Genomic DNA, 124,039 nt, shown 5'->3' on the forward strand with positions numbered 1-124,039 from the left:
CGTCATCGGCGCAAAAAAACATCATGTGATGACTTCGCGGCAGCTCTAACCGCAGGGGCGTAGCCAGAATTTTTTTTTTTGGGGGGGGGGGGGGGGTTAACCATACTTTATGTATGTTTGTACGTGCGTTTGTATGTGTGCGTATATACACGCAAGCAAAACTGAAAAACTTCGGGGGGGGGGGGGTTGAGCCCCCCCAACCTCCCCCCTCCTGGCTACGCCCTTGTCTTACCGATATACACAAGAAAGCAGAAATTTTGTTTTTCTTTTTTCGCCAGCCGACAGCAACATTGCCGAGGCCCGCTGCAATGGGCCCGTGCCCCCCCCCCCTCCCGCCCGAATTTTTTTTTTTTTTTGTCATGGCATACAGAGCTCAAAATGACACTGGATCACATCTGCCTGCCCGACCCCCACTTCAGATCAAGGAGGTGCCCCCCCCTCTTAAAACGCACCTTGCGGCCGTCGTGTCCACTCGGAGCTGTCAGCAAACACCTACCACGCTTTCGCGTGCGTTTTCTATTGATAACTTTTCGATTGCTTGGATGCCAAGTTTGTCGTGCGGCTTTAACTTTATTGTGAGTTCAGTTTGAAGAGCATAAATTTACATCTCCCCTGTTGAGTCACTGGCTGCATTGAAATGCGCTGTGTTCAGTTTCGTGGGAGTTTCACTTTTGCCGAGGTTTGCATCGAATGATAACAACATCGGATCGCAAGTGTAATGTCACCTTGGATTTTTTTAGAGCTCCTATTGACAGCATAATGATACGCGCAAAAAGAAATAAACATTTCATGCCCACTTCCACCATGCATGTTTCATGCAGAGGCGTGTTTCATTTGGAATAATATCGACGTCTGATCACGCACCGTGTTCGCTGATTCGAATGTCGCTTTGGTTGTTTCGACAGCTCGTTTGGTCAGCATCATACTATACAATACCCACTGGGATCGCGCATGTTTATGATTATGCCGAGATTTGTGCCCGATGATAAGCGCGTCTGATTTTGCGAAGCCATCGAAAATTTAATTGCCGCCTTGGTTCTTTCTTCAGCTCGTTTCCAAAGCGGCAGCTGTATATTGCCCGCGGTTCAGGCGCATGCAAGGCTATATATTACGTGCCGAAAGCACGACATTATTATATGAGGCGCCGTGGTGGGGACTTCGGCCAGCTGGAGTTCTTTAAAGTGTACGTAAATCTATGTACGCCGGTGTTACTGCATTTCGCTTCCATCGAAATGCAGCTGCCGTATACGTGGATCGAACCCATGACCACGATCTTAGCAGCGCAACACTTCAGCCTGCTAAGCAATCACGGCGTGTCGCATGCAAGGCCAATATAAACGCTCAGTGCAAACATGCAGCATAATTCTGTTTACAGTGAGCCGCGACGGGAAATTTACTGCAATCAGCTGAATTAAACACTTAGTCAGGGCCGTAACTAAGGGGGGGTTGAGGGGGTTCTCACACCCCCCGAAATTTTTTCATGCTTTAACTTTTCGGGTGACATTAATATACTAGCCCGCCTTCACAGCGACCACCAGTTGTCAAAGTTAGCCGTTCTACACACAAACACCCCCCGAAACAAATTTCTGGGTACGGCCCTGCACTTAGTACTCATGGTACGGTATTTAAACTGTGTTGTATTAAGCCCACGTGATCCGCTGCTGTCACATTACAAATGGTTGACTCGGAAAGCCAGTGCGCAATCTCGAAACGCACAGCGGCTGTCTATTTAATTGTAACTTCGGTTCACAAACGAATTCCCTTTCAAATGAGCACGATCATCGCGTTTCTCCCCGTTAATAGTTCGTAATACTGTGTATGACAAAAATTGCTTCAAGGTGAGAAGACCGCGAAAGCATCGCGGCGAACTGCCATAATGCACTCTTGACGCATCTGCTCCTCGCACTGCTTGCATTGGAAACGGTAGACCTTGACGGGCAGTTTTCGGCTGTTCGTCATTTTTAAACTTTTGCGACAGTTCACAATGCAGCGGGACTGCATGCCTGCTTTCGAGTACGACGAAGGAACGGGACCCATAGCGTGAAAAATGCGAGATAAAAGCCCCGGGGAGCACGTGCTCCGCGCGCGCAATGGGAAAACCAAGCAAGAGCGACCCGTCCGAGCTACCGGAGGTTTCCCCTCTCTCCGCTGGGGCGGTGGACGGCGCTGCGCAAACTTGAGCGTTGGAGGCCTATGCGTAGGCTGAAGTTCCTACATGCCCTACGTGTACGGCTCCGAGCAGCGAGTTACATGGGTACGATGAGGACCGCGAGATGGCGTCCTGCTCCAAGACCGTCCCTGCTTCGCGTGCTGCTCGACGGCGACGTACATTGGACTCGTCAAACCGGTCAATCGCGACTGCGATGAGGATCTGTAATCTTACTAAGACACGCGGATGCCATAATAGGTGTCCAGAAGGTCGACTTACGGCTTCACAGCGTTTTGGGGCACTTAGGCATGTTGTAATAAAGAGTTTAAAGGAGTACTGACATGAATTTTAAAATTTTTCGGCTTGTTGCTCTAAATGAAAGCACGGGTGTCGAGAACCCTAAAAAACGCCAGGCCTGCGCTGAAACCGCAGCACAGTCACAGCGAAAGCTGGAAGAGCGGCGTTTCTAGAGCCCGTTAAGCTCTCCTGGGGCTACAATACAAGTACATTAGAAAAGTACCCACTACGCCATTAATCACAATTTTTGTGTAGTTGGGAAGCACCTACTAAGCCATTATTCGTCATTCTGCGGAGAAGCGAGGCACCAGCTACACGTCTGTAAGGCATTATGTGCACTTTGTTCACGCGACGACTGATGACGATGAAGAATTATGGCTCAGCCCTTTGTAATGGGTTGGAATCTTTAAACGGCCCACCAGTTATGTAATTTGCATTGGGTGACACCCGGTCGCTATTTCACTCTCCCAACATGCTATATGACATACGTTGACGTGGGAGAGAGACGGGGGGTGGGTGGCGAAGAACTTTACTGAGACCCCGAGGAAATGAATCATGCGCTTATGGGCTTCCTTGGCAACCAATACAAGTGCACTTGCGAGGAACCCACTACGCTATAAATCATTGTAATTTTACTGAGACCCCGAGGAAGTGGATCATGCGCTTATGGGCTTCCTTGGCAACCAATACAAGTGCACTTGCTAGGAACCCACTACGCTATAAATCATTGTAATTTTACTGAGACCCCGAGGAAGTGGATCATGCGCTTATGGGCTTCCTTGGCAACCAATACAAGTGCACTTGCGAGGAACCCACTACGCTATAAATCATTGTAATTTTACTGAGACCCCGAGGAAGTGGATCATGCGCTTATGGGCTTCCTTGGCAACCAATACAAGTGCACTTGCGAGGAACCCACTACGCTATAAATCATTGTAATTTTACTGAGACCCCGAGGAAGTGGATCATGCGCTTATGGGCTTCCTTGGCAACCAATACAAGTGCACTTGCAAGGAACCTACTACGCTACAAACTACGCTACGCTATCTCCTATCTATCACGCTATCATTGTAATTTTTGAGAAGTAGGATAGTAGGCACTGTGCCATTTTTCGTCATTCTACGGAGAGCGTTGGTACCTGCTAAACGCATGTAAGGCATTATGCGCACTTTGTTGATGCTGTGCCTGATGACGATGAAGAATTATGGCAGAGCCCTTTGTAATGGGTTGGAAGCATTCAACAACCTACTCGTTGCGCAATTCGCATTGTGTGACGCCTAGTTACAGAATTCGCGTTGTGCGACGCTTGGTGCTTATTTTACTCTTCTACCACGCTATATTGCATATGCTAATGTGGTTCCTTCCCGACATGAAGCCTGTATAGGACCTTTTTGCAAAGCAGTTTCAAGCACCGGCATGGCTCAGAGGTTGAATACTGGGCTCCCACGCAGAGGGCCCAGGTTCGAACCTCGTTCCATCCTGGAATTTTTTAGCGATACTGGTTACGGACACCGGCGGCGGCGGCGGCGGACAACTACGGCGCCAAAAACGGCCGGTGAAATGATCTCAACAGCTTTCGCTGTAAAAGAGTGTCGTGGTGCCTGGGGATGCATATGTTTTTAATACCGCTTCTTTGAACCAGCAGTTTCGGTTTTGGTTTCGAGAGGGCGGCTTCATAGTGACGTGTCAAGTCTGCCCGTGACGTCACGGGCAGACTGCAACCCACGAAATATGCACCTGCTGTCCTTTGCTGTCAGTCGAACGTGGTTCATGATGAGTGAACTGTCGTCCAATGCCTCCGACAGCGATTTCTGTGATTTAGGCTGCATGCAGAACCCAGACTTCGCAAACCAAGTGAGCTGACTTGAAACGTCATAGGGCTCTCCATGCGGTGAAGCTGCCTTGCAGATGCTGGGAGATGAAAACTTTAAAATCAAACTTAAATATTTATACGTGTTTGGGTCGGTGGCCGCACAAAAAACGTCTTGGCTACTTCGCTACTTTTCTTGTTTCTTTGATTAGAACCAAATTATCAATGGCTTGTGACGTCACAGCCGCTGGCGTCCGAGGTGTCAAAACATGGCAACCAAGGCATGTATCTAGCTCACAAAATTGAATTTGGAGCCTGAATTGCAGGGGCGTAGCCAAGGGGGGGGGGGGTGGTGGTGGGGGGTTCAAACCCCCCCGAAATTTCTCAATTTTGCATGTTTATATATACATGCACACATACAAACGCACGCACGCACATACATAAAGTATGGTTGAACCCCCCTCCCCCCCGAAAAAAATTTCTGGCTACGCCCCTGCTGAAATGCATAAAAGGGGACTTCTGGATATGTGGCTGCAACTCGGGGTGAAAACTGTAGCATATGGCCTCATTTTACAGACCATTGCTGAACGCGACTTTAAACTTAATCTGCGAACAACCGCAGTGATGATCGATTTTCAGCAACTCCAAATGCAGCCGTACAATCTCTCTTGCCAGCTCTGCGGCATGGACCTTACAAAGTGGTATTCGAGATCAGACACCTCATTCATACGTCATCTGAGAAAGGACACGAAGTGACATTTCAATGTTTTGCCAGGTCACTGTGGTGTGATTGGCAAGGAACATGCAGATAATGCTGCTCGGTCAGCTTTGCAAGGCGACAAGGAAGAGGCTATACTCCTTTCAAGCTCTGATGCTGCTACCATGCTTCGAATGATGGCAAAGGATATTTTGCACTCCACACTGAATACTACAAGTAGCCAAAACTATCGGCAACGCCACACGTTGATACGGTTTCAAATACCAACTGGACTCCGCCGAAAGAGGCCATGGACTCTCTGCTATGCCGATTATGGCTAAGAGTGGCTTTCCCAAAGTCATTTAATTGTCAGGTCTAAAAGCAATCTTAGTGTCAAGAAACTTAAAGAGTACTGTTAAGAGTACTTAAGAGAATTGACAAAACCTGCTGGGGCTATGAACCGCGAAGTAATAAGCCGGTCTTGCCGTATGCCTCGGCGCATTCTAAATTGTTCAAAAGGGGAATTGTCAATCTACGTTTTTTGAATACTGTAAAGAAATCGTGCCTCACGAGGTGTTACAGGCTGGCTACCCGTTGCATGTACGGTGTTTTGTTGCGGAATCCTTGAACCGAAAAATGCGTACGCAAAATAACCGTTCGCAGGGTACACCAACCGATGCACATCAAAAAGTGGCTGTCATTCCATATATTCATCAATATTCCACAATATAAAAGGATTGCAGGTCGCTCAAAAGTGAAAATTGTGTTCTCAGCACCACCGACGCTCACTAAACTCTGCAATGAGAAGGGCGCTCGTATTCAACGAGGCTGCAAAAAGTAGCACAAAGGTTCATTTGTTGCCAGCACCAGGAACGTACGTAGTTACAGTATTCTGCTATTACGTGGTAAACAATAGATAGGGCAGACGAGGCGACGTCTAAATGAACGGTTGAAAGAACATTTGCAAAATGTAAGGAAAACGGCACGTGATGGTTGGTTGGCAATGCACTGCAGTTTTTGTGGCTGTGAATCTCTTTTTGTGCAGTGTACTGTTGTCTGCAGAAGTGGTGACCGGCTCACTCACGACATTAGGAAAGATATCTTCATTACGTTCAGCCTATGTCAGCACCCCATCTGTACACCTTTCAGACGAAGAGTTGTGCTTTCTTAGGAAGTAGTGCGCGCGTGGTGTTCAGTAAACCTTTGTTGGTAGTTAGCACTCATATGTCGTCTCGTGGTGTCCTTTTCTTTGTGTTTCCTGCACTACAAATCATTTCAGATGTAGTACAACCAACGGGCCCAATTCGCCGCAGTTCTGAAGTTCATCACCTCTACTTTAATTCTTTCTCGTCGGGACCTAAATAAAGTTTGTACTCACTCACTCACTGAAAGTCGACAGTTCGACATTGTGTTAACTGCCAGTGACTTTGTATTTTTACTTCTTTTTCTTTCCCTTTCTTCCTTCTTTCCTCGCCTCTTGTCTTTACTTCTTTTTTCACCTCACTTCATATCGGGCAGGTCAATGCCACAAAGTCTCTGCCTCATTCTTCATTCACTAAACAATATTTGGGGTATTTGTACTCGTTGCGCCCTTAGGATAGGGGCCGTGACACCCAAATTATTTAGGTTAATCCTTGTGCGCTCAAAAACAAGCTGGCGAAACTTTAGTGCATTTGGTGAAGCAGTTAAATTGTACTTCAATATTTTTATAAATAGTATGCGAGCAACTTGAGAGGTGGGCAACAATGACGCACTCGTGAGCCATGACGTAACAAGCTTCTTGCTGGGCGAGTGTCTGTATTCCGCCGGACGATTTTATTCCGTCGTCAGCTGCGTGTGCCATCGAGCTATTTCAGCCTTGCTGAGTTTGACATTGAAATTGAATGATTTACAGCGGCTGAAACTTTGGTAGAAGACGACGGTTCCGCTCCATGCAGCGCATGACATCACACACACCATGGTGAAATGGCGGTCGCCAGCAGTGGGCGGGGTTTATAACTGGTGACTTTTAAGGCTTTTTTTTTTTCTTGCACAGAAATATTCTTTTACAGTCCACATTTCTTATATGTATAGACACAATAGACCCTCTACTTCTATTTTTCGCTGAAAACCACTAATTGAAGGGTGGCCGTGTCATGGCTTCTTCAGGATGCCAATGCGTCAGCTGCCCTAATTTATTTGAGATCTAAACTACTGACAAAGCTACTGACATAGCTTTGGTCCCAAAGATGAAAATGTCACACAGGAGTACTTTGTGTACACACTTCTAGGCATTCCCTTGAAGGGAGGGGTGTATGTTATGCTGTGTCATCAACAAGCAATCGACAGAAGCTGACATGTCGGGTGTTTGAGAGACACGTGACAGTATCGCCAAACTGGAAAGAAACAACATCATGTAGTTTGGGTTTTATTTAATGCCCCTTCTCACTTATTTTTCTTGCCTTTAAACCTGGTATGCTTCGGCAGGTACAGGCTTTTTCCCATGCCTTATTTTGACATTTGTATCCTCGATGAAGTTTACCAGGGCTGTGTACATCTGGTCTCGTTTGTTCATCTTGTCCATGCTATGCACCTGTTATTATTACAACCACGCTGTAAATTGCACACCTCGATTTCGTGGCGTCCGTTCGTACTGACAGGATTTCTTCTCACTTTATAATAATATCTGGGGTTTTACGCGCCAAAACCACGATATGATTATGAGGCGTGCCGTAGTGGAGGGCTCCGGAAATTTAGACCATCTGGTGCTCTTTAACCTGTACTGACATCGCACAAGACACGGGCCTCTAGTATTTCACCTCCATAGAAATGCGACTGCCGTGGCAGGGATCGAGCCCGCGACCTATGGGGCAGCAGCCTACCACTGTAACCACTATTTCACAGCGGCGGTGCTTTTTGTTTCTTTCTTTCTTTATTTTAATGTGTTAGCTCAACCACTGGCTAGGGGTCCCCACTTGTTTTTACTACTTCTAATGCTTCAAATAAACTTTTTTTACTCATGTGAACACCGCAAAGATAAAGCAGACGTGTAGCTGGCATGCTCACCCTAGGGAGCGTTTCTCGCAGACACGGATGGATGCTGCAAAATCAAGTTGTTCCACCGACAGCCTCGCTCTGAAAGATGAGTGTCATGTGACGCCATCACACGGACCAGCAAAGCGGTCACAACAGTCATTGGCAAAGACAGAAATATTCTTCAAGGGGTGTTATACACCACTGGCAAAAAAAAAATAAATAAAACAAAAGCCTGCATCGAAACAGTATCTTAGTCATTTTTCTGCTTCGATAAAGCCGAAGGATTAGCTGTTTCAGTCATTCAGTCTACGTAAAAATACAAGTGCATACAGGATTCCAAGGACGTCATTTGTAGAGAATATTTAGAACATTTGCGCGGTGTCCCGAAACCAAAACACGACCCCTGGCTGCGCCCTTGACGACAGTGAACCCTACAAGTTCTCTGCTCCACATCACGTGTGCCCTCGTATCTCGCGGTCATACTTCACTGAGAACTTTTTAATGTCATTGGAGGAACGTACGATTTTGTTTCAGAACACGGCACCTATACCGCACCATGAAATACTACACTCGAACCTCGATATAACGAACACGGATATAACTAATTATCGGTTATAACGAAGTAAATGAGGAATAGTCTTGTCAGAAATAGTGTTACGAATAAACGTTTATAACGAATTTTCGGATATAACGAAGTTATTTTCGTGGCAAATGTGACTGTTATAATGAGGTTTGAGTGTATTTCATGTTGATCCTCCCCGATTGACCATTTCGAAATACGTCAGGGCCCCCCACATGGGTGTGACGGCATGGAGCAAACAGAATAGCCTTCCATATTCTGTGGTACAGCATAGGCCCGCTGACGTAATCTGGGAGCAGTTCGTCATGCTGTGGTGTGGAATAGGACAACCGGCATGCGACAAACTGGACAGATCTCTCTCGTCCCACTAGTCCGACGCACACACCTTTGTACGGCCACAGCCTATGTCGGAGTGGCTAAGGTGTCACATTAGCTAGAACGGATTGTTTCACACCGCTCCAATCCCCTCGATCAGCCAAATCACTTTTCAGGGTGGACGCTCGTGGTGGCATAATAACGCCTCAATTTCTTTTCGACACAAAGCTGCTATTTCAGTAACGTGCCATATAAAGTTTGCATGTTCTACAATGCAGCCCTCAGTACCAAGCTACTCATGACATTGGGAGCTACGATGCGAAGTCATAGCTTAACCATGCATGCTACTGACATAACTTGGTCCCAAAGATGAAAATTTCACACAGGAGTACTATGTGTACACACTTCTAGGCACTCCCTTGAACGGAGGGGTGTATGTTATGCTGTGTCATCAACAAGCAATCGACAGAAGCTGACATGTCGGGTGTTTGAGAGACACGTGACAGTATCGTCAAAACTGGAAAGAAAGAAAACTTCCACTAGAACCTTAAAGTGTAGAAGTAATGAAAACACAGATAAGTACACTACATCATGTATTGCCAGACACATCAGTTTACACAAATGAAACATTAACACATAAACACTTCAACAAATCTTGCATATAGTAGAAGGACTTTGTAAGATACAAACATTTGGTAAACAAACAGTAACTTTACTGTGACATTAAACAGGTTTGGTCCACTCCTGTACGTCTCCATCTTGACGTCTTAGTGGAATGTCCGAGGCCGAATGTCGGCGTTGCATGTCGAGCCAGCCCAAGTAAAGCCCCTTACAGTGTCTGTACACAAACGTTGAATGCCTGTTTCAGGAGATGCAAAGCTGCTTAGAGGTAGCAACTATTCATTGGCCAGCCCAGTTGTTTTGTACTCAACAAGCTGATTTGTTCAGCCATGGGCAGTCCAGGTATAGGAACTTTTCTTCAAAAGAAGTGTTCCTCATATACATGCGCTAGCCCTTTCTTAAAAAGAAAGTTCAGCTGCTGTTGAAACAGCAACAGTGTCATCATCTCAAACCCGTGCCTGTGCCATTAGCGCCACACTTTTCTCAAAACGCAACACAACAATAGATGTCACGCTCCGCAGACGACGTCTTGTGTCAACTTCTAGAAACTCTCCGCAAAACCACTGCCATCTTGTCTTCTGGCACTTAAAAGTTATCACAGCTTAAACTACAGGTTGACTCGCTTCTGCCTCCCTCGACCTCTTGTCGACGTGTTAGCGGAAGATGATGCAGCCCTGGCTCTGCCGCGGCCTCTTCTTAAAGACGATGCTCCTCTTCCCCTTCCGCGCTTCGACCTTGAAGTTCCGTTGAGGTCTTCGTCATCGTCGTCGTCAAAGTCTTCAATCCGGCTGATTTCGTCGTTGTCGTCGTCCGAACCTCCAAGCCCTATGGTGCGGTTCGAGACCTGCGTCACCCGTCGTTCGATCTCCTCAGCGCTGATGTCTGGCTGGTCGGTGAAGCGCGTTTTGAGCTGGGATATCTCTTCAATCAGTTTGCTCTCGGGAACCTCTTTGAGAGCGTCGACTGCACGAGCCTGTGAAACCGGAAGTGAGACAATGTTTTACAGCACAATCTCAAGTAACGAATTATAAATTGTAACGAAGTAGATGGAGAATATGTCGTCTATTAATGCAACACTACAAACATACATCTATAACGCATTTTTGGACATAACAAAGCGATTTCCATGTTAGATGCGACATCGTTATGATAAGGTTTGACTTTATCAGCACGCGATGAATGGTGGCAGTTACTGAGCATTTTGCACTAATGCCAGTGCGAAACGGCACACAATCAACAATGAACTAATGCAGCATTTGAGCGCTTGAACTCTTAGTATTTCATCTAAAGCTACTTCAGGCTGGAGCATTGAGTGATGGGGGAAGCGCAATTACAATCTACATTTGGCATCAACAAGTAGCAACAAATGAAAAAAAAATAACATCATTATATATTTCTCGCTGAAGTTTACAGTTCAAGATTGACAAAATAGCGCTTGGAAGACCATTCCATAGGGTGAGTGCTCGTGGCACAGCCGAGAAACGGAAGGCATCAGTTCAGCCAAATATGCGTTCGACATTGGGCTGATTACAAAGGTGCCTAGGACTACGTAACGGCGCTGTGCTGCGAAAGTATTTGCGTCTAAGGCAAACGAGTGCAATAAAAACAACGTATACTCAATATTTGAGTAATACGTTTAGCTTTATTCTTGTTATACTGGGGTGACGGTCACAGTTACCTAAAGTGAATCTACTCTGGATATCTTCCAACACCGCGGTTCATTAAGTGCTACTTTTTATGAGGCGACCAGATGGACGAAGCGAATTGAAGCTGCGTGAGGACGAGAGTTGACTATGCTAATGACTATTGCATTGGAACTTGCAAATGATGCAAGATCCAATGACACTTGCACCGATGCCCAATTCATACGTGCAGGCCTTATTTTTAGGTCTGGTGGTCCCATGCCACCAAATTCCAACAGAAAGGGGAAAAAGAAACTACATTCCTGACACTCTTTGCACAGATTACAGTATTGTAATTTCCACTAGACATCAGGTATGAGGTGCAAGCACAAGTACTTATGTGGCATCGCTTGAGGCACTGAAACATAGTTTATGGAATATAGAAAATTAGAAGCTTCCCACTCACAGGTGAAGCCCATTATTTGCCATTTAGAGGAAATAAGCATCAACCAGTTAACGTACCAGGAAGGTGGTGTTAAGGTCAAAGACAGAAGTAATCATCATCAGGACATTCAACAGAGCGGCATATGATGCAAGTCGTCTGCAAATAGTTGCACGCAAGAGGAAATGTAACAAGGTAGGCCATTACCGTAAATTAGAAAGTGTAAAATATTTAGTACAGTACCTTGCGGAACACCGAATTTCAGGTCAAGACAGATGAAGCAAAATTATTAATGACCGTGAAGTGTTTGCAAGAAGATAAGAAGTTAAAAAGGCAGGAAAGACTTAGTGAGTCTTGAAACAGTCTAGTTGAAGAGCAGACAGCTCAGAAACTATTCGCCAGTGAGCATGAATGATTGAATGCCTCATGTAGTCGACAAAAATGTAATCAGTTTGAAGATTACTCTCCGTGTTTAAAATGCAGGACAGTGATGAATTCTAGTAAGTGCGCATCTAAAGGAAGAAACTTTGCGGAACCAATGTTGAGCAACAAAAATAATTTATTCAACCTGTGGACGTTATATATGTCAGATGCAATAACATGCTCGAGTGTTTTACATGTTTATGTTATCGACATTGGGCTGTAGTTCTCTGCCAAATTCCTGCTGTGACTTTTAGACACAGGAATTATTTCAACTTTGCGCTCAAGTGGTGATATTTGCTTGATAACAACTGCGTGAAAATATTACAATTATTTTACTAGAAAATGAACAGCGCATATTTTTAGAATTTTCAAACACATCTTATTAGTTTTAACATACGTTAACGTGGTTAGGAAGTATTGGTGGGCTTGTTGGTTCCCAATTATCAACTAAACAACAGTGCAATTAATTAAAATGTAGACAATGCGTGTGCAATTTGTGATCTCCACGAAAGGCAGTGAGCCGCCACTGCTAGCAGGCAAGCTGTACGTGGCACCGGAAAAGACCAGCTTTGCTCTATGGTGCATTTGACATGGGGGACACAACAGCACTGAACGGCTCTAACGAGCGAGTGCCAAACACCGGAGAAACTTATTTTCGCGGCACGCCATGGTCGGGTATTTCAATGCGCAAGTACTACTAGGAGACTCGCCCAGGAAATCTGTCTGTTCGTCAGTCTGTAATGCGTAACACGATGCACGCCTCCATAAGAAAATACAAAATAATGTTGGTGTCGCAAGTTTCGATCCTACGACACCGTGCTCAGAAGCCGAGCATATTACACCATTGGGCTAAACAACCCAGCCTGTAGAAGGTGAATACTAAAGTTAAATCTTGTAGGAACGAAACTGAAGGGGCGCCGCTATTAGCTCATTATAACCGATATTTCGCTACAGCCGCAGCGGATATTTACTGCAAATATTACGCACTGTACTCCTCCAAAACAAATAGCAGGCGAAATAGCATCTCGCCCCACGATGGTACATAACAGAATAACTGTATTCTGGAGATAAAAAAGAAAAGTCATGCAACTACTTTATTGCAATTCAAAAAACATAACTCGTATTTCAAACAGACTTTGCTGCAAAGAGATCCGCAATTGGTCATCAATGTATCTTACTGATGCGAACGATGGCTCGCTCAGCTGTGGCCGCTATGTTCACACCACCTTCACCGGCCTCGTGAGCGGTGTTTTGAACCGTTAACCCTTTGAAGGTTTTCGCCGTACATGTACGGCATTGCCTGTATGTTTAAAACGCGCGCCTTTTTCTATCATTTCTCTTGCTTGGCATGTGCTGCCACACTTCAGGAATACGCCAAGTTTTTTTCATGCGCCAATGTTTTTTCTTTTTTTGCTTCCTGAAGCGGCGCACCGGCTATCGCTTGCCCATCCGAGTGCGCCCGCAGTGCGGCTGGTTTAAAACGCGCACCTTTTTCGATCATTTCTCTTGCTTCGAATGTGCTGCCACACTTCAGGAATACGTGGACTTTTTTCATGCGCCAATGTCTCTCCCTTGGATTTTTAGATGCGAAGCAGCTTTTGCTCGGGGCTGTGTTCGTCCTTCCATTGGCGACCGTCCGCTCGGGAACCACGTGTGCTGGCACGTGCTAGCGCGTTCGGGCCTGTGTAAGGGGCTGGGTAAGACACTGTGGCCTCTGCCCCTTAGAACCATGTGTGCTGGCACGCGCTAGCGCGTTTGGGCCTGTGTAAGGGGCTGGGTGAGATGCTGTGGCCTCTCCCCCTTACACTCTCTCAGCAATCATGTCATGGCGTCGGGGAAAGAGAGTCTGCAGACGCGCGATGAATCCACGTGCTCCCATGTGGCGTGGCTATGAACCCGCGTGCCGTGCTCCAACAAGAGTTCGGGACGAGTAACAGCAACAGCAACTACAGTGAGTGCAACTACTTGCAAGTGGAGCATGGTGTGCTCCATTTGCAAGGACGCATTTACATCGGGCAAGGTGCCCGTGATGAACGGAACTTTAAGTCGACCCATGCGCAGCTTCGCATCCCCAACAAGGTTCCTTTTTAGTGAGAGATAGTGTAATTTTTTTTTTTTTTGCTTTCAAACACGGCGCGGCAGCTTTCACTCGCACATTGAAACGCGTACACGTGGTGCGACTGGTTTCGGTTTTGTCCTTCGGGTGGTTATCGCTTCTCGCACCCGTAAAGCTGATCGCAGTCTGGTTTCTAATCTCTCAAAGGATGGCTGCTTGTAACCCTCTTGTTATTGCTCCCCGGGCCCCGATTACATCTGTTGCCTTATGGCACTAAATTACACAAACCAGCTGCCATGGTTGCGTTTCCCGTTTTGGGGAGCACAAACATTTTTTACCGGAAAAGTACTCTGGTGCACTTATTTTTGTATGTCTGTGAGCTATGCTTTATACAATGCATAATTTTAATTTATAAAATATCGTATAAGTCTTTTTTTAGGAGTTTGCTTGATGTTACTACGAATAAACCATGTGTATGCAACAACAAAAATAATTTTTTTTGTCACTTTGTGGTCACGCAAAAATATTTTAGACAATCTTTTGCAGAACTAGAATTGTCTGAAGAATTTATTTCAGCAATAAAAAATTTACACATTTATGGACTGCATTTCGCAAAAAAATTCGACCCTCAAAGGTTTAATTAAATACAGCTGTTGCATTGCGCACCATCTCAAATCCGCGATGCGCACTGTCGTAACATTGGCCCAAAATTGTATTACCTAACAAAATTTGTTAATTACATCCCGTAGGAGGCAAATTTTAAGTCATTAAAAAGACGTCTTAGATACAGTGGTTTCTATGGGAACTTTCCAAGGGGAATTGTGATTTGCTCGTTATATCAATTGTTTTGTTATAGCCCATCTCATTATAATGAGGTTTAACTGTATATGCGGACAATTCATACCAGTGACGGTGGTGTCCACGTGACGAGACTGTCTGCGCACGTCACGGCGAGGATCACTCAGTCTGTGACGCTGAGAGCAGAAGTCTGCGGAGCGGTGGCGCTGACAGCGAAAGTCAGCTCACGGCACTATGAGGCCGCCTAGGTGAGAGTCGTCCCCGACTAAGGAGCGGCAACAAATGAACGCTGAGCGCAGAGAAAGTACCAACTACGGTCAAAAAGAGAGCTACAGTCAATCTCGGGTATATCGAACTCGGACATATTGAATTATTGGCTATATCGAACAGCTGAAAAATCCCCTTGAAAAACCTATGTAATGGTATAGGACACGTGTGCACGTATATCAAACACTCGTACGCCGATGCATTCGATGTATCAAACGCCGCGCGGAGACGTGATAATGACCACAATTCGGTCGCATTCCAAAAATGTTACGGACCCTCTTCATGAGTGCACGTCAAAAATGTGACCGCGTCCACGCCATGCCTTTGCAAACTGTACACCCCTGGAGTTTTTTTTCTTATTTTTTTACCAATATTGCGGCTGCCTGCTGCGAAAGCCCAAGTGCCATTGCCGAGAGCATGTTTCGACAGGAGTGGCCACCCATTTCCCGTTGCCGCCATTGCTTTGTTGTTTGTGTGTAGCATGCTGCCATAGTGTCCTCTCGCCGCTCCCATGTTTCCAACTTGTGCTTGCTTGTGCGCGACCGGCGCGACCACGGTGTGCGCGGTATCTGTTGACCCTGGTCGCCATGGACACGGAAAAGCGGAAGAACTTAGATTTGACGACCTAAACCAACATCATCCGGCGCGTGGAGGCCGGCGAAAAAAAGTCGTCAATCGCAGAAACATTCGGCATTCCTCTGAGCACATTGAGCACAATTCTGCAGAACAAAGCTGATGTAAAGGCAAAGGCTGCCCAGTCGTGCCATTCTCAGGCTGCATACGACAATGTTGAGAAAGCGCTGTACGCTTGGTTTTTAGAGATTCGGGCAAAAAACATTCCCATTGACGGCCTGATGGAAAAAGCAGTGGTTTGCTGCGGCCTTGGGGGTTGATAGCTTCACTGGTGGCACCAGCTGGTAGCAACGCTTTCAGACTCACTACGGCATCGTTGGAAAGACCCTGTCCGGCGAAAGTGGCGTGACAAACAGCCAGGACACAGAGAAGTGGCTCTTTGAAGAGTGGCCGAACATTCGCGACAGCTTTTCGCCGTCGGATATTTACAACGCCAACGAAACAGCGCTGTTTTGGCAGATGTTGCCGAACAAGACGTTGGATTTGAAAGAGACCTCGTGTCATGGGGGGAAGATGAGTAAAGTGCGCGTCTCGATCTTGCTCGCGGCAAACAAGGATGGCTCCTGCAAGCTGCGGCCGTTCGTTATCGGCAAGAGCAAGTCACCGCGCTGCTTCAAGAACGTGAAGAGCCTCCCAGTCTGATATGCGTTCAACAAGAAAGCTTGGCTGACGCGGGACCTATTATCCAAATGGATCTGCACATGGGATGCCGAATTGGAGAAGTCGGATTGCAACATTTGTTTTCTTGTGGACAATTGTTCTGTGCACCACGTCGTCAGCCACTTGAAGAGGATAGCTATCAAGTTTTTGCCGCCCAACACCACGGCAAGGTTGCAGCCTCTCGACCAAGGCGTCATCAAAGCTTTTAAGGTCAGATACAGGCGACGTCTGGTGCAACGGCTCCCGGTAAACCCTCGGTTAGGGGTCAAACTGAAAATCGACCTCCTTGGAGCGATTCAGATGATGACTGGGGCATGGAATGATGTGAAAGAAAACCACAATCGTAAACTGCTTTGGTAAAGCTGGCTTTCTAGCATCACCTGACGACTTCGGAAGTGACGTCACAGCAGACAACAACATAGGGTGCCTCAAGAATGACTTTCGCCAACTCTCAGCGTTTCTGGGTGCCATTGCTGATGGGGCCACTGCAAGTGATTTCGCCAGCGCTGATGACAGACGTACGAGCAGTTTCGGACCGCACCGATGCCGAAATCGTGGCTGACGTTGCCGGTGCCGATAAGGCGGACCTGAGCAGCGATCATGATGCCAACGACGGCTCGAAGCAACCATGCACCGCTGCAGAACTTGCGTCAGCATTCAGCCTCATTCGCCGCTGCTGTGGCGCTATGGAAGGCGCAGAACTTGACTACGTGGAGGGCCTCAGCAATGGTACATTAGATCCTATGGGAGCTATGCCGGGACCGGCGGAAAACGACGTAACAGCCAGGAAAACGCAGCAGTGAGGAAAGTAACAGCAGGGTTCTACTGTACTATTCATGCTACATTTCAACACTTCGATCACAAAAACCCCTAACAAACCCAACCGTACGTGTTAAGTGCTAAAAAAATTGTAGTGGCTTAGCTCGGCTATGCTAGGATATTGGCGGCGAGGAGTTACAGAGTCGCCCTCTATCGGACGCGCCTCGATTGCGTGCTAGGCAGGATGCCGCCGGCGCGCGCCCCATAGGTTTTGCTGTCGGCGCTCTATAAAATAACCTCGCGGAAGGCCTCCGGAACATTTCTGCAGGTACTTTCAAAAAGAAATATGTTCTTTCCTGTCAAAAGAATAATTTTTCGACGAACAGAAACCACAAGATAGTCTACAGTCGCTGTCTCTCTGCAGAAAACCGAGCACCCGCTTCACGCGGTCACCGCGTTGGAGACCCCCTGAACCGGCTTCTTGCGTGAAAGGTAGTCACTCGCTGAGTGTAAAATATGTGAAATATCTCGTTAGAGCAGACTGCCTGTATAACCAAACGGAGCATAACAGAAAGAAGCCTCAAGTCAGCGATCGCACGAGCTCGCGACGACTGACGGTGCATCTGCATGTATGAGCGTCTGCATGTGTGCTCGTACTGATGGTTTCGCTTTTGCTACGAGTGCGTTTTGGCACCGCGCTGTGAACTTAAGGCCGCAAAATTTGAGAATTTGTGAGTACACAAACAACTACTGTTGCGCAGACACTATCAGAGCAGTTCAAAAACAATTTCGTTACAGCTACGGCATCGGTGCGCATGGCAACTTTGTGATGTGCCGTCCCGACGATTCAGTGTTTTTTTTTTTCGGTCTAAATTTGTGTATGTTTCAATGTCATTTGACAAGTTGTCTCGCACTGCGTATTGATCGGCCTTCTCAGTGGGCCAATGCCGCTGCTTCTGTTTCTTTATTCAGTGCATTCGCTTCGTTTGGTGTTCACACAAAACGTGAGCAAATGCGACGCCTTTTATTAATGCTCCTTAATTGTCGTTCCATTTGCATTCCAGTGAACTTGCCGCTCTCTGTCATCAAGAAATTCATAGACCAAAGCTTCACCACTTCGAGATTGCTGGTGGAAGGAGAAGTAGTCTACGAGACCAAGCATGGTAGTAGCAGGCAACGTCAAGGAAAAGAAAGAAAATACAGTAACGTTTGCCGGACTTGTTCTGCAAACGTCGGCTGTGAACTAGAAACCACGTGAACTTGAAGTAGCGGTGAATAAAATAGAAGTTATTGCAGCAACCAGCAGCTGCAAAACAAGATAGTAAATATTTGACGAGTACCCCAGCAATTTTGGCAGCAGTGTCGTGTTTAATGCCAACAGGGTGGCATCTTTCCCATGTAAATAAATGAGGCTCCAAGAAAATACATGGGGTTGGAGAGGCCCAACGTCAGTTTGAGAGTGACACAAATAAATTTGGGACATAGTGTATGCGTCAGGGGCACGCAAGCTTGACTGAAAAAATGTTATTGCCAACATAAATGCAGCACACAGCCGCAGCATTTGACTCTCTCGCTATGCGTGTCCACCAGCAAACGTCGCATAGCTTATGAAGGCGAAAGCCAGATGCCTCTTCAAACGGGAAGATTGACCGTCGCGGCGTCAAGACGAGTGACGCAAAAAATAATCGTCACGTGATGAGGTCACCATATGACGTCATCATGACGTCACAGGCCTCCTAAATTTGTAACTTCATTATGACATCACCATGACGTGACATAACGTGATTTCACATGATGACGTATTCACACATGGTCCCTTTGCATTGCCTCCGTGATCGATGATGGCGTTATCATATGACGTCATCATGACATCACAGATCGCCAAAGTATGTAGCGTCATTATGACGTCACATAACGTGACGTCACATGATGACGTATTCAATGTCATGGTCGCTTTGCATTGCCTCTGTGATCGGTCACGGAGGCCGTGCAAAACCGCGTTAGGTGCAGAACGCTTTTGGAGGGGGGCGCGGGAGAATCAATACATCGACTGACATGAAGAAGATGGCTTTCACCTTCTAGTCATCTTTAACGAATGCATAAGGGACCCTGTGCGTTCTTTAATTTAACGTATCTAAACAATGACTTGTGCATCTGCAGCCGATTTTGTGGATGCTGAGCACGGGGCCGACGATCAAGAGGTCGCACAGGAGGGTTCTGAGATGGTATCGCACGTGGTAAAAGGTAGCGCCTTTTCCATGCTGTGGCAGATAAGCATCATTTGCCAGCGGGAAGCGCGCGTGAGCCATCGTCTCAGTGCGCGCTGTCTGCTACTCACTGAACATCGCAGGCCTGGCGCAGTAACGAAAGTCTTCGTCGCGGTAGTGCTTGTTGCACACAAGACTCGTAGCCGATGGCTACTTGCCGGTTCTTAGTTTTACAACCCATGCTTCACGCAGTTTCTTGTCCCGCGGTTACCGGTGCAGGCTGACACTGGGCTCCATTGCGTAAGCGCGGCACTGCGGCACCGAGTGGTAGAGCCCCATGTTCGTCGCCTTCGAAGGCAGCCACTCTATTACAATGGTTTCAATTGAGCAGAAAATGCGAGAAAACTTCCTTATTTGAACAGAACGCAGCGCATGTGGTACTTGGAACTCGTTTTCAAAGCACGCGGCAGCGCTCCACAAGCAGCCGACGCGGCCGCTGAAACCACGTGATTCTGCCATGCGCGTCACACTGATGGTGGCACCGGCGTTTCCAGTGGTGGGCCTCGAGGCCAATACGTAGCGTGAGCTAAGGTTCAGCTGATTATTCTTAGCTCTCCTGGTTGTCTAGGATTAGCTTGATTATCATGCTTACTGCTGCTTCAATGACACACACATGGTGTACGCATTACGTGACACATGTATATTTATTTTTTGCTCAACGCCATTTCTCTATTGCCACAAAGACGGCTCGGTGGTCAGTGTAGTAACACGCTGCCATCTCTGTGGCCCCAACACCCGTCGCAGCGCCGGCGTTGGGGCCATAGAGACGGCAGCGTCTATATGGCGCTAGGTATGACATCGTCTATGTGGCGCCAGGTATGACATCGTCTCGTGCCCGGTCAACACCACCTAGACAAGAGAAGGCCTGCGCACTCCCTCCGTGACGTCGCAGACCTTGCTCGATGAAGAGGGACGCTATCGCCCGTGGTGCAGTTTGCGCGTTCATGCAGTGGCAACAGTGGACGCACTCGGTCAGTGGATGCTGCACACGCAACAGGGACGCGATCAGCCTGCCTGCAGCCACGGGCTCATAGCGTTACTGTTCCAGCGTTCCGGTGCACCAGCTGTGTGACATCACTGCTCCTCACGCATGCGCAGCACTGCTCTTGTACGCGCACATGAAACCACTCCTGCTAGGCCAGTGTAGCTAACGCTACAAAAATCAGGCTAAGCTTGCACTAAGCCATGCAAGGCATAAAACAGCGAAACTGGACGATTCGGAAGGCTAATCTGGTTGCTTCTAGGTTGTTTCTAGACCTTAGCTAGGTGATGCAAGTTATGTCTAGGTTGCTTCTAGGTCGTAGCTAGGCTTTAGCTAAGTGATGCTCGGTTGTTTCTATCTTGATTCTCAGCGCTGAGAGGTTCGAGTTGAACCACACACAGTCACAGACACGACGCGGATGTCCAAACTCCAGACACAGAACCTCACACTGAAACCAAGCGTTCGCACCTCTCGTAGATCTACGGGCACGTCGTCGTTGGCATAAGCCTTCCATCGCTTCAAGGTCTTCTTGCAGCCGCTGTTGTCTTTCCTGCTTCCTAGTATTCTCTCCTTGTACGTACTCGGGGTCTTCAGCTCACCGCCGTCACTTTGCAGCCATTTGTTGGGCTAACTGTTGCCTTCTTCATTTTTAGTGGACCAGCAGTGAGTAGTGGGGTGTACCCAATTTCTGTGGTGCATACCCGTTCATGATGGTGATGATTTTTTTTGTACAGGGTGAACAAGGAACGATTTGCTAAACAGCTTCACTATTAAAAAAATTAATACACTCTCTGGTACCCTGACAAATTTCCTGCCTTGCTTACAAGCAGGCTGCTCAGACACCATGTTGCTTGAACAGTAAGCAAGCTATGATCGTTTTGAACTGCAATGCTGTCTTCATGAAGCTGCCTTTGTATGCTTCATCATAACTAGAATGATACTTGCAATCCCCCCTGTCCAGCTTGCTTTCCATTCAGCCAACTATAATGATATTGAAACACACCTCAAGATTTACTGCGAGTTAAGCAGACTCATCACATCACCCGTCTCTTCCTTGTCAGTTCATTCGTATGATTCTATATGGAACTGTGTACGAGTATTGAAACAAGTATTGAAGTTGAAGAAGTACTGACACGAAAATTTTCCGTAGTTTTTTTTGCATCAAATGAGAGGACAAGCCCTCAAGAGTGTAGAAAATGTATTGCTAAGCGTGAGTACAACCTGAAAAAGTAATTACAGTACATTTTTAAAAGCTAGTTTCCGTTCCTACTGTACGCTGATGTCACAACACGGTATGAGCTTCTCGCCACGCGCTCGCGCAAGATATCATGATGTTTCCACAGCCGCTCCGCACTGTGGCTCCGTTGGTGACACACAAGTGGCCACTTCAGAAGTTTTGGTACCTGACGTCATCACAACTAGCCAGACTGCTGCGTGAAGTCACCAGAATTGGCGCTGTAACCTGATGTCAAGCTAGTGTCGATGTTGGTAGGTGCGCCATGGGAAAATTGATTTTAATATCGAGATAAAATATCTTGTCAGCATTTGATGAGCTTCACAGTTGTTCAGAGCCGTCTCTGTTTACAGGAGCTTTGTATGGCAGAGCAAACTAGCCATTGAAGAATGGTGTCAGTAACCCTTTAAGATGCCTCATCACATCGTCTACATATTTTTATCCGTTACGCCGTCACAACACGTACTGACACACGCCTTGATATTAGCTGCGAGACCGGGCGACCAATCTCAAAGGCTCACCCACCTCCTGCATCTTTACTGCCCCCATGATGGCGTCGGTGCAGTCCTTGTCCACAAACAGGTTCATGGCCTGCTGCATCGCCCCGTCGGTCAGGACGGTCATGTGCATTGAGTCGTCCACCTTCTCAAAGTACTCGCGTACCAGGTCCTCGACGCGCGACCGGGCCAGCGCCTCCGCGTTGGCGACCTCCTGCAGGCAGTTCATGTCGAGTGCGCCGTCGTCCTTCGTGACGGTGCCACGTCGCTTGGTGAAGAGTACTATGTCACGCAGGTTGGCCACACGTTCGGGAAACATGCGGGCCACGAGGTGTGGGCTGAACGTCTCGTGCTCGATGCCGTGCTCAACACGGAGACGGATGAGGGGCAGCTTGGGTTGCGGCCCGTTGCCTGAAAGAAATTTTTGTATGCAGGAGCCATATTTTAGCGCAACAACCCCCACCCATCCCTTAGCAATATTTAAGGGGACACTAAAGTGAAACAACGAATGATCTCAGACTGATAAATTTCACTCTGAAAACTCTAATGTTGTTAATTTCACCAATGCAATTTTAATAACAGAGGAGAAAATCCAGGTCAAAGTTTCATTTTTAAATTTCGCGCCGAAATCTGGGCGCCTGACGTCACGGATTTCAAAGTGTATTTTTCGCATTTTGGCGAGACTGGTTCAAGACATTTCCTGAAACTTGGCATGTTAAGTCTTAGGCCTGCTCAGAGGACGTTGTACTTCATTTTTACTAATTAGGAACTACGTAGATCCTAGCAGAGACTGGCAAAATCTATGAGGTTATGGCGATTGGTGTGGGAATTTCAATGTGGCGCTGCCACCCACATCTTCTTTCGCGCATTTTCTTGCTTACCAAGCATCTTCTTGTTGCAAGCTTGCCGATTTTTGTATTGTGAAAGAGCAATTTACTAATATGAGAGAAATTTGTGTTCTCTTTAGCGTCTCTTTATACAGGGAACACTGACCGGACAGTGAATAATGTTGCGATGGCCTACTGTATTTAGACGCATACTACCAGCTTTGCTAAGCACTGGTGAATCTTTGGTAAATGACTAGCACTGGCTAATGACTGCTTTCGAAACACGGCCAAATACAGCCAATGCTGGCAAGAATTGGCAAAATGGTGAGCGCCTCCAAGCAGAGGAGACTGGTGCTCCACGAAGCAAGCGCCCCATGAAGCACACGTTACCACGGAGCCGGCACACGGCAGAGCGATCGGCTGGTGAGGCGCACCCAGGGTCTACACCTGTACTCACATACTTGCGTTGTTATTTATTTCTGTGAATGCATACTAACCCTTACGGCTATGCGTTCAATCAAGAGAAATATCCAGAAATGTTAGTAGGACTCTCTCAATCAACTTATCAGGCAGCCAAAAAGAAGAAGAGTCGACAGACATCTTCCTAGACCAAGTTTTGCGGTGTCGACAAGACCGATGAGCCTCAGTTTTCAGCGACCGATGCAGGGGAGGCTATGTTAGTCACGTAAGTGCATCCGTTATGCGAGTATGCACAGCTTTCACGCATATAACGCATGCACTGCACTTACTGGGGTGATCGCGGATGCTCTGCTCAATCATGGCCTCGATGTGCCGGGTGCAGAATTCGAGAGCGTGCTCGGAGAAGGTCTTGACGTTGGCCCGTTTGCCCATGGCTGCAATCTTTTCATCGAGGTCGAACAGTGACACCGTCTTGATGTAAAAGGGCCGCACCGTCTTCAAGCGAATCTGGGAAAGGCAACCAGCCATCCGGGATTAACCATGAACCCTTCACACCGTAGAGCTTCCTACAATATTTATTAGGGGAAACTGCGGCGCTGCGATCGTTCAGCCACGATGGGCATGATGGTTAGCACAGTAGGCTCTCAATAATTCACACTCGAGGGGCGCTCGGGATTTTGTTTGAATTATCAGAAGTTTGAATAATCAGAAGTTCACATAAACATGACTAGGGGCAACATACCAACCAGTGCTGTGATGTTTATTGTTTCTCAGGGCCGCAGCAAGATCACAGACAGCTCTGCATGATTGCCAATAACATTTTTAGACATCAGCAATCATACTGGTACTCATTATTATACAATGCGTGCACGCATGCATAATTAAGGGACAAAGTATGTTGTGCCCATTGACCGCTGACACTCCCTTCCCAATCTTAGGACGCTTTCCTGCACCACAATAGTGAACTGTGGCGAAAGTGACTTTAAAATGCCTTCGGCACAAGACCGCTTCGGCTTTTTAAAAAAATTTTTTCCCTCAGTGAGTATGCCACTGTTGGTGCACGCGGTTTGGCTAGTTTGACTGTTTTGTCGGCAGGCGATTGGCTTTATTTGCAACTGCTAGTTAACATAAAAACGTGAATTTTCAGCTAGAACCAAGAAAGGCAGCAGATATTTCCATGCAAGAACAAGCAAAAAGTTTGAATTAACCGAATTTGTGCAATGGGGCAGTTTGAATTAAGTGATGTTAAAATACACTGAAAACATAGCAAGCCAACCAGCAGGCCAAAATTTAAGATTTGTTTGAATTATCAAGAGTCTACTGTACGCATGGATTTGCCTAGTCTTTGTGTTCGTGGCTGCGAATGTGCTTGTGGCTTTGTCTATTGTGGTGTTTGGCTTTTGTTTTCGATAAAAGAACGGCTCATTGCGAGCCTCGTGAGCCGATTTCAATTATTCGGCCTAATAGGGTGAAGGTGGTGAAGTGGGACTGCTGAACTTTTGCTGAACTTCGTCTTGCAACAAAGCGACTGCAGAACACATGGAGCCGAAAGAGCGAAGCTTAGGCAAATCCAAGTACTAACCATCATTTCCATGCTGGCCGAAGCATCATGCATTGCAGCTCCCACAGACACTAGCGCCAGATTTCCCTCTAGAGTACTAGTATTATGAAACTCTATGCTTCGCACAACGATGGTTTAGTTTAGCAAAATAGGCTTTCATAATGGTGTAATAGTAGCGCAAAAAAAGACGAGGACAAGAAAGTGAACACCACAAGCGCTTACTCACAACTGAAAGCTTTAATGCTTGAACAGAAAATATATCTAAACTTGACGATCGACTAATTCCCGCGCATGCGCATCATGGGCAAGGCAAAAGGCAAAAACCAGAGCAAAACACACATCACCTTCAACCCTCCGCCCCCCAACAGACTACCCCCTTTCCTTGAGTAGAATTACTTCCCTCTCCGATATGGCTAAAGAAGGATGGCTAACGCACGTAGACGCCCTTGTGCTAATATGAAAGGCTTCTGCGAGTTCTCGTGTCGTGCGATCGCGGTGTTTGAACAAGACCTCCGTTGCGGGGAATCGCGCTTCGCACCGGCACTCAGCGCAGTGCATGGCCAAGTGCGTTAAGGGTCTCCCCTGCAAGGAAGACTGGTGCTCCCTTAGACGTATGTTCAAACATCGGCCTGTCTGGCCGACGTAGACACGACCACACGACAGAGGGATGCAATAGACGATGTTGGCCCTGCACGACACAAACCTAACTTTGTGGTTCATAGAGCAACCGTGCGTCCCGACGTTGTCAAGCCTGTTGCCGACCATTGAACATAGTCTGCCTAGCTTGTTTCTAGCAGAGAAAACCACCTTCAGCCCAAATCGCTGGGCTGTCTTCTTAAGCCGATGTGAGAGCGCGTGTACGTATGGCATAACAGCCATTTTGTCATTTTGATCTGTGTTATGGCCGCGTGCATCGATACCTTTTATCTGTTTGATGAGGCGCTGGCAGGTGATTTGTATTACCGATATAGGAAAGGCTGTGTTCTTTAGACGATCCACCTGCTCCTGAAAGCTGCGAAGAGCGAAATGCGCACACGATCTGTTGACAGCGGACTTCAGACACGACATAGCAATGCCGTCCTTCACCAGTTTGCCGTCAACACAGATCAAAATGACAAAATGGCTGTTATGCCATACGTACACGCGCTCTCACATCGGCTTAAGAAGACAGTCCAGCGATTTGGGCTGAAGGTGGTTTTCTCTGCTAGAAACAAGCTAGGCAGACTATGTTCAATGGTCGGCAACAGGCTTGACAACGTCGGGATGCACGGTTGCTCTATGAACCACAAAGTTAGGTTTGTGTCATGCAGGGCCAACGTCGTCTATTGCATCCCTCTGTCGTGTGGTCGTGTCTACGTCGGCCAGACAGGCCGATGTTTGAACATACGTCTAAGGGAGCACCAGTCTTCCTTGCAGGGGAGACCCTTAACGCACTTGGCCATGCACTGCGCTGAGTGCCGGTGCGAAGCGCAATTCCCCGCAACGGAGGTCTTGTTCAAACACCGCGATCGCACGACACGAGAACTCGCAGAAGCCTTTCATATTAGCACAAGGGCGTCTACGTGCGTTAGCCATCCTTCTTTAGCCATATCGGAGAGGGAAGTAATTCTACTCAAGGAAAGGGGGTAGTCTGTTGGGGGGCGGAGGGTTGAAGGTGATGTGTGTTTTGTTCTGGTTTTTGCCTTTTGCCTTGCCCATGATGCGCATGCGCGGGAATTAGTCGATCGTCAAGTTTAGATATATTTTCTGTTCAAGCATTAAAGCTTTCAGTTGTGAGTAAGCGCTTGTGGTGTTCACTTTCTTGTCCTCGTCTTTTTTTGCGCTACTATTACACCATTATGAATCATTACCAACTAGCTCGCCTTTCCGTTTTGCTTCAAAATAGGCTTTCATGCATGCTAAACTAACCAGTCGGACGTAATTAATGGACCAAAGTTAAATCGAGGCCCAATCGGGACAGAATTTTTCGAATGCCACTGGCTGCCTTCTATGGCCCCTGTAGAAGAGACAACCTCGATTGAGATATTCGATGCCGATCGGGCTTGATCGCAATCGAAGGAGCCAGAGGCTGTTTCCTCAGTCAATCACTACCAATTGATCACAACCAACTGCATAACACGTGTGGTGTCCGACGCGACAACTCAGTGGAGTGACGAGCATTCTGACTTCACCTAGTCGCCGTATGTTGAAAGGCGCTGGCAGCGACCAAGTGAGAACAGTTACAGTTTAGCTTGTATGTACGCTCATACCCTTGCTCAGGCAAAAGGGATTCAGTTATGCCCAAATAGCTTGCAGGTAGTGTTGATGGGATGCCCTGAATCTGTAATCAGAATTTGGCATTAGTGTGCACAGAGCTGCTCTCTATAGTTGTCTAGGAGTTCATTTCACTTTAGCCAGGTGGCAGCTGCACCTTGTTTGGGATGGCACTTGCCATACTGATGGAAAGTGCAATGATTCGTACGAAATGCAACAGGAGGCACACAAACACATACAGCACTACTTGAAGCTAGAACTTTAATTCCCAGGTCTGTAAAACAAGCTTGGGAAGGCAATGTAGGCGAACGATGAAGAAAATAGATTACCAGCTGTGGCTGAGCCATGCCGTCGTGTGACACAGCAGAAGAAACAAAACAGTGTCCAAAATGGTATCAGCAACAGGTAATCTCTGCGTATCCTTCCGGCAGATTTTCATCCCTTATTTATTCCGCAGACCCGTAAACTAATCTTTTGCCAAAACAGATGAAAATGCAGGCATGTCCAAACATGTAACACTGTACGAAAAGACAAGAGTATGAACAAAGGCACGTTATTAGTGTTGCCTTTTTGCGTATGCTTAGAAGTTTGCATGTGCTTGCGCCTTACTTCATGCATTCAGTGTCAAGCAAGCCACCCGACAAGTTATACTACTCTATGGTAATGCAGTTGCGCTCAGCGAAAGGACCAACTAGCCCAAGTTGAAGCTTTACTGAAGTTCTATTAATCTTTCAGTTGTGAATTACGTGTGTGTGCATGTGTGAGTCGCTACGGTTTTAATACGGCAAGTATGCTACATCGACTCAACTCGTTTTCAACTTGTTTAACCGCATTTCTTTCAGGTCATACCGTTTGAGCGGACTCTGGAAACCACCCGTCAACCTGTGTCACATCATCTGGCAAGCTCTCAAGCACAGATGAGCACAGCGTACCTTCGTGAGCTTGTGCGACTTTTTGCCGTCAACCATGGCTATCTCCAAGATGCCAACGTGCTTGGGAGCCGCCTCACCGGGACACAGAGACGTGGCAACGGGGCTGCCGGGTTGAGTCACGTGGAACCTACAGGACAGGAAACGCGATAGACTTTTTATTCCAATAATACCTTGACTTGGGCGAGTTGGTACATACTTTTGGGCGAATGCAGCGCAATGTAGACGAAGACAGGAGACAGCACTCATCTGTGTTTATCTGTATCTCCTGTCTTCGTCTAAACTGCGCTGCATTCATTCAAAAGACTTTTTATGTTTTGGGATAGCTGATGATTCATCACAAGGCAAATGAACAATAAATGGAAGTTATACAAAAACTCCCAACTGTACTGGTACCAACATACTGCTCTAAACGTTGTCAACACATGCATAAAAAGCATGAATACTTCTTCAGAACCCACTAGTTTCGCTTACACCTCCTTTTTAAGAACAATTAGGGAATGGAACTAACACCCTGAAGCAGGCCCGTAGCCAGGAATTTTTTTTCGGGGTGGGCCCACTTGCTGAAAACCTTGACTATTTGAGAAAAACACCTATTTTTATTATTTATTTTTGGTAAAAACACCTATTTCACAAAAATTTCGGCCGGGCCCCCCCGCCCTGGCTACGGGCCTGCCCTGAAAATATAGTAAACTCAACTTATAAAAGGGATTTTCTTTTTTGTCTCATCGTTGCAGCTTATGATGAGTATTACAGTAGAACCCCACTGATACGTTTTTGAAGGGACCGTAGGAAATAAACGTAAGAGACGGGAAACGTAACAGCCGAAAAACAGGAAAAACGGCAAAATATTTAGTGGTACAGAATTTTATTTCAATTCTTACGAGCAGCACGAAAATTGGCGCGCTCAGCCGCGATCTAGTCGATGGACAGAAACGCGGAGCTTAGGACGGCCTTATCCACAGAAATGTAATCAACGTATGTGATTTTTTTAACACCAACAGCTGTAGGCATGAAAGAACTAAGCACACGCAATCACGACCGGCACGGCGAGTCCGACCGCGAACCGCACGCACGACCATGCGAGCTCCAACCAGCTCGAACTCCTCCCGTTCTCCGACAAATAACGATGATGATGAGTCTACGCCAACGCGATGGCAGAAGTGAATGCCAATCTCGAAGGCCTTGCTTTCGCAAGCAATTACGTCATACACGCCATGTTTGTGCAATGCAAATCTCAGAGGCTATGCTTTTGTCAATAGTAAATGCCAATCTCGAAGGCCTTGCTTTCGCGAGCAGTTACGTCATAGACGCCATCTTTGCAATTTGAATCTCGAAGGCCATGCTTTTGTTTGCATCAATTGAAAGATTCTGTTGCTTGCGCCTCTCATGCGGCTAATATTACGGTCAAACGAGGCCAAGCTGCGTGAAAATGCGCCATGGCCGCTCTCTTTGGTAGTCACTCGGTCGGCTCCGGGCGCACTTCGCGACGTATCATACGGGAACGGTCCGACAGTTACAACGTAACAGCGGGGTTCCCAATACATTGTATCCTATGGGAGCTATGCCGGGACCGGCGGAAAACGACGTAACAGCCGGGAAAACGTAACAGCCGGGAACGTAACAGCGGGGTTCTACTGTATAACTTTTTCAGCTGTTTGCTACTTACATATTGTACTAAATGCATTATGGTATGTTACTATTGTTATATTTTATGTTCTGTTTTCTCATTCAATCACAGAAATGTAATTAAACCACGCCAACCTTGTATGTGCACCCCCTTTATTAATGTCACTACGACGTTTCAGAAATTTTGTTAATAAACAACTGTAATGGGAGCAGCGGCTGCGAGTGATAGTATAAGAGAAGAACGACGGACACGGGCACACTCGCGGCTCGCGCTCAGCAGCCGCTAACGGTCAGTCGCTGCCGGGTCTTTGAAGCATAAAGACGTGTTGCTCAGTGTCTCGGCCTCATCTCTGAGGGGTTCTGGGCGGCTGCTGGCCCAAGCCCCCACATTTAGCGCCCAACGAGAAGGACCCCGCCCCTGCAGCCATGGACACTGAGGCGACCCGGTGGTGAGCGGCCTACAGCGGATACCGGTGGTGAGCGACCGCAACTTGTCGAGACCAGTGGCGTAAATCCCGGGGGGGTCAGGGGGGTCCTGACCCCCCCTGTGTTGAGACTGGGGGGGACCCCCTATGCAATGGTCCCCCCCTGAGATTTTGCATTCGAACATCTTCCATCTTGGCTTGCTTGAAGTTTATTTTCACACGTGCCATTCAAAATCGCCCCAGAGTTCGAGCTCTCAGATACAACGAAAGAAATAAGCACAATTCAACAACTTACGATAATATTTTTACGACATCTTCCCTGCGATGTTCAAAGTCTGCAACCACATCCATAGCACCAATCACGAAAGCCGCTGCCATGCAGCGGCCGTTTATCCACGTGGTGACGTATCATTGCGCCTTCTAACTCGCTGAGAGCAACGAGATTCGTGAAGACATTTCTTCAGCACCGAGTCTGGGGCGAGAGAAATTGAGTAAAAGATATTCGGCCTTTGCTTGCAAATATCACCACAAATGAGTCATCTTTTCACACCCAACTGAAACTGCACGCATTTTTCAGTACCCCTGTTCATTCCGTCGCCCCCATATGTATACTTCCGGAGCCCCTGGCTGCGCGCGCGTTTTTGGCGAACTTCTGGGCCCGATCCACCCGATCGTTCAAACTACAGTGTTCTAGAAGTGTTCGCAGCGTCACCTTAGAGTCACTTAGAGTCAGAGGTAGCATATGCAGTAGCTCTATGTCACCTGAAACTTTCCGGCGGGTTGCAGGGCGCGGCTAGTTCGCGTTGCTGTTTTGCACGCAAGAAAAGTCTGAATTACGGTGCGCAACACACGAAACTTCTTTTCATGCAAATTTCTGTGAGTTGTGAAATAAAGTGCTGTCGTTGTGACCGATTTACAGAGGGTGGGCGATATTTTAATAGGCTATGATGAATATGAATGCTCCTGCGTGTGGGGCGTTCAAGTTTTTTTTTTTTTTTTTGTACTGCTGGTCGATACGATTTTCAATGCCCTTTCGCCACTGTAGCGATCCTAGCGAGTTCACTCCCGCCTTTCGAGCCCCACTATACCGGATATAAACAATGCCTCATTTTTTATTTATTTGCTTTCGTATGAGCTGGTCTCTGCGACTAACCTACTTAATGCTGTTTTTTTTTCGCGAATCAATAATCGGCGGAATCACTTGGCTTTGTATTAAATGTATCCGCACCGTAATCTTAAATTTTTTTATTTGCAGACATAGATCATACAAGGTTACCAAAACTGGTTGGACTCGTAGGCTATATATATTTGTACGCGAGGGTCCAATGAAAAAAAAAAAAACAACCTATACATAGCTATTATGAGTACATAACAAGTAACATACATTACGTGCGTACATTTTTATTACACCGCAGAATTGCACCACCAAAATAACACTCGACAGCGTCACGTGCTGACAAACTAATTTTATTTACACGGAACCCTGCCTATGTATGCGCAAATGCTGGCCATATCACAATATGGATTAACAATGCATGCATGGTCACTCGTGATAAAACAATAAACTGCCGATGACAACCGTCGATCTAACTGGAGCATCTCAAAGGAGCCCAATCCCCGTGGGCCTCCCCCGCTACTTCAATCATCCCCCCTAAATCTCTTTTTTTTTTTGTACATCGATCTCTATCCAGCCCGTTTCATCTGGCAGTAGTTCTGTGCTTAGGACTTCGAGCGAAACAAGCAGCCAGAATTCTTTATCATTTTTTAGAAGTACCCTGACCGCTTTACCAAAGCACGAGTAAGGTTTTGCTGTCACCGCCCTCGTATTTTCTTGCTTTTATTGTTATCGCACTTGACATTGCGCGGTCACTCTTAGCTTCGTTGCGTCCAGCTGTTTTTTGTTGTCAAACGCTGCACCAGAAATTTCTCTGCACGTACGCTGCATGCTCTATGTGCACGACCGCCGGAGACTGTAAAAAGCGCCTCCCTCCCGTCCAGATGCAGCGGCGGGCCGTCTTTGAGACAGTTGCAATGTACGGATAGACACAGATGCCGCTCCTTCAGAAAAAAAAATCACAGCATATCCACGGAGTGAATGATGATGAGTGGGCGAAGCTGCGGAGGTTCATCGGTAAACCGTGAATCTTCCGTGAATTCTGCCCAGTACATCATCACCGACGTGAGATCGGGCGCGTTTATACTAAAGGTTCGATGAGTTATGACGACTTGCAGCTCACTTTAATTTTACATGTACGCTGTGAATTTTCATTGTTTAGAAAACCATTGCTTTAGAAAACACCTTGAGTCTTTCGTTAAGCAGCTGGCGTCTTTTTCGTTTTGCTTTAGAAACATCTGGCGTTCTTTCGTTTTGTTTTTACAAAACATCTGGCGTCTTTCGTTGGTTTATTTCATCAATCAACGGCGTTTTGAACAAAAATTTTATTGTTTAATCACGCACAGGAGAAATCTCACCAGGCACTACCTTGGAGGTAAACAATGGCTGCTAATGGGAATGAGAGACAGAAGAAGTCGGCTTTTAGCTAACACTTACACTTCTACAGAGACAGAAGAATTCGGCTTTTAGTTAACGCGCACGCTGCGAATTTTTTATTGTTCAACAACGCACAGGAGAAATCTCCCACCGGCACCACCTTGGAGGTCAAAGGGTAAGACTTGTTACTCACTACTACGAGCACGACGAGGGACGAACGGGTGCCGCCTTAAGGAGCTTCGCCCCTAAAACAAGCATACATAAGTGCAGCAAAGCTGCTCGCGTGGTGCCGACAAAGGTCCTTCAAGCGAATGAATGGCGGGAACATGCGCTGCAGGGCATGCACGAATGGAAACAGTAGCTTCTACTACTTGGGTAAGCTTTAAAAAAGAATAAAATGCTCAACCCCCTTCTCCCTCCGTTGTTTTTTTTGTGATCTCTTGTTGTGTCATTGTGGTGGCCCTCTCCCCGCCTCCAACCCTGCGTTTGTTGATACCCCCCCGGAATTACAGCGTAACCAGCGTAACCCCGACCAAGAGGACGCGCTTCACACCCCGCAAGAGAAGTCTTCAGGAGAATAGGGCAAATAGGGTGCATCGAGGCACTCTACAAGAGAAACTGGCGGCGAGACCCCTGGCGGGCGCCCAAGCAATCGACGCGGAGAGGGCCGTGGAGGCGCGGCGCAGAGATACGGCAGTGAGCCCACTGCCCAATTCTAGTACACTGTAGTTCAAACGAAGACGCCTGTCCTCCGGTTTCACCTTGTGGCGGAAAAGCAGGGGGGCAAAACTTTCTTTAGTAGGTTGGACGACGACAGAGAATCAACACGTCCGCTTGGTTTGAACGCATCACGAAGACTGCTTTGTTTGTTCATTATTTACAGTGCTCTCGTAGAGAGGGAAAATGAAAAGGAAAATAGAAATACAGAAACACAAGCACAATCAAAAGATTTTCTCTGCACCCCGCACGTGCAACAAACTTGAAGAACAGAGGGAGAAAACGCTTTCCCTGTGTTGGGTGACGCTCCCTGTGGCTTTCAGTGTTCTTTCACGGGGTGGGCGCGTGGGTCGTAAAACGACGAATGTCAAGGACGTTCTCCGCTCTTCCCGTACTCATCGTCGCCTTCAACCGCCTTGGTTGCAACCCCGAAAATGCGTCCCCCGGGTTGCCCCTCTTCCTCCTTTTCGCCGCGGGGTTTTCCAATTAAAGCTGCTTCGAAGTGGGGGCTGCTTCCCAATATTCGACAAATACGACATCACTTGTCAGTCGTTCGGCAGTTTCAGCCTGCACGCGTCCACAGAAGTGCTGCCAGCACTGCAACCGGCCGCGCAACCTTCTTGGCGTAATGTGCTTGTGACTTTCAACTGGACCGGGAAGATGCCGCACAAGCGGCAGAGTTCGCTGAGCTCGTTCTTTCTGCCGAACTCCAAGCGACCTTCTTCGGAAGACAATGTCACCAAAAACACTGATGAGGTGAGCCTTTTATGTAATTGATCATTGATTATAATTTTGTTTTGTCGGGTACCCTTAGTGCAACATACAAGGATTTTTATTTTGATTAAAAAAAGGGGGAAGTGACAGTTACTTGAATGCCGCCTTGAAAGCCCAAAATGGCTTGCAGTCATTAGACAGGAGGATAACTACCACGTTACGTTAAACAACTAACAGAAATCTTCTAGATAACTTTTAAATCAATGGTTTCGTGAATTACGTTGCAACTAGATTCAATGGAGCTATTATTAGGACTACCCTAATTCATACAATTCGCTAAAAAGCAAGGAATGTTTGGTGGTTTCATCCACCGGTTCCAGGATCACGCACCGAAGGAATTAATGCCATTCAGAAGAGCGATTTAGACGCTTCGGCCAACTTTTCATCACCTTAGAATAATAACAGAGAGACGAACTAGTGAGCCGCAAGCGGAGTTTGTGGTGTCTTGACTTCTTTCTTGTTTCCGTGCTTGCACGCCCAGTCATTTTAGCATGAATCGTCATCGCCTTGGAGTTGATAGAAGCGCACGCACAGCAGTGACATGTTATCAAGGCATTGAGTCCAGTGACGAGCTACCCGAAAACTCTTCTACGCACCATCTACATGGCTTTCCTAGCGCGGTTCTTGAATCACGCGAAGGAACCTCGAAACTTTGTAATGTTCAACCTCCCAGCTTTCCTGCAATATGCCAGCAGGCGAAAGTATCCCCACGCACGATCTCCAGGCTGGTGGCTAACTTTCGGACAGTCTGTTTATTCATGAACAAAAGTGTTTACAATCAACGAACACGTAGCCGTGAGAATTTTTCGAAACGCTGCTGTAATAGCTGAGTTACACGTGTTTGATGGTACAAAAAAGGCCCTCGCTCGTTTCTCTCATTCCTTCGTTCATCAGCTCGTCTCTCCTCTCAACACCTTCTCGACTGCTATGGAAAAAGAGGTCGCGCAGCTACGTGTAGCCGCGCGTCCTCTCACTCCATAGGGAAAGGGCGCGGCGCCGAGTCCACACGCCACGAGCTGACGCGTTGTAACGCGTACGGGGGGTTAGGGCTTTAGAAACCATGCACCCTCGCAATGTGAAGGCTCAGAGTTGCGTATTTGCGAAGAAAAAAAATATTAAAAAGCGCATACTTGAATCTCCCGTATATTATAATGACACAAAACATCCCATGATGGCATGATGCCCTCTTCTTGTTTATTCGGACATCAAGCAGGAAGTGATGTAACACAGAGCGAACCGTCCAAGGGCGTCGCCCCATGGCTCCTTCAATCAACCGCTCCCGCGGTGAGAAAGCAAGGAGAAGGCTTTATGTGTATACCGGGCTCTAATTTTGTTATGCAAACATAAGCTGCGCAACGAGTTCTTGATATCTGTAAAAATATTTTGTGTATGCACCTGATGAAAGGGACATGAAAGTGACTTCGGTCACCTCTAACTTTCTTTGTCATATGCTCTTTCGGAGAGAACGAGGCGAGGGGGAATAGTGTGGGGTCAAGTGTGGAACACTCTTTTTTCTGCCTTCTTGGCGTCACGTAGCACGTGATCTATATACGAGCAGGCAGCTGACCAATAATCCTAACACTCCTAAGTTTCCTGAAGTTTCAATCCACATATATACCCTATAAAGTGGACGGGGAGATTACTGCCGCCGTAGCGAAGTGGTAGAGCATCGGACGCGTTATTCGAAGGTCGCAGGTTCGGTCCCTGCCGGCGGCAAGTTATCTTTTCGTCCACTTTACTTTCTTCACATTTATATTCTAATTACTACAAATAACACCCCCTATACTTTCCTTGGCATTGCTGTGTGTTAGTTCTCATTAATACCAATGTTTCGTCATACTAGTGAAGATGTCGCGAGGTGCTGTCAACTCAGATGAGCATTCACGCTTGCTTCAAAATCAAATTAAGATAACTGAAAGCTAACGTCCGCCAGTTATAAACGGCCCGAAGTACCCTTGCACGCATACAGACAATCAAACAATACAAACACCTCGAGGTTTCAATTTTGGTGTCAGTGTTCCTTTAACGTTTGTTTCATATCCAGTGTGTAGATTCATCGAATACTCATCGGCTGTTTGGAACTGTGTTGTAGAAACTAGTTCAGAACGTTGTATGACTCATTCGTCGCGCAGTGCAGATCGTCAAGAGCATTGCAATAACGCGATATATGAATATTTGTGTGTTTTCTTTTTGTTTTATTGTAAAGTTTTCATTTTTGTGTAAAATAAAATGCACATTTCTAATAATCAAGATGGCTGCCATGCAAAGTCCGGGACCCCCCCTGTTGTTTTGATGGATTTACGCCACTGGTCGAGACAGCCTCTTCTTTGGACCAGATCGCAGCCCTTCTCGCGCACTTGACGACAGCCCCTACGCATGGAGGCCACAAGCACATCCAGCCCATGGCACTGAGGACGATGACGGTGGACGTTCCAACAGTTACTGAACAAGACGTGAGGAAATTGGTCATCAATTTTCTCAACAAACTTTCCACTTACAGATCCGTTTCTCGCGTCTCAGAGCTCAATGTGCTCAAGCAGGTCCTGCCTGTTGCCCTGCACGGTACAGCACCACAGTGGCTGCGTCTACGGCCGCCGGTCCTGTCTTGGGACCAGTTCATCACGGCCGTCCAAGCGGAGTGCCTACCAGTAGACTACGACTACCGTATCCAATGCGAGCTGGACGCCCAAACACAACATACACATGGGGGCCTCAGAGAATATGTTCGAGCCATGCAGGAGCTCTTTGGTCGCGCTGATCCCAGCGCCCCGGAAAATGTGAAGGTTTCGCACGTTCTGCCATGCCTTTTGCCCGTTCCTTTTCTTCCCTCGAGGAACTTGCAGGCTTCGCTCGGCCAGTTGCAGAGACGCTCTTTTGGAAGCAGCACTACGCTCCGCCACCACCTGCCGACATTGCTCTCAAGCCAGCCTGTGCCTCCACGACTACCTCGGCTCCACGGCTACCTCGCTGATGACTTCACATCCCACGGCATCCCGTTCGTGGACAACATGGGCCTTAACAATGCTGCCGCAAAGAATTTTCCACCTCGAGCGCTGTAGCAGCGTGCCAGGGCTGACGTCGAGGAGAGCACGAAAGGCACAGACGACATGGCCGGATTGAGCGACGAGGCAGCACAGGATGCCGACGAGCTGTCCAGTGACAAGGAGGCCGTGGAGAACGTCAGAGGCAAGCAACATACTCATGTGGACGAGGAAATCGTCGACGAGCAGCAGGGCGGTGGAGCAGAGGCCGATGAGTCTCGGGATCACCAAGGTCGTTCAAATGGATGGAGCGAGGGAGGACGCCATACGTGAGAATGACGTGAGAGGAGGCGGCGTGGTGGACTGGGAAGGAGCAGCCGACGGTGATGTTGAGGAGGAACAGAAGAAAATTGTGAAGAGGGAGAAGAAGAAGAAAATGAATAAAAAGAAAGCCCAGGATGACGACGAGCTTGAGAAGCTGCTAAACAGGATCGTATTGGAAACTGGGGTGATTCGTGTCAGGCAACTGAAGAGCGCCATGGACGCAATGGCACATGTTCGCGAAAACACGTCGGAAAGCAACCCGGACAGTGAGATGGCAGATCGCACCGAGCAAGAGACAAAGAAGGCCAAGGCTGAACCAGCCAGGACACATCCCCAGCGGGAGAACATGTCTGCAGGTGGGCAGTGTGAGAGCAGCCTGGAGGCGGCGCATGGTGCCAAGAAGGCTACTGCCTTCAAGCGCAGTAAGTAAACAGTGAACAGAAGGAGGAGGAAGAGCCAGCCTCCGCTGAGGGGGCCTCGACGGCAGCTGCCAACGAGGATGGGTCAGCTGACAGCAAGGACAACAACGACAAGGCAAACAATGACGGCAAGGCTTGGCAAGCAGATTCCGAGGATGCCAACGCTGATCACAAGGAGGAACCAGAAATCAACAACGAGGACGAAAAGGCAAGCACAGACAGCGGCAGCAAGGTGGCTGCCATGACAACAGCCGACATGAAATTGGATACTGAGCCCCCACTTGCATAGGACAATGCCACGACCGTAGTGAAATGATGGACGAACTGTGCCGGTGTGTGTTCGCATACACAACAGCGGACCAGCGCGACCACACACGGCACAGTTCGTGCACCATTTCACCACGGTCGTGGCGTTGACCGTGTCCTCCGCCCTAATTTCACCGGAGGGGAGGGGGCAGTATGGGAGTGGCAGTGGCGAGCGTGCCAATAGTAGAAGAAATGAACGATGGACACGGGTGCGCTTGTGGCTCACGCTCAGCGGCCGTTGACGGTCAGTCGCTGCCGACCACATCTCGGCCTCGTCTCTGAGGGGTTCCGGGCGGCTGCTGACCCAGGCCCCTACACTGTGTATTGTGCGAGAATCCTACTACGAAAAGGTAATAAAAACCCGATTCCCTCCTTGCATTTTCCTTACAGCCAAACTGGTTACCGGTGTTCAGCTGTTAAATGCTGTGAAACTGTTCCTTGCACGAAACTAAACAAGCGAAAATTCAGCCTGTCCCACGCCGCGAAAACCACCGAACAGCAAAGCTGTAAGCATTCGAGTGCATGTGATTGGTTAGTGAGATCACATGCATCATCATCATTTCGAACAAAATCATAATTTAGCATCATCATTTTGCATCACTACCTCGCTGGTCACGTGACCTGTGTGACGCCTACTACTAGTACTACGACGACGACGGCTTAGGGCAGGCTAAGACAGCTTCGCTTTAAAGGTCACCCGGGTTAACATACTGCCACGCGCGTTTCTTTCCCCTTTTATATGTAATTGACCCGTTACATGTGTAACAACTGCCTTGTGTTACATTCCCAATTATTTTAGACTCTACTGACTAGATTACGCTTCCAACGCTGACACTAGAATTAATTCTGAAGCTAACGCGGCCACCAGCGATAACACTAGAATCTTCGGTGCCATGTGTATAAACGCCGATGCGCCTTACAGCTGACCAGTTCACCGAAGGCCGACGACTGTGATTGCCGCTTTCAGTGTACAGCGTGTATTGGTGGTGCTTTCACTTTTCATTTCCTAGGCACGATTTCACCCTATAAAGCGTTTCGTTTTTACCGGCTGCGTTTTGCTTTTATCAATGTCACGACTACGCGACAATACACAGACTCCACCATGGCACATACACACTCACGCACCTGCCGTTAAACTCCGGGTCGATGAGGCACTCGTGCTCGTGACCCCAGACGACCAGGTCGAGGAACTCGTCGAGGAAGTCCTCGGGGATGTAGTCGGTGAGGCCGTGCTTGGCCCGGTTCTGGTGCAGCACCAGCAGGTTGAACCACTTGTCGGTCCACTCGCGGGGGCGCAGCATCTTCACCTGCGGCGCACACGTGGCAAAGACACAGCCCCACGTCGAAATTAAAGGGGCCATGACACCCAATTTCCAATTATTATCTGTGTTATGTGGGTGCATTCAGAAACCTTGTGCATTCACAAACAAGCTGGAGAAATTTTAGCGCATTTGGCCAAGCACTTAATTTATAATTCAACATCTTGCAAACACGCGAGCGGCCTGAGAGTTAGGCAACAATGTCGCTCTCGCGAGTCGTGACGTAACAAGCCGCTTGCTGTGCAAGCGTCTGCATTCTGGTGAACGATTTCGTTTCGTGTTCAGCTGCGCATGCAATCAAGCTATTTCAGCTTTCTTCAGCTTCGCATCGAAACTGAAAGATTTGCAGTGCCCGAAACTTTCGCAGAAGACGACGGCTCTGCTCCATGCAGCACATGACGTCGCACACACCATGGCAAAAATGGCGGTCACAGGCTGCGGGCGGGGTTTAAAGACGGCGACTTCTGGGGTTTAATTTGCACTAAAATATTCATTTACGGTCTATTTGTCATATATGAGTAAGCACAATAGACGCTCTACTTCTATTTTTCGCTGAAAACCAGAAATTGTTGATTGGCCATGTCATGGGCCCATTAAATACAAGACTTCCAAAGGCTATAGGCTTACAATTTAGGCCCAAAGTGGTCCCAGATCGATTTCATCTGATTACTACGAAACTTTGAAAAATCAAGAGATGCAAGACTTCCAAAGCTATTTAAATAGTGAGACTGTGGACATACATTTCATCTTTATTTAACGTGCTAAATATGCAGGGGCAGTAAAAAAAAAGACGTAGGCAGACTGCTGGTCTGGTTTTCTTATACAAAAGTTACATGGGCACACTGACCCCAGTTACGACGAGCTTCGGTTGCCACAAATCGTAGTTACGTCCAGTTAGACAGCAAAGCCTAACTGCAGTTATCCGACTAACCATGGTTGCTCCAAATTGAGGATGACCACCTCAGTCAGTGAAGCTAACGAACGAAATCGCAGCACCCATCGCAGGCCGAAGCCACCTCCCAAAAGCGCGTCAACTGATCTGTCTCAACGACAAATATGCTGATACGCGAAACAGACTGGCAAAACAAATCCCGCATCACACAGAGTGATACTAAATGTACCAAGCAACGGATTGTCTTGGCTTTCGCATCGACTGCAAGGTGACTTCACCCACAGTGGAAATCCAATGAAACAATATGACGCGAATGAATCTTGATTGTAATTGCATGATTGACCATTTTACATAGTCAATCATGCAATTATACTCTCATCTGCAAAGGGTTTTAAATGCTGACCTTGCTTTCGCGAAACAGCCGGTGCAGTCGCTCGTCCCGTATCCAGCCCAAGCCGTAGAGAGCCAGGAGCATCCGTCCCTTCCGCAGAAGCACGGGCGACAGCCGCACATTCGTCAGGTCCGTCACCTGCCGTGCAGTAATGGCAGAGTTGGCGTAATGCTAATCTTGTACAGAAGACACACTCACAAAGAACACTCCTCAGATGTTGGGCAACCAAGACTAGACAAAGCATCAAAAAGACAAAACAGATCATTTCTATGCATTTTAACTAAAACCAAGAAACCCCAATTATTATTATTATTATTATTATTATTATTATTATTATTATTATTATTATTATTATTATTATTATTATTATTATTTGGTTTGAACACATAGAAAACACAAGGACCCAGAGGAAATAGGGAGGGAACAGGCTGACAACTGCCACCTAAAGGGGCATGCCTGCCTGCTCCTTCTACCACCCCAACAACAAACTTCGAAGAACACACAAAAAAGGGCCCTGCAACATCTCTTGAACATAGCCTGAAAGCGATGCCGATCTGCAGTTAAGGCTCTTATGTGTGAGCCAAATATCAGAGCACTCCACTGAGCAGGGAAGTTACAATTTTATATCACAAAGAGGCAGAAATTGCTTGCTCTCTCATTCAGAAAAGGAGAGTATGTGAAGTACACTGATGACAACTTGATGCAAGTATCTTTGAATAGCTTTTTCTTCCTTAGTGAAACAATGAAAGAAAATAGAAAATCAGTTCTGAAGAAGCCCGCAAGGTGGAGTAAAATTCTCGAAATAAAAAAAATGTCAGCCCATTTGGAGCACAGAGCTACGAGGAAATCTGCATGGATTTCTCATAAAGGAAGCTTCTTAGTTGAGAGAAAAATATGTCCTTGTCCGAGACTCGAACCCGGGACCAATGCCTTTCAGGTGTAGTAAGTTCACTACCTACACCAGTGTTCTCAAGCCCACCTGAGCTAGCGGGCCACAGTTACGAAATTAGCCTTCCACAAGGTCCGTGATAGTGAAGAAGGTAAAAGTGGCGGAGGGAAGGGGGGGGGGGGCAGTTTAATCATCAAAACGCTTACTAATGTTGCCACATGAAAGCAGGCCTTTCCCATATCTTATATATGCACAGGTCCTGAAGACAATTTCACGTCAGGATTTGAGAAACACACCGATATTTATCTCCTGAATGACTGAAATCAGGACGTCGCTTCTGAAATAAAGCTTTTCTTCCATGGTTATGCTTTAACACATGGTGGCCGCTTGGGGCGCCTCACGAAAGAAATGCTTGAGATGAGTACGCCTGTGTACCTCATGAGCGTACTTATTAAAAAAAGAAAAAATATATATAGGACAGTAATGTGTGAGCCGCAGGCCACTAAAGAAAGGTTCGTGGGCTGTCCTAGACTAACCCCTGACCTAGACTACCCAGGAGGCAAGCAGACTGCAGCGCAATGGCGGTTTAGCCACCAACTTGAAGTACACGGCCGCTAACGCAGCGAAAAGACACCAGGTGGTTCGACATTCACGACTCGAACAAGGATTACCTTTTCTTCAACTAGAAAGCGTTCTTTCTCAGAAATATGCATGGAGTTCCTCGCAGTGTTGTGTGACAAATGGGTAGTTGACAATTCGTATTTTCCTTGAGGAGCACAAAAACACGACAAAAAAGAAAGAAGTTGGAGGAGACCCTACTCCTTCACTTGGGAGACTGGTAAGTGGCGCTCGCACCTCAGTGTTCGTGTGCTTCGGCGTACTTGAGTACCTTGGGTTAACTGCGTTGTGTCGCATTTTCAAAGTGGATCTCGGAGGCCGCGTAAAAAGAAGTGCGCGATTGAGATCTGCTCCGCCAGGTGGCACAACAAGCTGCTCACAAGAAAACTGCCTGCTCTTTCAATGAACTCGTTCAATTAGTTTTCGTAAATTATCCTGACAGTTAATTGGCCCTTATCTTAAATAAACTTACGCTTCGACACCACATGTATCCGATATAACTCTTAAAGAAGCCATGACATGGTCGCCCAAAGATTTGTGGTTTTCAGCGAGAACTAGAAGTAGAGGGTCTATTATGCCTATACAGATTTCAAAAGTGGGCCGTAATCGAATATTTCAGTGCAAAACAAGCCCTAGAAGTCGCCGGCTGTAAACCCCGCCCACCGCCGGCGACCGCCATTTTGCAATGGCGCGTGTGACGTCGTGTAGCACAGAACGGAGCCGTCATCTTCTACCAAAGTTTAAGATGCTGCAAATCGTTCAATTTCAGTGCCAAGTTGAAGAAAGCTAAAATATCTCGATATCACGAGCAGCTGACCACGGAACAACATGGTTCGCCGCAATGCAGACGCTTGCACAGCTAGCTACTTGTTACGTCACGGCTCACGAGGGCACCAGTGTTGCCTGACTCTCGGGCCGCTCACTTGTTTATAAAAATATTCCATTTTAAATTAAGTGCTCGACCAAATGCGCTAAAATTTCGCCAGCGTATTTGTGAATGCACACGGAGTAATCCACATAACACAGATTATGATGGAAAATTGGGTGTCATGGCCCCTTTAACTTGAACAAGGACCATTGATTTCCGCACCAGTTTTATTTCTTAAAGCACCTTTTCTGAACATTCGTAAAACCGGAAGTATGTGCTCGACCGGAAGTGTTTGAAAGAGAAACAAGAACGTGGCTCGGTGCTCGTGCCATTAAAAAGAAAAAAAAAGCTACAACCTTTCCAAAGTAGTTTACGAGTCCCGATGTTGCGAGGACGTCGATGATGCTGAGGTTTTCACTTCCGGTCGGGTCGTCGTGGTTCCCGTGGATGGTGAACACCGGGAGCGAGACGTTGAGGTTGGCGTCCTCGTAGTTGACATTGGGGAAAGCGCAGAAGCCGAAGTTCTCTGCCTGGTCACTCAAGATCTCAAACTGCACTGGCTTGTCGCCTAGACAGTACTGACGTAGTAACCTGAGACAACAACAAAAAAACTTTCTTGAAGGGGTACTGACACGAAAATTTTCAGGCGTCTTTTTTTGTGTCAAATGAAAGGCCAAGCCCACAAGAGCTTAGAAAATTTACAAGGGGTTCTAGAAAGGCTGCTCTTCCAGCTTTCGCTGTGACTGTGCTGCATGTTCCATGCAGGCCTGGCGTTTTTTCGACAAAGGCAGGCAGCCCTGTGTGAACAGTTGCTGCATGGCCAACTGGATGATGCTACCCCTGATGTGAATGAGCCATTAGAAGTGCCTCAAAAAAGTATGCGTTATGAAATTGGCGTACCGTTTCTACTGCAGAGTTGCAGCACTGCAAACATGATGCATCGGTTTTCTTTAAAGGGACCGACAACTGATTTTTCTCGACCCTGTTTTTTACGGCGCGACAGGAAGCTTACCCTTCGTAGCGTTTGTAGCTGCAGTGGTTTATCCTAAAAGCACGTAGTTATTTTATAAGCAGTATTTTTCGATCTGAAAGGCTCCAAACACGCATGAAGGCTTGCTCCAGCAACGCTGAGAATTGCTAGCAATGCCGCTAGCCCTTGTGAAAGCTGTCGTTGTTCTGCTTTCGCAGGAGTTACCGTAGCTATGCATAACCACCATTATTTTGAGCTTTCCAGCCATTTTTGAAAATAGCAAGCTGTTACAATGAGATGATGTGGCTTTATACACCTTCTCGGTATTTCTACAGCGTTGTGTGTGCCTGCGACCAAGGTTGCCTGCGCCTGTGTTATGGATGGCTTTTCGCGGCATGGGATCATTACGCCAAGCGAAGGCAGCGCCACTTTGTTGCATACAACTAACGCAGGCCTATATGTACATTTTTATGAAGTAATATCTTTTAATATAAAGAAATGAACAATATTTCAGTACTAACAGAAAAGTAATCGAACGCATACACCAATCAATGGTCACGTGACCGGCTTCATCGGACCGTGTATGATTTTGCCGCCAGAGGCGCCAAAGGTCATTTTTCGCGACTTTCAATGAAGAATAAAGATATAAATCCGCGTCTCACGAGATAAACAGGGTTGGTTTGAGTCAATGCGACGGACAATCTTTCCATCAGTGCAGTCATCTCATTTCATGTTCTGGGCAGTTGTCGGTCCCTTTAAAGGGACCGACAACTGATTTTACTCGAACCATTTTTTACGGCGCAAAAGAAAGCTCACCATTCGCAGTGTTTGTAGCTGCAGTAGTTAATCCCAAAAGCACGTGGTTATTTTACAGCAGTATTTTTCGATCTGAAAGGCTCTAAACACTGACACACCTTACCCCCAGCAACGCTGACGATTGATAGCGATGCCACCAGCCCTTCTCGCGATTTGTGAAGGCTATCGTTGTTCTGTTTTTACAGGAGTTCCTGTAACTACGTTTAACCACCTTTATTTATAGCTTTTCAACTATTTTTGAAAATAACAAGCTGTTACGATGAGATGATGTGGCATTGTACACCCTCCCTGTATATGTACCGCATTGTGTGCGCATGCGTCCAAGATTGCCTGCGCCTGTGTCATGGGTGGCTTGTCCCGGCGTGGTTACTCTCTCCATGCACGAGCCAAGTCAAGTCATCGAAAAGGTCACTACGCATATGCGCTGCCATGCCAAGTAGCAGCGCGCGTCAGTGTAGGTAGCAAAACTATGTCGCTCCAAAATCTTAGCGACCTGGAAACTGCGTGCACGGTTGCATGAGCACACTGAAAAGTTGATCAAGACGTGCTGACGAGCATGGGATCATTACGTCGTGCGAAGGCAGCGCCACTTTAATGCATACTACTAACGCAGGCCTATATGTATATTTTTATGGAGTAATACCTTTTAATATAAAGACACAAACAATATTTCAATACTAACAAAAAATTCGTCGACTGCGTACAGGAATCAATGGTCACGTGGCCGGGTTCATTGGATCGTTCCATGTTTTTGCCGCCAGAGGCGCCACAGGTCATTTTTTGTGATTTTCAATTAAGAAACAAAAATATAAATCTACCTCTCACGAAAAAACAGGGCTGGTTTGAGTCAATGCGGCAGACAATCTTTCCATTAGTGGAGTCATCTCATTTCATGTTCTAGGCAGTTGTCGGTCCCTTTAAGCGCTGCTGTTTTAAACCACCGCTGCAAAAGTGTCAACGCCGTAAATCAATGCAGTCTCAAGTGATAAACAATCAATGCAGCTGGCAGAGAGCAGGTAACAGAAGACTTGTCTTCGTCAGAGGTACTTACACGAAAAGCCCCCTCATTTAATTCACAATACCTTGTTTTCTTACCAAACAATGTGGGCGAAGAGAGGAGACAAGACAAGCTGCCTTCAAGGGACACTAAGGGCAACTAATAAGTCGACGTTTATTGTTGAAATAACATTCAAGAAACCTCGCAGTGCTTGTTTCGTGCCAAGGAAATGCTTGGTCCGAAAGGAAATCATGCCTCAGTGACACGTGTACCATTAGCACGATTCAAAGTGCTTGCCTCCGAGAACGGCCTCCTGACGTAGCCATGCCTGTCCTTTACTCGCACTAATGCCCGGCTGCAGGTGCACTGGAGCAAGGGGCTGTAGCGAAGCGCAGCCTGGCGAAAACGGAACACATGCCGTTCTCAAGGGTAATGTCAAAAGTTTTTTTTGAATGGTTCAATACCGAAATGCACTGGTTGCATTTCATGCCGTCGTGTAATGCACTGAAATGTATTTTTCTGTCATGGATAGTTTCAGTACTTGCGAGTGATTGCACCAAGGCCCTACCACGTCACCGGGCTTGTCTTCCAGAATGTCCCTCTGGCGGCGCAAATGGTGTCCTAGATTCCCTGTAATTTCTCGATTGCCGAAGCACTGCTGTGTACAATAATGACATTGTTGACGTCCTCAAGCACCGACCTTTCACTCTAACATAAATTGTTATTTGCCTTCAGTGTCCCTTAAAGTGTCCTTTCTGCTTTCTTGTGTGGTTTTGTGTGCTATAAGGAAGATATACACAAACGCCAGCTAACCCATCATTGCAGCCTTCCTCTTGCTGAAGCTTTTCTTGGCTCGGGCAGTGTTCCGTGTTTTACTGAATGGAAGTCTCGTGAAAAGCTTAGCCATATATATAACGAGCAAGCCTCCTCTCTTTCGTGATACGCAGCCAGTGTTTCTTGCTGATTAGCTTGGAAGTGTACTTCCCAGCCAATCAGCAAGAAAAACCGGCTGCGTATACCACAAGACGTTAAGCTATAGCCCATCGTCACTCGGTACACGCAGGCTATCCGCGGGCACAAGACTAAAAAGCCACCAAAACATCGCCCAATGTTAGCGGTGTAAGCACATTTCATAGTGGCTACCCTGTGCCACCGAGCAAAACTAGCGTCTTCGTGCACCCAGAAATTCCCTAGGGAAGTCGCCAAGTGAGGTGAAACTTGAGGCACTCGAGAGCGTGCGTTGCGTTAAAATTTCTGTGTATGTCCTGCTTCACGTTACATCGCGAGTGTTCGCTTGAATTGATACAGATTGTTAAGACTATCAGCAGCGCTAAGAAATCCATCATCTGCACATTTATTATTTAACCTGAAATGTAGCAGCTGCTGTTTGAAGTAGACATCCGTAGCACTATGCGATCATGCTTCAGGCCACCTGATTCATTGGTATCTTGTAATGATCTCTGTTGGCATAATTAAGTTTCTCCATGACACTATTCCAAGAATTGGCTTGGTCTGTTCTCTAATGAAGAGGGTTGCAGCTAATTCGTTTGCGTACAGGTATAGAAGAATTGAAGAAACCTTTGCTGTGCACTTGCGCGTTTATTAGACGTTTGGGTGCTCGTACGGTGACTGGTGAGTTGCAGCGATGGCGTAGTGGGTAGAACATCAGCTTCGCATGCAAGAGGTCCGTGGTTCGAATCCCGGTGCCAGACAATTCCCAACCGGATTAAAAAAAAAAAAATCCGCGTGATGATGGAATTGTGTAAAAAGGCCTGGGGTGCAGCCTCACTGGCGACCACAGCCAGCAATGCACTCCCTCACCAGAGCAGGATTGGCCACCCTGGTGTAGTACTTGGCCACTACCTCCCACATGAATACACCAATTAACCCTCGGCCCTCAGTCCCCAGCGGCTGCGAAGCAACTGACCAAGGCGGCGGTCAGACCTGCGACGCAGCAGAGGGTGCTAAGAATCTCTGGGTCCGGACAGGCCGCCATTGGAATCTGAACTTGGCTACATATAACGCTAGAACTTTATCTAGTGAGGCGAGTCTAGCTGTACTATTCGAGGAATTAGAGGGTGTTAAATGGGATGTAATAGGGCTCAGTGAGGTTAGGAGGCCACAGGAGGCTTATACAGTGCTGAAGAACGGACACGTCCTATGCTATCGTGGCTTAGCTGACAGAAGAGAACTAGGAGTGGGGTTCCTTATTCATAAAAATATAGCTGGCAATATAGAGGAATACTATAGCATTAATGAGAGGGTGTTATGTATCGTGATTAAGTTTAATAAGAGGTACAGGATGAAGGTGATACAGGCCTACGCGCCAACATCCAGCCACGATGATCAACTGGTTGAACGCTTCTACGAAGACGTAGAATCAGCACTGAGTAAGGTAAAGACACAGTATACTGTACTGATGGGCGACTTTAATGCAAAAGTAGGCAAGAAGCAGACTGGAGATCATGCAGTTGGGGAATATGGCATCGGCTCCAGAAATGCCAGAGGGGAGTTAGTAGTAGAGTTCGCAGAACGCAATAATTTACGGATCTTGAATACCTTCTACAGAAAACGGACTACTCGTAAGTGGACGTGGAGGAGTCCTAATGGCGAAACTAAAAATGAAATAGACTTCATAATGTGCGACCACCCGGGCATTATACAGGATGTGGAAGTAGTTAACAAGATCCGATGCAGTGACCATAGAATGGTAAGATCTAGAATTCAACTAGACGTGAGGAAGGAACGGCAGAAACTGATACGCAAGAAGCCGATTAATGAACTAGCTCTGCGAGGGAAAGTACAGGAATTCAGAGCTTCACTTCAGAATAGGTACGCGGCTTTAACCGAGGAAACCGACCTTAGCGTTGACGCAATGAATGATAATCTGACTAGTATCATTAAGGAGTGTGCAGTGGAAGTCGGGGGTACAGTCGTTAGACAGGACACTGGTAAGCTATCCCAAGAGACGAAAAACCTCATTAAGAAACGTCAAGCCATGAAAGCCTCAAATGCAACAGACAAAATAGAGCTGGCGGAGCTTTCGAAGTTGATCAATAGGCGTAAAGTAGCCGACATAAGAAAGTATAATATGGAGAGAATTGAGCATGCTCTAAAGAACGGAAGAAGCCTCAAAGCTACGAAGACAAAACTGTGCATAGGCAAAAATCAGATGTATGCATTAAGGGACAAGGATGGCAAGGTCACAACCAATATGGATAGAATAGTTGAGGTAGCGGAAGAGTTCTACAGAGATCTGTACAGCAGCCGAGACAGTCAGGATGATAACGTAAGAAGCAGTAATATCCCAGAGGAATCTGACATCCCACCAGTATTAACAGGAGAAGTAAAGAAAGCCCTAAAGGGAATGCAAAGAGGCAAAGCCGCTGGTGAGGATCAGGTAACATCAGACCTGTTGAAAGACGGTGGAGAGATTATGTTAGAGAAACTGGCCACCCTGTATACGAAGTGTCTCTCGACAGGGAGGATACCAGAATCTTGGAAGAATGCCAACATCATCTTGATCCATAAGAAAGGGGACGTCAAGGACCTGAAAAATTACAGGCCCATCAGCTTACTGTCCGTTGTCTACAAGCTATTCACAAAAGTAATTGCTAACAGAATTAATACGACATTAGAGTTTAATCAACCAAGGGACCAGGCAGGATTTCGTACAGGCTTCTCAACAATAGACCATATTCATACTATCAATCAGGTGATAGAGAAATGCGCGGAATACAACCAACCCCTATACATAGCCTTCATAGATTATGAGAAGGCATTTGATTCGGTGGAGACATCAGCAGTCATGCAAGCACTGCGGAATCAGGGCATCGACGAAGCCTATATAAACATAATGGAAGAAATCTACAGCGCATCCACAGCCACTATAGTCCTTCATAAAGAAAGCGACAGAATCCCAATAAAGAAGGGCGTACGACAGGGAGACACGATCTCTCCAATGCTATTCACCGCGTGTTTACAGGAGGTTTTCAGGGCCCTAGATTGGGAAGAATTAGGGATAAGAGTTAATGGAGAGTATCTCAGTAACCTGCGATTCGCTGATGACATTGCATTGATGAGTAACGCGGGAGACGAATTACAGCTCATGATTACTGAACTGGATACGGAAAGTAGAAGAATAGGTCTGAAAATTAATATGCATAAAACTAAAGTAATGTGGAACAATCTTGGCAGAGAACAGCGCTTCGCGATAGGTGGCGAGACGCTGGAAGTTGTAAAGGAGTACGTCTACTTAGGACAGGTAGTAACCGCGGAGCCGAACCATGAGAGTGAAATAACTAGAAGAATAAGGATGGGATGGGGCTCATTTGGCAAGCATTATCAAATCATGAATAGTAGTCTACCACTATCTCTCAAGAGGAAGGTATATAACAGCTGCATCTTACCGGTACTTACCTACGGAGCAGAAACCTGGAGACTTACAAAGAGGGTTCAACTTAAATTGAGGACGACGCAGCGAGCGATGGAAAGGAAAATGATAGGTGTAACCTTAAGAGACAGGAAGAGAGCAGAGTGGGTCAGGGAACAAACGGGGGTTAAGGATATCATAGTTGAAATTAAGAAGAAGAAATGGATGTGGGCCGGCCACGTAGCACGTCGGCAGGATAACCGGTGGTCATTAAGGGTAACTGACTGGATTCCAAGAGAGGGCAAACGCGTGAGGGGAAGACAGAAAATCAGGTGGGTAGATGAGATTAAGAAGTTTGCAGGTATAACGTGGCAACAGAAAGCACAGGACCGGGTTGATTGGCGGAACATGGGAGAGGCCTTTGCCCTGCAGTGGGCGTAGACAGGCTGATGATGATGATGATGATGACGGTGACTGGAGACTGCGTGGGCGCCTGTTTTATAATTAAAGAAGACAAAGCATCAGGCAACGTATGTGGCAGTTACGATTTCCCCTGCTGGTGGGCTTCGCTGCACAGCGAATCGTCGATACCGTAATGCACAGTACATGCTTTGTGGCATAACACAGCTGCAATGCCATAAAGCTGACTATAGTGAATCTGTCATCTTGTAACAGATATATATAATGTAAATATATAGTGCATTGAATCCAAGGGGCAGTGCATGCGTGGCGTAAAAAAGCAGGGTACGAGTCAAAATATGGGTGGCGTGCGCAGCACAGATTTCTTCGCGCTCCACAATGAAGGAATTGCTTTGCAAGTTTTGCCGCTACACAGGGGTGTAATGCGACGAAAACTAAGTGCCACGCTGTGAAGCTTGCTACCTGTGGCTGCAATTAGTTGCCGGTAAGAGTATCACCAGGTTGCTTCATGTGGCGCAAAGTGTTCTCTGGTCCGATATACGTACACGTTTCACACGACCAGGTTGATGAAAAATAAGTAATAGGAAAACTTTAACGGCTTCACAGCAACGAACAATTGTCTCGAGGGACAGTCCGAGACGCCCATCAACGTATCCTTCTAGAATGAATATTTAAGCTTCAGACAGGCATTTTATGCATTTTTAACTACGGGTATATCGAACTATTTAGCGATATGCCCTTTGATTCCGATGTATGCGAGTTTTACTGTATATACACTTAGCCGACAGTGTGCATTCGTAACATATTGGTCGGTTCAGCGAAGCATTATGTGGTGGAGCATTGATTTTCCGGGCGTAAACAAATCCTTTTTTTATTATATAATATTTAGGAGATGTTGGTGCTTCTGTATAGCACCGGCTACTCCTTTTCACTGATGATAGGATATGTCAAAAGCACAGCAATGAAAAAGAATATTTCATAAAGATACAACAGAAAAAATTATTCACAATGGTGTTTTATATATCTGCTTGATACCGCACGCATGCGATGGGAGACATGTATACCGGGAACTCCACTGATCTGATGAGGAAATAAGCAATCTGCATCGCTGCGCCTCCTAGTACACACATGCTGTGCTCCAAGTAGGGAGGCCAGCTTCGGCGTGACGCTCGTTCGCGTGGTGGCTCGATCGCCACAACCATTTGTTTAAAACAAGCGATAATATTGATCATTCGGTGACTATCACAGAATATTAGAGCTAAACGTTTTTCCAAGGTACCTTTTGGGAAAAGCTAGCTTTTCTGGAACTACAAAACAAGGCCCAAACAGCAGCTCATATGAATATATAGCGTGCTAGCGGTTCCGATCATGTCTCAAACTTCGTCGTCCAAAAAGAATCAGCTTCGTAAACTAATGCGCTTGATACGCCAGCAACGTTAACACAAGAATAAAACCTAATGCACTGTGCGGCTACGCCTGCACTCGCAGAGTGCATAATTGATCTCATTGAGCTGAAACAAAACTGATTCCCCCTCCTTGCGAACTGCTGCCCCTTAGTCAAAAAGTGACCCTTCCCAAAGAAAGCAGCAAGTATGCACCTTTATTCGTGCGTCCATTAAATCAATCCACCTGCATTTCCATGGTTAACTCACATGATTGCATAGCAACGTCTCACACGCACGTAGAGCCACGGGCCTATAGGCTAGGTATACATCTCGCTTGGAATTTCCTAGGGACAGCACCAAAAAGTGGTCTGGCAACGCGGCCATGTTTTGGTGGCTTTTTAGTCGCTCCCATCCGCGGGACGTCAGATTATAGCCTGATTATAGAAACAATCGTCGTAGGCTACTCTTCTGCACGTCAAAATAACCCTACCTTCTCGGCTAGTGAGACTCTGGACAATGAGGCGGATTACAGCCTCCCCTCCCTCTCTGCTTTGCGAGTTCTCCTACAAGTCACGCGCACCGTACGTACCGTAACGTCTCGTGTTCAACCCAACGCGGCGGCTTGTTGTCGTGGAACATGTCACCGCCGAGCAGTATGAAGTCGACATTCTGCTGAGTCGCGATCTGCAGTATCTCCTCGAACGTCCTGATCGAGTCGTGCTCTGCAAAAATTTTTGAAAGAAAGTGCGTTGAAATGCGCGGTGGCAGCGCGATGGTTTAGAATCGCGCACCGCGATTTCACCGCTACCCATAAACTCACTCAACACATCTTTATAAACAACGTCAACGTCAATACGAACGAATGCCAGTTGCAGAGCGCAAGTTATGGCACGTTTCATAACGTGCACAAAACAACGAAAGCATCTAAGAAGCCGAAAGACGTACAGTTACGCTATCGTATTAGCTGACACGAAACAACATGCGTAGCAATCAAACACGCAAACACATATCGTTGCTTAAAGACAGCACTCTTTACTCAACGATCGCGGCTTTAAGAAGGAATAATGCCGCGCATAGAAAAGCTGCCGCGCGATTGTTTACAACGAGTCGCTAACGATGACAGGCATTCGCGCGCTTACTTCTTTCGGCGTCCTTCGCTTCGTAGCCGAGATGCAAATCGGTGGCTACGAGGATTTTGAAGGCGTCCGAGGAGCTCATCTTGGATCGTCTCGGGCGAGCATTCACAGGTATCGCAGAAGAGTTAGGCGCCAGAGGACATCTACAAGTTGCGTGTCACTCAATCCGGGTACTGCCGCGACGGCCACGCCATTTCAAGCAGCAACAAGTCTTCGGAAACCGCGGCAACGAAGTCGCGGTAATCATCGACGTGAAAATTGGCGCGGAAATTATACCGACGTCTGATTTGAAGCTGTGCGGTGTAGCTTACTTTGCAGGGCGTCGTGGCTATTGAAATATTTAAGGTGCGTAAATCTTATCATGAATCGTATTAAGATTAATTGTTCGATATTTTAAGTGTGGATCACTTCAGGGGCACCGTCTCATGTCGCATGGTCACGCAAACCAGGCTAACAATGAGATTGAGTTTATTTAACCACGTGACAAGTACATGGAAATGCTCAAAACCAGTGCATAATAAACTGGCAAAGTCTGAAATAATATAAACTACAGAAATAACCAAGAATTCATCGCAATAACTTACCTAAAATCGCTAAAAACGCTTCTGAAACATGCGCCTGAGACTCGCGCCGCGCAACAGAGGGCGCCACCATCTCGGCAGGCGCGCGATTGCCAAGGGAATCGCTGGGTCGCCCTTGCTACTCACTACCTCAGGTTTCACGGTACTGTATCTGCATTAAGCGCAGGATTTAGAACTACACCAGGGCCCACACAAGAACGACACTAGTGCTACATTTTTTTCTTTTCGTTTAAGCGTGAGCAGTGCCTATCAGAATATAAATGAGATTAACCTTAGCTATTTGAACATACCAGGCTATGAACAATTCTTGCTTGTGGGCGTGTTTGTCAATCAACTCTGATGTGCCAAGAATATAAACCATGCTGAAATGTGTTTAATAACATTCATGTCGCCCTGAAGAATTTCCCTCACATTGTATACTTTGTAATTATATCATAACTGCATGGGATTTTCTAAACTGAGATGTTGAAGTTCCATTTAAACGTTGGCATACGCACATTACAGTTGACAGTGCAGAAGTTGAAAATCCCTAAGCGTGTATTTAAATAAAGGGGGGGGCTCCAAAGGTTGATTTGATGGCAGGTTTTACTTGCAAACAACGCAGAACACCCGAATAAATTGAAGATGTGTTGGTAACTCATTCAAACATACGGAATTCATGTGTTGCAGTCCGTGTGTTGATCCGAACAAGGCAAAAGTTCAGAGGAAGATATGAAGAGATATAAAAAACGATTGAACAGCGGCTGTCGCTGGAACCAACATTCTAACAAGTGGACTTGTCTTTGTCAGGTCTGCAACTGGTGAAGACAAGTCCACTCGTTGAAACATTGCCCCCAGAAACACTCCCCTGTCCGATGATTTATCATAAGTTCATGCATCGCTGGTATTTCCAAGTGCATGTGTATCGAACCCCACTCAAGGTTGATGAAGCCACGTGTTCCATTAATGAACACAATGAAATGCAAGTTAATTCATGTAAATGAAGTGTAAATTTCTGAAGCACGTTGTGGCTGGCTGTATAGAGCTGCCAAAGGAATTCCACGTACGATGCAGGTGACATTCGCGAACTTACGAAAGGGTGACATGGCTCTGTTTCATGTACACACAGAACTTAAAACAAAAATGTGGAATTCATGCACTAGTGACACAAGGACAACCATGGTCCTGCAATGTTTCCAAGGAATGTGTTGCACCGCAAACACCCTGAACCAAGATGCACGTAGCAACGTAGCAGATACGTAACCTTAATGAGACTGAAGACTTCGTGTATTGACGTACCAAAACACCAAACTACAACACAAACTGGAAGCAGGAAGGAGCCGTAGAATGAAAGGACTGGTTTTAATGAAGCACAGACGAAAAAAAAAAAAAGAGGAAAGACAGAAACCATCTTGTGTGACCTCCCGGCCTACGCGTAGTAGTTGAGATTTGCCTTCTTCTTGGCCTGCACTTCCATGATGGCGTCCATGTAGTCTTCGTGCGTGACTTTTTCGCCGGCACGTCGCAGGGCTATCATGCCGGCTTCTACGCACACCGCCTTGCACTGCGCCCCGTTGAAGTCGTCCGTGCACCTTGCAAGCTCCTCGAAGTTGACGTCCTTGTCGAAGTTCATCTTTCGAGAGTGGATCTGCATGATGCGCGCCCTGGCCTCTTCGTTGGGGTGCGGGAACTCGATCTTCCGGTCCAGTCGACCGGACCTGAGCAACGCGGGGTCCAAGATGTCGACCCGATTGGTGGCAGCGATGACTTTGATGTCAGCGCTGGAACTGAAACCGTCGAGCTGGTTGAGGAGTTCCAGCATGGTACGTTGAACCTCCCGGTCTCCAGCCTTTTCGGAGTCGAAACGCTTGGTGCCGATGGCGTCCAACTCGTCGATGAAGATGATAGCGGGCGCTTTCTCCTTGGCCAACGCGAAGGCGTCCCTGACCAGTTTGGCTCCGTCTCCGATGAACATCTGGACCAACTGAGGGCCCGCTAGCTTCAGGAAGGTAGACTTGGTCTGCGCCGCGCAGGCCCTGGCCATTAGGGTCTTTCCCGTCCCCGGAGGACCGTAGAGGAGGACACCCTTGGGAGGGCTTATGCCCAGGTTGACGAACTTCTCCTTGTGGGTCATCGGCAGTACGACCGCCTCTACTAACTCCTGGATTTGCTTGTCGAGGCCTCCGATGTCGCTGTACTGCTCGGTGGGACGCTCGTCAACTTCCATCGCCTTGACGCGGGAGTCGTACTCCTGGGGCAACGTCTCCAGGATGAGGTACGAGTCCTTGTTGACTCCGACCAGGTCTCCCGGGCGGAGTTTCTCGGCGTCCACGAGCCCGATGACTGGCAGAAAGTATGTCTGACGCGTGGAGGTCTTGATGACGGCGCACTTGCCCTTGCGCAGGGAGTCGAGGTCCACGTTGGCGCCGTCCTCTTCGCCCAGTTCTTGAGGGTCGACGTCCAGGAGCTCGATGACGTTCGAAACGAGGTAAGGTAGGGTCTTGTTAACTTTGATCTTCTCGGTGTTCTCCTTGATTTTCTCTTTCTGGGCTTGGAGCTCGTGGGATATGCGCATCACCTCGCTCCGCATGATTTTCACCTCGTTGTCCAGAAGTCGCGTGCGACTGATAATTTCGTCCGCGGACATGCGCAGGACTTCTTCGCCCAGGGTGTCATTCTCGTCCTGCCAGAGGGACTTGTCGTCCAGCGCTGGTGGGCCGGCCATTTTGTCTCACACACACACTCGCCGCAAAATAACAAACAAAATTTTTTCGCGATTCACGCTGATGTCGACAACGATGCGATGTCGTTAGTTTCACGCCGCGGACGCTTCGCTGTTTGTGTTGCGTTTCGCAATAGCGGGCAACAATGTGGCAGCAGTAACATAATATCACGCGTCAGCGTAGTTATTCAACACTAATTCTTCTCTCAAAGATGTAAAATTCGTTACGTTTTACCAACGTTGTATAAGTGGTCAAGAACACTAGTTTCGGTTTCAGTTTTGCTAAGCATCAGGTGATATCTTTTTGACCCGAAGTACAGTAAACTACCTGAAGGTTGCGGGATCGAATCCCGGCTGCGGTGGCCCCATTTCAATGATATCGAAATGCTAGGGGGCCGTGTACTCACATTTAGGTGCACGTTAAAGAGCACCAAGGTGGTTAAAATTTTCCGGAGCCCACTACGGCGTCCCTCATAATCATGTTGTTTTGGGATGTATACGTACGAACCCAACAATTATTGATATCTCTTACAAAATTTAATCAACAGTTTGGTGATTTGTTCAAGCGTACCTCGCGGGAGATAATGTATGTTACACCTGAGGGACCACGATATAAACACGTATTCCGTGTTTCTACAAAGTCTGCGTGTTTTTGAGTGCGTCTTTAATTCGAAGGTTGGGTAATTCGGATCTCAATGACGGAAAGGGTGGTCTTTCGTCCCTCTTTAGTTAATTTCAAATTACGTCATAATTACTACACTATACAGTTTAAATAAAACGTTAGCTGACCCCTATGCTTCCAATAGGTTTCATTTAATATGGTTGTGTCTTACAAAGAAACGATCCCATCTAAAAAATTCACCTTCTTTATTTCGCGATAATTCGATATGCTTCCTAAGGTATGTCTTTATTACGTGCGTTCGCAGTTGTGGGGCCCTTGAGTTCATTGGACGACGTGACCAAATTTCCAGCACAAACACACGCCATATCACATAAGTTTCTGACATTCCAACAAGCCCAGCACGCAGCCACCCTCGTCAATCTGAAATTCGCCATTTTTTTTCGAAGCCTTTGCTCTTGATTACCATTTCCTCGAGACAACATTTCATTACACGTCTGACGCGAAACCAACGGCAGACCAGATCCTTTCAAAGGTGCGCGTACGCCGATCAGCTAGCTTGCTTGCTGTTCTTGGAACCGTTGTTTCGATCAGCCCGTGTTCCAGGAAGCGTGATCGACGGAAATTAAAAACAATACATGTAGCTGCATATGCCACCACAGAAGAATCTGTCAGGCAGCGCAAAACGCAACGGAATAAATAATTGAACCGTTTTCGCTGTGATTGATCACTTCCCGGTGAAATCGCGTAGAAAAATGAACCTGTGGCGCAGCGAACTCTCATACGCCGGGGCCCGGTTTTTACCTTATACCGGCCGACGCTGACTATCGGTTGCCGCGAAAAGTTAGTGTTTTATTGCTTCATTTTGTGGATGTAGGGAAAGTTTTAGTTTTTATAAGTGCGTTGCACATAAGGGGCCCGCGGCTTGTCGTCTATCCACTGTCTCAGGCCGCGTGGTCACGCAGTAGTAAACACAGTCGTAAGACAATTGTTATATAGATGTTCTATGACAAGGCTAACAGATATCAAAACCAGTGCAAAATTAAATAAACTAACAAAGTCTAAAATATTATAAATTACAGAAATAACCCAGAATTAGTCGCAATAGTTGGCCTAAAATCGCGAGAAACATTTCCGAAACATCTGGCTGATACCCGCGCCGTGCAAGAGAGGGCGCCACCACCTCGGCAAGCGCGCGAATGCCAAGGGAATCGCTGAGTTAACACTGTACGCTGAGTTAACCGTGTTACGCGCTTCCTCAGGCTTCACGGGAGCATGCATTAAGCGCAGGATTTATAACTACACCCCGACCTACACAAGGACGACATTAGCGCATGATTTATAACGCGAGATTTAGAACTACACCAGGGCCTATGCACAAGAACGACGCGGAATTTCGAATTACACCAAGACCCACAAGAACTACGTTAGCGTTACGTCAACCGCACAATTAGCGCTGGATTAGAGCGGAACTTTTTTTGCTGTTCGCAACAGCCGAAGACACGTAATACGCGCGCTTGAGGGGTACGTCAATTTTCCGGTTTCCGCGTAGTGTCAGCGGTAACCGGTTAGAGGGCGCGGCGTTTGCCTTTCAATCCGAAAACGTCAAGGAAAATCATGGCTGCCGTGCGGCCTAGAGACCAATTTCGGTTGCACCGTGTATCGTCGAGCGAAGAGCGACGTTGCGGGATGCTAGGCCACCCCGAATCGTCGTTGAAGACGAAGAACTCACCAGCGCGTCGCCTCTAAAAAAAGTGGCCGCGATGCTGCATGGACGGTGGTACGGATAAGGGCGCAAAAAACCCCCTGACCGCGGTTTCCTGTGCCGCACTTGTGTGTGTGTGTGCGTGTGTGTGTGTGCATGTGGAATCGGTGACATTTTGGAAAACACTGGCGCCCTGAAAGCCGAGAGGAGTTACGCGAAAAACGACGTAGCTGGGAGGCTTCGCGACGAGCAATGTCGCGCGCCAGAGCTGACCCGTGGACCGTAAGCCTAACGTGGTAAGTAGCAAGCCCCTCTTCCTCCTTATTTTTTACTTCCCGTTTTCTAGATCCGTGAAATTCGCGTGTCGTTTCACCACCCCCACTTCCTCCTCCCTGCCCTTTCGACTGGGCTAATAATCGTCGATGGTTTAGGAAAGGAACCATCGAAGCTACGGTGAAGCGCAACTAAGTGTTTCTTTCCTTGAAGAGGCGTGGCTTTGCTGAGCTGTTTGCGGGCGAAGCCAGCCCCGTAGGGTCAACCGTGTTGATTATGTATTCCGCCGTCCCGCAGTTTTTACGGTTATTTCTTTCGCGGCGACGTTTAGATTGCCCTGATTTCTTTTTTTTTTCTCTTTTGCTTCTCAGAGACGCTCCACTTTCCTAGCCTACGCGCGTAGGAGAAAAGCTATACGGTCCGAGAAATCGTAACGTTTCACGTTGCACGTATCGGTCAGCATGCAACGCAGAAAAAACACCTGACGCTGGCTCCGAACGACGCATGATTTGCTATTTTTTTACGCTTGTTTGTTTTGTGTTTTTCGATAAATCGTGGCTGGAATGCTTGCCGCTAACGTTTCGCCGATCGCCTCTCGGAAACTTTACCTTATTTCGTGAGGTTTACTACCTCAGAACGATGCATTTTGCGGCCGCAGAAAAAGAACTCGATATCCGCTGCGCGCGGAGTGTTTTCTGTGATACCGAAGCCCTCCTGTTCACCCCAGCGGAAGAAAAAAAAGAAAAGAAAAAACACCGACTGCACGAAACACATAACTACCTAAGCTCTTCACACCTTCGATGTGGCAGTCGCGTCATGTGTTGTCGTTTTTTCTAATCGGTAAAGGTGTTACCAAGGTGCGCTGCGCGTTGTAAAGGCAAGCGAGGTGGCTACATTCTTTTAGGCCTAGGTGGTTTGTCGATTCTTTCTCGGGAGCGATATTTTCGACCCCGTTTTTTCGTTTATTTACATCATTCGGCGCTGTTGGCAAAGGGAAAGGGCTGGGGCGAGATTGTGATCGTTGTTGCTTACCCCTCCACGACGATAGATGAAAGAAACAACGATAGAATCGGCTTTGTTTGTTGTGCTTAAGGCTACGGGTCGAAGCTTAGACTGCGCGCTGGGACCGTGGGCTGTTTATTCGCTCTCTAAATCGCCCTTGCTGTTTTGAAAGAGGTTGTTGCGAAGGTCCGCGGTTTAAATTTAGGAACGGCGCACTTAGCGTTTTTGTTCTACTGGTTTTAGTTTCTTCGTTAAATTCTTTTGACTCGGCGTTGAGAATTTGCACGGCGCTCCGATTCGGTAATCAATCTAGAAGGAAAGCAAAACATGGAAGTCAAGAATCTAGGTCGCTATCAACTGCTCGATTATAGTCCAGGATAGCTGACTGATAACGTGCTTTAAACCCGCCACGGTGGTCTAGTAAGTTACGGTGCTCGACTGCTGACATGAATAAGGTCGCGGGATCGAATCCTTGCCGCGTTTTCTATGGATGCGATTGAGGCCCGTGTACTTAGATTTAGGTGCACGTTAAATAACTGCAGGTGGTCGAAGTTTCCGGAGCCCTCCACTACGGTGCTCCTCATAATGATAATCGTGGTTTTGGGACGTTATAAACCCCAGCAATTATTATTGTCTGATAACAACGTACATTAATTTTTCTGAGGAGTAACAGCTGATACCTCCGCGGGCACGTCGGTATTACCAATATAACTTGTTGAAACATGTTTATTTTGGCGTCGTTACGTTGCATTTCGAGCGCGCGTTTTCAGGCTTATAGATAAGGGCTTTCCACAAATCTGTAGCTCTTACCGTAGGCACGCGATCATCATGGAATATTTCTTCGAAGTAACGTTGTGTTCTTAAGGTCTTTCGTTATCGAAAGATCGTTACGGAATACTGGAAATGGTTATAAGTACCATTCTGTACAGGTACTACCGAGCGCTAGTTGGAATTGTAGAATTGTGTTCCTGGAAGCGTTCTTGCAATGCAACGTACATTACTTTTTGTACACGCAAATATTGATTTGTCCAAGATATCACCACTCAAAATCGCAAATCGTTGTTAAATCAAGTCCCTGTCTCATCGACTTAATCCTCCATCGTCCGTAAACGCCGTTTTTGTCGTTTTTTTTTTTCTCCTTAAACCTGACCTTTTGATAACCAGCATTCGTCTGTAAAGCTAGCTCCGTTGCGGTGCGCACGTACTAGGCAGTGAAGCCAGCTTTCAGTTTCTTTCAATTTTTTTTGCGCCCGGTTTTGCGAACAAATTTTTCTTTCCTCGTTTACTTGAAATCAACACCATTTGTTGTGTTCGGTTTATGTCATCAGTTTACTGGTGGTTGTGTCCTAATTTTATTGAGAGCCACCTTTTTTGTTTTCAAAAAAAAAATAAAAATACACGGAAGGCTGCGTTTTTGTCGGAACTGTTGATCAAGAAGCAGCGTGCGGAAATTTACATTTTTTTTTCGCCAGCGCCATGCCTTATGCGGAATTTGAAATTTTGTTTTGTTGCTTTGTTTCCAAGGTGCGTGGTGGTACTGTTGTGCCTTTTAATTTCGGCACCACGGCCGTCATTATTTTTTCTTTTTTTTTCCCGGTGTCAGCATTGATTTTATAAGAGAGTCTCCAGCAGTGCCGGCAACGGAAGGATGATGACGCACCGTTTCGAAACACTGAATTCGCCGAACGGCATTTTGTGTCGGCTTATTCATGTCGGCATATCTGTGATGTAATATGTTCGTTTTCGGTTCGCTTTGTTTCATTCGACTCACTTCAGTCGTGAACACCGCTTTTAATTTGTTTAATTCGTTTCCGAGTCTTCTCGAAAGAAAAAGAAAAAAAAAACATTCCGGGAAGGCTGTGCTGCTTGTGTTGTTCAAGTCTAGAATCTATAACGTGCAAATTACGATAATGAAATCGAAAAATAGAGAGAAAGATTTCGAAACGGAACAAGCACTCTGTCGCTGACATGACCTAGATTTCATTTAACCTTTGTTATTAACGGGAGCTTATCTTATTACATAATCAATATCTGGGGTTTTACTTGCCAAAACTGCGATATGATTACGAGGCATGCCATGGTGGAGGGCTCCGGAATTTCGACCGACTGGTGTTCTTTAATGTGCACTGACATCACACCGAACACGTGCCCCTAGCAGTCTCGCGCCCATCGAAATGCGACCGCTGCGGCCGGGGTCGAACCCGCAACCGGTGGGTCATCAGCAGAGCACCGTAACCACCCTACCACCGTGGCGGACGTTATCTTGTTTTTTTTTTTCTTTATTCGGACTGTTGGTTGTTGTGTTTAGCTACATGAACGACTTAACAAGCTGCGCAGCTAAACACTTCGTTCTTGAAGCTTCCTTTCTAGTTCTCTCGTGATTTTCGAAATTTTCTTTCTTTTTTTTTCGACAAAGAGAATTGGTAGATTGAAAATATCGGTCTTTCATTTGGTACATTATATCTGTTTCCTTTTAAATGCAACTGAAATAATCAAATTGGACGCACGAGGCAAGACGGGTGGTACAGTGGTTACGGTGCTCGACTGCTGACCCGAAGGACGCGGGTTTGATCCCAGCCTCAGCATTTGCAGTTTCAGTGGAGGTGAAAATGCTAGAAGGTACACGTTAAAGAACCTCGGGTGGTAGTTGAAATTTCCAGAGCCCTCCACTATGGCGTGCCTCATAATCATATCGTGGTTTTGGGATGTAAAACTCCAGCAATTATTATTGGGTGCACTAGATGCTGAACTAAGTGACTATCTTATTAATGTGTGTATTCTGACGATAAAAAATGAAGCGAAGGAAAGACCAGGGGGTGTTATTTGTAGTTTTTAATTAAAGTGCTGTAGTTATGAGATAAAGGTCCCCACCAGTGGCATGTTGTTCTTGGGTATTGACACCAATTTTCGAGGCTGTGTTTACTCTGTCATACAAATCTACTGAATTTGGAGATTCCAAGCAGAAACTGAATTTAGAGGTGCGACTACTTTTGCCATTTCTGTGCACTGTTGGCAACGAATAGGAAAGCCCTGCCACAGTGGTCTAGTTGTTATGGCGCTCGACTGCTGACCCGAAGGTCGCGGGATCGAATCCCGGCCGCGGCGGCTGCATTTTCGATGGAGGCGAAAATGTTTGAGGCCCGTGTACTTAGATTTAGGTGCACGTTAAAGAACCCTAGGTGGTCGAAATTTCCGGAGCCCTCCACTACGGCGTCTCTCATAATCATATCGTGGTTTTGGGATGTAAAACTCCAGCAATTATTATTGGGTGCACTAGATGCTGAACTAAGTGACTATCTTATTAATGTGTGTATTCTGACGATAAAAAATGAAGCGAAGGAAAGACCAGGGGGTGTTATTTGTAGTTTTTAATTAAAGTGCTGTAGTTATGAGATAAAGGTCCCCACCAGTGGCATGTTGTTCTTGGGTATTGACACCAATTTTCGAGGCTGTGTTTACTCTGTCATACAAATCTACTGAATTTGGAGATTCCAAGCAGAAACTGAATTTAGAGGTGCGACTACTTTTGCCATTTCTGTGCACTGTTGGCAACGAATAGGAAAGCCCTGCCACAGTGGTCTAGTTGTTATGGCGCTCGACTGCTGACCCGAAGGTCGCGGGATCGAATCCCGGCCGCGGCGGCTGCATTTTCGATGGAGGCGAAAATGTTTGAGGCCCGTGTACTTAGATTTAGGTGCACGTTAAAGAACCCCAGGTGGTCGAAATTTCCGGAGCCCTCCACTACGGCGTCTCTCATAATCATATCGTGGTTTTGGGACGTTAAACCCCAGATATTGTTAAGGAATAGGACATGAACACTGAGCTCATGGTGAATTAAGCATTCTTGTTGCCTCAAGTTCCTTTGTATCCCTTCTGGTTGAAATATTTTGCTACTCATGATCGCTTTGGTGAAGGCAGTACCATGTTTAACGAGACATTGAGTGTGGGGCATTTCAGCAGGAACTTCAAAACCTTTTTTTTTACCTTTTTAGGAATACTCGCTGCCAGCAAATAGCTATTGCATGTAATTTGAGTAGGACGTTAAATTTAGTTTGTAAAGAAATATAGTATGCCTATCTGTACAATAATTATGTAATTACATTGTAATTACAAATAATTCCTATAAAATACACTGACTGACCAACTTTGGGCCGTCCGGCAAGCCGAGGATGCCACCCGTGTCCAAGGGCTTCATGCCGTCACCTGACGCCATCATCATCGACGGAGAGTGGGACGGGACAGGGGTTAATCCCCTCTTCCCCCCGCCTCGCCCGGACATTTATTAAAGTGTATTCACTCACTCATTGATTTATCCTAACACTACCACTTGCCTTAAATTTGGTCTCCAGAATTTTGCCATCCAATTATGTAAACTTCATGAATTTATAGACAGTTCATCATAATGCATATTGCAAATAGATAAGCAAATGATTGGTGCACATATAACAAATACAGTCAGTACATAACTACATTCCTCGAAACGCATTGTAAACTGACGCGAATAACAGCCCCGCTTTCGTATAATTATGCGCTACAGACCTTGTGACCGGTTGTTTTTTCTGTTTGCGTTTCGATCGATGGTTCGCTGTGCATCTATTGATTGCTTTTGCATGCGTTGTGCCGTTTGTTCTCTGGTCTGTCTCCCACACTGTTCAAGGCTTTGCAAACTATGCTTCACCAATTTTTCATCATTTCATGCTTAGATAAGTATCACACTTGACAAACGCCTGTAAGTCAAGTCGTATTTTGTGTGTTTACATTGCGTTTTTCTTTTCTTTTCTTTTTTTAGTGAGCCGATGATAAATCTAATGCATGCTAGTCCGCATGAACCCTTTCGTTTATTGATTATTCCCAGTGTCACGCTGCTTTCACGTTGTACCATGTGCAAGACTGCATGCGGGTTGGAAATAACCTGCTCATTATTCTTGACGTCATGACCCAGCCCGGCTTAGTTATACCCTGCCTGTCGGTAACAAATGCGAGAGAAAAAAACAAAAAAACATTAGGAGCCCTTGCCCTATCGGGAAAATGTGGGCGAGTGAAGCTTGGAACGTATGTGCCTGGCTTACTACTTTTCTTTCTTCCTACTGCATTGCGCACTGCTCCCTCCTAACTGCTTCCTTTCTCCATGCCAGGAATTGAGCCTCATCCACGTGCTTAGCAGTGCAACACTTCAGTTGCCACTGGCAACAACGACGGTCACGCATTCATATCCAGGCAACAATGAAATGTGGCAACGCGAATTGATAAGTGACCTCGATAAAAGATCAGATTGCCATATCAGAAATGGCAGATCACCGACAAGCCTACGATCAAGAGTGCATCAGTTATTGGAAAGCGGCGCATACAAATACGCACGTAACTGGTGCAGCTTCTCGGGTCGCATTTCTGTACGCCCGCCGGCACCGGGTTTTCTGCGTCCGATGCTGCCACCACCAAAATCGGTGACTCGTAAAAGCTTCGTTTGAAAACAAAGCCAGTTTTCGCGAATGCCATTTCATTTAGGTCATCGTTATCCATTCATTCAGATTCAGACGTTATGCTTTACGTGACAAGTCAGTCATTCGAGTTACGAAATTCTTCATCGTATACGTGAAGAAAAAGAAAGGGACAAAACGTGCGTGACAGAACCGACGAAAAACAGGCTTATGGAACGATCCGTAGCCATAGTGGAAGCTCTTAGATCTAAACAATACCGCCCGTGCAAACAGCTTCAATCATTCCGACAGGTCCCGCGAGACAAACGAGTCCATTTGTTCGGCCGAAAAGGCAGCATGTGGCTGACGGATTTGCGACAGTTACTGCAGTGAAGGAAAATGGGCCTGTCAGAATGTATGTTTGATTCATCTCCGGGACCATAGTCAATTGCGACGCTGGTTGCTTCCACTTTTATTTACATTTCTCTTTCTTTCCGTCCTTCCTCTCTTTCTGCACCCGGCACTCTGTCATCGAGCGTCATTGACCCAGGAAGTACGAAAGAAGGGGACTCGTTCGAGGGGCTCGTTTCTTTGTTAGACACAACGAAATGAATCGAACAGACGATTAGGCCAGGGAAAGCATAGGGGATATATGTTGTCATTAACTGCAGTGCTATGGTTGTGACCTTAATTGAAATGAATTAAAGTGGACGAAGAAGCACCAATTTCGTCGGCGATATCCAAACTCACGACCTTCTAATTGCGCGTCCGATGCCCTACCAATTGAACAACGACGGAGCAAATAACGTGGACGAGCTCCCTCGTCCATGTTGTTGGGCATTTATTTCAATCAATTCAATCAACTTTCATTCTTTCACAGTAGAGCGTAGAAGATAAGGATGTACAGGAGGTCTCGTGGTATAAACTGAATTGGGACCTCCTGTACACTATAAACATAAGTGCTTGATCGGCAACAACAGTAGCAAAGCCAGTATGATTACAAAATTATAAACACTGAGAAACAGATATAAGTAAATGACTATATTAACATCAATAATGTATCAGCGGTAATTGAATGCAGGTACAAATAACACTAAAAAGAAAAAAGAAGGAGAAAAGTTGCGTTTAAACCCCGGGACTGTTAGCCAGCGGCACTCGTAGCCAAGCCAGCGAATGTGGAACACTTCTTTTTTTAGCCAAAGGACGCATAATTCGAAGGTTGTGGGTTTGGATCCTGCCAACGGAATGGGCGCTTTTTTTTAGTCTATTTTAATACCTCTCAGTTTAGGTCACAACTGTTACGCTACTGTTAAAAATGCAAATAATGTACGCTATGCTTTCCTTGGCTTAATGGCCTGTTGGTTTCATTGATTGAGCCAGGAAGCGACACTGCTAATGTCAAGAATAGTAGCGAGCTCAACATGTCGGTACTGACTGATTCCGAAAAAGGGCACAGGCGGAAACAGGGTTAAAGTCTAGATGCAGTTGTCCCAGTTGCACTTGGACGTATCTATATATTGCTGTCACAGTACCTTCTTCCTTCATTAAAGGGCCCCTAAACAACCTCTGAAGATACAAAAAAAAAAAACGATCGTGTACTCTCAAGTCAAAACTCATCTTTTCGGTGCAATTCGTGACGCCAGCAGTCTGCTCACGTGACGTCAACAAGAAATAACCTCTCGATTGGTCCATGTACAAGGGGCATCAGTTGTGAATTGTATCCTACCCTGCTTTGATGTGCAGTTGCACGCCTGTTCCGCCTTGTCTCGCATGACTATCGTGTGCGGTCAACTGATTTACCTTGATTTTGTGTGTTTTCGACTGCACAAGCGGACAGCATGTAGCCGAAAGGTGCGAAATCCTGACAGTCTCGACGCTTAGCACTGACATTGTACATGTGTTGTACGAAGAAATAAGTGGCGAGGAGGAGACAGCGCCTGTAGGAAGGGCAGTAAAGGAGAGAAAGGTAACCACTCTCTCGTCTTTGAACTCGGACCGATTTAGGGGCCCTTTAAAGGTGCATACGCACGGATTGAAACGTGAAAATTTAGGGTTAAGTAGCGGACATGCTTTCGTTTCCAGTGTCTACAGTTCGTGTCACATCGGCGTAATTTTTACTCAAATGCTTGCATCAGAGCCAACGTCATCTTTAGCGGCCAGATTTGTAGCGACATGACCCGGTTATCACGAGCGATTGATCATAGCAGTTTTTCTACTAAAAGAACGATGTCACATTGCAATTTCTGAGTACTATACATTTAAGTTGCATCTTTAAGATGCAGATTTGTCTGATTTAAATTCATCATCGGCTTCGCATTGTCGGTATTCAAGTCAGGGTGCGTCAGGAGCCAGTTGAATGTATTTGTTCAATTTGAATTTAATGTTGGCTTCACATTGACAGTGTCCAATATGGGGTTTGGCAGGAACCTGTTCAATGTACTGTTACTTGCATTGCCGCTAAAGAGGCAGAATGATTTCTTTACGTTTGGTAGTTTTGGAGGATTGTTCTTGTATTTTTTTTTCGTGTGCTTACAACGCTTAGAATGATATGTCGATAACACTGAAAGAATGAACCAGTCAAAGGGACTGTTCATTCTTCCAGCATTATGTACCTGGCCCAGACTTTGACCTTATCGATTTGGTTGTAATATATGCTGTGCAAGAATTAGAAGCCAAGAAAGCCATAGGGATTATCGTTTGTAGTTTTTAATTGAAATGTAGTTACTACACGATAAAGGATAACGTAGGCAGCCGAAAGAACGAGTTGCTGCCGGTGGAGTAGCAGCACACAACCTCCGCACTCCAGAACGGTGATAACATTGAAAATGTCGTAGCCAAGGAGGCAGGTCATCAACACACACACCTTTGTTTCCTATCAGCTGCGTTGTGACAATGGACGGCTATCGGCGACACTTTGCCACACCGGCATACGACAAGTAGGACACTGTCTCTCTTGCATTCTCTCTTGTGAATCTGGCTTGAAACATACTGGTCTATTTCTGACATTTTTTGGGGGCTTTGGGCTTGCAACTTTGATAGATAAGCAGTTAGCCGGGTGAGTTAGTTGATTATTGCACATAGGTAGGTGCGCTTGACATACGTACACAAATGAAGGGTGAGACAAGGTAGTGCGTTTAATTGATTGATTGAATTCATCTCGATTTTTCATCTTGGTTTTGAATTTTTTGAATTCGTTGATTTTTGATGATTGATGAAATTTGCCTGAAAGATAAGAAGACAGTTCGCTGTGTTCAGGCTAGGATAATAATAATAATAGTTCTTTCTTGGCTTTTACGTGCCGAAAACACGATATGATTATGAGGCATGCCGTTGTGGAAGGCTGTGGAAATTTCGATCGCCCAGGGTTCTTCAACATGCATCTAAATCTAAGTACACGAGCTTCTCACATTTTGCCTCCGTTGAAATGTGACCGCTACAGCGGGGATCGAACCCACAGCAATCTTCATATTACAGGAGCACCAAAAATAAAAAAAATGGCAGCTTTAAGGTTCCTTCGTATTGTGTCACAATCTCTCGGCCATTTCGGAATGTAACAGGAAAGTTGTGCACACGATACACCTGTGGTTGCGCGTCAAATATTGCCCCGGCATGCGATCCGCCACTCTTCTTATCTGCGGCTTATCAGTGCGACTTCAAAGATTGCCACATGCTGGCTACACTGTCAGCGCTCTCGAAGGAGAGATGTGAACGGCACTGCCTTTTGTGGACAGGGAATTTCGTGAGCTCTTGAAACAGAACACCCAGATGTGAGCGTAGCATCATTTTCGTATGCCATTTTCGTATGTATCTCGTATGCATACGAAACCATTTTCGTACGCATCTTTCTTGTTGTAGTAGTAGTAGTAGTAGTAGTAGTAGTAGTAGTAGTAGTAGTAGTAGTAGTAGTAGTAGTAGTAGTAGCAGTAGTAGCAGCAACAGCAGCAGCAGTACTAGTAGTAGTAGTAGTAGTTGTAGTAAGACTAGAGGCAGTAGTACTAGCAACAATAGGAGTGGCAGTACTATTAGTAGTAATAGTAGAAGTGGCAGTATTAGCAGCACTAATAGTAGTAGTACTAGTTGCAGCAGCAGTACTAGTAGCAGTAGTGGTGGTGGTAGTAGTTGTAGTAGTAGTTGTAGTAGTAAGACTAGGGGCAGTAGTACTAGTAGCAATAGTAGCGGCAGTACTATTAGTAGTAAAGTAGCAGTAGCAGCATTAGCAGCACTAGTAGTAGTAGTAATAGTAGTAGTAGTAGTAGTAGTAGTAGTAGTAGTAGTAGTAGTAGTAGTGGTAGCAGTACTAGTAGTAGTATGACTTCTCTTGTGTATTTTGATATGAGTTATGCATTGACAGAGTCTTCAGATGAAATACGACACAACACAATCTGCGTACCTAATCACAAAAGATGCCATTTCAGTATTATACTGAAATGGCATCTTTTGTGATTAGGTACGCAGATTGTGTTGTGTTCTCCGTATTATTCTTGCTTTTCTGAACTCTAACAGCTGTGAATAAGCTATAAACTGAGTTTACTGTGACTACTCAACTGTCCTTTCCATTGTGCCAATGCCATCATGCCAGTTTCACTGTGTTGACATAAGACAGAAGCTTGAGCAATATGTTTACAACACAGAGAACTATGAGGGTGTAAGTCTGAAATTTGAAGAAAGCTATTTACGACGGCATTAAGCTAGTCTCAATTAACTGCTGCAGCAGTTGTACCTGTGAGAAATGAAGATGGATTATTAGTTTTTTTAAATTTTTAATTAAATTACGAGGTTTTCAGGTGACGAAAGCACGATAAGTGTATGAGGCACGCTGTAGTTGTGGACTTGGGGTGAATTTTGATTTCTTGGATTTTTTAGCATGCACCTATGGAAGTACACTGGCACTCTTGCATTTTGCTCTAATCTAAATGGGGCTGCCATCGGTCAGAACCAAACATAGATCCCGCATCCTTGATCCTAGCAGCGCAATACTTTACCTACTAAACTACTATAACGTACAGTACTATAATGTACTGTATTGGAAGCCATTGGAATGGACAAGTTAAGACTATGTAGCAACAGTGTCAATAGCTGGGCCAGTTGGTACATGATTGAATATGAAATACCAGCAAGGAAACAATGGAGGCAGAAAAAGAAGGCGACAGGACAAAGCTGCTGCGGTTGTTAGTCCAGCTTTGTCCTGTCGCCTTCTTTTTCTGCGTCCATTGTTTCCATGCTGGTATTTATTCTTCTGTCAAGACTACCTGGAATGCATTGTTTCATTTCTGCTTTTGCCAATTCATGTACCAATGTCAATGAGGCTTCAGTGTATGCACTTAGCGTAAGGCCTGTGCCATCTTTGCTTATTGGATAACCAGCAGTGCGAGATGTTCTTATCAAGTTATCACTTGTGAAAGAGTTCTAATTGTGCCCCTCTTCTTTTTCTCTCTCTCTCTCTCTCTCGCTTGTCGACCAATAGGAGGCCAGGAATCCGGGGTCACCATTGACGGCGCGGCGACTTGCGCGGTCCCCTTGACATGGAGTGCCCCCCGCGGGGCCTCCGGAGGGGCCGTCTCGTTCTAGGGGGCCGACCGCCGACGCTAGACCTCATCGAGAACCCGCTGTACGAGGCCGGAGGACAGCCTCCCGTGCCCGCGCCGCGTACCCTCCCGCCGGCGCGGACGCAGCAGCAGCAGAAGCAGCAACAACAGCAACATCAGCAACAGCAAAAGCAGCAACCACAGCCAAAGCTGACGCAGCAGACAGCAGCCATGCACCACACCTACCCACCACCATCGCAGCAACCGTACGGCGGCTCGCGAGGGTCGTCTGCGCAATCCTCGTTGTCGTCTGCTGTGGTGCCGACGGCCGTGGTGCCGGCAGACGACGACGTCGAAGTCCGACGGAGGCCCAAGCTGTCGCGGAGTGAGACCATCAAGAGGTGTGTTGGATGTTCGATCCAACCTTGTATCTTTTTGTACGAGACAAAAAGATACAAGGCTAGTGGTGCTTGTGGCCATTCCTTTTCGTTACTACGGGATGGTAATTTACTGCCGCAAGTTATACTTATCTTCGGTGTCTTCTTAAGGCTTCTACAGGTCTTTCTAGCATAACAAACAACTTCTGCAGATATGAGTAAATGTGTGATGTCCCAGGTTTTCCGGAATGTAAATTCACAGGTTATGCATAATCATTGCAAAAATGCGGGGTAGTTTCCTCACATCATTCCCTCCCTTCCCCCGTGGTGTGCACACTCGTTTTGCATTGTTGTCTTGTGCACTGTCTTAACCCTGTTACGGTGTTAAATGTTCCAGCCCGGTGACCCACACGTCCTCGCTTAACACTTTCCTGTCCGCAGGAAAATAAGCAGTTTTTGGGTGGTCTAGTAAACAATTTTTTTACTGCTACACCAAATGCTTCATATTATAATGTAGAGTATCAATTTGTAGCAGAAGGATTGTGCTTTCTAATGGTATTATTTGCAAGCAAACATTTATTAAGAATTTTTTGTAAAAAAATACTTAATGAAAATATTTGTAACAAAAACGAGAAAACGCCGTAAAAACATCGATGCTGCTTTGCACCAACGCAACCTAAAAAAAATTCCAAATATACATTTTAAAGAAGAAGGCTATATACAACATTACTGCAAATATGAACTTTCTATCTGTAAAAGGTAATTTTATACAAAACAAAAATGTTAGCCATGGTGGCTATCGTACCACCGCACAAAGCAGTTGCGTGATGTGGTGAAGCACAAGTGTGCGGAGAAAACGTTCGTTCTTTGTTAAACTTTCCGTTCTTGATAGCACAGTTTGCAGTTCCTGTATCTTTGTTTCCTGTATCTGGGGCTTGTGCTGTTGATCCTTAGAGGCACTTGTAGCGGGAACAGCCGCAGGAGCCTTTGGATGTTGTTGCTCATCAAGTTCCGGGGCTACTTGACGCACTTTCACCCATCCGTGCTAAAGTCTGATGAATCAAAGTCATCTCCCGAGTCTTCGCTGCTACCACCATCACAAAATTCTGATGCAGACTCATCGGAATCCGTTGAAATTCGCCGTTTCCGAAAGGCAGCTACGCGCGACGTCGACGCCATGTCGGAAACTACGAGCGCTCGTCAAGCGGCGCCATTAAAGGGCGCTTTAAAAATCCCCCCGCGGCGAAACAAGGAAACACAAAAGCGAAACTAGAAAAATAGTTATCCTTTTATGCGCTGGATAGCGCTAGCTGTCCGTAAGCGCTCCGAACGCTATACAATGTTTATTGAAACCATCAACAGCATACTGTTGATGAGTATAGGCGCGGACAGGAAAGTGTTAAAGGGGTGTCCTGAACCACCCCTCGTGCTTGGTAAAAAAAACAAAAAACACATGATGCGGAAAGCAGACGCTGATGTGAACAGCTCAGCCAAATCTTGCAGTCACGCGCAGCAAGCAGAGCTTAGAAGCAGGGCGCGAAGTTGCCACTTTCTCAAGCGCCCTCTCTTCACGAAAAGGCCCGTCCTCACTCTCTTCGGAGTCTGGCACCAGCTCTATTTCGTCATAGATAGAGCGGATTTGCTGCTATCAGCCGATAACTGGCATAAATCAAGAGCGACGTTTGGATCAGATGCGGCTCTTGCCATGGAATGCCTCCGCGTGCTGGCGCCGTGCTCTGTAGTGTGCCAAAATTACACAGTAGCAACACAGGAATCACAGGAATCAAAGCGGGAGTGAGTGCACACGTTTCACGATGGGCAGCGTGACATAGCTTCTTTCCCCTGTGTCATCCCTCCCCATGTAGCTTCCGGTGCACTCGTCAGGACGAAAGACGAGAAAAAGCACTTAAAGCGTGCAACAAATTCCTGTAAATCCGCTTGTACTTAAAGGGGTGGTGCCATCAAATTCCGAGGCTATAAGAAGCCTGTTGCGGGTTTCCTCTGTATGCAAGGACATTCCACACGAAGGGTCGGACACAGCAAACGTTTAGAATATATTTTAATTCACTTCCAAAGTGTACCTAAATGCCCATTCTCCCGATCGAAACCCATCGCTAGCGCGCCAACTCTGACGTAGATCTGTAGGATGGGCAACGAAAGTTGTAGTGACGTCACACCAGATCTGCTGTAGTAACGTGAGTGGCCTCCTGACCTCCGCCACTTCTGCAACGTACGTACCGGCTGTAGTGAACTAGAATATATTCCAATTCACTATAGTACCGGCAAAGCATCGGTTGCTACATCACTCGCCGAGTTTCGATAGCTTCCTGGCTAAGTGCGTCACAGCCTTGTGTGGTCACGTGACCACGCCTCCTACACTTCTACGTCACTGCCCAACCTCGGCGCCCAGAAACCAAAACCGAAAGTTGTCCACATCAAACAGCGATATTAAATTATTTAGCGAGAATACATGAATCTTGGTGCGTGCATCATGCTTCCTGGAGCTATAGTAAACGCTTACAGCAAGGAACGCGCAAGCCACAAATTTAGTGGCACCAACCCTTTAAAGGATTCGAAAAATTTTTGCGGTGATCGATTCGTGAGGCAATAAATCCGATCCCAATATCATTCAACGGTTACCCGGAAAAGTGCTTCAGGATGCGTTGAAGCATTGTTTTGTTTCCTGTTGTTTAACAGGCCGGTGCAGCTGCGACTGCCAATGGCGCCGCTGACTAGGGATCCGCCATGGCCCCTCTTTTTCTAGACCAGCGTTCTTACAATGTCTGTTAGTAAAGACTTTAATCGTCATTTCTACTTTTGCAGATACGTGAGGAAAAATACTGCTTCGTTTTTTGGTCTTGACGAGGAGTCTGCGCCCGAGAGCTGCCAACGATGGACGCTGCGGCGAAAGCGACTGCTGAGCAAGCGCTACGGCGAGATCAAGGCAAGTGTGCTCACGTAACTTTAGCACACAACTCTGGTTTTGATTAAGAATTGTAACCGGGGCATGTGTGACGAAGCTAGTGACAATGAAATAGTACGGATATCACATTTTGGACTTTTTTAGTGTATTGTACCAGCTCCAATGCCAGTTGAAGTCTAGCAGTTGTCCTGTGTGCACCTTTCTTCCTCCTTGTCTCGGTAGTAAAATATGTTCAAGTCAAAATGAACTAGCCTAACTTTTAGCATTAACTCTCAACACCAGTTTTGGCATACTCTTTCACGTCAGTTTCATGAAGTTTTTTTTCACGTAGTGTGCAATAAAATACGCTGTAGTTACTTTTGTGTGGAAAACAGCATTTCGTTTCAAAAGTCGGTGGAACCACCACACACTTTTGCCACAAGTCTGATAGCACACATCTCGAGACCGACGCCATGCTCAGAGATCGTCCCAGTTCAATATGCCTTGCAAACTGAATCTCGACAATTTGTAAATGGCAACGTGTGTGGCAGCGAGATTATTAACAGGGTAATTAGTAAATTTTATTAGTTAGGCAACACTATACCACCTAAATTACTTGTGCAAGTAATGTATATCGCTTTGAATACTTAAGTTCAGGGACTAGAATTTCGCTCTCTATAGCTGGCAATTAAAGAAAAAAATTTCTGGGTGGTCTAAAAACACCGCACTCATACAGTTGTAACAATGTATCTGACAGTGACAGCGGGTGATGCATGGTCCAACACTGCTTGAGTGCAATACAATCTTTCTTTTTTTCTGAATGAGAACAAATTATGCTTGCTTCCTCTCTTAAGATGGTGACAATCCGGCCAGCAAACATTCACCACTGTCGTATTTTTCAAATTTCCGGCACTGAAAAACCTGGCGTAAGGTGGGTATAGTACTCGCGAAATGAAACGCAAAAATTTAGGGGTAACTAATACACGTATTTTTGCTTGCAGCTCCTACAGCTCGCATCATATTAGCATAATTTTGACTCGAACACTTACATCAGAGCCAGCGTTGTCTTTAGCAGCCAGATTTGCAGCAACATGATGCGGTTATCATGAGCAGTTGCTCATAGCAGTCATTGTGCTCCTTAAAAATGATGTCGCATTTCAGTCTGTGAGTATTGTACAATTCAGGGTTCATTGCAACAGTGTAAATATAATAATAATAATAATAATAATAATAATAATAATAATAATAATAATAATAATAATAATAATAATAATAATAATAATAATAATAATAATAGTAATAATAATAATAATAATAACAATAATACTATACACAGTAGGCTGGCTTAGTGATGCAAACCATTATCTCGAAATCAGGAAGTGGCCTGGAATAAAAAAACGCTCTGAGGTTTGCCTACACATCTGTGTCTGATGCATTGCCATGCTCTGATGCAATGTTAAAGTTTTTTTTTTGCTTCTTTTTTCTTTTTGTGGTTTTTGATGCGCCATGTATGTAGGTCACGCACGCTCATACTTTATTTCCGGAAAGCTAGCACATGTGTCATTCTTACAGCTGCACAGTTGCTTTGCTGATGCAGCAGGCTCGCACGGGAGCTTTGAGCTACGTAAAATTGCCATTTATTCCTTTTCATAGTGTTTGCTCTCTCAATGAGCCAATTTCGGGTACCCGGTAAAGACTCGGTCGACTGTGTTGATTGCTGCTATTCAAGTGTGCCTTTCGTGGCATGCTGTGACACTTGCAAGTGATTTTCCAATGTCTCCGCTTTTGATTCGGTCTAACTGTTAATTTGAAGAAGTGTAGCTTTTGGTGTAGCATGACTATGCTTGTGAGGTTAAAGAAATACACGGTGCAACAGGTAAGGAATAATTTTTTTTCGTTGCTTGAAACCTACCGATTTGGAGGATTTGCTGCAAGGCACTTATAGTTAAGAGGTGAATACAGAATGGATATCAAATGCACACAGCCATGCCAGGTACTGGTGTTGTGGCATCAAGTTAACACATTTTTGTCATCATGTAATGGGCGTAGTTTCTTAGAGCGTTAGACTTCAAGTTGGCACCCCCTGAGCATATTTAATGACTTTGAGGAAATTTTTATTTGGTTTAAGATGAATAAACTCTACAATCAGAAAGTACACCAGTTTGGGTATCAACAAATATGCTGGATCCAAAATTTGTAACTTGTAGTCAAGCTGCATGTCACAGCACCTCAATGCTCAGCCTGATTTCCTGTGCACCAGTAATAGATTGGCTAAAGTGCGCAATATCTTTGTTACAGAGCTTTGCTTCTATGCTTCTGTGAAGTCTATTGAAGCAAAAATGTAAGCCTAGTTTTTTTGGAATTTTTCATTACATTGGGACATGATGGTATGTTCTGGTTGTCTTGCATTCTATTCTGGTGTAGGATGGTTTTGTCGACAGTAAGTCGTACTGTAATGTTTGTTGGTGGCAGCCATCGTGCATTTATGCATTTCTGATGTTTATTAAAATAGGCATCGCTACACTTTCGCTATAAAGTCCGAATCATTGGTTGCCTTGAGCTTACCGAAAGGGTGGAAGACCTTTTGCTACATGTTGCAGCATCGGCCACACCGTGAGTTGAGGGACGCAGTTGACTCTTGTGCAGCAAAGAGCAATTGAAGCAAACACACAAACTAGTAGGCATATGATGACCCAGTATGGCTTAAAGCGGACTTTAGGCTGTACGGGGATTTGGTTGGGGACTTGGTTGGTGACTTGGTTGGAGATGTGGTTGGAAATTTGTTGCAGCTGTACCTTAAGCGTTAGTACATTTGAAATGAGTATGTGTTTTTGAGGCTTTACTGTATGTTCTGAAAGACGGTGTGATAAAGATTTCGCTCTCCCTCTTCTTTTTTTTTTCTTTTGCGATGACTCTTACAGGAGCAGTACATGCGATCCAAGGACTGGCACCTGTCGCACCTACAACCTCTCCGCGCGGACGACACCCAGGATGCGGTTGTGCGGAGGACCGTCTCTGCGAGGGAGACCGCGGCCGAGCCGTTCCACCGCGACCCGGTCTACAAGATGACCTGGGATGGCCTCTCCTTCCTCACGACGGTGAGGGAAACAATGTTTCGGGAAATTGAAACTCAGAGGGACGTGCATTTGCTGCGGGCTAACGGGATTTGGTTTTAGAATCCGTCTTAGGTTTAGTGAGTTTGAAACGAGTTGAAAGTTTGTCATCTAGCGGTGTCGCTGATTGGCGAAAGAGACTGCTTGAGTGTTCCTAGATGACTCGTGGATGATGTGCTGCCAAAGCTATTCAGTGATCGACGAAGAAGGGAATTGCAGTGAAACACCCTTAGCAATGAGGTCAGAAAACATTAAAATAATAAATCCCAAATACTTTTGAAAACTGAATCGCTTGGGTTCTTACTCATTCATGGTAATTGTGCAGCAAGCCTTTATAGTGACTTGTTTTTCTTTCGTTTATAGTGACTTGTTTTTGCGAAGCAGCAGCTCAAATAGAGATGCAGAACATTAAAAAAATTGCGCGATGAAGACACGGACAGAAGACAAGTTCAAACACAGCGCAAACTTTCAACTGGATTTATTGTGCCACTGGATCTGCTTATATAGTGGCACAATAAATCCATTTGAAAGTTTGCGCTGTGTTTGTACTTGTCTTATGTCCGTGTCTTTGTCGCGCAATTTCTTTGATGTCATGGATCACCAACTAGCCCAAAATGCTGCTCTCATTTAAGAGATGCAGACTTGCGATGGGTAGAAAGAGGTTGATTCATTGGTGCGCCACAGTTCGTTCGACATCTGGCACCTTGATTTCAAGGCGCTAGCTACGTAATTGCATAACAGTTAAACACTCAAACACCTAGTTGACAAAACTGGTGGCAAATGATGAGATGGTACTTGTACCGCCCTCTCATGGTAGCGCAAAGCACTTCATGCAATGGCTCTGAAGCGTACGCACAACTGCTTTCTTGCCTCTCGTTTCCTGCTACACCCATAAGTCGTGATATGTATATTGAAGGTGAATCACTGTTAATTAAATGATCTCCTAATAAAAACTGTCCAACAGAAAGTGTGAGCTCGGAGCAAACTTTAAAGAAAGACAGTTTCTTGCTCTTCGTATCTGCCGTATACCTGCAAATTTCAGTGTTCCTGCGCTAGCTAGGTGTGTGGTGATTTGTGACGACGTTTGCAAAAACGGCTCAATTTCCGTTTACCAGGAGGTGCGGAAGCGGCTTTCGGGAAGTGCACAGCTGGCCAGGCGGGGTTCTCTCCGCCGCAGTTTCATGCCTTCAGCGGAAGACGTCAACGTCCCCGAAGCCGTGCCTGAAGGTAGCAGCCTCGGCAGCGTCTCCCAGGTTAGTGTCTTTATGCGTTCTTTACATGTAATAAGGTCTTTATGTGCAATGTACTCAAGCACGCATGGAATGGAACCACGCCAGGCATGGAGTGTCTGTGTTTGTTGCTTCATGTGCGTACACTATTGGAGACAGCAGTGTCTGTCAATAATACTTGAGCCTTGATATCATTACTATGCATGCAAGGAATTATCATTTGTAATGAAGTAAATGAAGTGCGTTATACAAGTAGACATTTATAACAAGTTTACAGATTTAACGAAGCTATTTTCATGTCAGATGGACTTTGTTGTATTGAGGTATAACTATTGATGGTACGCATTTAGCGTTGAGTCCGTGAGGCGTTTAATAAATAAATAGCACAGGTTCAGCGACCAGCAGTCCGAAACGGAGCAAGCACGAGCACCAACAACCGTCCTCGTCTTCGTCTTTCACTGGCGCCCCTGTTTGCGCCCTATCCATTCTACAAATCACTCCCCCGCAGAAAAGGAGCCATGCTGGCGACTTAAGGAACAGGGACGACTGGTGGGTCGTAATGCGGCTTCAGTCGGTCGACGTGAACAATCTCACGGCCACGGCAGCGCCGGTCTGCGGATGGTTGAACGGGCTCGACAACATAGTTGACGGGAGAGGCTTGACTTAGGACGCGGTAGGGGCCTTCATACTTCTGCAGTAGCTTTGTGGAAAGGCCAGGAGCAGAGGAGGGAACGCGAAGCCACACCAATGTTCCAGGCGAATATGACTGGGGAGGCAGGTTCGCATCATGGAGGTCCTTTTGGCGTGCTTGGTCTTGTGCGATTAAGGAACGTGCGAGCTGCCTGCATTCCTCGGCGTAGGTGGCGACTTCAGATAGAGTTGTGGACTCTGAAGCGTCCGGGCGGTACAGAAGAATGGTGTCCATAAATGAAGGTTCGCGGCCGTAAAGAAGAAAGAAGGGAGAAAATCCTGTCGTAGACTGAGTAGCGCTATTGTAAGCGTACGTAACAAAGGGTAGTATGCGGTCCCAGTTGGTGTGGTCAGCGGAGACGTACATGGACAGCATATCGCCTAGTGTGTGGTTAAAGCGCTCAGTCATTCCGTTGGTTTGTGGATGGTAGGCGCTGGTTGTCCGGTGCACAACGTTGCATTCACGGAGGAGGGCTTGTACGGCATCAGAGAGGAACGTGCGTCCGCGGTCGCTGAGTAGCTCGCGAGGCGCGCCGTGGCGAAGAACAAGTTGGTGAAGTATGAATAAGCCGACTTCACGTGATGTGGCCTCTGGCAGCGCGGCAGTCTCAGCATAGCGTGTCAGATGATCGATAGCGACGATCACCCAGCGGTTCCCGTCTGGCGTGTACGGAAGGGGGCCGTACAAATCAATTCCGATGCGATCAAAAGGCCGGGAGGGACAAGGCAACGGCTGGAGCGGTCCAGTGACTATACGTGGGGGGCTCTTCCGGCGCTGACACTTGGAGCATGAACTCACGTATTGGTGGACGAAGCGGTACATGCCACGCCAGTAGTACCGCAGCCGGAGGCGTGCATAGGTTTTGATTACACCAGCGTGGCCGCATTGGGGATCCGCGTGAAAGGAGGCACAGATATCGGCACGGAGGTGGCGAGGAATCACCAACAACCACTAGCGACCATCAGATAGATAGTTGCGGCGGTATAGGAGCCCATCGCGGATGGTGAAATGTCGAGCTGTGCGCCGCAGCGAGCGAGTGGCGGTACGTGGTGAGGGCTTAGATAGGAACTCCATTAAAGAGACTATCCAAGGATCCTGACGCTGCTCAAAAGGCATGTCAGCGTGTGTAAGGGCCGCAGAATCGTAGCTGGAAACAGACCCGTTGCCACAGTCATGGGGAAGGGGAGAGCGAGAAAGAGCGTCGGCATCTGAATGTCTACGGCCTGACCTGTAGACGACGCGGATGTCGTATTCTTGGAGACGTAATGCCCATCGAGCTAGACGACCAGATGGATCTTTCAGTGAAGATAACCAGCAGAGGGCGTGGTGATCAGTCACGACATCAAATGGGCGGCCATATACGTAAGGTATAAATTTTGTAATTGCCCAAACGATGGCTAAACATTCTTTCTCCGTGACCGAATAATTTTCTTCAGCTCTGGTGAGATTGCGACTTGCGTAAGAAACAACGTACTCGTCGAAGCCAGACTTGCGTTGAGCAAGAATAGCGCCAAGGCCGACTCCACTGGCGTCCGTGTGGATTTCGGTAGGGGCGTCTGGGTCAAAGTGACGGAGAATCAGTGGCGATGTCAGCAGACGACGTAATTTCGCGAATGCGGCGTCGCAAGCGGAAGACCATGCCATGACACCTTGGCTATCAGCAAGTAGGCGTGTTAAAGGGGCCATTATGGATGCGAAATCACGAACGAATCGCCGAAAATATGAGCAGAGGCCTATGAAGCTCCGGAGTTCTTTCAGGGTCGACGGCTTGGGAAACTCGGCGACAGCGCGGAGCTTTGCAGGGTCGGGTAGAATGCCATCCTTGCTGACAACATGTCCCAAGATGGTGAGCTTCCTGGCGGCGAAGTGACACTTCTTCATATTGAGTTGTAGACCAGCCTGTGTGAGGCATTCCAGGACACTTGCGAGGCGCAGAAGATGGGTGTCGAAGTCCTTTGAAAAAAATTGGAGGACCCTTAAGCTTCGCCTTTAAGAGTTGAACGCAATAGCGAAATCCGGCCCCTAGTGCGCACTTCAACCACTAAGTGCATACTTATTAATGTGTTTTGTTACACACACGTGCACGCACGCACACACACAAACACACACACACACACACACACACGCACGCACGCACGCACGCACACACACACACACACACACACACACACACACACACACACACACACACACACACGCGCGCGCGCGCGCGCGCGTATGGCACAGGTTTTCGATCTAAAGCAAGAGTCGCATGGCCTCTAAGATACACGCCGCGCGCTCGCCATCTCGGAGGTCATGAAGAGTCTCACAATGCCTCACAGATGGCAGCACATTATCTAGCGTTTGCTGTTTGCTTGTTGATATGTTTTCCGCTAGATGGACATAGTTGTCCATCTTTAGAGCTGTTTGAAAGTTTGTGTGTGTTTTTAGTGGCGATGGCTGCACTATCCCGGCCTTTTTCGACTTAGTTTGATGGTCTCCCAAATGCGCCTACAAATCGCCGAATGGGCTCGTTTTCGTCGTGACACCTGTCGAACAAAATGCGTTAAGGAGACTCCTTCCACTACATAGCATTTATGTAGTGTTTTTTTCCGAAGTAGCTGCAAGTAACCTCGTGGCTTCGTGGTAGGACACCTGCTTGCCACGCGAACGGCCTGGGTTCGATCCTCAATGAAACCGAAATTTTTATTCTTTATTTTATTTGCTGCTTTCTCGATTTTTCGCTCACGGTCGATTTTTCGCTCACAACCAACGGTGCCGACACCGACAACGGAATTTCTGCGACACGAGCTCTCTAACGCTATCGCGTTAAAACTACGACGTCGTCCAGATAACAAAGGCACGTGTTCCACTTGAGACCTCGAAGGATGTTGTCCATAAGACGCTCGAAGGTGGCGGGGGCGTTGCAAAGGCCAAACGGCATCACGTTGAACTCGTACAAGCCGTCAGGAGTTACGAACGCAGTTTTTGGGCGGTCAGCTTGATCCATAGGTACCTGCCAGTACCCCGATCGAAGGTCCAGTGAAGAAAAGAACTCCGCGCCTTGCAAACAGTCGAGCGCGTCATCGATTCTGGGGAGCGGATAGACATCTTTGCGTGTGATCTTGTTAAGGCGCCTATAATCAACACAGAATCGGATGCTACCGTCCTTCTTTTTCACAAGTACCACCGGGGAGGCCCAAGGACTGTGGGACGGCTGTATAACGCCACGACTAAGCATATCAGTCACCTGGTCATCAATAACTCGGCGTTCAGCGTGAGAGACCCGGTATGGACGCTGTCGCAGGGGTGCATGGCTGCCGGTGTCTATATGATGGACGATGGCAGACGTTCGACCCAAACTGGTTTGCTTGTAGTCGAAAGACGTCCGAAAGCGGTCGAGAAGCTTCAAGAGTTGGGTGCGTTGAGCAATAGGAAGGTCCGAATCAATTGATGGAAGGAAAGCGTCTAGGGAAGATGTGTTGGACGTGGTAACGAGATCAACGCTGGCGACCTGGAGGCTTGTTGTGCGATCGAGCAGTTGGCTAGCGCAAACAGAATCAATCTCCTCAAGACGCCCTATACATTCTCCGCGGAATACTGTGGCTGCGACCGAAAGCAGGTTCGTGACATAAATATTTGAGCAGGAGTCTTCGATCGTGACAAGAGCAAAGGGGAGAATGAAGTTCTTACGAGAAGTGAATGCTTCTGACGGTGTGAACATGGCGCTAGAGAAAGCATAGTCGCAGGAGATCGGTACCCGAACAGAAGACATAGGTGGGATGTCCGTGTCCGCGGCGACGACGACACGAGGAAAAGATGACTTGCCAGAATCGATGTCGGAGATCGCTGATAATTCTAGTTCGGCACGGGCACAGTCAACAATGGCATGATGTGTGGAAAGGAAGTCCCAGCCCAATATAACGTCGTGCGAGCAGTGTGGAAAGACGACGAATTCGACGACATACAAAACGTCCTGAATGAGTAGCCGAGCCGTGCACGTCACGGAAGGTTGTATGGGATGTGCGGTTGCCGTACGGAGAGAAAGACCAGAAAGCGGAATCGTAATTTTTTTTAACTTGCGGCACATTGCTTCGCTCAACACAGACACAGCAGCTCCCGTATCGACTAAGGCCTGCACGGCAACACCTTCAATGAAGACAGTTATTTCGTTAGCAGGTTGAGAACGAGGTCTTGTAAATTTCGACAGCGGCGCAGTTCTTGCCTCCGGAACTGCGATGGTCAGTTTTCCGTTTGGACGTTTCCATCACTATGAAGAAAGTTAGTGGCAAGTATGCCAAGTCTGCAGCAAGCCATGGAAAGAAAAATAGTAGGTGTAACCTTAAGAGTCAAGAAGAGTGCAGAACAGGTCAGGGAACAAACGGGTGTTAAGGAAGTCTCAGTCGATATCAAGAAGAAGAAATGGGCATGGGCAGGGCATGTAGCACGAATGCAAGATAGCCACTGGTCATTAAGAGACTGGATTCCAAGAGAACGCAAGCCCGTGAGAGGGAGGCAGAAAGTCATGTGGGCAGATGAGGTTAAGAAGTTTGCGGGGATAACTTGGCTGCAGCAAGTACAGGATTGGGTCGATTGGCGAAACGTGGGAGATGCCCTTATCCTGAAGTGGGCGTAGTCAGGCTGATGAAGATAATGATGCCAGGACTCAGCAACACTTGTTTTGTCGCTTATGCTACCCAAATGTTAGTTCTCCTTTCACAGTAGAAGCTCTTAACTCGAAGCACTTGTCAACAGGTTTGGCCTAAACGAGTTTTCCACACCCTCCTTGCAGATGCCCGCCGCCTCCGACGTGCTGGTGGACGACGTGTTCTTCGACAACACGCCGAGCGCCACGCCATCGGTCCTGGCGGCAGCGGCGGCACCCGTCTGGCCGACGCCTCGCACCCCCCTGGAGCCGGCTCCGCATCCGGCGATCCACCGAACAACTGTGACGCCGGTGCAGGGCCAGCGGAAGGAGTCAACAAGGTGGAAGAGGCCTGCCTCAGTGCACGAGGACGTCACGGATGGCCGCCTCTCCGTCGGCATGAACCGCATCGGTGATAAGGTACGGCCCGCATGGGTCGGCGGAAAAAGTGGAGCTCGGACTCGCTCAAGGAATGTACATTGCACTTAAGCTCACTCGGACTCGGACTCACTAAAATTTTTCTCAAATGGACTCTCTAAAACTCAGTCTCTCTCTGATATTTTCATCAACTGGACTCGCTCGGACTCAGACTCACTAAAATTTTTCTCAAGTGGACTCACTCAGACTCAAACTCACCAAAATATCACACAGCTGGACTTACTCAGGCTAGGGGCTCGATCTGAGTCTCAGAGAGTCGACTCATGAGTGCGTTAGCCGCCCTGATGACCCGTTCTCTGCTGCTGTTCCTTATATAGAGGGTGACGTTAAGAAAGCTGGAGGGGCTTCGCTCACTGTCCACATTTGCAACTGAGAAATCATGTGTCACACATGAGAGAAAGCTACTGGTAATAAGTGTGCGTCCTTTAACCGGATGTAATGTTAGGTCTCCTGCTTTTATGTTGCAAAGGTTAATGTAATTATTGCATGGAAGTCGTCGCAAATCTGAACCTGTTTGTGAATGAACAAGTCCTCGCTCCACTCCGCTGGTGCTCATGACTAAAACGTTGTATAGCGCATACTATAATTGCAAGGTTGAACAACTATTGTGCAATTTCGAGTAACCTTGAATTTCAAAGTTGGAGCTATAACAGGCAAAGTATAGTTTTTTGTAGAGGGCATCAGAGATCAAAAAACAAGTTTGCTGTAAAACATTTGAAGTCGTTTGAATTTCCATGACTGCACTTTTTGCATAGCCTCTGCAGCATTGCCTTTCTTGTATGGAACTTAAAACAGTCCATCATGAGCGCACTCATCTATCATGCTTCCATTATGATCGCATCACATTGTCGTCACGTTTCCAGCATGTTTCCGGGATGATTCCATCATGAAGGGTAGGGTAGATATCCGTGTGGCCAACCACGATCGTCCCTTCTACGTGCTGCATCAAAGTTATTCATTCGCACTGTTTGACCATACCTGGTGCTTGCATCATTAAAGGGGCCCTGCAACACTTTTTCGGCACGGTCAGAAAACGCCGTCGATCGGTAGTCGAGGCTCCTGAGAACAGGCGAGCCAAACATTACAGCGCAGCACGCGGCCTGGAATTTACAACTAATTCTCAAAGTCAGCTAGAAATCGCTCCCTCTTCTCTTGAACAAATGATGCCATATACCCAAATGACCGTGCCGTAAACCTAAAATCCACAGCCATTGGCTGATTTGAGCATCGTGAGCTGCATAGTTACCGTGGCCACCGCGAGATGCCGCCACGTGCCCCCGCACGCAGTCGCAATCACAGTGAAAGCAACCTGCACCTTTGTAGAAGAAAAAGAACAGAAAGTGCTCAAGGCCATGACGTGCGCTGACGAAGAGATGCATCTTCTTGCCCCTTTGTCATCCCTCTCTCACCTGCGTAGCTTTCAGTGCGCTTGCTGGTACGAAAGGAGAGAGAAGGCGCTTAAAGCGTGAGGCAACAAGCTCCTTTAATGAAGCCATTGGACGTTTACTTGGAAAAGTGTTGCAGGGCCCTTTTAAACCTTGTGCGACACCATCATCAAAACGTCGCCGCGTTCCTACAACGTCGCTGCTGTTGCGTTCTTACAACGTTGCTGATGTCGCGTTCGTACAACGTCTCTGTTGTCGCCCCAGGTGCTCGACTGGTGCCTGGAGAACTCCAACCGGCGCCAGTACGGGATGGGCCTGGTGGGCAGGATGCTGCAGAGGAGCTTCCGGCGCGACCGCATCACGCACGACGTGCGCCAGCAGCTGGACGACATCGAGGACCACAGGTGGGGTTTTCTCTCTCGCTTTCCATGGAGGCATGCTGTTGAGCTTGTTTCATTATCGCTTCATCGTTTCATTATTTATTGATGCAATGGGGGCGCCCGTACCCAGCACTTCCCGCAGGCTGTAATATGCCCCTTCCTGATGTGCTCGCTTATGGTGTGATTGCGTGCGGAGGAAGAAAATAAAGTGGGAGTTATGCCACACAGCCTGCCTTGGCATGTGAACACCCCGTGAAGTTCCTTTTTCTTACGGCATAAAGACGAAGCGTATTGACCGAGTATGTTTGGGCAAGTGTGCTGCCGTATCTTTGCCTGCGCTGAACATGAGCTCTGTCATAGGGATCGTGCGTTGGACTGATAATCGTTTCCTTTATTTGACTTCTCGTACTGCGTGGCACTCCCTCCTTAATTTTTTTTCTTTCTTCATTCACGTGAGGAGCTCGTTACCTTCTGTCTCCACTCCTGTTGAATACCGCAAAAGAGCAGTTTTGATCATGACTAGAAACCAGTCGGAATTGAACTTCACAGTACCCATTGGACCCCCTTTCCACAGCCTGGTCGAAGGAGCTAGTCACTATCTAAAAAAACTCCTTCTCGATCTGGTTGGAATGTCCTTCGAAACCTGCACACGTCGTCGCGAAGGGTGGTGTACGCGTTTCTCGTCACGTCGAAGAACGAACTCGCGTCAACACGATGTTCGCGTCTCTTTTCGTGCAGGCCGTACTTCACCTACTGGGTGACCACGGTCCAGGTGCTGATCACCATCATCTCCCTGGCCGTGTACGGCTTTGGCCCCGTCGGATTTCACAAGACGCAGAGGACGAGCCTGGTAAGACGCGTCCTCTGCGCGTCCTTTTAAGCGTATCGCGCGTGCGCTCGCGCAAACAAAGTGCGTTGCTGGGCTAGGGTTTATTACAGTAGACTCTCAGTAAACGGAAATCTCTTAAACGGAATTGCTGCTTAAATGGAACAACTTTCTCTAACATGATTGGTTTTGTACTTGAATTCTGCATCCCTGTGCATCTCTCAGTAAGCGGAACCCCTGTTAAATGAAACATATTTTACTGGTCCCTTCAGGTTCCATTTATTGATAGTCTACTGTACTGTAACGTAAAAGCCTTACTCTGATAGCATATACCACGAGATATACCAAGGACAAGCGCTAACCCACAGCAGAAGTTTATTCGAATCAACATACGTACCTATATAGTATGTAGGTATGTATATACACTGAAACCTTGATATAACAAACACGGATATAACGAATTATCGGTTATAACGAAGTAAATGAAAAAGAGCCTTGGCAATTGATACAGTGGTTAGAATATACACTTATAACGAATTTTAGGACATAGCAAAGTTATTTTCGTGTCAAATGCGACTTTGTTATTATGAGGTTTAAGTGTACATATGCGAGACTTCAATGAACGTGTTATCAGTCTAAACCGTTTTCTGTTGCTTTTTGCTTTTTAAGATTTCACTGCACTCTGAAGTCTCGGAGAAACAAAATGCGCACGAGACCTTATGAAGCAGATCAGTGTTCGCAAACCATAACTAGACATTACAAATGTTATGCTGGTAATTATGCAGTGGCCAATAATTGCCCAAGTCTCCCAGTAAGCTTGCTAACCTAAAAATTGTACTGACGATGTGTATATTGGCAAAAACAAAAACGATTGCATTTTCATTAGGCTTAGTTTCTTTGTGCTTCAGTTGTCCACAACCGTGCATTCTCTCTTCCTGATAGATGTTCATTCACCTTGCACTGGTGTTGGCACAAGCCACTTTCAGTTGCGATGGGCCACGTTTCTTGGTCCTGTTCAGGACCAAATTTCTCTATTGCAAATAGCTCCTCAGCCTAAGTTCCAGATAGAGGCCAATCAAGATTCGTAAATTCAATCTATATCATGTTCAATCGCAATCAGAAATGCCCCGTGTGGCTGGGGTATTATTTTAATTATCCTGTTTGTTGCTTCACGGAGAAATTGTGGCGTTTCTAATTGTCACTAGTTGTCTTCAACTGAGTCCTGTGGTCTGTTTCCTCCGCAGGTAATGGTGACAACGCTAACGCTACAGCAGGTAGACTTCTACGAACCGGACAACTTCTGGATCGGGCCCAGAGCGGTGAGAGACTACCCTTCTGTTTACATGCGCTGTTCAAACATGCATCAATCATGCAAATCAGTTCCGCGGAAACCGGCAAGGTTGCGGAAGGGTTAAGAAAGGGAAAATAGAGAACCACCCGTTTTGTAGCCACAAGGAAATCTTGTGGCTTTGTGCTGAGGTAGCTTAGAAACTCAGCTGTTGTGCCGCTTAGCTCAAGGACGCAGGTTCGAGTCCCCACCATGGCGGCCGCATTTTGAAGGGGAGAAAATGCAGAAACACCTGCATACGGTTAGATTTTGGTCCATGCTTAAGAATCCCAGGTGGTCAGAATTGATGTAGAGTCTCCCGCCACGTCATGCCCTACAATTGTATTGTGATTTTGGCACGTAAAACCCCTGAATTTCATTAATTAAATTTAATTAAAACGCATTTTCCTTATAACTTATATAACTCTTAAGGTGCATTTCTCACGACACACCTTTTTATCAAGTTGCATGAAAAGTAACCGTGCAGTGGGGAAATAAACGAGGATATCGTGATAATTATGAACTATGATGCTGCACTTTACTATATAAACTGACATATCCATATAGATAATTCTCAGTTATCATTGAATAGGCATAAGGATGCGCGCTCTGAAGTCTTTCGATTGAGCGTCCAGCGACTTCGGTCGCGGGACGCTCGAGATTCTACGTCACGCAAAATGAGACTTTCGGCGAAAGTGATTGTCTTGGGATGCGGCCCCACTAGAAGTCGTTTGCAGTCGCGTGACGTGCAAATAAAAAAAAATCTGTTTGCTGGCGGCTTGCAGGCGGACCTGGTTCACTTAGGGGCCAAGTTCACGCCGTGCATGAGGAGAGACCGTCGGATCCACGACAGCATAGCCAAGGACCGGCGGAAAGAGCGCAACACGGCCTGCTGCGTCCGCAACGACCGCTCAGGTTGCGTGCAGACTTCCCGCGACAAGTGCTCGGTGAGTCGCCGACTTGACTTTCTTTTTGTGTGTGCCATCGTGCTCTTTCTCCGTGCTGGTGCTTTCTTGCTTTTTGTCGCCGCGGCCGAGTCGAACACTCTGCCAGCTTTCAGTGCCAGCGTGCCATCTTCGTTCTTCCTGGCGCTTTCGCTTTTCTTGTGTGAGCGAGTGTTCGATTCCTGCTCCGCCTGTTCAAAGAGTGCTGCTTCTCTGGAAGTTACGGTTTGTGTGTTTCACTGTATGAAACAGAACCAATAGACTGTTTTGGTCTGTCGGTTAAACACATTACAGTTTATGGAACACCAGAACACAGGAGATGTGTACTGCAGTTATTTAACGCTCGTCACGGTGGGACATTTTCAATGGAGTCAGAAATGCTTGGACACCGTGTACATAAGTTTAGGTGCACGTTAAAGCACCCCGAGGTGGTCAGAATTTTCGGAGCACTCGATTATGGCGTCCCTCATAACCGTGTCGTGGTCTTGGGACGTAAAACCCCAACAATCATTATTCCTCTACTTAAGCCATTTATCCGTTCTGCAAGCAGTTTAAATCCCTGTATCGAGATATGCTACAGCTTTTCACTGAGGAAGATTTTGCTAGCACACGGGGAAACTTCGAGGTGTACTGTATTTACTCGAATGTAACGAGAGTTTTCTTTTCAGATTTTTGCTTCCTGAAGCCGACACTCACGTTACAATTGAATATCGAAATTCAAGTTGTCTAATACGTACAGTGATGAACACAGTTCTTTTGTTTTTGTTTTATCTTTCCTTCCTGGGTGCAGTGAAAAGTCACCCCTCGCGTTACAGTTGTGGTCGCGTTACAATCGAGTAAATACGGTATATCTGCATTTTCTGTTTGTTTTGTTTCTTTTTTCTCCATTAACACGGTGCCCTCACTTCTTTTCTCGGTGAACTAATCCCTGTACCATAAGCAACACATTCTTCTAGAAGTTGTAGCTCGCGCACCAAACAGAAAGGTCAAAAGGTTAAGGTCACAGTCATGACGCTTTTTTTTTTCTGCGCTGGTTTGCTCTGTAGACGTAGTTCTGTTGTGAGAACACGTAGGCTGGCATGTTTACGTTACCTTAATGGAAACGAATACACAAACTCTAATCAAAGGAGGAATTTTGAAACCGCGGGCTTTGTTTAGCAAGTACTGCATGACTGCTTTGTGAGGTGTAATCCAGTCATTTTGCTGTCTCTTGCAATTCATAGTCTAAAAAAATGTTAATTGCAAAGTGACCTTTTTTTTCAATTAGATTTTAACTCTGTTTAGTTCACATTCATGAACGTTGTCGTACCTAAATACATCTGTAAGTCAAGAAAATGAAAAGAATCCTGCCAGCATATTCTTAGTATGGCTGCATTTGGGTGCATGCTAGTGACTAACCCATTCAATAAATAAATGTCAAGCCACCTTGACAAGTGGTGTTCCTCTGAGGAACAGTGGAGATGGTAGCCGAGGCAATAGCGAATTTCAGGACTGCATATGTGGCGTCCTTAATGGCTTTGCTTATATAAGAACGCTGTGTTTTGCATAGAGCATGTGAGCGGAACTTTCACTGATGCGCGTTATGCAGGACACGGCATTGTTAGGCATGCAACGTCATTGCGGACACTACGTGCGCAGTACTAAAACTCACTATTATCTCGCAGAGTTCGCGTTTGAGCATCCCGATAAGATGCGTTTGTCTCTAAATTGGTTCAGCTTGATTGACAGTGGATTTATTTGATTCGATGTTAGAAGTGAACACCCATCCGATAGCGTTTAGACACTCTGACTACGGATAGCTGCCCTACAAGTGACGAAGTCTGGCAAACAAGCTGGAATGGACGTGTTGCGAAGGATTCTGAAAGATTTTTGGTGGCTGCATTTTGTAAAGATTCCTTTTCCTTTTATTCTCTTCCTATCACTCTCTGTGCCAGCCAGCCAATCCCATCTACTGCTGCTCGTATGCCTGATCATGGCTGACGATCTCCGCGCCCTGTAGATGATCTTGGCAACCATGCGAGCTCTGCCTACTTTGTCTGAATGTCAACAACCATGGCTATCTCGAAATCATGTCAACAAGTTGCAGTGCGAACGGTTGAGAGAAGGCAAAAAGTATCGGTGTAGAAAACTTCAGAAGATTGCCCTGGTTTGTTGATAAATTTTGCTTTGTTATTAGTTGCCGTGATTGGCTACTCACAAGAAGAGTGGCAGCCATAGCTATACCAGCAACCGTGTCAACGTGCCAGCGTGTGAATTATTCACTGAGGGCTAAAAGAATGTTGTGTGGAATCGTTACAAAATGTTTGCCGTGGCTGGTTGAAAATTTTTCACTGAACAGTACAACGTGCAGTTCTGTAGAGCTTTATTTGAGAGATCTTTAAAAACCGGATGACAGGTTCAAATCAAAAAGCCGACATTGTCAAGGGAGCTGCGAATCTTCCCAACAGTTGTAGCCTGTTCTGTAGCGTGGCATTCAGTGTTGTGTCGACTCACTGTGCATCTCTGTTTTTTTCTGTCTCTCTCTCTCTCTTTTCACCTCTCCCCTTTCCCGCCAAACTCGCTGACACCCTTCCCACCCTTCCCGCTCATTCAATCTCTCCCACGCTGCTGGTCATAAAGACACGAGGAATTATGGCTGGGGTACGCAAAACCTTTTCTTTTTGGTCTGTCACAGTTCGACCTCTCTCTTCTGTCGCTCCAAAGGTTGCACAGATGCGTTTGCACTCCTGCTGTTTCTTGGCTACGTGCAAGAAACTTCAGGAACGTAACAAAAGCCACGTGAGGCCCGTCTAGTATTCGAGACAGATTTCTAACTTCCACAGCAGGGGCGCGAACTTGTACATGTTCCATATTATATTCGTTCTCGCCACACGCGATTATACACGGGATTATATTCGTTCTCGCCACATGTGATTGGTCGAGGTACATTAACGCTATGAACAAGGGACGTACGCGTGAGCCTCGACGAATTGCGTGCTTCGAGGACTGAACATTCTATTGTAGAGCATGTACAGTGTCGACGTCATCTAAGCCAAACACCTCATAAGTATTCAAGTTGGTGAAACTAGGAACACTTATTTTAGTTCACGAGGGAGATGTCTGTTATATGATGTCTAACTATGGTGTTGATAAGCGCAATAATAATTTTCCGAATTACGTATTAAACACCACCTTCTATGAGGTCTTGAATATTAATGAGATGTTCACTTTAGATTTTGACAACCCTGTACAAGATCATGCATCAAATTCTTTGTGCAGTCAAAATAAAGCGATGACTGCTGTCGTTATGATCTGGCCCATCGTTCAGCACGATGCGCACAGTTTCTGCAATCGATACGACAGCATTGAAAATTTATTCTTTTTAGCAGTTTAGCTTTAATTTAGCTTCAGTTTCGCTTCAGTTTTGCTTCACTTTAGCTGGTGAGCTTTCACACGGCATCTGTGCACCTTTACGAGCTTCCTTCATTCATGTTGCTACCTTCGTGTTGACAGCTTTGAATGTGACTGCCACGATGTATGCTGCTGAAGCTGCCTGCTTTTCATTTGCATGCCTGTTGTACTTAACACTGCTTGCACGTGCTTGTAGTGGTGTTGCACTGGCGCTTGTGCACAATGCACCAACTGACTTATTCGTTTTTACCTGCTTTGTGTTGATCCCACCAAGCAAGAACCTGTACGTACACCACGTCACAAATTGCCAACGCTGATATTTTTCGCTTTACGCTGATGTGTGCGTTCTGGTTTACGCAGCGTTACTTCGTTACAATATCTACATGTGCTGAAGCACTATTTGCAGTGTCATTTCGAGGCAACCTAAATGTTAAAAAACAAATAGAGGGGTTGTTCTCAAAATCACATTGTATCTTGTGTGGGTTTCGGAAACTGTAACGGGAAACGAGGAGAGGAGATTCTATGTCATATTTCTACGTGTGACCACTTCTAAAACATTTTCTGAGTTCTGCTACATCTATGAGATGAACTGATGCATTATCGCATGGACTGTACCGAAAGAACTTTATTTGAAGAATGAAAAAATGTGTGGAAACTGCAGTACTGCAAACGTCCTAGCTGTTAAAAAATGTGTGGAAACTGCAGTACTGCAGACGTCCTAGCTGTTAATATCTGGGCCTTGAAACGGCTTCAACGCATCAGCACATCTTAACGAGGCTCATTCAGCCATGCACAATGGCACTCATGCCAAGTGGGTAAAGGTGCTGAGGAAAAGACATCAGGGTCTCAAAATGTACTGCCATTAAGTTAGTTTAATTAGGTTGAAACAGTTAGTTTAATTATGCTCTAACTCCAGTAAGTTCTAACTCTCAAAGTAGTAGTTCACCTGCATTTAGGGCAGTCTGTGCTATCCACCGGGAGAAATATTTTTCTTCAGACTCTGTGCAAAAAGACAAAGCAGTAGGTGGTGGCATGCTGAGGTATCCCTGCTTCATGCATCATTCTAGCTTTTGCGTTTTCACTTCCATTTTACAAAGTTTTACAATTTTCATGTATTTGTAAACCTTACTTTGTCAAGGCACAAGTTGAGTGGATGCGGGGTAGTTCGTTGGTTCTGTTCCGCAGAAATGAAGTCACTTCGCTTCTAGAGAATAATTTCTCGCAGTGCATTTGTGGTATCAATATTTTATCATTTTCAGTATTCTTGAATATACTCACTCGATTTTTTTGGCAATTCGGGTCATTGGGCCTATGTTTGTCAGGAAACAGCTCGTTTGTTTTACTTTTTTTTTCTTTTGGTTCCTGACCACTGACCATTTATTTGACCTTTCTGTTTGGTTCCCTGTATTGGATTGATAGCCTTGCTGACACTATGACTTGAATGCATACAATTTGGTTTGCATCGGTTTGTGTGCCGTGTCCTCGCACGACTGCTACGGAGACTCACTTGCGTGCAGTGCTCGCAGCAGCTGCTTGGAAGATCTTGTGTTTGACTTTTCTGTATTGCTAGCATGAAGCACTCTTCTTGCGCAACAGGCTGAATGAAAACTCTGTGTGATGTGTTCTTTGGCTAGGTAGACGTGTGTGCTGTGTTGTCAATGCGACGGCAAACGTGCATTGGCTGAGAGTGCTGCAAGTTGGATGAACGCTCTCAGTGCTTGGTGTTGAAGCATGATTGATACGCTTGCATTTAATGTCAACATGTATGTCATTACACCCCTATCACACATGCACAAAAAGTGATGTTATAGGATATTTGTGATCCTTAACACCATTCTTTTGCTTGTGTAGCAGGGGTGTATCATAATACTTTTTTTTCCACTGTCTATTTGTGAATTTATTATGTGTTGTGTGTACGCGATCTCACTTGTTGAGAGGCTGTGAAGAAGTGCAGAGTTAAGTCGCTTTCAGCACTTCTGATGGTTCGCTGTAAAATGACAGCTCTTGCTAACAAAGCTTTGAAACGCAGTGAACCAAACACAAGCTGCAGCATTACACCCAGGAACAGTTCTCGTTGTACATGCTTTAGTCCGCAAGCTTTTGAATCAGCATAAGGTTCAGCAATAGTTATGTAAGCTTTTGAATCAGCATAAGGCCCAGCAAAAGTTCTGGTTGTACATGCTCTGGCCTATAAGCTTTCCAATCAGCGTAAGTCCCAGCAGCAGTTCTCGTTGCACAAGCCTTGGCCTGTAAGCTTTCGCATAAGACTCGGACAGTTCTGGTTGCACATGCTTTGGCCTATAAGCTTTTGAATCAGTGTAAGGCTCAGTAACAGTTCTTGTTGCACATGCTTGGGCTTATAAGCTTTTGAATCAGCATAAGGCCCAGCAACAGTTCTGGTTGCACATGCTTTGGCCTGTAAGCTTTTGCATAAGACTCAGCAACAGTTCTGGTTGTGCAGCCTGTAAGCTTTTGAATCAGCGTAAGGCCCAGCAACACTTCTGGTTGCACATACTTTGGCCTGTAAGCTTTTAAATCAGCATAAGGCTCAATAACGTTGCGCATGCTTTTTTAGCCTGTAAGCTTTTTAATCAGCAATGCCAATTCTGTATGGCATTTGTCATTACCATTGATGGGTGCTATCACTAGGCCCACTTTGGCCGTGTATAATGCAACTGGACCTGAGTTCAAGCATCGCTGGTCATGTCTAGCAGGACCTTGCTTGACTTTGATAGTGAACCATAAGATTTATTGACTATTGTCTGCCTGTGTGAACTTATCAGAAGTGCTGGTAGTCATTTTGTGTTCAGCTGTGTTTGGCATTCTGTCCAGGAAGTTAATCAAGCACTGAGCACATAAAGTTAGCCATCTTGGTTCCCTGTAAACTCTAAAAGGCTTTGTGGTTTCACATTTAGACTGTTACATGAACACTTCTAGGAATGGACCTTGAATTGTGTCAAGCCATCAGTGCATGCAATACGAAACAGTAACCACATTAAAGGTATTGATTTATCCTTAGCTGATTTTGGTGAGCCTCTAAGAACACTCATTGTAGCCTCACAGTCAGTTTATGCAATGCGAAACAATGAGCACCTGAATGTTTTCTCGTTTTTTTTTTTTTTTGCACATTGGTGCCAGTGAAGTTGATGCGATGCACGTTTGGATAACATTTTGGAGCTGGTGCTTGCCTCTTGGCTGGTTAGGAGGTCATCTCAACGTGGAGGAAATGGAATGTGAGCCAACCGGGACCACCGAGATGGGTTGCCGACCCGTCGGCCGTTGGTCAGGACCGGGGCATGACTCAGCGTCGCCTGTCAGGCTCGGTCTGCGGTCAGGACCCAAGGTTAGTAACACTAAAAAAAAACCTGCGGTCAGGACCCAAGGTTAGTAACACTAAAAAAAAAACCTGCCTCTCCCACACTATTTGCAAAGGTTTCTGTATGGCTTCATGATGTTTAGTAATATAAAATCAATCATATGTCATACCTTGCACCTGGCAAGATTCTGAAAAAAAGTGGGGATATGATACCTGCCATACAAACATTTCTAAGTGTTTTGGCGCATGATAGCCTTAGTTGCTTAGCGCCATTAGACTTAACAAACAAACATTTATAAGAAAGAAAATGCAGGCACATGCACACACACTTAGATTTAGGCACATGTTTAAGAAACAAAGCCCCGCGATCAAAGTTAATATGCAGAGCATCCCTCTGTGACGTGCTTCATAAACATATGCAGGTATTGGCTCTTTGAGAACCATAATTTAATTAATTAAGACACGCCTGGTTAGTGATGAAGGTGGTGTGGACTTTCTTTAAAATGTAAAAGCCGAAATTATGTTCATTTCTGAAATGTTTGAACTTGAGCTTGTTGCTACAGCTTGATTGCATAAACAAGCTCCATTAAGTTGAGGTCAGGAGTACATGGTGTTCTAAGGACATGAAGTTATAAAAAGTGGAAATACTTCATTATAGAGAGAATTTCGTTATATCAGAGTTTGTCGTGTCGCGTTTCAACTGTGATACGTGACACAGGTACTGCGAGGAGCCGGCGTCGGTGTTCCCGTTCGAGTGGCCCGACGACATCACCAAGTGGCCCGTGTGCCGCCGCTCACACGCCAGCCGCAAGGTGCCCGACGCGCACATGTCGTGCGAGGTGGTCGGCCGTCCCTGCTGCATTGGTGTGTACGGCGAGTGCCACATCACCACCCGCGACTACTGCGACTTCGTCGGCGGGTTCTTCCACGAGGAGGCTGCCCTCTGCTCACAGGTCGGGGGCCGCGCTACCGTCATATTTCTTTCTCTAACGTTTTGACAAAGTTTATGACAGTGCGATTTAGTGCATCGATTTAGTGCATGAGCGAGCATTTAAGTGACCTTAATGCCATCTCTAGAAACGTAGAATAACTTGTCTGTTGGGTGGGGATCATTTTTGCAGCAGTCATTGCTAATTCTTTGATATCAGGCAAGCTTATCGCGCTGCTGAGCTTGGAAGACGCAGATTCAATCCCTGGCCGTGGCGGCCACATTCCTACGGAAGAACACCTGTGTGTTTAGATTTAGGTGCATCAGAACCCCAGGTGGTCAGAACTAATCCGGACTCTTCCATTACGGTGTGGCTTATAATCACATCAAGGTTTTCGCATGTAACACCCCAGTACTCAATTTTTATGTAATACGTTACACTTTTAGACTAGGTTTTCGTGCATACGTTACCGCATAGGTGCACACTATTTTGTATGTTTTGGTAAGGTTCGCTCACGTTTTACGTTTGCGATGTTGTCTGCATGCAGGTCTCCTGCCTAAATGACGTCTGCGGCATGATTCCATTTGTCAACCCTGAAGTGCCTGACCAGTTCTACCGGTTGTGGACTTCGCTGTTCCTCCACGCAGGGTAGGCGCTCTAGTCCATTGCACCATGCCTACCACTTCACTCGCTTTGCTCCATTCTGTCTATGTCACCAGAATCCTTTATGGGTTAGCTGTACATCATCTGCTGAGTTTCTCGTCAAGCCATTTCTCGTCTCAGCAAAGCAATGGACGGGCAAGCGCCAAGAACAAGAAATAACATGAACATGTCACATCTGTTTGTTCTGGGAATAATACAATGAGAGAAAGCTCTACCAATTTGTTCGTAAACTTCTTATCATTTATGGATTACCTTGCCGGGCTACCGAAGCCACGAACAGCAGTATCAAAGTGGTAGTGACACCATGTGGTGGATTGTCCAACTGCATTTGAAAAAAATTTGGTGTCATGTCACTGTGTTGGTGTCATGTCAGCAAAAAGTCACGAAAATTCTACACGTTAGCGATTATCTCACTACCAGCAGCTTGACATGCCAATATTTAAGTAGATCTTACAGTTAAAGCTGAAAGTTGGGCTAGTTAGTTTTGACTTGAATATATTTTACCAGTCAATAAGACAGGGCCAGAGAAAGATGCACACAAGACGATCACTAGTGATCGCCCTGTATGCATTTTTCTTCGTCCCTGTCTTATCCTTGCTGGTAAAATGCATTTCGGGCTCCTTTGGGGATGATTATTTGCTTGTTACCTCGATGGAACCCGACAACTCTGGTCGACGGTATGATTGTAACTACGGCTGTGTTCCAGTTCTAGACAGCATCGTAGACAGCCTACATTGACAGCTTAGAAGACAGCATTGAACCCCATTCGTTCGAGTCATGGAACGCGTCTGGATGCCGTTTGCGCGACTTGATGCTGCCTCGCATAGGTGAGAGAAAGCTAAGAATGTCTAATGAAATCTCTGCGCTATTAACTTCTTTCATGTTCATATGTGTAAAAACTTCAGGGTAGCTCAAATTAAGTGCTTGACAAACCCTGGCAATCTCTCTCTTTGAGCTGGCGACCTACTCGGGGAGTTTCTAGCCTTCTGGTCGACCGCCATCTTGTTTGGACAGCAGTGTAGCCTGCATCGTAATTGTTTTCGATGCTGTCTTTTGCAAGCTGTCTATTTTGTCATCTACGTGAGAACTGGATTGGGGACTAAGATGACCGCTGTCCGCTCAGCTGTCTATGTCTACGGGGAGTATTGGAACACACCCTATGTGTATGCACAGTAAATTAAGCCAGGTTGGACTACGTCGAGCGTTTTCGTAAACACGCTGAACCGCTGACGCGCGTTGCTTTTGCTTGCCTTCTTCCGCGCAGGATCTTCCACCTGTCGATAACTGTGATAGTGCAGCTGCTTGTGATGCGCGACTTGGAGAAACTGGCAGGCCCCGTGCGCACGGCGGTGATCTACATGTGCTCCGGCGTGGCCGGAAACCTGGCCAGCGCCATATTTGTTCCGTACAGAGCGGAGGTACGTACATTTTGTCCGTTTCGAAAAGTGCGGTGATGCAGCGTCTTTCGCTGTGTCGAAGCATTGTGTGCTTCTTGAAGTCGGAAATCCAACATCGATAGTGACAGTTGCAACATCCGTTTGCGACACGCATATGATCGATTCTCTGTAAATGCGTGAAATTTACGTAATTTGGTGCTAAGGTTCTGGAGACCAAATTTAAAGCAAGTGAAAGTGTTAGAATAAATTACAGTGTATATTAGAACACTTAAAGGGGTCATGAAGCACCCCTTGGGCTTGTTGAAAAAACACACCCTGCGGAAAGCTGACATGGCTATGAACGCTCAGCCAAATATTGCAGTCGTGTGCGCCGCGTAAAGGCTACAAGCGGAACGCGAAGTTGCTGTTTTCTCAGGCGCCTTCTTTTCAAACAGAGGCCGGTTCTCATTCTCGTCGGTGGGCGGGGCGTCTGCCGGTTTACGTCGCGATCTGCATCGCCGCGTCGCAAAAGACATAGCTTCCTCATTGGCCGATAGCCGACGTAAATCGAGAGCGGCGTTCGGATCAGATGCGCTTCTTGCCACGAGGTGCCGCCACTTGCCGGTGCCACACTCCTCGGTACACGGTAGCCGCACTTGCGCACGCAAATCACAACGGGAGAGCGATCACGTTTCATGACGCGCGCTGACTTAACTTCTTACCCCCGTGCCATCCCTCCCTATGTAGCTTCCAGTGCGCTTGTCTGCACGAGAAAAGAGAGAAAGCGCTGAGATCGTGCGCCAAACCCCCGTAACTCCGCTCATTCTTGACGGATTCGAGAAATTTTTGCGGCAATCGATTCGGGAGGCAGTAAACTCCGATACTGAGGTCATTAGATCATTACTTGAAAAAGTGGTTCATGACCCCTTTAATTGTAATTATCACGTAACTAATAATGTGATTATTTTACAGTCAGTCATGTTATATTTCTTCATAGACTGAATTCGACACACTCAAATTGCATGCGATAGTTATCTGCTGGCAGCGAGCATTCCATAAAAGGTAAAAGAAAAATGTCTTAAAATTCATGCCGAAACGTCCCACGCTCAACGTCTCGTTGAACACAGTACTGCCTTCACGGTAGCGATCGTTTGCAGCTAAATATTTTAATCAGAAGGGATAGAAAGGAACTTTAGACAACAAGGCCGCTTAATTTACCATAAGCTCAGTGTTTGTGGCCTATTCCTTGCCAGTAGTGCACAGAAATGGCAAAAGTAAGTCACATCTCCAAATGAGGATGCCACGTTGCAAACGGATACAGTCGAACACGCAAGTACCGAACTCACATGTACCGAATTATTGTGTACATCACACAGTTCTAAAATCTCCTGAAGTATATTTTCTCTATATAAGATATTCTATATATTAAATTACGTGTATATAGAGGACTCTTTCGTGATCCCCTTCATGATCGATATATCCGGGTTCGACTGTATTTACAACCTTGCCAATTTGCTCTATACCTGTCTTCGGCGTCCTCGTAACCTTGGTGTTACAACTTCCTCCTCCGATATGTTCCCCCCATCTCTTCTTCCCCTCTCGCACAGGTGGGTCCCGCAGGTTCGCAGTTCGGCCTGCTGGCCTGCCTATTCGTCGAGGTGATCCACTGCTGGCAGATGCTGAAGCGGCCGAGCGCCGCCCTGCTCAAGCTCGGCACGGGTGCCGCCGTGCTCTTCCTGCTGGGCCTGCTGCCGTGGGTGGACAACTACGCGCACGTGTTTGGCTTTGTGTTCGGCTTCCTGCTGTCTTACGCCCTGCTGCCGTACGTCTCGTTCGGCAGCTACGACCGGACGGCCAAGGTGGCCCTCATCTGGGCCTGCCTCATCGTGTCGGTGGCCCTGTTCGTGGGTCTCGTGCTGCTCTTTTACGTGCACCCCATCTACGAGTGCTCCTTCTGCCACTATCTCAACTGCCTGCCCCTCACCCGGGACCTGTGCGACAGCCACCGCATAAACATCACCCGCCAGGACACGTGATCGTGGCCCTTCCTCCCCTCCCGTCGTCACCGACCACCCTTCCGGTGACCACCTCGCCTCCTGTGGCTTCGTCGTCGCCGCCAAAAAAAGAAAAGGCTGCGGCCTGCGCGCTCGTTGTTGCGGACGCATTCTCGAGAGAAACTAGTTGAGAAACGAGGCTTGCCTCAACATCCGAGCAGTGCCTGTGACAGTAGAGCGACTGTGTGCGCATGCCGAGGAGTGAAGGCGGTCGCATCGGTCCGCTGTTTGCGAGACATTGAGTGCAGCAATATGTAGCGTCGGAAGCGTTTCGGGGCACGGAGGAGATCGGATGCGAGGCTTAGGTCACTAGCGAGAGTTGTGAAGTGGAGCTGTTTGAAGTTTCACTCTCTTTGCATGTAACAGATCAATGCAGCAGTGACGAAAACCAGTCAGCCATTACGGTCCAAGGATAGAAGAATGTTGGTTTTGCATGACCCGTTAAGTTGTCGTCGAAGGACGTCGTTGTGGGACTTCTAGGGTTGGAGGTTTCACCGGGAGTTGCTGCAACTTCAGTTAGCGATTGTTGTTGAACTTGAGAGCAGACGACGCATTTCACGCGGGAACGTAGGATGGCACGGACTAGCCTTGGACGAATAGTCCTACGACGATGTCATTCGACGGCCATTCGGGCTGCACCTGCTTGAGAACGTACAACGGTATACACATACCGTGGAAACAGAAGAGCTGAACCTGACGCTGCCCCCGAAAAACGGAAGTGGTTGAGGTTCTTTGAAAACAAGTAATATGTAACTCGTTTCGAGGAGAAATGGGAAGTCACCCAGAACTCTCGGCTAGCATGCCGGGCCTCTTGCACAATTGCTCTAGAACTGTCCAAACCAGTATTGAAGTGTTTCTGATGGTTGAGCAGACGACTGAGCTGACGACTCCTGTGTGCCTTGGCCTCGAAGCAACAGGGGCAGTGAAGAATCTGTAAGGTGCAAAGTACAGGTAGACGTGTGCCCGTAGGAGCAGACGGTCGTCGGCCCTTCATCACGTAATGGCAAAGATGGCAGACGACGTTGTAGGGTCACAGGATCGATGGCGTGCTCGACAGAGCCATCATCAGTTCTCATTGAGAGAGGAAGAAAGCTTTGTCAATGGCTAGTTTCGCATGCCACTTTCAGTATTCTGGACGAGAGATGCTCTCCCGCACAGCTGGCATGTCACAATACTCGGGGCACCGTCGTGGTCGGTGTCTGTGACGTCATCCGCGACTGACAGGGTTGCATTGTCTGTGACGTCATCCGCGACTGACAGGGTTGCATTGGGCATTCCAGATGGTTTGATGATGACGAGGCACGCGACGGCAGATCTGCGAAAGTCGTCGTTGATTTCTTTTTTTTTTTTTTACATGGGACTGTCCCGTGAAGCAAGCGATGTCGTTACGTGCGGCTTTACGTCGGAGAGCGACCGTTGTTGGGGAGGGCGACGACAAAGCAGCGACGCGAAGGCACGGCCAGTCGTTCACGAGAGAGCTTCGAGGAGAGTTCAAAACGAGTATAAGAGCCGTTTGGAGCCTTCAGCGCGGAAGACGATGATGCAACTCGTCTTCCACAAACACCATCCACCTGTTCAGCGTTGGAAAGACAATGCGCGAAAAACAACAAACAAGATGAGACGGCGTGCGGTCGAAGGCGGACCGCGCTCACCGAAGCACGCATGTCTCTGCGGCCTGTCGGCTTTTTTGCAGGCCTGTGTGTTCATTGAATTTAGTGGAGAAAAAGAACAGCAAACCTTTCTTTCTCTGCACTTTTTCTGTTTCTCCTGTATTGTGCGTGGTGATTGTACAGGTCAAGATGTGGTGGACTGTGGTGCTTGTTTCACAAGGACTCCACGACGCGGTGTTAGCGCATAACTTGTTCGACGATCCTCGTTTTTGCCTGCTTTTGTTTCGCGTGGATGTTTCTTTTCTCAAATGTGCGGTGGTGACGTGTTGACTGTTATTCCACAACGGTTTCGAGACGGAGAGAGCTTGCAACTTTCCCCTCCCTTTTTTTTTTTTTTGTTGGCGGCAATGTGTGGCGTCGTTCGTGTGGAATCGTAACTGTGTTAAGCCTGACGTCTGCGGATCACCCTCCCCCCCCCACCCCTTCTCCTTGTTTGCCCTGCCATATTCAATTTGATATTTGAAGGCCAACCCCTTGTTGCTTTTTGTTGACGAACTTTACAACGCGTTGTGTTTTGGCAGAAGTTTACAATTAGAGAGCGATGGCTGTTGCTCCGTTTTCTCGTTTCTGCCCGAGCTAGCAGCGCCAAAAAAAAAAAACATTTCTAAGCTAGCGTTCACTGTCAAATTAGGTCACAGGGTGTGTTTTTTCTTTTTTCTGGCTTCGTTTTTTATAGTTACCCTGTTGTGATACGCCGGTTGTATTTAGTAGTTTTGTGTTTATATGTTTTTAGATGTTTATCGAGGAAAAAAAAAACTTCCTGTTATATCTAGTCAGATGCACTCTGACCTTTCCATTGTCACCTTGTTGGTGCGGCGAGTTTTTTATGCTTTCACGTGTGATCGCTAATCGTTTGGTATTTGCTCGGTGTTTCGCGTTTTAATCTGGAAACGTAGTCCTTGTAACACGTTCTTGGAATATGGTGAACATCTCGTGACATTGTACGACAAGCATCGTGCGCCTAACTTTGACGAACCGTGTTTGTCAGGACTAGTTATGTCGACGGCACAGCCAGCATGCAAGTACGTTCGTTTTATTTTACGTTCGTCGTAAGTTAGCACTCTTGTTTCGATCTTTCAAAAATTCTCGATCGGGTCTCTGCAAAAGAAGCGCAAGCCTGACGTATCTGCTGGCCAGTGAATGGCTTTGTATTAATTTTTACAACCAATTAATTTCTTGACATGCTGATACAAGGCACATTAATAACCTTTTACAAATGCGTGTTGCGGCTTTGTTAACACGTTAATGCACAACTCTCCAACCAATGTGGTCACATGGGACAGGCTCATTGGCTTGCCAGCTGCAGGCTAGCCAAGCCAAGCTACAAAACTGAAACGCAAATCCAGACTTCAGTTATTTAAAGAATGAAATGGGCACTTCAAGTGGCTCCGAGTACTTTGACGTGTTAGCTACTGGAATACATACACTGAGGTGCCAGGCATTGCTTTGCTGTAACTGAACTAGTGCTGGATCTTGAATTTCTAGTTTCATCTTTTTAGAAGTAGAGTGCTTGTTGGCATCGAGCATTGCAAGCCAAATTTTTGTTAATCGATCATTCACTAGAGCTATGTTTGTTGTTCGGAGTTTTGGCCGCGTGACAAGGTTTGTCAGACTCTGTGCGATAAAATGAAAGCTAACATTCTGTCGCTAAGGTCCTGACAGGAGGCGCCATCACCTAGGTTCTGATATTGGGTGCTAGAACAGCCACTTCAGTGTCCAGAAGTTGCATTACACACTATTGCATAATGTCGCATAGCATTATTATTATTTGTATCGCTCATTCTACCTCATTAATATATTATCCCTGTTAATCATGATAAACTACTTAGTTGCGGCATTGCTTAGCTTATTGCAGCCTTGTTTGATTTGCTTAGAGCGCTTTAAAGGCCGTACTCGGCGACTTCACGAATTCTGCGTGCAGGCACGTTAGCTTTATTTCTCCGAGTTACTCTTTTTTAAGTGTTCTATCAAATCAACCTGCGCTTTGCATAATTATACAGTAAAAAAATTTTGGAGCACACAGGTGTTCTTGCGCTGTTTCATTATTATACATCTTGAAAAGCTTTCTTATTTGAATCAAATCATATGCAGCTCTGGTATCTAAAAAACTACAGGCAGTGTTTGCAAGTTGTTAGTATTCATTTCGATTTTACACGATTTGGAATGGGAGAGATTTCATTACCGGTCATTACAAAGCATACAGATTTTGAAGCTAAAGGCCTCATTGCAAAATTGCGAGTTCCGTTTATTGATTTTGTTTGATCAGTGACCATGTGTGTGTTCTTTATTCCAATATCATTAGCTAAAATGAGGTGTAGTGCCAACGCAAAAAGATAGACACAAACGATTGGCAATACGAGTAGTGAATTTCCAATGTGCGGCACTGTCGTATTACAGATGTTTCTGTTGTAAGTTCAAACATTTTGTATCTTATGAAATGATATATCCTTTCTGTATGATCACACTAAGTTGACGTAAAGTCCACTGATTCTTTAACAAGTACGACATGGCGGAAAAGTTATGGTATTGCTAAACTGTATGTGGAAGTGCTTCGGGGCACTTGTCGCTCGTTGAAAATTTGTCGCTTTTGACGCTTCACGTTGATAAGAAGCATTCAAATCTGACTGCACATTATGTTATGCACAGAATACTTCAAGCAAGGGAGCGTTCATGGCCGGATAGGTGATATCGTGTTCTTTTTTAAGGCACTTTCTGATTGTTAGTGTGCAAGTTCGACAGAATTTCAGTCGATGATTGCGTGAGTTGCAGTGTGCATGCAGAAACGTTTACATTGTAACGAGGCTGTTATTAAGAGATCAAATACTAATCTGCATCACCTTCATCTCGAGCAATGTTGAAGAAACATTACTTTTCTCACAGTTTGACATAACGATGGTAACGTGAAGTGATGTTTAAGGTCACCGGCATAATATGACCGTTTTCATCGGCATAATGAGTCACAGATGGTTGCTTGATCTTTAGGCACCAGTAGCAACAAACGTTGGGGCAACGTTTTCCGCTGTCCTTTGTTGTCGCATATCGGGGGCGAGCCATTTTTGCACATTTGGAAACGCGACCAGTTCACTCAAGTTATGCGCGTTTTGAAAACTTTTCAGACTTCTTTGCAAGAAATTGTGCAAACTTTGAAACAAAATCTTAATTTTTGATTGCCTTGAGCAGTAATACTCAGCTCATACAAGCTCTCATCCTGATAGCTAGTATCCCTATCGCTGATATTAGCAACGAGTTTAATGCTTAGCCTAACGATGATACGTGATATTCGGCATAATTTCAGTTTGCGGTGAATCACTTCACCGTAGCTTATTCAACCACTGATTGCAATTGATATAATTTATGCTACACGGGAATGTTTTTGCAACAAACAGCTTTATGCCAGGCAAGAAGCTTTTTAGTATTGAATATTCGGGACAAGCGTTCTTGTTGGTTTAAACAGCCTATGATGTAATGTTATAATTGATAATAGATTTGATACTCAACACCTACATGCATTTCTTCAAGCTCATATTTTAGCAGTAGCGGCTAAAATGGATTATGATTTCCCGAAAATTGTGTTAACATTACATTTGAGTGATATGCTTCTCGAGCAATTAACAATATTTTCCGATTACATGACAGTGTCCATGCAATATTCAGCCTCATCATAACTGTAATGCATAATGGCATTAAATCTTGTCGTGTGATCTCACCTCTAAGAAAGTAACAGTTTCGAGCAGTTCAAGATATTAGACATCGTGTCACATGGCAGGGATACAAGCTCGTTTTAACGACAACCATCAAAAACCATTCTCTAGAAATTCATCATTTGCTAGTATGAGAATGAGAATCAGTCTGTGAGACTTACGAATTCTGTCGGTCACCTTTCCTTTATCTCAGTGTGACTCTGTGCAGATGACCATAATGAGGAAACGAAAAACATTTTCAAAATTGAGACTAATTGTCGGAGAGTACTGATGACGAGCACAATGAGTTTGCCAGTGTTCCGGGTCCCACTGACCGTCTTTTAGTTATCCCAGCGCGACTTCAGGCAGGTTTAATTGATACTCAGTGCAGACTTGATCGTCGGAGTGCGCGCGGCCTTCCGCGAATGAGGTGTTCAGGACGCCTACATTTTGCCCCCCATTTTTTTCCTCTTCCGTTGTGAAGCGAGTGTTTGGCGACAAGACGAGGAATCTAGCGAAGAAGAAGAAAAAACGTGTAGCCTTTCTTTTTTTTGTCTTTCTCTCTCACTGTGTGTGTTATGTGAGTGGGGAATAAGCGTGAGGCTTGTATAAACGTGTATACAGTGTATATAGCGATACCAACGTAACTAACCAAAGCAAAAAAAAAAAAAGAAATCACCACCTCACCCCACCTTCCCAAAACCCTCACTCCTTCCTCCTCGTTCTCTACCAAGGGCACACCAGAGTTGACAACTTGACGACGACGGGCGTGCCAAGCGAAGCAAAACGCGTACACTGTGTCGGCGAGCGTTTTTTTACCTTTCTATACAAGGGAGCGTGTTGAACTTGTTGTACGGTGCCGGTTATGACTGACCTGTACCGATGAAGACTCTGAGTGTATCTTTTTTCTTGCTTTTTTTGTTTGTTTTAATCCATTCCCCTGTTGTACATGCTGGCTTTTGGCCGGAGGTTACCAAAAAGCAAAAAATTTGGGCAGTGTGGTTTGAGGTTACAAAAGAGAAAAAAATGTTACGCGAAAGCTAATGAGATACTGGTGAAGAGATAAAAAAAACTACCCCCTCTCCCACTGGACCGCCTCTCTCTCTCTCTCTCCTGAGAACTGTTTCTCGGTTGTAATAAATATATTTTAATAAATGCACACGATTGAAAGCAGCACTGGTGACTTCGTGGCTCCATGTGTCATTTATTTCACTGAAAGTGTTGCCGGAATGCCAAGAAACGTTGGCTGGTTGCCTGGCTCTTAGAGCGACACTGTTGCACCTGATGTGGCGAGAAGACGTAGGTAGAATAAGGATTGTCGGTGAAGCCAACGTTTCCAAGAGTTAAAACGTTGCCTGCGCCGGTGTCATGGATGGCTTGTCCCGGCGTCGTTACTCTCTCTATACACGAGCCAAGCCAAGTAATCGAAAACGTAACTGTGCATATGCACGGCCGCACCGAATAGCAGCGCGCGTCATTTCTGAGAGAAAGTATAGGTAGCAAAACTATGTCGCTCCAAAATCTTAGCGACTTGGAAACTGCGTGCACGGTTGCACTGCGTGCAACTGCGTGCAAGTTGCTCAAGACGCGCTGACGAGCATGGGATCACTACGTCACGCGAAGGCAGCGCCACTTTAATGCATACTACTAACGCAGGCATATGTGTACATTTTTATTTAACAGAGACGGAATAGAAGTTAAGGGAAGATGGAGGCTCGTTAAATCAAACAGTCAACCAAAGCGATGAGAAATCATTTGTTCTTTTGCTGCGCTACACTGACACACCAGCACAAAACGAGAAGACGGGACACATAATTGCGCGCATGTGTGTCCTGTCTTATCGATTTGTCCCGGTGTGTCAGTATAGCGAAGCAAAAGAACGATGTTATACCAACTAGCCCCCGTCGAAGCCTTATTGAAAAAATCATTCCCTGACGAACATCGGCAACGACAACATTTTGGCATGTCAAATCTTTTTGTCGAAAATTTTTACTCTGGAATCATTCCTTGTTTGACGATTTCTCATTGATCACTGCAAGCCTCCAGGTTCCTGAAAACTTATGCCTCGTTTGGATGTCTACTGCTGCATCTGTTGTCTCGCAGGAGTACCGACCACCACATCTGCTAGCTTAGCGAGCCACGTGGTCACGCCACTGGTCTCGTCACATCATGTAATATGCTGCTGCACGTCTTAACCCAAACGTAGGACACTATAGTTGGATATAACTGTAGAAGTCCGCGGCATTTTCTCCTCAAAGGCAGATGCACACAGGCCTGCACCAATGGGTGCGCACTATACACTGACTTCAACAGCTGGACGTCAGTGTATCCGCCAGTGACTCTGCCTTTGGAGAACATTGCCGACTGCATGTGCGGGACTATTTCTTTAGTCGCGGAGGTGATCGGCTGCCACGCTTTGGTCATCTGGGCGGGGTCTCCGGACTTCTTAAGTTGTATGAGACTATAAAGTGCTACACTGCAAGAAACAACGTGCGATCAAAACGTGTGAAAAAGTCCTGACTGACATAGAAATAGCGTCATTAGATGGGGCATGATGAGCTTTGCTGTATTCTATATAAGGCATCCAAGGATTTCATAACTTCTGATAGCATTTACTGCACCGTGACAATGACTAAGGTAAGAAAAAGTACACTGAAACCAGTGACGCAACAATGACATGTCGGCGCTTTGGTTAATGCCATGAAATTAAGGAAAAAAGAACAGAAGTTTGGCCTATAGGGTTCCGTGTTTTCAGAGGTTATTTTTCTTGAAATTCGGAGGGTGTTTTTCAGAGTTTATTTTTTTTTTGGCATTAATTCGGCATTTACCGGAGTTTATTTCTTATAAATACCCAATTCTCCGAAATTCGGAGTTCAATTTTGGATCATTTTCAACATTCCAAAACGAAATGATGCCTGAACACGAAAGCAGCAGAACATGCGAAGCATATTTTAGTTATCTGGAAGTTTTAAACACACAAACACATACATGCACAATCACAAATACTTCAATACAAAACACCTGCATTTGTGCGTATTACAAAAACAAGGCTTGTTGGAATAGACGCAAGCGTACTTTACTAGCTTTGAGAAAAACCTCAACTCCTAAGCATCACCAGCAGAAAGAAGCACAAGAAAAGGTTGTGGTGCTTAGGTGGCTAGGTTTTTCTTGAAGTTATGTACCAACTAGCCCAGCAACAAGTTCTGTTAAGATATTTTACTAGGTTGCTGTCACTGATGGAGGATCACTCCTTTTGATTGACGATTCTCAGTTTTCAATCAGCGTACAGCACAGCTATGTCAGCTAAGACCTTTCCAGCCTTCTTAAGAACGGTTTGTATGAACATGCCGATTGATACTGCACGCGTTACACTGCTGAACAACTTGCTAATCTGTCATGAGGGTTGTGCATCCTGAAAGCTCGCCATCGCATAGATGGTTGCAAGCACTACCACTGCCTAATGTCCGCAGAGTTCCGGCAACTCGTCGATGCTGATGGAAGTGGAGTGGTCTTTCATGGAAGAGCTCAATGTTGCAATGTCCATCGCACTGACTTCGTGTAGGTATATCCGATATATTTGATCCCTACCTGGCATCGTGCGTGTCGCTGGACACATGCTTAGAAAGAGGCTGCCAAGAGGTCCATCAGCATGGTGTCGTGAAATCAGAGCATGACAGAGTGCACGGCAAAACTGATGTTTGAGGTAAAGTTTATATCGGCTGCACCGGCCGTTGTATCAATGACCGCTTAGAAAAATGTCCTTTTGATAAAGAACGGAGCAGGTCATATTGGCCGTTAAAATCAGAGTATATTGGATAAATCCGAATTGTCAAACATTTTATCGGCGAGCGCTTATAGGATTTTTTTTTCGGATTTATCCGATAACACGGAGCCCTAGTTAAAACCTAATAAGTACAAGCTCTGTCCCATTACTGCGGCCTGCCTGTCCTTCATCTGTGCAAGAGTCATGCTTGGTGGTTTCCGTTCTAACCATAAGTACCTTTTCGCGGCTAATGTAAATACTACACGTGCTAAAAAAATAAAAGATTGTCGTCCCTTGTTAAAATGTTACTCTTGGCTGAGCAGTGACGTGCTGAAACCTTTGCTGAAGTTCGCTTGCAAGTTCAAGTTTTCACACGAAAACTGGTGACACATACGTGTGCCTGTATGGGAAAGTGACCATACACGCTGGTTTCAGTGATGTCAACGCAAGCCATTTACAACCCGCTTCAATTAATGTGATCAGGACACCGCTAAAAGCTTTTTGATGTCTGTGTATGAAAAATGAAACAACTAGCGCGTGATTTACCGACAGCATTAACTTTACATCACAAGGTTCCCGTCCCACCGTGCTGGTACTCCAACAAGGCCATAGAGTTTCCCAATATTAACTAGAGGGAACTCTGACGCTGCGATCTTTCAGCCACCATGGGAATTATGGGTAGTACACGGATTTGCCTAGTCTTCGTGCTTGCGGGCTTCGAACTTACTTGTGGCTTTGTTTATTGTTGTGTTTTGGTTTTGTTTCTGGTAAAAGAATGGATCGTTGTGAACTTCATGACAAGATTTAGCCTAAATAGGTTAAAGTGGAACTGCTGACTTTTGCTGAACTTCGTATTGCGACAAAGCGGAGGCAGGTGACGCGGAGCCAAACGGAGCCGAAAGAACGAAGTTTAGACAAATCCATGTACTACCCATCATTCCCATGCTGGCTGAAGCGCCATGCGTTGCAGCTCCCATTGACACTAGCGCCAGAGTTCCCTCTAGTGTATTTATAGGCAACTCTATGAACAAGGCAGTTTCAGTTACGCTAGTGCAAGCCATGTATAAACAATTGGTACAGACACAGCTCTGTAACATGACTGTACAATGCTCCTTTATGCAACAACAATAAAAAACAAAACACGCTTCACATCCTGCCCTTCTTGGCTCGCTGCTGCTGGCTGGGGTCCACCAGGGGCAGCTTCAGTTCCATGAACTTGCTGCCGACCCGCGAGCCGGGAGTCTTTCGTGTTCCCACGTGACACCCGAGGGCGTACGCCAGCGTCGTCAGTATCCTGTCCGACGCCTTGGTGTCTAGCTGGACCGTCTTGAAGTCGAACTTATAGTCCTCCAGTATGAGCACGATGACCAGGATGTAGGCTAGGACCTTGTCCTTCATCCTCTGCGGGAAGTTTCGTGACGTAACGCCCCTTTCGCTTCGTGACGTCAGCGTGAAGGTGTCCAGGAGGACACCCTTGAGTGGCTGCGCTATGTCCGGCAACGGGTCCTTCTTCTTGACGTCGGTGTACCTCAAGCGAGAGATCAAGACCAGCATGGTGTAGAAGGCGAGAAGTCTCGCCTCGATGACCCTGTTCTCGGGGTCTCTGGAGAGGCGGGAGACCCGGTCTATGACGTACTCCGGGTAGGAGGCCTCCGACTTCCACTGGGAGATCTGTTCGGGCGTCGCGTTCAGCAAGGGTTCGGCGACTTCGTCGAGGTAATCGACGTGTTCGGAGGGGATGAGGTCTTCGATGCGGTACACGTCCTGCGGTATGGTCGCCTCGCGGTTCTGGGGCGGTATGGAGTCGACGACGACGCCCGCCGGAGAGGACTTGTCGACCGTCGCGTCGAGGGCCGCCAGACTGTCCTTGACGGCTGCCAGCGTGCTTGCGGTCGTCTCGTGGAGGGTGTCCTCTTCGACGTTCAGTCGGAGACGCGTCTCGACGGCTTTCCTCTTGCGCTTGCTACCGAACGCCGTCGCCAGGGCGTCGACCTTTTCGCGGAAGGTCTTGGTGTCTCCAGCAGCCGCCTCGGAGGCACGTTTGGCGAAGTAGGGTCGCATGGAGATCAGGTCTGCAGGGTAGAGCGAAACGGCGCCCGTGCTGACGTTTTCGACGGCCACGAAGTGGTTGCACTGCGCGTTGGCTCGAAGTCCATGCTCGCCGAAGTTCTCCCCGACGTACTCCAAGCCTTCGGCCTCGCAAGTTAGGACACGGCGGGTCTTGGTGCGACCCCCGGTTATCACGTCGTGTTCGTAGACTTTCGTGGGAAGTCGCGTCGAGGCGTTCAGCGAGCCGTGAGAGAAAGAAACGACCGGTACACACTTTCGTCCCTGGATCGCTTTTAAGCGCCACTTCTTAGGTGCCATTTCGCATGCTCGCACGATGTAAACACGCAGAAAAACGCGCGATCGACTCGAAGTCAAATCGACACGACGTGAAAACGTGGTTCGCGCCCTCCAAAAACAAGCGTACGCTTGCAACTCCACCAGGGGTTTCGGTTTCAGTGTCGTAATATCTTTGCAAAGTGGTCAAATAACGTGCAGTGTACATTTTTTAATTGCTAATTAGGGTATAAATTTATTTAAAAAGTTCTCATAACGGTAGGACCTGATTTGATTGCCCTATTTACATTAATTAACTGACCAGTGCTGCCCTCTATTTTTGAATAAGTAGGAGTGCGTGCAACAACCGGTCTCTTTCATCGGATCGCCGCGATCATGGTATGTTGGTATTTCTGGTTCTGCGTTTTTAAATCTGGCCGCATCGGCGTAATTTATGCTTTTACAGTGATCAATCGATAACTATCTTTTAATCGACGTCTCGTATTAGCACTGTGTAGCAGAATTTTCGTTTAATGGGTCGTAATATTTGCGATATTCGCCGCCTACGCGGCTGTCCCTTTGGCTTGTTCCCTGCTGTTCGCTAAAACGTGCTTTTGATGTTCTCGCGTTGAATTGTACTACGAATCCGAAGCTGAGGAATTCGTGCCAGCAATGTGCTTCACTTTAGGAATAAAACCAGCATACCCGACTTCGTCGACGTGTATTTAAATTGGTTTGCACCATGGCGTGACATAGAAAGTTTTGGAGAACACGTTGCAAGCAGCACCCATTTGTACGGCAAAATTAATAAGGTGCGATTAAAGATCCGCAAGGTCTTCCAAACACCTTATTTGCGTTGTTCACTAAACAGTTGCGTTAAAAGTACCGGAAGCAATGTTCGCTAAAGCGTGGAGGAGTACACTTTTGTACAAAGGCTTCCCGGTACCGTCATGGTCAAATAGCACTGCGTTTATCGTGACGATGTCGCATTTTGCAAGGGACGCCTTTAAATCCGATAACGTTGAAAACTGCACGCGTCGGGCAATTAGGGTTGTAGGTTCGATTGCCTGCTTCACTTGGCACCGGTGTAAGAACTCAGTTCTGTCAATTCGAAATCTTGCTTAAGCCTGCTATCTGCTGCGATGCAACGTTAACTTGGAGAAACTAACTGACCTCCCACAAAATTTGGTAATCGCGACTTGACTGGTAGTATCCACGTGGCTTCACTTTCGTGCACGTGGTTCACACGGCATGGCTTAAGTTGTCTTATAGGCCTGACGCGATCATCTCTGATCTTGATTGGCTCCCTTACGCGAGCTGTGGAAGGGAGCCAATCACCGTTAAGAAATGCGATCCCCATCGCGTTTAGTCGCGATCAGCCATACACCAGTGTTTCACCGGTATTAGGCTTAACACTGCTTTTAGGACAATGTTCGTTACTTATTACGTGTATAACTTGTGCATATCGCCACCGGTTAATATCTAAGATTCCTGTAATAACGATGATTGGTATCAATTACTTGACAGACGTCTAATTAGCGCAAAAAAGAAACAAAACACAAGACTTAAGCTTGGCCATACAAAGTGTATGATGCCAGTTCGATCTGTTTTGGTTCTTTGAGCGTGCCAAGTCTTACCACCGCACTTCATATTTATGTAACTTTTTGTATTCCTTAGCGTTGGAATGGCTATCTGTGTAGTTCTTGAAAAGCTACTCCACTGCAGCGTGTCTACCTATCATATGATGGTTTTGGCACTTTGAATATGACGAATGATTACAAAGAATTTCACACTGCTGTTTTTAGGCATATTGTGTGATGCACGTGCACTTGGTAATTTCACCCTGTTTTCTGTCACCGCAGTCTCATCGCAAGTTTTCGGCGCCCCGTCATGGGTCCATGGGCTTCGTGCCCAAGAAGCGGAGTAAGCGCATCCGCGGCAAGGTCAAGGCGTTCCCCAAGGACGACCCCACCAAGCCCATCCACCTGACCGCCTTCCTGGGCTTCAAGGCCGGCATGACACACATTGTGCGCGAGGTCGACAAGCCCGGATCGAGTAAGTGTCCCCGACCGGCGCGCCTGACCCCCGCCCAGGGGGTCGGGTGGTGCACCGCTGGTTGCCGTGGCGACCATGTGCACGCCTCCTCGAGAGGCCACTGGCAGCTGGGTCACCTTCCCTGCTTGGTCAGCGCGTCGGCGTCTTGAGCTTGTGAACATGTTAAGGTAAAGAGGCCATGTACCGATTGCATAATCTCTCTTCGGAAGCTTAGGGTTAGGTGAATGTTTGTCCGGTTGAGATTTAAAGTGAAATATTGCGGCTTAGGGTGGAAGTTGTGTAGTCTTTGGGACGGCAGCACATGCAAGGCTTGGGTCAGCTATTAATATCTAGCCGAGCGTTTCAGAGGCTGCATCTTGATAGTAATGCAAAACTGTCAGATTGTTTTCATCGTTAAGCACAATAGTTGCATGGGCTCTTAGCTCAGGAGGAGCACAGGCTTCCCATTGTGCTCGGCCTAATCCTTCTTGCAACAGGCAGCCCAGATTTGCATTGCTGAATGTGCGTTAGGCTCGTCACTCATGTCCATTACCGAGCAAGGCTGCGTAACTGTCAGCTTGCTGTTATGCAAGGCTTGGTCTGCTTCTAGTATGAAGATTGGCGGTCCACCGACTGTTAATGTATCGTTCACCGTGAGGACCGTGCCTTTTCATTGTGCTCCCTCACAGAGGTGAACTGGGAAAGTCAGCTTTCCATTATGCTAGGCCTTATCTTAGTCTCTGCATCACAAAATGGTCGGCATGTTACTGATCAGATGGCATTGTTGAGGAGCATCCCCTTGCAGGGTTGCAGGGGCTTTCCATTATGCTAAGCCTAATCTTCCCTATAATGTGACATCGGCTGTTGGTTGCCTTCGTTTTTTGAGTAACACGATCGAGCATCTGCTTTCTGTTATGCTTCGCCTTTTTTCCCCTCATGCCTTCAAAGTTCTGGGCAGTTTATTGATTAGGAGCATCCCCTCGCAGTGTTGAACGAGCTTTTCTGACATGCTAGGCCTAATCTTCTTTGTCACAGGAATGGGCTATTCAGCGAATCGTTTGCATTGTTGGAAGAGCTTGAACATTAGGAGAGTCTCTCATTCCTTTATGCCTGACTGGAGGTGAACAAGCTTTCTAATCTGCTAGGCCTAATCTTTGTCACAGGAATGGGCTGGGCTGTTCAGTGAATTGTTCGTATTGTTTGAAGAGCGTGAACGTGAGGAGCGTCATTTTCTCTTTTTGCGTTATTGCAGAGGTGAACAAGAAGGAGGTGGTTGAGCCGGTGACCATCTTGGAGACCCCGCCCATGATGATCGTCGGCGTGGTGGGCTACATCGAGACGCCCAAGGGGCTGCGCGCCTTCAAGACCATCTGGGCCGAGCACCTGAGCGAGGAGTGCCGCCGTCGCTTCTACAAGAACTGGTACAAGTCCAAGAAGAAGGCGTTCACCAAGAGCTGCAAGCGCTGGCAGGAGGACGTAGGCCGCCAGGAGATCGAGCGCGACTTCAAGAAGATGAAGAAGTACTGCAAGGTGATCCGCGTGCTGGCCCACACCCAGATGAAGCTCATGCACCGGCGCCAGAAGAAGGCCCACATCATGGAGATTCAGGTGCGTGCAGCAGCACTTGCAGCGCGCTACCGATTGGCTCGTGTTAGGTAGCTGGTCGTCTTAGCAATGTCTTGCAGTGCTAAAAGCTAGGCTTGTGTAAATAGTAAATTTGACGTTCAAAGCGAATTGTGATTTGGTTGAATACGTTAAGTTTTCAAATTTATTATACTTAGGGCATATAAGCCGGTATAAGAAGCCCTTGAACTTACAAAATGATAAATCAATGTGAGGGTAATGTGTTCATTCAACCTTGAAGTGGGGTTTTGCAGCAGTGCAGATTTCCCCTGCATAGGTGCATTCACAGTATAGCACCCCTCCACTGCAGTGAAACAACCTTTACAGGGGTTTTCATGCTGTGCTTTATATAAGTATTTGTTCATTTCAAATTCAAAATTTCGGATAATTTAAATTCGTGTCTGAGCAAATATTCGATGTGCTCGAATATTCAAACAAGCCTACTACTTTTCCTTACAAACCAACTTGAGCAGAGCCTTGTAGTTGGAGCGCTTTTGAGCGCAGTTTCTGAAACACCAATAGCTGTACTTTATAAGCGCTTGCCGATATGCCTGGCTTGGCTTTATAGGCATGACTTCATAGTTTCAGCAGTTTTGGTGTGGTTTCTTTCTGAAAACATCAAGGGCATCGAGTGAAGAGCCTTGTTTCCTTGCTTGGGTGTTCACAGGTGAACGGTGGCACCGTGGGCGCCAAGATCAAATGGGCCCGCGAGCACATGGAGAAGCCCGTGCCAGTGTCCCAGGTGTTCTCCCAGGACGAGATGATTGACGTCATCGGTGTGACCAAGGGCAAGGGCTTCAAGGGTGTGACCAGCCGATGGCACACCAAGAAGCTGCCCCGCAAGACGCACAAGGGTCTGCGTAAGGTGTGTACCTCTTTTTTCACTTCACTAGCTTGGCTATGGTGTGGCCTTCAGGAAACGTATGGGGGTTAGTGTATTGTGGCTGCTTTGATCCAAATGAGTTTGCTTCTGGTTATATTCTTTTATTCAGCACTGCCTTGTGCCAGGCCATGGCTTCACCCATCAGTAATGATTTATAATGACATTCATTTTTACGTCTAACAACATATGACGTGCCACACATTATGCAATATACTGATGAGGCCTTAAAGTGATTTTTTTTTTTTTCAAGGACATACAGAGGAAGAGCAAACATCTATCAGTTGCTAGTAAAAAGGGGGAGAGCATTGAAGAATTACTGTTCTATCGTGTACAGTACAGCCTGCTATTATGCAGAATTCAGTAGTGTTTGCAGGTTCTTACGTAAAATTTTACAGGCATAGTACTCACAAGGGTTACGCTTTGCTGATTTACAACCTTTGGCATAGCAGTCCCACAAATCCATTGAGGTGTGGGAACACATCGCCTTTAGTCGTCCAGTTTATCATGCCACGCTCTTGACAGACTTGTTTGCCTTGCTTCACTCAGGTTGCCTGTATCGGCGCGTGGCATCCGAGCCGCGTCCAGTTCACCGTGGCCCGTGCCGGTCAGAAGGGTTTCCACCACCGCACGGAGATCAACAAAAAGATCTACCGCATCGGCCAGGGTGTCCACAAGAAGGACGGCAAGCTGGTGATCAACAACGCCGCCACAGACTACGACACCTCCAACAAGAGCATCACTCCCATGGTTGGTGTCCTCTCTGTTGTTGACGACCGTTGGCATGGGAGGATGGCTTGGCTGTATTGCTGCTGTTATGATGGTTGCCTTGTCCAGGAATGCATTGAAAAATGTTTGAGCACTCAATGGCATGCCAAGATGGTTCTGTACCAGATTTCTGGTGCAGATGCTTGGTAGATTGGCGTGTAGAGATTTTGTACCAGATTTCAGGTGCAGGCTTTTCAGCAAATTGGCAAGAGCTCATTGGTGGGCAAATATTGTTTTGTACCAAATTTTCGGGGCATGCAGAAACTGTCCTGTACCGGATTTCTGATGCAGATGTGATAATTTACCCATCACTTCAGAAGCATAGTAGAATCATCGATAGCAGATTGCAAGTGTCAAAATTGGGCAGCAGTAGATTTATTTCAGAGGAAGATACTTCATAAATACTAGGCCTAGCGTTCGTGATGACGCTGTAGTAATTCCAAGAGCCAGCTGTGTCTGCAGTTTTCTTCTTCATTCGGCTTTCGATTTCTGGACATCGCAACTGTCTGTCACTAGAATAATAACGTTGCAGGGATATGCAGGATGCATTGTTGTTCGTCATGTTCACTTCGAATCTTCTCAACGTTGCATGAGTGGGCAGCCATTACAGCAGCAAAGGTGTGCCAAGCTGTCCTTCTGAGTGATGATTGTATCTGACCCGATCCCTGAGGGTTTTTATATTATGGTTGAACTAGGACGGACTGACATTTGTAGTTGGGCTCAATTAACGACTGGACAGTTGTTCGTAGTTGGCTGAGCTCCTTTCTCGTCTCATTCCAGGGTGGCTTCCCCCACTACGGTGTGGTCAACTGTGACTACGTCATGCTCAAGGGTTGCATCATGGGACCCAAGAAGAGGGTCATCACGTTGCGCAAGGTGAGGGCTCTTACACCTGCCGGGTCTTGTCATTCAGCGTACTTGGTGTTTGCGTGAACAAGCGAGCTAAACTTTGTTGCCAATGTCTGCAAGAATTGTAATGTTGTACTGGAGTAAATTTCAAGACTGTCGAACCTGTTAAGCAGCTAAAATGTTCCTCTGCTGAACAAAAGGGTGGATTCGAATCCCAGGCATGGTGGCTGCATTTTGGAGAGGCGAAGTGCAAAAGACAGTTTATGTAGTTTTGCCACAAAATGCTACCGTTACTTCTAAGGAATCTGCAAGTTTTTGAAGGTTTGTGTGCAGGATAGCAGCCGTTATGTGGGTAAAAGTATGCAAATTACTTTCGGTGGGTCGCATGTTCACGCAGGCACCGCGCACACTTGCACCAGTTTGTGATGAATTCATTGAGCCGAACAAAAATACCGAGAAATGTTGTGGCGGATGTCAACAATGATAGGCCTGACCATTCTACAATTGTGAAAGGTGCAGTTGTCGCAGGAAGCTTTTTCTGAAACCAGTCGTTCAATTTCTCTCACAGTCTCTGCTGGTGCACACCAAGAGGACGGCGCTGGAGAAGATCACGCTGAAGTTCATCGACACATCGTCCAAGTTCGGACACGGCCGCTTCCAGACTCCGGCCGAGAAGCACAACTTCATGGTGAGTTCGAATGGCGAGATTGCAGTCGAGAGCTTCGTCGTCTTTGGTTGGTTGAGTGATGAGAACCATGGATATGCGCTGTCTGTACAGACCTTGATGACCATACCCAAATACTGCCTTCCTACTGATCCTTCTGACTTGCCTGTGTGCTTGCGTAGTATCTGTGCTGTGTTTGCCGTTACGTTGAATGCCGTTTTGTCTATTCGTCTTGCAGGGCCCACTGAAGAAGGACAATTGAAGGAAGAAGGTGCTGCGTAATGTTCTTTCTGGCTCAGTGGTGCAATAAATGTGCATTTTGGAGTCTCCTACTTGTGTTCTGTGGTCCATTGTCATCATCACCCTTGTGTGCAGTGCAGGCCCTTTTCCAATTATCTGCAGTTCGCACTGTTTTGTACCAGCAGGTTTGTTTTATTAAGATAGCAATTATATCGATATGCAAGATGCATTTTCAGTGCTATGTTCCGTATATAAAGTCAAAATGTAATGCCATACAAACCTTGCGAAAGTTGCCGGTGGGCATAGTTGAAGAAGAGATCAAATGCCACCGACCAGTGAAGGAGCATGAAGGGCTGCAGGGGAGGGGGTTGGGGTTACGTAGCTCGTGCAGCAACAGTGAAATCTTTAATCTCCACTGAGATCGATATACTGTTCATCCCCTTGTACAGTACGGTCCACTGTTAAAGGGAACACTTGAATGTGCACCTTTCAAATTGCTGGCCTCCTAATTACAAGTGCATGTGAAAACATTGGTCGTGCACTGCATGAGTCTGTTGAGAGGAGTTGGAACTGTCAACGACCAGTAGTCATGCAAATCTGTGGCACTGTGATTTCGCAAAAGATTGAAATCCGGACATGCCCTGCACGCAAGTGTTCCCTTTAACAGTGGACCTGTCTGTACATGCTGTGCTATTGCGGCTTTCTTCACATTGGAGACTGACAGCACAGCAAGTTTAGCTTGCTGGTGCAGCCATGTTCCTTTATACCAGTGTTTTTGTAGAGTTCAGATACTAAAGGAGTTGGCTGCCAGCCTTTGTACATTTCAATTTGTTGCTATTTCATTACTTCACCATTGTGGCAAAACTGACTTAGCAGCAGAGCTGTTAAAGAGTCCCTGCAACACTTTTCAAAACAGCCATGGAATTGCTTCACTTAAGGAGCTTATTTCCTCGCGAATCAACCACCGCAAAAATTTTTAAAATCCGTCCAGTATGAGTGTTGAGTTGCAAAGATTTGTCGCATGCTGTAATTGCTTTCTGCTGGAAGGTAAGCAGGGAGGGGAAGGCATGGGGGTTACAACTGGATAATTCTAGCAATTGATACCAAGTGATAGTCAATCAATATTTTGTTGATCAATCGCCAATACTGGAAAATGCTTGGTTGAGCTTGCCCAAGCTCAAAATGCATGAGAAACATGGAAAGGCCGCCCTGCTACACTTTTCCTTCAGGCTTAGCACAGCTGTATTCTGTTTCATACATCCAAGTGCAATGCTGTGGAAGCTGTGCAAGAAATTCGGTCGGCAAGATGTGAGAGTCATCGTTGGCTTTTGTTGTCGTAAACTCGTGCAAGCCGGGTAAGGCGTCGTGACGGGCCACAATGAAACTCTCAATAAGTGAATAAATACAGACTAAGCGATCCTGAACAGCTTATTGAATACGGTCTAACGGTGCTTGTTTATATCCACGGCACAAATCATCTGCATTGATTAGCCTAAAGATGAAAAGAAATGTTAGTTTGGGTAGTAAAATTATTGAAGTGAACGCATCTACTGCAAGAATTCTCGCTATCCTCCACAGTGTTGCACCTGATGTATGTAACTGAGTAGTGCAACGCTGCCTTAATTTTTTATTCGCCTGCCCATAGGTCGGCACTCAGACTCGTGTCAAGCTGTGAGCCTGAGTGAGTCCGGTTGAGTAGTATCGTAGTCAGTACGGTAGCGAAAAATTTAGTCAACCTGAGTCCGAGTGATTCCGTAGCGCAAAATATATTTCTTGAATGAGCTCCACGTTGTTTTGCCGGCCTATGGTTTTATCTACTAAACTTCAGCTTTACTATCAGCCCCATGTCGGCTCACATTTATACCCATGCGGACTCATCCATACTTGAGCTGGTGTATGAACGCACTAGCGTTCATACACCAGCTCAATATGCATTGATCAGAGGTGCAAGTTACGGAGGGGAGGGGGAGGTGTCTATATGTCCCCCCCACAAACTCTTTCACGGGTAATTCTTCGTAAAAATATCTCGTGTGAGTCGTCTCTTTTAATGAAAATGTCCTTACTGGATTACAACCATGGACTGATAGCTCATATTTGAAGGTATGAGATCAAAAGGCGCGAAATAGAGCACCGATTATGCGAGATATTGGTGTTAAGGAGCATTGACACAATGGTCGAAAACGCCAATTATATGCGAACAGACTCGTGGGTCGACTCACTCAGACTCGGATCAAGCCGTGAGTCCGGGTGAGTAATATTTTGGTGAGCTTGAGTCTGAGTGAGTCCGGTTGCGAAAAATTTTAGTGAGTATGAGTCCGGTTGAGGAAAATTTTGGTGAGTCTTAGTCCGAGTGAGCCCTAAGGATAAAGTATATTTGATGAGTGAGTCTCAGCGAGCTGCACATTTTTTGCCGACCCATGCGCCTACCTAACAGTCTGTGTTTTCTCGTTCCATTGCTCTTCACTGACCAGAAACATTGTGTAGGCTGTTATTCCAGTGCACTGCGGTTGCGTACAGCTTTTGAAGCCTGCAGCATTTCCTCCTCGAAGGTAGATGCGCCCGAGCCTGCACCAGTGAGCGTGCACACTGTACATTTACAAGTTGGACAGCTGGTGGCTCCACCGTTGGAGAATGTGGCTGCCATCACGTGGCCAAGAACATGTGGGACTAGTTCTTTAGTCGCAGAGGCAATCTGTGGTCGTGCTTCAGTTGCAAGTATTTATTTAGTTATGGAGGCAATTGGCAGTTGCGCCTCGGTCATCTGCGTGGAAGCCATACTGACTTTTTAACCTTGGAATGCCCAAATGCCGCTTTGTATTGGGGAAATTTAGGGAAAAAAACTTCCTTTTGTGACCATCAAGTGTGCAAGAAAAGAAATGTCGTCTCAGTGGATGCCTATAGGCATCCACTGAAACGAAATCATTATGAATACATAACGATTTCGATACATAAGCAGAAGTGTAACTTGAGAATCTCTTCATGGCCTTTAATTTAAGCTTCTCACGCTTAAATTCAACGTCACACATGATACGAAAACTACCAGATCAGACCAGCAGGTGGTCTTACTTCAGTGTTGCTGTGGGGAATCGTGGGATCACAGTTTTTCAGCCAGTGTAGATATGAATGGAATAAAGTGAGAAGCTGTGTAGCAAACCCAGTGTGACATTGCAAAGAGCTCGACTAGGCATCAGAGGAGAATACAATGTAAGCGCCAACTTTCAGCAAGACTAGTTAAAATTTAGTGCACACAACATGAGCACGAACTTCAAGTCGACTTCTTGACAGTTGGTGCTCATGTTGTGTCCTCCACTGTCGTCTGCTAAAGCACTTTGCGTTGTCATTATGTCACACAAACAAGCTCGATCCTCTGCACTGGTCAAGTAAACCTAACTGAAACTCGTCGTCCACCATAGCAATACCTGCTGTGCGACACCAATCTGTAACTACAGCTAATCTCTCCTTATCTGTGAAGTTAGACATATGCGCCGATAGGCAAGCCATTATCAGATAACAATAGTGCCAACAAATGGGGCAGAGAAAATGGAACAACATGAGCAATCGATTTTGCCACTGAAATACATAGTAGGAACATTGTTTGCAGAACTGCATAAGGTTTTGCAGTGAACTTGAGGTGTAAGTTTGTAGGAGTGCGCAATAGTGATTCTTAAAATGGTCAAATACAGATTCAACAGTACTAGAGGAGAATCTGAACACTTCTGAAATATTGAACAGCTGCTTTTCTGAATAACATTAGAACAATGCTCATATCCAACTATTCATACCTTTAGCAACAAACGAAGTGCCAGTGGAAAAAAAAGCCGATTTTTTGCATCTGGTGGACTCTTCCAGTAGTGCGATCCATTACTGCATATGACTGAAAGCCTGCGGCGTTACATGAACTTTCATTTTTATGTCTCTACTACGCCTTCAGGAATGAAAGTTATAGTTTTCTTGCACCAATCATGAGCTCGTTTGGGTGCCGTCAAGAATTCGAAATATTCGTGAACTGTTGGAAAAACATTATCATTTATGCATAGTGACTTTTAGATCAGATGAGTGATTCCAAATATGACACTATTGATGGCAAACATTTCAGTGTGCACAAAAGCCAAAAGACACAAGAAGTGGACAAATATTTGTCCACTTCTCTGCGTCCATATCTTGTGCGCGTCGAAATTTCGCCATGAACAGTAACCAACTTGCCTACTGCAGCACTATTTGGTTCAATATTTTCAAATTTTCGTACACACTTACAGTTGTGTGTGTTACTTGTTCATCCTGTGCGTCGTCCAGCACAAATGAACGGCTCCGTGACTGACCGATGGCCACAGCATAAAACAAGACAGCTGGTTATTAAATCAATCATTAGACTTCGCCATTCAATTATTGAGGACGGCAATGCAAGACTGTCATTGAATCGATGAAGACAGCAGTATGTCTTGTTGAATCAATGAAGACAGCGATATTAAACTGTTATTGAATGAATGAAGATGGCAGCGGAAGACT

The 124,039-nt window shown here is 46.5% G+C and overlaps 5 protein-coding genes across 5 annotated transcripts; 2 read left to right on the forward strand and 3 right to left on the reverse strand.

Moving 5' to 3' along the window:
* Positions 1-9,469: 9,469 nt before the first annotated feature.
* Positions 9,470-53,506, reverse strand: LOC119400037 (double-strand break repair protein MRE11). The gene is made up of 9 exons (XM_037666954.2): positions 53,257-53,506; positions 52,707-52,839; positions 43,514-43,748; positions 40,795-40,920; positions 39,306-39,487; positions 28,118-28,244; positions 23,701-23,878; positions 22,153-22,535; positions 9,470-10,457 (listed from the first exon to the last, which is right to left on the reverse strand). Exons 1-9 carry the CDS (start codon positions 53,333-53,335, stop codon positions 10,092-10,094), a joined length of 1,809 nt encoding a protein of 602 aa, XP_037522882.1. The 5' UTR covers positions 53,336-53,506; the 3' UTR covers positions 9,470-10,091.
* Positions 53,507-55,156: 1,650 nt separating this feature from the next.
* LOC119400038 (26S proteasome regulatory subunit 6A-B) lies at positions 55,157-56,570 on the reverse strand. The gene has a single exon (XM_037666956.2). It carries the CDS (start codon positions 56,536-56,538, stop codon positions 55,243-55,245), a length of 1,296 nt encoding a protein of 431 aa, XP_037522884.1. The 5' UTR covers positions 56,539-56,570; the 3' UTR covers positions 55,157-55,242.
* Positions 56,571-58,767: 2,197 nt separating this feature from the next.
* Positions 58,768-107,573, forward strand: LOC119400039 (inactive rhomboid protein 1). Its single transcript, XM_037666957.1, has 16 exons — positions 58,768-59,155; positions 71,016-71,477; positions 74,277-74,397; positions 77,277-77,453; positions 78,584-78,721; positions 84,160-84,432; positions 86,100-86,239; positions 86,954-87,065; positions 88,286-88,360; positions 89,154-89,315; positions 91,932-91,952; positions 95,906-96,045; positions 96,737-96,971; positions 97,495-97,595; positions 98,875-99,028; positions 100,594-107,573. Exons 2-16 carry the CDS (start codon positions 71,074-71,076, stop codon positions 101,020-101,022), a joined length of 2,682 nt encoding a protein of 893 aa, XP_037522885.1. The 5' UTR covers positions 58,768-59,155; positions 71,016-71,073; the 3' UTR covers positions 101,023-107,573.
* Positions 107,574-111,246: 3,673 nt separating this feature from the next.
* On the reverse strand, positions 111,247-112,618 carry LOC119400041 (DNA-directed RNA polymerase I subunit RPA49). Its single transcript, XM_037666960.2, has one exon. The coding sequence runs from the start codon at positions 112,518-112,520 to the stop codon at positions 111,300-111,302; it is 1,221 nt and encodes a 406-aa protein (XP_037522888.1). The 5' UTR covers positions 112,521-112,618; the 3' UTR covers positions 111,247-111,299.
* Positions 112,619-112,851: 233 nt separating this feature from the next.
* Positions 112,852-119,622, forward strand: LOC119400042 (60S ribosomal protein L3). The gene is made up of 8 exons (XM_037666961.2): positions 112,852-112,874; positions 114,338-114,530; positions 115,762-116,117; positions 116,800-116,997; positions 117,562-117,762; positions 118,561-118,656; positions 119,198-119,317; positions 119,532-119,622. Exons 1-8 carry the CDS (start codon positions 112,872-112,874, stop codon positions 119,553-119,555), a joined length of 1,191 nt encoding a protein of 396 aa, XP_037522889.1. The 5' UTR covers positions 112,852-112,871; the 3' UTR covers positions 119,556-119,622.
* The last annotated feature ends 4,417 nt before the right edge of the window (positions 119,623-124,039 follow it).

This window comes from Rhipicephalus sanguineus, chromosome 7 (assembly GCF_013339695.2).
Source record: "Rhipicephalus sanguineus isolate Rsan-2018 chromosome 7, BIME_Rsan_1.4, whole genome shotgun sequence".
Classification (NCBI taxonomy): domain Eukaryota; kingdom Metazoa; phylum Arthropoda; class Arachnida; order Ixodida; family Ixodidae; genus Rhipicephalus; species Rhipicephalus sanguineus.

Coding starts and splice junctions, on each gene's coding strand:
- LOC119400037 (XM_037666954.2), bottom strand. CDS start 53,335: ATGAGCTCCTCGGACGCCTTCAAAATCCTCGTAGCCACCGATTTGCAT. Junction 22,536..23,700: donor GAGCATCCGCGATCACCCCA/GTAAGTGCAGTG, acceptor AATTTCTTTCAG/GCAACGGGCCGCAACCCAAG. Junction 10,458..22,152: donor GGGCAGTAAAGATGCAGGAG/GTGGGTGAGCCT, acceptor CCGGTTTCACAG/GCTCGTGCAGTCGACGCTCT.
- LOC119400038 (XM_037666956.2), bottom strand. CDS start 56,538: ATGGCCGGCCCACCAGCGCTGGACGACAAGTCCCTCTGGCAGGACGAG.
- LOC119400039 (XM_037666957.1), top strand. CDS start 71,074: ATGGAGTGCCCCCCGCGGGGCCTCCGGAGGGGCCGTCTCGTTCTAGGG. Junction 78,722..84,159: donor GCCTCGGCAGCGTCTCCCAG/GTTAGTGTCTTT, acceptor CCCTCCTTGCAG/ATGCCCGCCGCCTCCGACGT. Junction 88,361..89,153: donor TCTGGATCGGGCCCAGAGCG/GTGAGAGACTAC, acceptor GGCGGCTTGCAG/GCGGACCTGGTTCACTTAGG.
- LOC119400041 (XM_037666960.2), bottom strand. CDS start 112,520: ATGGCACCTAAGAAGTGGCGCTTAAAAGCGATCCAGGGACGAAAGTGT.
- LOC119400042 (XM_037666961.2), top strand. Junction 114,531..115,761: donor GGTCGACAAGCCCGGATCGA/GTAAGTGTCCCC, acceptor GCGTTATTGCAG/AGGTGAACAAGAAGGAGGTG. Junction 116,998..117,561: donor CGCACAAGGGTCTGCGTAAG/GTGTGTACCTCT, acceptor TGCTTCACTCAG/GTTGCCTGTATCGGCGCGTG.